Below are 144,179 nucleotides of genomic sequence, written 5' to 3'. Positions count from 1 at the left end.
GCCTCTCTAAAACATTGTAAGAATGGGACCACGCCTCAGGTTGCTGCCATCTCGTCTACGATGTCGTCCCAAATAGTGCAGAATGCGAGTCATCGCTGAACACAATGCGACGACATTCATCAGCAGCTCATGCTTCTCGGTCACTGCACCACTCCAAATACGGCCGTTTGTTGTGGTGTTAACAGCAACCGGTACGTGGGATGTTAATTCCCTTCTCCGGTGCTGCTAGTCTCCGACCAAAGGCGCGGGATGGCACAGAATGTTTCATTGGGTCTATTACTTGCTCCCGGTATGGCAGGTGTGGATCGGTTACGATTTGCTTGGTGTACAAATACACTCCTGGAAATTGAAATAAGAACACCGTGAATTCATTGTCCCAGGAAGGGGAAACTTTATTGACACATTCCTGGGGTCAGATACATCACATGATCACACTGACAGAACCACAGGCACATAGACACAGGCAACAGAGCATGCACAATGTCGGCACTAGAACAGTGTATATCCACCTTTCGCAGCAATGCAGGCTGCTATTCTCCCATAGAGACGATCGTAGAGATGCTGGATGTAGTCCTGTGGAACGGCTTGCCATGCCATTTCCACCTGGCGCCTCAGTTGGACCAGCGTTCGTGCTGGACGTGCAGACCGCGTGAGACGACGCTTCATCCAGTCCCAAACATGCTCAATGGGGGACAGATCCGGAGATCTTGCTGGCCAGGGTAGTTGACTTACACCTTCTAGAGCACGTTGGGTGGCACGGGATACATGCGGACGTGCATTGTCCTGTTGGAACAGCAAGTTCCCTTGCCGGTCTAGGAATGGTAGAACGATGGGTTCGATGACGGTTTGGATGTACCGTGCACTATTCAGTGTCCCCTCGACGATCACCAGTGGTGTACGGCCAGTGTAGGAGATCGCTCCCCACACCATGATGCCGGGTGTTGGCCCTGTGTGCCTCGGTCGTATGCAGTCCTGATTGTGGCGCTCACCTGCACGGCGCCAAACACGCATACGACCATCATTGGCACCAAGGCAGAAGCGACTCTCATCGCTGAAGACGACACGTCTCCATTCGTCCCTCCATTCACGCCTGTCGCGACACCACTGGAGGCGGGCTGCACGATGTTGGGGCGTGAGCGGAAGACGGCCTAACGGTGTGCGGGACCGTAGCCCAGCTTCATGGAGACGGTTGCGAATGGTCCTCGCCGATACCCCAGGAGCAACAGTGTCCCTAATTTGCTGGGAAGTGGCGGTGCGGTCCCCTACGGCACTGCGTAGGATCCTACGGTCTTGGCCTGCATCCGTGCGTCGCTGCGGTCCGGTCCCAGGTCGACGGGCGCGTGCACCTTCCGCCGACCACTGGCGACAACATCGATGTACTGTGGAGACCTCACGCCCCACGTGTTGAGCAATTCGGCGGTACGTCCACCCGGCCTCCCGCGTGCCCGCTATACGCCCTCGCTCAAAGTCCGTCAACTGCACATACGGTTCACGTCCACGCTGTCGCGGCATGCTACCAGTGTTAAAGACTGCGATGGAGCTCCGTATGCCACGGCAAACTGGCTGACACTGACGGCGGCGGTGCACAAATGCTGCGCAGCTAGCGCCATTCGACGGCCAACACCGCGGTTCCTGGTGTGTCCGCTGTGCCGTGCGTGTGATCATTGCTTGTACAGCCCTCTCGCAGTGTCCGGAGCAAGTATGGTGGGTCTGACACACCGGTGTCAATGTGTTCTTTTTTCCATTTCCAGGAGTGTAGCTATCCTCTCCTGTGGTAGTCAGGGGAGGTCAAAAGGAACCTTGCCGATGAGTATCCCCGCCATCATGTTCCCACGCAGACCAACTTAAGGCCATTGCACATCTGAATGCCCCACAAATCTGAATATTGCACTATTCGACCTGACGGCCAAATGGAGGCCCACAATTACACACATCAAAAAAGTTTTGCACCATCACGGTTCCGAGAGTTCCGCAACCTGTACAGAAAATTGGAATAGAGATCAACATAATCATTCCCGCCCTTTTTATTGCTCATGAAAACCACACATTGCATGTTGTACCGCCATACAGCGAGACCTTCAGAGGTCGTGGTTCAGATTGCTGTGCACACCTGCACCTCTAATACCCAGTAGCACGTCCTCTTGCATTCATGCATGCCTGTATTCGTCGTGGCATACTATCTACAAGTTCATCAAGGCACTGTTGGTCCAGATTGTCCCACTCCTCAACGGCGATTCCGCATAGATCCCTCAGAGTGGTTGGTGATTCACGTCGTCCGTAAACAGCGCTTTTCAGTCTATCTCAGGCATGTTCGATAGGGTTCATGTCTGTAGAACATGCTGGCCACTCTAGACGAGCGATGTCGTTATCCCGAAGGAACTCATTCACAAGACGTGCACGATGGGGGCGCGAATTGTCATCCATGAAGACGAATGCCTCGCCAACACGCTGCCGATACGGTTGCCCTATTGGTCGCAGGATGGCATTCACGTTTCGTACAGCCGTTACGGCGCCTTCCGTGACCACCAGCGGCGTACGTCGGCCCCACATAATGCCACCCCAAAACAGCAGGGAACGTCCACCTTGCTACACTCGCTGGACAGTGTGTCTAAGGCCTTCAGCCTGACCGGGTTATCTCCAAACATGTCTCTGACGGTTGTCTGGTTGAAGGCATATGCGACACTCATCGGTGAAAAGAATGTGATGCCAATTCTGAGCGGTCCATTCGACATGTTGTTGGGCCCATCTGTACCGCGCTGCATGGTGTCATGGTTGCAAATACGGACCTCGCCATGGACGGCTGGAGTGAAGTTGCGCTTCATGCGGCCTATTGCGCACAGTTTGAGTCGTAACACGACGTCCTATGGCTGCACTAAAACAATTATTCAACATGGTGGCGATGCTGTCAGGCTTCCCCCGATCCATAATCCGTAGGTAGCGGTCGCTCACTGTAGTAGCAGCCCTTGGGCAGCCTGAGCGAGATATGCCATGGACAGTTCCTGTCTCTCTGTATCTCCTCCATGTCCGAACAACATCGCTTTGGTTCACTCCGAAACGCCTGGACACTTCCCTTTGTTGAGAGCCCTTCCTGGCACAAAGTAACAATGCGGACGCGATCGAACCGCGGTACTGACCGTCTAGGCATGGTTGAACTACAGACAACACGAGCCGTGTACCTCCTTCCTGGTGGAATGACTGGAACTGATCGGCTGTCGGACCCCCCTCCTTCTGACAGGCGCTGCTCTTGCATGGTTGTTTACCTCTTTGGGCGGGTTTAGTGACATCTCTGAACAAAGGGACTGCGTCTGTGATACAATATCCGCAGTCACCGTCTATCTTCAAGAGTTCTGGGGACCGAGATGATGCAAAACTTTTTTGATGCGTGTAGATCCTTTACAAACTCTATCAGATGATGATGAATCTGACACTGTTCCCCCTTCCTATGTACCCAAGAAGGATGTAACAACGCTTAACATGAACAACATTAATGAGCTCTGGAGGCCGTTCTACTCGACAGAGATGACAAAGAATTACAAATCTAACTATTTACATATCCTCTAAAGGTGTATAAGTGTACGAAGTACTCTAGGTGTTTCGCTTTCTTTTTTCAAGCAGTATATTTTGCTTTTGTTCACTATGTTGACCTCCAACGATCCACGAACTTCGCTATCCGTGTCTCGACGAAACAGAAAGTCTTACCGTAGTTGCAACCACTTCGGAGGGATCTGTGCGGAGACGCCAGACTAACATGTGGTTCCTGGACATGCACCATTGGCCAAAGTAGCATTCCCTTGCTGCTGCGTCCGCAGCTCGTGGTGGTGCGGTAGCGTTCTCGCTTCCCACGCCCGGGTTCCCGGGTTCGACTCCCGGCGGGGTCAGGGATTTTCTCTGCCTCGTGATGACTGGGTGTTGTGTGACGTCCTTCGGTTAGTTAGGTTTAAGTAGTTCTAAGTTCTAGGGGACTGATGACCAAGGATGTTGAATCCTGCCTCGGGCATGGATGTGTGTGATGTCCTTAGGTTAGTTAGGTTTAAGTAGTTCTAGGGGACTGATGACCTCAGATGTTAAGTCTCGTAGTACTCAGAGCCATTTTATTTCAGGTGATAGTGGGTCTACAACCGATTGTATTAAGATAGGCAGCCACTGGTCGAACAACTTAAATTGGAACGAACACGTAGAAAATGTTGTGGGGAAGGCTAACCAAAGACTACGTTTTATTGGCGGGACACTTAGAAAATGTAACAGACCTACTAAGGTGACTGCCTACACTACGTGAAATATGGGAGAGAGTGTCACAGAAATGATCCGGGATTTGGGCTGGACATTATTAAAAGAAAGGCGTTTTTCGTTGCGACGGAATCTTCTCACGATATTCCAATCACCAACTTTCCCCTCCGAATGGAAAGAAATTTTGTTGACACCGATCTACATAGGGGAGAACGATCACCACGATAAAATAAGGGAAATCAGAGCTCGTACGGAAGATATAGGTGTTCATTCTTTCCGTGCTCTATACGAGATTGGAATAACTAAGAATTGTGAAGGTGGTTCGATGAACCCTCTGCCAGGCACTTAAATGTGATTTGCAGAGTATCCATGGAGATGTAGATAATTTCATGTTTCTTCAAAACTCTACCTGTCTTGGCAGACACGTTCCCAGCATATGGAAGGAACGCCACAGAAATGTCTTCAGCTGGTTTAGGTAGTGGTCCAGACTCAAAAGCACGTCGGATCTGTCTACCCGTATACCCGTTATGATTAAACACATCCTTAGAATGTTGCAGCGCTTATGGTAAATTCCCAGCATCCGAGAGAGAATACGCTCTTTTGACTAAGGTCCGTAAGACTCCCGTACGTTAAACCGGTGGATGGCAGCTGGTAGCTTGTAAATACCTATCAATAGAGTCGGTCTCCAATAAACTCTGTGTCTTAGAGTTCCGTCATCTTTCTTATAAACCAGTACAGAAGTTGCTGCGTTGTCTTACTTTCTTCTCTTGTTTGTAATCAAAGTGGAAATGTGGAGTTTCAATTAAGTGATAAAAAGGACCATTAGTTCTGTCCTTTTCTGTATAGGTTCAGTACCCCCTACAGGTCTATTTTATATGAATATCACACATTTGAGCAGTATTTTAGGATCGGTCGCATGAGTCTTTTGTAAGAAAACTCTTTTGTAGACTACATTTCCTCAGCAATCTACTAATGAACTGAAATCTGCTACCGGCTTTACCTACGCCAGAACTTGTGTTTGTTCAGTTTTCATACGCAGGTATTTGTATCAACCGACCGATTCCAGTCGTGTTCGTCGATACTGTGGACCTGATACTATGTTCTTACGTTCTGTGAAACGCAAAATTTTATACTTCTGAACATTTAAGGGGACCACACCGTGGTTCAGGTCGAAAGAAATCTATTTTCGGTTTTCATCATATTTCGACAGATTAAGGTTTTATTTAAGTACTCTGAAAAGGATTTTGCTGAAAATAAATTTTTTCGAGCATTTTAAGAGCAGTTTCCTACCACGTGTGTTTATGTGCCACGCCCACTTTTCTGTCACCCACTTTTCTGCCTATATTTTAGATCTTTATATTCCCTAAATTGCACGTTACGGATTTTTTTTTTTTACTCCCGAGTGTGTTGGCTATCCTTGGAATGCAACGGTCGGTATTCTTTTGTTTCTGCTGTTTGTAAACAACACGCTTTCAAACATGCGGTTAGTTTTGTTCAAGTGCGATTGCGAGTAGTTGTTATACTTACGTTTGCAGTGCTTGTTTACGTGTGTTTTGTTGTTTTTATTGAAGATGACGAAATGAAAAGGCATTTTCAAGAAACGAGAATTTAGAGGAAACAAGTTTAGAAAGCCTTCTGTACAAGAGGTTATGTCGCCTGGCAACGATGTTTCTAATTGTAATTCTTCAACAAGTAAATCATCCAAGAAGCTCTCACCATTTCAAGAGAGTTACAACGAATTTACTGTAAGTGACAAGAATTTGAGAATATTATCAGGTGTGATGTCTAAATTTGTACAATGTAGACAGTGTGGTGAGTCACAGAGTGTGAAAATTTGTGAGGGTGCCAATGAGAGAAAAGGCTTAGCAATTGCTTTGGATTTAATTTGCATTAAATACTCAGCTGCGATTTCATTTATGAGTTCTTCAAAACCAGATGCAAGTGGCCCTTATGAAATCAATACTAGATTAGTTTATGCCTAGCAATTGCTTTGGATTTAATTTGCATTAAATACTCAGCTGCGATTTCATTTATGAGTTCTTCAAAACCAGATGTAAGTGGCCCTTATGAAATCAATACTAGATTAGTTTATGCCTTACGATCCATTGGCAAGGGCATGGCTGCAGGGAGAACATTTTGTTCAGTGATGAACTTACATCAACCACCAAATAAATTTGAAAAACTGACTGCAATATTAGAGAAAGCTGTATGTGAGGTCAGTGAGGAAAGCATGAAACGGGCTGCTAGGGAAGCAGTGGAAGAAAATGATGGATGTTCGGATATTGCAGCTGCACTTGATGGAAGTTGGCGGAATAGAGGACATACTTCTCTGAATGGAGTAGTGACTGCCACGAGTGTAAACACCGGTAAAGTGTTAGATGTGGAGATAATGTCTAAATATTGCAAATGTTGTAAAGTCTATGAACATAAAGAACACAACTGTGTGGCTAGTTTTAGAGGAACAAGTGGTGGTATGGAAGTTCATGGAGAACAACAAATGTTTCATCGCTCCGTAGAAACAAGAGGCATACTGTACGCCAAATATTGGGGCGATGGTGACAGTAAGGCATACAACAATGTGGTGAACTCTAAGCCATATGGAGATGCCATTATTAGCAAAATAGAATGTGTAGGCCATGTTCAAAGACGTTTGGGAATAAGGCTGAGAAAACTAACTGTTGATATGAGTGGAAAAAAAATTGGAAGATGGAAAATTGTTGCCCAGACAGGGTCGGTTAACTACAACTGAAACAGAAAACTTGCAGGTATATTGTTGGCAGGCAATTAGGAGAAATAAAGAAAATCTGGAGGCAATGAAGAGAGATGTTTGGGCCATATTCTTCCATAAGTCCTCTACTGATGATAAGCCATGTCATGGATTGTGTCCATCGGGAGAAAATTCGTGGTGCAAATACAATAGGGCTCAGGCAACTGGAGAATCTTTTTCTCACCAGCATTCTCTTCCTGCTGCTGTTATTACAGCAGTTAAACCTATTTTTAGAGACTTGGCTCATTCTGACCTTCTAAGGAAATGGCTGCATGCGCAGACACAGAACCCAAATGAATGTTTCAACAGCATAATTTGGAACCGCCTTCCTAATACTGTATTTGCCGGCATGTATACAATGAAACTAGGTGTTCATGATGCTGTTATTACTTTCAATTGTGGTAATATTGGAAAGTGTTGGGTACTGAGAAAGCTGGGAATTAATCCTGGTGAAAATATGATCACTGAGCTGCAACATTGCGATAAAATGAGGATAGCCGATGCAGACAGGTCTGCGTCTAATATGGCCAAGAAACCAAGACAAACACCCAGGAAGGTGAAAAAGAATCTGAAAGACCTGCTAGAGGATAAAGAAGGGCCATCGTGTGCAGCAGGACTGTTTAAATTAACTGTAAGTAACAAATTTCAGAAGTTTTTTCTTTAAAGTCAATTTGCCACAAACTAAAATTTTCAGTACATATGCCCCATTATATCAGAAACTATCATAGATAAATGAATGAAATTTTCAGAAACTCTGCATAACATAAAAATCCACCTCTAGTACTACATTCATTAATATTGCCCCCAATTAGGAAGCTCACAAAAAAATACTCTGCAGAAAAAACTTAATATTTTTTGTTAATAAATTTAAAAAGGTATTTCTTAAAAACTATAAAATGGATAAAGTAGATTTTAGTACAGTTGACTCTATTAGTATCATGTAACATACAGTAAAAATATTAAGGTCTTGCATCAAATAGATTTTCAGAAATGGGTCAAATACTTGCCTAAATTAACATGGGTTAGATAGGCTGGGTGTGGTCCCCTTAAAGCAGGCTGCCAGTCTTTATATCATTTTGAAATCTTATCAAGCTCTAACTGCTTTTTCAGACAGTACTGTACTAGAGATGACTAACTGTATCATCCGCGAAAATTCTAACGTTACTTGTAATATTGTCTGCAAAGTCATTAATGTATAACATGGACAACGAGGGTCCCAAAGCAACTTCCGTAATATTGTCTGCAAGGTCATTAATACACCACATGAACAGCAAGGGTTCATGGGGTACACCTGAAGTCACTTCTACATTTGTCAATGAATTTCCATCCAAGCTGGAGTCCACATAGGATACAGTGGCCAGTGCGCAGTTACAACTTTCGTCCGAAGCGCTGGTCGGGTTCATTCGTTTGTTCAGAAGGGGAGCGCGAGATTGCCTGTTTTAGGTCGGGTAGCGACGCGTTGCGCTGTCAGAATGGAGACACACGCCCTGCGATATTTCTCAAACGATTTTACAGAAACTATCCGGTAAAAAAAATCATTTTGGCGTTACTTATAGCTTTATATGTCAGCTTCATGATGACATGCCCATCAAGACGTTAACGTCCACAGTCATTGTGATATTTGCATTTAAGTAAGATACACTGTGCAAAATTCGAAGAAGTTTGCAGTGAAAAATAGGAATCGCAATGATGTTATGTTTGATGCGTACTACATCGTAAGTTGCTGCATATGAAATTTAGAGCCTGACGCGGTGGCCGAGCAGTTCTAGGCGCTTCAGTCCGGAACCACGCGGCTGCTACGGTCGCAGGCTCGAATCCTGCCTCGGGCATGGATGTGTGTGTGATGTCCTTAGGTTAGTTAGGTTTAAGTAGTTCTAAGTTTAGGGAACTGATGACCTCAGATGTTAAGTCCCATATTGTTTAGAGCCATTTTTATGAAATTTAGCTAGCATATTGAATATCTCTTTAGACTTAGGTGGAGGCCTCAATCTGTCACCGAACTGAAGAAAACTGATTTTATGTAGCGTACGGTACTCATCTTCGATCGCGCGCGCGAGCTATACAGCCGAAAGGAAATATCGGTAGCATTCCTCATATCTCACGAACAATGTAAAATAACGGAACGAGATATTCGCAACTGATAGCATGCAAAGAGGAGTGTATTTTCCATATGGCTATTATGCGAAACTTAATTATCTACGCCGGCCGGGGTGGCCGAGCGGTTCTAGGCGCTATGGTCTGGAACCGCGCGACCGCTACGGTCGCAGGTTCGAATCCTGCCTCGGGCATGGATGTGTGTGATGTCCTTAGGTTTGTTAGGTTTAAGTAGTTCTAAGTTCTAGGGGACTGATGACCTAAGAAGTTGAGTCTCATAGTGCTCAGAGCCATTTGAACCATTTGAACCATTAATTATCTACCGTGTTATTGCACTAACTACAAACTTTTTCGACGAAAGAATGTGATTTTTAATGGTCATCCATATAGTTGGCGAAACGAGACATGCTGTGGGTTTTGGAACAACATAAGTGAAGACATTATACGTTTATTTTTAAACCGAGGAGTAACAACATAAGTGAAAATATTACACATTTATTTTTGAACCAAGGATGTGCTTTTACATAAGCTACCGACCTTCCTTGTTCTCAGTTCCTCGTTTAAAACTTAGTAAACCACTATTTCAGCGTTCTGTCGCAACTGCGACTCCATAATATGTTAGTGAGAGGACACAGTGTAAACTCGACTGTGTTTTGGCAAAACAATAAAAATCAAATTTTTAAAATGGTTTTATTCAAAATTCATTTTCTTGCATTTTCAGCGGAATTCTTTTTAAATAATAACCAAAGCAGATGTAACAGTAGATCTTTTTGGATGGTCACGACGCAAGTCTGGGCGTGGAGAGGCTCAACTTAATATTTAAAAAAATATGAGCATAGACTTCAGTTTAGAACGGTACCTGCCCTCCGGCGCTTTCCCCCAAAGTGCACTGACCGCCTGCCCGCAAACCCCACCACTACCGGTCTCACCACACTTGCGCAGGCGCCTTTGAATCTACTGCCCCCACTATTCTGCCTCCACTTTAACAAGCTGCATCCTCCTTAAGCTTAAATCCTCGATTCAGTCACATATTTCACTTGGTACTTTCGATAGTGAGCAATATGTGTGGTACTGAATAAAATGATTTTCGGAAATCAAGAAATACTTCATCTAACTGACCACCTTGGTCCATTGTTTTCAGGATGTCATGGGATGTGAACCATGGACCTTGTAACAACAACGACTCTGTACTGTTGTACATATAAGTAATTCTTTTCATCTGATTTTTACGATAAAATTATGTAATTGATGTTCTGATTTCATTTCTTTTTGTTTCATGCCATTATGTTAAGAAAACTGTAAATAAGTTTCAATGTTAATATTAATATTTATGTCAGCCTCCACTTTAACAAGATGCATCCTCCTTAAGCTTAAATCCTCAATTCAGTCACATATTTCACTTGGTACTTTCGATAATGAGCAATATGTGTGGTACTGAATAAAATGATTTTCGGAAATCAAGAAATACTTCATCTAACTGACCACCTTGGTCCATTGTTTTCAGGATGTCATGTGATGTGAACCATGGACCTTGTAACAACAACGACTCTGTACTGTTGTACATATAAGTAATTCTTTTCATCTGATTTTTACGATAAAATTATGTAATTGATGTTCTGATTTCATTTCTTTTTGTTTCATGCCATTATGTTAAGAAAACTGTAAATAAGTTTCAATGTTAATATTAATATTTATGTCAGCCTCCACTTTAACAAGCTGCATCCTCCTTAAGCTTAAATCCTCAATTCAGTCACATATTTCACTGGTACTTTCGATAATGAGCAATATGTGTGGTACTGAATAAAATGATTTTCGGAAATCAAGAAATACTTCATCTAACTGACCACCTTGGTCCATTGTTTTCAGGATGTCATGTGATGTGAACCATGGACCTTGTAACAACAACGACTCTGTACTGTTGTACATATAAGTAATTCTTTTCATCTGATTTTTACGATAAAATTATGTAATTGATGTTCTGATTTCGTTTCTTTTTGTTTCATGGCATTATGTTAAGAAAACTGTAAATAAGTTTCAATGTTAATATTAATATTTATGTCAGCCTCCACTTTAACAAGATGCATCCTCCTTAAGCTTAAATCCTCAATTCAGTCACATATTTCACTTGGTACTTTCGACAGTGAGCAATATGTGTGGTACTGAATAAAATGATTTTCGGAAATCAAGAAATACTTCATCTAACTGACCACCTTGGTCCATTGTTTTCAGGATGTCATGGGATGTGAACCATGGACCTTGTAACAACAACGACTCTGTACTATTGTACATATAAGTAATTCTTTTCATCTGATTTTTACGATAAAATTATGTAATTGATGTTCTGATTTCCTTTCTTTTTGTTTCATGCCATTATGTTAAGAAAACTGTAAATAAGTTTCAATGTTAATATTAATGTTTATGTCAGCCTCCACTTTAACATGCTGCATCCTCCTTAAGCTTAAATCCTCAATTCAGTCACCTATTTCACTTGGTACTTTCGATAGTGAGCAATATGTGTGGTACTGAATAAAATGATTTTCGGAAATCAAGAAATACTTCATCTAACTGACCACCTTGGTCCATTGTTTTCAGGATGTCATGGGATGTGAACCATGGACCTTGTAACAACAACGACTCTGTACTATTGTACATATAAGTAATTCTTTTCATCTGATTTTTACGATAAAATTATGTAATTGATGTTCTGATTTCATTTCTTTTTGTTTCATGCCATTATGTTAAGAAAACTGTAAATAAGTTTCAATGTTAATATTAATGTTTATGTCAAATGTCAAGTAATATTGTAATAGAACTGAAATGTAACAAATGTTGAATCTGTTGTAAGATGTTTAAAATTGTAACTGTGCGTCTGGTCCATATGTAGGCAATGTGTTAGGATATGTAGAATGCAAAACCTCGGGTGAATACCCGGCCTGTCAGGGAGCGGAAAAAGGTGGATGGCAGGCGAGCGAGGGAAAATGCACGCGGGCACAGTACGGCACAACGTGCTCAGCAGTAGTAGTTGGAGTTTGGCACTGGTTTGAGCAACACCTTCTGGAGCGAGGAGGCTCTCCTGGAAGACATAGCCTCACTGAGCCTCGGGTATGCCGTTCCAACGCCCACACAGTATGGCAAAATTCCATTGGCACTAAATGGAAAAGTACTGCGACGCTAAGAAGAATTAAAGTGCCGATACATTAAGAGCCAAAGCTGTGGTTGTATGTGTGCTCTGTGCCTCGCCATCTCGCCGCCCGTCAACCGCCGCATTGATACTAGCAGGTTGAAACTTTTAGTACTGTATTCGTGTGGATCAGAGAGTGAACTGCGTTTGTTTGGTGCAATAATAACCTAAATTTTACCAGAACTTTTCCATCATTCAATTATCCTCACAACTAACCTAGACAGGGTCCATTCCAAACGTTGAGCAATCCGAGTGTCCTGAACTGAAAATTAAAAATTGTGTTAATATTAATTACTTGCAGAACTAGCTATATTAGAATGGTGTTTAAAGAAATGTTTTGTTAATGAACCAGTGAATGAATAGCGAAGATCTAACGAAGTCGAAAGATAACTTTAGTATTGACACAGTAATGAGGTTTATTATTTCAAGACAGAATTAGAGGCATTTAAATGAGCAGTAAATAAGATGAAAAAAGTGGTAACTTATACACTGGAAATCTTGAATGAATAATAAATTCAGGAATCATTTTTTTTAAATACAGCGATAATAACAGTTTTAGGGTCCCCCCCCCCCCTCATTCATTTGAATTCTGAAGTATTCTAAATTGGTTTGACTAGCAAAAGTTAAAGTCAATATAAAAGTCAAAATTTATCAGTGTTTTATCTTTATAAAAGTTGACATTTTGTGTGTGGCACGAAAGTACAATTACTAGGGTAACCTATGCCCGATTTTAAACAGATTAATAGGCAGTATAAAATTTGTAGTAAACATTATAGTGTAGTGTTATGTATTCATGAATTTCCGTATCAGTACAGAACGTGAAACTATCAGTTCAATAGATTTTTTTGGTTCTAAAATTCTACTATATTATGCAGTGTTACAACTTGTTGTTTTGCATGAATATATACCAACTTGTACAGGGAAGAAACTCAGTTAATGCCTAATTAGGCTGGCGACCGTATTATTGTCACATTGATAGCATCTTCTGATTTGTTTTTTATTCATTCTGAAGTGTGATTGCATTTCGAACTTACTTGACGGACCATTGTTATTACAGAGTGTATGTAAGTCTGACTTGCCACCATTCAGGTACACGCGGTCGATATCTATGCGAAAATCCTTTTTCAGAAGGTGAATCCCGCTCACTTACCATAGAACAGGCTTCAACGAGTACTGTGTCAGGTATTACAACCTTGCCGCTGGTGGGGAGGCCTGCGTGCCTCAGCGATGCAGATAGCCCTACCGCAGATGCAACAACAGCAAAGGCGTATCTGTTGAGAGGCCAGACAAGCGTGTGGTTCCACAAGAGGGGCAGCAGTCTTTTCAGTAGTTGCAGGGGCAACAGTCTGGATGATTAACTGATCTGGCCTTATAACATCAACCAAAACGGCCTTACTGTTCTGGTACTGCGAACGGCTGAAAGCATGGGGAAACTACAACTGTAATTTTTCCCAAGAGCATGCAGCTCCACTGTATGGTTAAATGATGATGGCATCCTCTTGGGTAAAACATTCCGGAAATAAAATAGTCCCCCATTCGGATCTCCGCGCGAGACTACTCAGGAGGACGTCGTAATCAACTGGCGTTCTACGGATCGGAGCGTGAAATGTCAGATCCCTTAATCGGGTAGGTAAGTTAAAAAATTTAAAAAGGGAAATGGGTAGGTTAAGTTAGATATAGTGGGAATTAGTGAAGTTCGGTGGCAGGAGGAACAGGATGTCTGGTAAGATGAATACAGGGTTATAAATACAAAATCAAATAGGGGTAATGCAGGAATCGGTTTAACAATGAGTTTAAAAAATAGGAATACGGATAAGCTACTATGAACAGCATAGTGAACGCGTTATTGTAGCCAAGATAAACACAAAGCCCACACCCACCACAGTAGTACAAGTTTATCTACATCTACATCCATACTCCGCAAGCCACCTGACGGTGTGTGGCGGAGGATACCTTGAGTACCTCTATCGGTTCTCCCTTCTATTCCAGTCTCGTATTGTTCGTGGAAAGAAGGATTGTCGGTATGCCTCTGTGTGGGCTCTAATCTCTCTGATTTCATCCTCATGGTCTCTTTGCGAGATATACGTAGGAAGGAGCAATATACTGCTTGACTCCTCGGTGAAGGTATGTTCTCGAAACTTCAACAAAAGCCCGTACCGAACTACTGAGCGTCTCTCCTGCAGAGTCTTCCACTGGAGTTTATCTATCATCTCCGTAACGCTTTCGTGATTACTAAATGATCCTGTAACGAAGCGCGCTGCTCTCCGTTGGATCTTCTCTATCTCTTCTATCAACCCTATCTGGTACGTATCCCACACTGCTGAGCAGTATTCAAGCAATGGGCGAACAAGCGTACTGTAACCTACTTCCTTTGTTTTCGCATTGCGTTTCCTTAGGATTCTTCCAATGAATCTCAGTCTGGCATCTGCTTTACCGACGATCAACTTTATATGATCATTCCATTTTGAATCACTCCTAATGCGTACTCCCAGATAATTTGTGGAATTAACTGCTTCCAGTTGCTGACCTGCTATATTGTAGCTAAATGATAAGGGATATTCGCAGCACATTACACTTGTCTACATTGAGATTCAATTGCCATTCCCTGCACCATGCGTCAATTCGCTGCAGATTCTCCTGCATTTCAGTACAATTTTCCATTGTTACAACCTCTCTATATACCACAGCATCATCCCCAAAAAGCCTCAGAGAGCTTCCGATGTCATCCACAAGGTCATTTATGTATATTGTGAATAGCAACGGCCCTACGACACTACCCTGCGGCCCACCTGAAATCATTCTTACTTCGGAAGACTTCTCTCCATTGCGAATGACATGCTGCGTTCTGTTATCTGGGAACTCTTCAATCCAATCACACAATTGGTCTGATAGTCCATATGCTCTTACTTTGTCCATTAAACGACTGTGGGGAACTGCATCGAACGCCTTGCGAAAGTCAAGAAACACGGCAACCACCTGGGAACCCGTGTCTATGGCCCTCTGAGTCTCGTGGAAGAATAGCGCGAGCTAGGTTTCACAAGATCGTCTTTTTCGAAACGCATGCTGATTCCTACAGAGTAGATTTCTAGTCTCCTAGTACCTCTGCAGGTGAGGAGGAGACTGTATGTTGAGATAAAAGACTGTGCGGCTGGTCCCGGCGGAGGTTCGAGTCCTCCCTCCGGCATGGGTGTGTGTGTTTGTCCTTAGGATAATTTAGGTTAAGTAGTGCGTAAACTTAGGGACTGATGACCTTAGCATTTAAGTCCAATAAGATTTCACACACATTTGAATTTTTTGAGATAAATAAATTATTCAGATAGTTAAAGGAGACGAAAATTTAATAGTCATGGGGGACTGGAATTTGATAGTTGCAAAAGGAAGAGAAGGTATAGTAGTAGGTGAATATAGACTGGGGGTAAGGAATGAAAGAGGAGGCCACCTAGTAGAATTTTGCACAGAGCATAACTTAATCATAGCTAACACATGGTTCAAGAATCATGAAAGAAAGTGGAAGAAACCTGGAGACACCGGAAGGTTTCAGATTGATTATGTAATGGTTAGACAGAAATTTAGGAACCAGATTTTAAATTGTCAGACATTTCCAGGGGCAGATGTGGAAACCGACCACAATTTATTGGTTATGAACTGTATATTAAAACTGAAGAAACTGCAAAAAAGTAGGAATTTAAGGAGATGGAACCCGATAAACTGAAAGAACCAGAGGTTTTAGAGGGCTTCAGAGGGAGCATTAGGGAACGATTGACAAGAACAGGGGAAAGTAATACAGTAGAAGAAGAATGGGTAGCTTTGAGAGATGGATTAGTGAAGGGAGCAAGGATCATGTAGGTAAAAAGACGAAGACTAGTAGAAACCCTTGGGTAACACAAGAGATATTGAATTTAATCGATGAAAAGAGAAAATATAAAAACGCAAAAAAATGAAGTGGCGAAAGGGAATACAAACTTCTATAAAATGAGATCTACAGAAAGTGCAAAACGGCTAAGCGGGAATGGCTTGAGGAGAAATATATGGATGTAGAAGTGTCTCACTAGGAGTAAGATGGATACTGCCTACAGATAAATTAACGAGATCTTCGGAGAAAAGACAACCACCTGTATGAATATCAAGAGCTCAGATGGAAAACCAGTCCTAAGCAAAGAAAGGAAAGTAGAAAGTTGGAAGGAGTATATAGAGGGTCTAAACAAGGGAGACGTACTTGAGGGATATATTATGGGAATGGAAGAGGACGTAGAGGAAGATGAGAAGGGAGATATGATACTGCATGAACAATTTGACAAAGCACTGAAAGACAAGTCGAAATAAGGACCAGGGAGTAGACAACATTCCATTATAGCTACTGATAGCCTTGGGAGAGCAAGCCATGACAAAACTCTTTCACCTGGTGAGCAAGATGTATGAGACAGGCGAAATAACTTCAGACTTCAGGAAGGATACAATAATCCCGATTGCAAAGAAAGCAGTTGCTGACAGATGTGAAATTTACCGAACTATTAGTTCAATAAGGCACGGCTGCAAAATACTAACACGAATCCCTTACAGAAGAATGGACAAGCTGGTAGAAGCCGACCTCATGGAAGATCAGTTTGGATTCCGGCGAAATGTACGAATGCGCGAGACAATACTGACCCTACGACTTCTCATAGAAGATAGGTTAAGGAAAGGCAAACCTACGTTAATAGCAATTGTAGACGTAGAGAAAACTTTTGACAATGTTGATTGGAACACTCTATTTCAAATTCTAAAGGTGGCAGGGATAAAATACAGGAAGCGAAAGACTATTTACAATTTGTGCAGAAACCAGATGGCAGTTATAAGAATCGAGGAGCACAAAAGCGAAGCAGTGGCTGAGAAGCGAGTGAGACAGTGTTGTAGCCTATGCCCGTGTTATTCAATCTGTATATTGACCAAGCAGTAAAGGAAACAAAAGAAAAATTTGGAGTAGGAATTAAAGTGCAGGGAGAAGAAATAAAAACTTTGAGCTTTGCCGATGACATTGTAATTCTGTCAGAGACAGCAAAGGACCTGGAAGAGCAGTTAAACGCAATGGACAGTGTCTTGAAAGAAGGATATAAGATTAACATCAACAAAAGCAAAACGAGGATAATGGAATGTTGTCGAATTAAATCAGGTGATGGTGAGGGAATGAGATTAGAAAATGAGATACTTACAGTTGTAAATGCGTTTTGCTATTTGGAAAGCAAAATGACGGATGATGGTCGAAGTAGGGAGGATATAAAACGTAGACTGGCAATGCCAAGAAAAGCGTTTCTGAAGAAGAGGAATTTGTTATTCGTAACATCGACTATAGATTTAAGTGTCAAGAAGTCCTTTCTGAGAGTATTTGTATTGAGTACAGCCATGTATGAAAGTGAAACATGAGTGATAAACAGTTCAGACAAGAAGGGAATAGAAGCTTTTGAAATGTGGTGCTACAGAAGAATGCTGAACATTAGATGGTTAGATTACGTAACTAATGAGGAGATACTGAATAGAACTGGGGAAAAGAGAAAGTAAGCGTGGGGGTAAAGATCGTAGAGGGAGAGCAAGGGATGAATTCAGTAAGCAGATACAGAGGGATGTAGGTTGCAATAGTTACGCGGAGATGAAGAGGCTTGCACAGGATAGAGTAGCATGGAGAGCTATATCAAACCAGTCTTCGCATTGAAGACCACAACAACAACAACTTGTGAGAGAAGCACAAGTTGGGTTTCACATGATCGATGTTTTCAGGATCCACAGTAGTTGGCGTGGAGGAGATAAATTTGTTTGAGATAACTCATTGCATTTTAGCTCACAACGTGTTCCAAGATCCTACAACTGATGGTTGTGAAGGACATTGGACGGTAGCTTTGTAGATCATTTCTGCTTCCCTTCTTGTAGACTGATATGAACTGTGCGTTCATCCAACCCCTATCCATGGTTTTTCTTCGAGGGCTCTACGGTACATTATGATTAAAAGAGTGACTAAGGTGGCTAGCTCAGATGCAAGTTCGGCACAGAATCTGATAGGGATTCCGTCGGGTCCTGGACTCTGTTCAGTTTTAATGATTTCAGCTGTTTCTCAACATTATTGACATTGATATCTATTTCACTCGTCTTTGCTGTGATATGAGAACCCTGGATGTTCTTTGTAAAGGAATGTTTGAAAGCCGCGCGGAGAGGCCACGCGGTTTGAGGCGTCATGTCACGGACGTGTGCGGCCCCTCCCGCCGGAGGTTCGAGTCCTCCCTCGGACAAGGGTGTGTGTGTGTGTTCTTAGCGTAAGTTAGTTTAAGTAGTGTGTAAGTCTAGGGACCGATGACCTCAGCAGTTTGGTCCCTTAGGAACCCACACACATTTGAACAATATTTGAAACCCAAGTTCAGCATTTTTGCTATGCTACCCTCAATTTCAGTTTATGTCTAACCATTAGTGACTGGTCAGTAACTTGGGTGTCAGTAATAGCCTTTACGTATGACCAGCATTTCTTCGAGTTTTGTGACAGTTCTCTCTGCTACCGTAGGAGCTAAAGGCTTCAAGCTTTGCTCCCTTGACAACGAAACGCGTTTCAGTTAGCATCGCTCTAGCTACAACGCTATGCTCCGTTTTACACCTATACTATCTGATCAAACTCCACTGGCGACACTTCCAACCAGGTGTCTGTTCGTCTGGGGCGAAATGGCACCCCAGTTTTCCATAAGAGCCAAACCAAGAGAAAGTTGTGTTGGACTCTGGGCTCTGGAGTGAAGTGGCGTTCTAGAACATGACAAAAGTATTCCACTGCCTTAGAGTCGGGACTCTGGGAAGTTAGTCCTTTTCAGGGATGTTATTGTCCATGAACCATTGCCTCACAGATGCTGCTTTATGACAGGATACATTGTCATTCGATACAAACAATCATCGTCTCCGACTACTCCTCTACTGTACGCAGTACCACGTGTAGAAGTATGAAACCGGAATTTCCCTATAGATGGTGCTAGCCGCAGTGTAGGGCCCCTGAGACCGCGTCTGCAGCGTCGTCTGCTTCCTATAACTGCTGACGACGAATGTCGACACGCAGTAATCCAAGTTCCATACATCGGTATCTGTTTCAAACCTGTAAACATGCCTAGTTTTGTGCCTACGAACTACGATTTGCGGTCAGCATTGGTTTCCCGATATAATTTGAAGAAAACTGCTGCAGAATCGCATCGAATGCTTGTCGAGGCTTTAGGCGAACATGCTCTTCGCAAAACGCAGTGTATCGAGTGGTTCAAATATTCAAAAATGGTGATTTTGACGTGAGACACGACGAGCGCGGGAAACCACCGAAAAAAGTTTGAAGACAACGAATTGTAGGCCTTATTGGATGCAAGATGATACTCAAACTCAACAGGAACTCGCGGAACAATTGAATGTGACGCAGATAGCCGTTCCTCTGCGGTTAAAAGCTACGGGAAAGGTGAAGAAAGTGGGAAAATGGGTTCCGCATCAATTGAATGAAAGACAGTAAGCAAATCGAAAACCACTCTTAAATGCTGCTATTCTCCATCGAATAGTTACAGGTGATGAAAAATGGATATATTTTGAGAATCCTAAGGGTCTTAAATCATGGGTGAATCCAGACAAACCGTCGACATGCAAATCGCTTTGGAAACAAGACAATTCTTTGTGTTTGGTGGGATCAGGAGGGTATCATTTATTAAGAGCCTCTAAAACCTGGTGAAACCGTTAAAACTGATCGCTACCAACAGCACATGATCGATTTGAATCGAGTATTGCGTGAAAAACGACCGGAATATGGGAAAAGGCAGCACAAAGTCATATTTCTCCATGGTAACGCTCCATCACATACTGGGAACGATGGAGGCGTTCATTTGGGAAATGCTAGGGCATGCGGCTTATTCTCCAGACTTGGCTCCGTCCGATCACCATCTATTTGCATCACTGGGACACATTCTCGCTGAAAAACGCTTCAATTCGTATGGAAACGTACGAAAATGGTTCGCCGACTGGTTCGCTTCAGAGGAATAACTCTTTTCTTTTGGCGTGTCATACATAGCCTGCCCGGAGAGATGGGAGAAATGTGTAAATATCAAGGGAGATTATTTTGCATAAAATATTGTTTATCAGTTTCAAACAGCAGACGTAATTATTGCAACCAAATTCTGGTTTCATACTTATACACCTGGTACTCAATGCTGTAAAATCTTTCCGCATTTAGCGTTTTCTCTGGCGCAATAATGGGACCTAAGTAATGCTGTATAATGTGTTCATTTAGCGTTTTCTTAAGCGCAATAAGAAAACCACACACTAATCACGAAAAACTCTCCCAGATCGTAACACCACTACCTGCTTGCTTCACTGGTGGCACTACGCATAATGGCAGGTAACGTTCTCCACGCATTGGCCATCCCAAACCTTCCCATCGGAATGCCGCAGGGTATAGCGTGCTTCATCATAGCAAATCACTCGTTTTCAGTCACCCACTGTCCAATGGCACTGCCCTTTACACCACTACAAGCGCCGCTTAATAGTGGCTACTGAAATGTATAGCTAACGAGGAGCTGCTCCACCACTTTACTCCATTGTTTTAACTCATTGCACAGAGTTATTGTGCTAGCTGGACTCCTGGAAGTCACTAATAATTCCTTCGGCTTATTTCATGCGATTTTTACAACTACCCTGCGCAATGCTTGACGATCCCTGTACGTCTGTATACGAGTTCTTCCTGGTCCTTGCTTAGCGGTGGCTGTTCCTTCAAGTTTCCCCTTCTCAACCACATAACCAACAGTAGACTTGGGCAGCTTTAGAAGGTTTAAAATGCCCCTGGTGGATTTGTTACTCGGGTGTCATCCAATGACAAGTCCACATTCGAAGTCACTGAGCTCTCCCGCCCAACGCATTCTACTGACGACACAAAATTCCCCGCCTCCTTTTATATTGGGGGTCCGCCTCTCAAGACATCTCGCGGCCAGTTTCGCATTACGTATGGTTGTCCTAATACATTTGATCAGGTAGTGTATTATGCAGTAATATCTGTTTCCTGAGAAGACAACAGACAAATTTCTGTGGACTTAGCCTGCTTGGAACGACGAGCAGACACAATCATCGAATGCAGCTGTGCAGCTGGGCAGCATCTAAGTCGGCAGACAGCAACCGTCAAAAGCGCCGGTTTGGTTCTTAGCGAGGCTGACGGTGCAGATTCCGCGCACCAGAAACAGACCGTGCAAACGCACGCCCCGGTGTGCCGGAGATTACAGGATCGCATACAAGCGCACTCGTTAGCGAGAAATGAAGCCGCGTTCATTGCAAATTGGATGAGCTGCGCCGTCGCACCCTGCTTCTTTCTGCACATAACAAAAGGGGACATGAATTACGTCGGTCGTCTTAGTGTTCGAGCTAAGACGCGGTCCAAACGCCGCAATAACTGTAATGGGCGTTTGTTTTAGCCTGAGACAACTAAATATCTCGAAAACGACGCATCGTAAGAAACAAAGCTAAAGAGGACACCTGTCTGTGATACAACTGGCCACCTCCTGGCGGCCCTTACTGTGTAAATGGATTCAACTTAGTGTTTTCAAATGGGAACTCCCTATTTTTACTGTATATTCTGATTCTACCCCCAAAAAATACGTACGATTTACTCAGACCATTGTTTTCCATTCGTGGTAGAGGGTGCTGTAATCGACAAATATCAAGTGTGATTCTTTTTGCAGTTAACAACTGACGCATTTGATTCCATATTTCATTTGCGACAGAATGAAAATCTTTCTGTTCTAACTTTTGATATTCGAAATTTACTTTAGTGATGCTAATTTGATTGTATTATACAGTGAGGCGTGTCGCATGCTGGGGCACTCAGTGATAGGACGAGACTTCCTCCCCCCCCCCCTCCAGCCCCCCCCTCCCCACCCCACCCCCCCACCCCAAAAAAATTACTTTTTGGCAAATTTCTTAAATAGTGTTATTTTTATGGCATGTGGACAGTATCAAAAATCTCAGATATTTGCTCAGTGCTTAGTCAACTTGATTTTATCATCCATTACATTCATTTGGTTAATTATAAGCCATTGTTGTAATTGGTGTAAGCCATGATAATTACAAATACCCTTAATTTCAAACTTCGTTATCACTGTTCATATGTAAACATATACTCAGTTACTAACTTTCAGATGAAATACATCAATATTATATATAAATGACTGAAGTATCTAGACAGCTAATCCTGGAAATACGTTAGCAACTTTAGCACTCATTTAGTGTCAGAGCAATTAGAATTCTTAACTAAAACATTGTTACTGAAATAGAATGCCATATTTTGGCAGACTAGACAGCATAATCCAATAGTAATTATTGTTTTATCTAAAAGTGTCAGTCAAATAAGTCTTAGTCCACCATTCAGTTATTCAGAATAGAAATCTTTGTAACTTGAAAAAAGGCAGTGAACAACAATATCTGGAAGTTGTTTCAATTATTGTAACCCTATAAAAGAGAGGTTACTGGAAGCCATTTTAGTCAATCTGTGTGGAACGTTATGATATGAGCAAGATCTGTGCCCAAAATTATTGTGCAATGTAAGGATTTTATCAACTATGTTAATCTTCAATAATGTTTACTGTGACAAGAGTATTGGACTGTGAACTGTTTTATTTCCGAACTATACTTACTATGCACATAGTTTCCATTTTGATATGACTATCTACTTGGAAGGCCAGTGTAATTAGGAGACTTGTTAACGAGTACTTACCACACATAAACTTTGGGCTAATTCTCGTGTTAAACAACTGCACTCGAACAGTCACAATATATGACATAAACAGAGTCTAGTATATGGCTTACCTTTTATCTGTGCATAAATTTTAGTAAATAAGACTCGAACTGATCGTAAACACTAGGTTAATTAATACAAAGTGCAATTAAAGTGTTTTGGACTGTAAAACTGATGCAGGCAAAATCATTTGTATTTGCCTACTTTCGACAATCACATTTCAACAAGATTCAAAGGAGACCCAACTACCGGAAGCATATTAATTAGGGTGACCAAACGTCCCGGAAAACCGGGACTGTCCCGGTTTTCATCCCTGTGTTCCGGTGTCCCGAAAATTTGTTTCGGGACGCTCAAAAGTCCCGGAATACAGTTTTTAAATACATTTCGTAAAACTTTCTCAAATTTTTGGGATTTCGCTACATTAAAGGAAATACAACACAAGAAATTAATATATTTTAGCTTATTTGTCTAAAACCTCCATTGTCCCATACTAGTAATCACAGTATCAGTATTGATACACTCAGGCAATAATTTACTTTGAGCGGTACTTTGGCCAACAAGTAGTAAGTTGTATTATTGCAACAGAGCTATGAAACCGTCCGATTGTCTCGCCACTTACTCACACACTCATTGTCAGAACAGTGTAGTAGTTGATGTTTTGTCAGACAAACTGCAATAGTTTTTTCTCATATTAGTGGTATTATTGCTGCAGTACTGTGAAACGCAATGCCGAAACGTGCCTGCAAGTTCAGTGACTGTTATTCCAAGGAATGGAATTTCATTAAGAAAAGTTGTTTTGATTACGAAGCAGAGTGTTCCGTATGTACCTGTTTTATTAGTATAAGTCATGGTGGACGTTCCGACATAGTTGATCACATCAGGTCAAAGAAACACATTAACAGATACAGTGCACCGAGCTGCAGTAAAATTCTACAAAATTATTTTGTAAAACATCAGTCAAGTGAAGAGACGAAAGTTCGAGCAGCCGAGCTTACACTAGCCTACCACACGGTAAAACATCACCAAACTTATAGATCTAGTGATTGTACTAATAAGCTTAACAGCATTATGTTTGATGATTCTTCCATTGCAAAAAAGTTTAGTTCAGCAAGAACTTAAGTGTCAGCCTTAGTGAAAGGAGTTATTGCTCCCCAGAGTGTAAAGGAAAGCCTTGAATACATCAAAAAGTCTTCTTTCTACGGGATATCCACTGATGCCAGCAATCATAAGGCCACTAAAATATTTCCGTTTGTTGTTCAGTTTTTCGATATTAATCAGGGAATTCAGATCAAACTTTTGAAGGTGAGTTCCCTACCTAATGAAACATCTAACGAAATTTCAAGATTTTGTATGAATACTATAGAAATGTTTGATCTTGAGAAAAATAAATGTGTGGCATTTTGTGGAGACAACACCAACACAAACTTTGGTGGTTTAAAAAGACGAGGCAAATGCAACGTATTTACCAAATTAAAGGCAACATTGCATGAAAACATTGAAGGCATAGGGTGCCCTGCACATATTTTACACAATAGCGTGCAGACATCTGCTGACAGTTTAAGCTGTGATGTTGAAACTATCGTCATGAAGGAGGCTTAAGGAGTTCTGTGATTATGTGGGAACTGAATATATGAATGTAGTGTGTCCCTCGAAAACTAGCTGGTTATCACTGTTTCCAGCAGTTGAAAGAGTAATCCGCCTGTTTGAACCGTTAAAAGATTTTTTCCTAAATTAAGACAAAGCCCCCAAAATATTGGTTCACTTTTTCAGTAACCCTTTAAGTGAAGCCTACTTATGGTTCATTCACAGTCAGCTTAGCAGTTTGCAGCATGGGATAAAGGAAATTCAGGGAAGCACGAAAAGTGTAATAGAGGTAAATGATGTTTCGAAAAACACTCTGGAAACTGTTACTAAGAGGAGAGAACAGCAGTTCATTTCTTTTAATGTTAAATCTGTCCTTAAAAGAGCAGAAGTATCAGAAGCAGCGGAAAGGAGTTTTAGAGGAGAAGTTAACAAGTTTTATGACACTTGTGTAGAATATCTCAGCAAGTGGAGCGCCTTATATTTACTCTCATCGCCGATGTTTGATTGGATGTTACTGAAGAGAGTGCCAAAATGGGAAAGTGTTGAAGAGACAGTTTCTTATTTGAAGAGGAAAGAGATCGAAATCGATGATTCCATTCTCTTTGATGAGTTCGGCATACTGACAAATTTTGTTGAAGAAAGTCTTCACAAGTGGAATGATGAAAAAAAAAACACCATTGGAATGTCATGAGAAGTGGGTGAGTTTTTTTAAAAGCTGTGACTGTCTTCAGCATTACTCTGAGTTGGTAATAATTGCAAGGTATTTATTTGCAATCTCAGCCCATAATGCCAATGTGGAAAGAATATTTTCGTTCATGAATATCCAGTGGACTGATGAAAGAAACGGAATGGAGGTGGACTCTCTCGAAGCAATCCGGCAAATCCTGTACAACTACAAAATGGATTGTGCCGAGTTTTATCACTGTGTCTCAAAGAACAAAGACATGATCAAGAAGGCTGGAGGCAGTGAAAAATACCCTTTTCTCCGAGGACAGTCAATTCCATCTACAAGTGCTCAGTAATATGAAAGCTCATGTTAATATTAATTGATTAAAAGTTGAATGGCTGTAAAATTTTGTAAAATCGTAATACATTTCTTTATTACTGTATACGTTTATTAAATGTCATTAATTATACAGATAATCTAGATTATATCAATATTTTGTATCCTCTTATTAGTTATAATAATCGGGTTAACAAAATGTATCAACAAAACATTAATATTTAAAATTAAGAAACCTGGGTACATGTGGAATGCGGTGTCCAGTGGCACTCGGGTGAATGTGTCCCGGTTTTCACCGAAAATAATTTGGTCACCCTAATATTAGTACAGGTAAATTGGATAATGTTACTCACAGACAATGAAAACTTGCACGTGCCTCCCCCGACTATCGCCCTTGGAGGTCAGTAAAAGCGCCAAGGAAACTGGTATAAGCATGCTTATTCAAATACAGAGATATTTAAACAGGTAGAAAAGGACCCTGCGGACGGCAACGCCTATATGAGACAACAAGTGTCTGGCGCAGTTGTTAGGTCGGTTACTGCTGCTACAATGGCAGGTTATCAAGATTCAAGTGTGTTTGAACGTGGTGTTATAGTCGGCGCATCAGCGATGAAGTGGTGATTTTCCCGTGTAACCACTTCACGACTGTACCGTAAATACCAGGAATCCGGTAAAACAGCAAATCTCCGACATCACTGCGGCCGTACAAATATCCTGCAAGAGCGAGACCAACGACGACTGAAGAGAACCATTCAACGTCACAGAGGTGCAACCCTTCCGCAAATTGCTGCCGATTTCAATCCTGGGCCATCAAAAAGTATCAGTATGCGCCACAGCATTGCTGTTTCCAACACTAGCTTGCTTCCGTGGGCTATGTGATAAGTAATAGGGAGATGGGGTTCTCGGGACAATTTTGATATCAAACTGATATACAAATTAATTAAATTGATCAATTCATTCCCCCAACCACGCCCACCCCCACCCCCAGATGACATCATGTGTTTTTCTCAGCCTTCACATGGGCCCCAGCTCGCTGCCCCCTCCATACCCTCCCCCACCCCCAACCTACCCTATTGGCGGGAATTTCGAATTTTGGCGAAAATTTCGAATTTTGGTGGGAATTTCATTGTGCAGGGCAGTGCTGACGTACCCACCCCACGCCACCCCCACTCGGGAATTGGCGGGAAATTAAAAATGGCGGAATCCTTTCTGGGACTCGAAGCTTGGTCCTCCTGGAAAGAAAGCTCAATTGCACTCCCCTAACACAATTATACGACCAGTGGCGCTTGAAATTGGCAGTAGCCAATAGGAACGCTGCATCCGATCACAACGAGGATATAAGGTGGGCCCAGCAGCTCTGCAGCCTCAGTTGCAGTCAGTCAGTCACTCAGAACGAAGCGCCAGTCGCGAACGTCCTCAACGAGATTACTCGAACCCGCGAGTTCCCAGCTTGCTGGAAACACGCGGAAGTGGTCGCGATACACAAACCAGGGAAAGACCCTCTATTCCCGCAGCACTACAGGCCGATTAGCCTCTTGCCAACTCTCAGCAAGATCTATGAGCGCCTCCTGCTAAGACCCATACAGGAACATATTTCCAGAGAGCAACTTCTGCCGGATTTCCAATTTGGGTTCCGGCAGAACCACTCTGCCCCACAACAGGTCATGAGAGTGGTTGAAGCAGCCACAGAGGGCTTCAACCACAGAGGCTACTGCGGGATAGTGCTACTAGACTTAGCCAAGCCCTTGACTCGGTATGGCATAGAGGGCTACTCTACAAGTTGTACACGCAAAGGTTCCCCGGGAGAATAGTTAAGCTGATCAAAAGCTATCTCACGAATAGGACTTTCTCCGTCAAAGTAGAAACTGCCACCTCCACCAAAAGGCTGGGGTGCCACAGGGATCGGTCCTGGGGCCCGTTGTGTACAGTCTGTACACTGCGGACACTCCAACGGCCCCCCTGGTGCACACCGCACAGTACGCAGACGACACAGCCTTCTACACGAGAAATGCGAACAAGGACCTGGTCATCCGTAGGCTACAAAGGGTTTTAGATGACACAGAAACTTGGGCCCGTCGATGGCGTATCACCATCAACTCTGAAAAGACACAGGCTATGCTGATTACATGCAGGCTCGGAAGGTGCGAACCTCCTCAACGTCCCCCCCTCCATCTTCACCTAAACGGAACCCAACTCCCCTGGCGCAGGACCGCCAAGTACCTTGGTGTAACCTTGGACTCTCGTCTTACGTGGAAACCCCACATATACGAGGTCCACAGGAAGGTCTGCGCCAGAATGTCCATCCTATATCCAGTCCTGAACTCAATCAGCTCGCTTCCCTGCCCAGTAGCAGTAAACGTATACCAGGCCCCGAGTCATGGAATATGCGTGCCCTGTCTGGGGATACGCGGCGAAGCAGCTCCTGGACAAACTCCAGAGGCTGCACAACCGCGCCCTCAGGAGGGCATTGCATTTACCCCTTGGATTCCCCATAGATGATCTGCACGCCGCAGCTGAAATCCCACTCCTGAAAGAGCGTTTCCAAGATCTGGCAAGGGCCTTCTATGAAGGTTCTTCCAGATCAGGAAACGCCCTCATCCACTCCCTAGGTCGGTATGACATGTCCCGCGACAAGCACAAGCGCTCCATGACGATCTTCGACTATTAAGTCGAAGAGAAAATCCCAATACCCATTCCCTTAATCCCGTTCCCTCCTAATATAACACCAATTCATCTCGCCTACCTCAGGCAAGTACCAGACACAGACAGAACAATCATCACATATCACAGGCACCAAAAAACTACAGAAAAATCACACACACATGTACACAGGGGAGTAAAAGCCGAAAGGCTACAAACTCCCCCTCACACTTCCCCAAAGAGGGGAAAGTAAAAGATGAGAGCAGGCAAGCGCCAGTCGAGATCGTCCAGCGCCGCCCAGCCACAGCAGCAACAGAATAGGAAGAAGCCGCGGAAGCGTTAAGTATTCCCTGCTTAATGTCTGTGTTTACTGCCGTGTGAGGGTCTTTGTGCTTCTATCATCGCTTGTAACGATTTTTCTTCTTTGCTCATCAGCGGATGCGACGTCATGCAGCGGCAGCATCCTGGGATTCTGTCGCGCACCAGGTCAGCTTGATGGAGTAGGACAGTCAGCTGTTATTGTCGGCTGAAGACACCCAGCCAGCCCCTGACTCGCTAAAGTGCACCGGGGGTCCTAATCAGCATAACGCAGGTCGGTACTGGCCTCCATCATAAGCGCCATCGCAGAATATTACAGTGATACTGCATGGACAAAGTGAGGGTGTAGTGTATTAGGAGATACCAGTTAAGCCCTGTGCACCACTACTCTTCTCTTCACTGTATAATTCAACCGCTAGTGGTTCGAAATGTTTACATATTGGTATAGAAGCAATCACAGACAGAGAGTGGTGTATTGTGATAGAGATCGAGAATGCAGCTAAAAGTATTAAACTGCGGTTTACCGAGGTAGAGTGGGATGAACTCTGTGTGTAAAAGCGTATATCAAGCAACAGTTGACCGCCGAGTATCACCCGAGCCGTCCTCCTCCGGACATTTACTGTGCTACCCTAACTTTATCCATTATAACAGTGTACAATGACTCTGCACTCCGTGTGAAATCAGGTAACACATTCATTTATGTACCGCACTCCACCATTCAAAACTTTTTCGGTCTACAGATGGTGCTGTCCATTGTGTTGGAAAGACTGAACAGATGGCTGCCTTGTGTTAAAGCTGTGTATGGAGACATTGCACAGTATCTAAGTATGAGCAGTGTGCATGTAGACGACTTCGAACACTGGGTCAGTATGGTGCGGACGAAAACTAAAGTACTGCCAATAAGTTTGAGAGAAACACATGCTCAATTCTGTGCTTAGAAGAAGGCTTTATTTTCTATCTTCTGCCCTGGCGTTAAGATAAAGAAAGAACCAGTTGATGTAGTGCATCCTGTGTATGATTACTGAATAAAAAATGTATATAACCATGTATGTGTTTTTTACTTCTTATCTCTTACTATATTGCAAGTACTAAGGCTATTGCCCCAGTATTTTCACTGGAAACATGCAACAGCAGAAAACTATGTCATTTAACGAAATTATGCGTAAAAACCCATTGCACGCCAGCACCTGAAAATGTCGGTATCATAGAAAGGGCTTAGTGTTCATTATTTTCTATAAAGACCCATTGCACGCTAGTACCTGATGTAGTAGGTATCATGGCAGGGTGGATGAAGCATCAAGACTTCGTTGTAAGCTACTGGAGCGGTGACGGTGCGCGAGAAGACCGGAAGAAGAAGAATGGCGCACTCCTTCCCGACAACATTGTGCAATAATTGTAGGTCCATCTAACTGCGGTAAGACAAATGTTCTCATGCCGTTGCTAACACATCCGGATGGAGTCCGCTTTGAGCATGTATGTGCATTTTCATAAACACTGTTTCAGCCCAAACACCAACTATTATACAGGAGGTATTGCAGGGTGTAGATGGTGTGGCATACACGACATTCAATGAGAGCAGTGATATCGCTCCACCGGAAAAAGTAAAACCAAACACAGTGTTCATATCTGAAGAAGTTGCTGTGGAAAATCAAGATCAAATTAGGCGATATTTCTCTTTCGGTCGCCATATGGCTGTTGATGTATTTCATCTGAGTCAGGCATATTCAAGAATTCCAAAACAGCTGGTGAGGGGTAATGCAAACCTAATTATAGCATTCAAACAGGACAATCTGCGCATTTACCATGCTCATGTAGGATCCGACAAGTCGTTCAATGTTTATGTAAAGGTATGTGCAGACTGCTGGAATCAATCACAGTATGGGTTTTTCGTTATTGATAAAACAAGGAAACTGAATGTGTTGCTTGAGGCTTTCCCGACGGACGTGTTGCATGTATGGTTCTCGGGCGAGACGTCGGATGTTAAAGTGAAAACTCCACAATATTTCGTCAGCGCAACTGGCCGACATCTTCAGGTGCGACGAACACACTGCTAAGGCAGCCCCAGGGCCCCCTATTTATGGCATAAATAGGGGGCCCTGGTGCTGCCTTAGCAGTGTGTTCGTCGCACCTGAAGATGTCGGCCAGTTGCGCTGACGAAATATTGTGGAGTTTTCACTATAACATCCGACGTCTCGCCCGAGAACCATACATGCAAGGAAACTGAATGATGGCAGGTATAGGCGGAATTTCCAGGAGTTCCTATATATATAGCCATGCAAAGAGGTGAGTACATCAGTATACGCATCACCATGGATAAATTCACACGCATGCCGGAAGCTCAGTTTGATAGGATAGGTGTGCACAGAAGCGAAAATTCAAACTTTCGAACATACAGTTGGAGGCGTACGTAAGGAACAAGAGGCGTATTGTTCTGAGACTGAACAATACACTGAATGATCGGGTTTATGCAATCGAGAAGAAAGTAAACGACGTAACTGAAGGGGGAATACCTGTCATCGAGAACGGGACATGACTAAGCATAAAGTTATTGAGGCACGGAAGGTCGTTCGCGAGAAGTTACGGTTGCTGAGGTTAGGGCATTGGAAGCGGGAGCAGACATTGCGAGAAACCTTTAAACCAGTTACTGGGTCTCTCGATGAACTCTCAGCGAAATTCCGCAACGACGACATGACGCTATTGCCGATTTCATTAACCGTCACAGAGGCTAGGATAGACGATAGACGAAACGTTCGGTGTCAGTGGTGAGAAACCATACATGTTGGGCACACAGCCTATAACTGTAAAAAAAAAAAAAAAAAAAAAAAAAAAAAAACAGATCGACGATAAACAGTTTCAAAGAACACCCGGTCTACTTCATTTTCCTAAGACCCACAAAAACTAAATTAATCAGCTAAAGATCTGGAAATTTATCATAAAATATTGCTTTTAACTGATATGCATAAGAATGCTGAATGGCACAGCAATGTGAAATACAAATCCATTATAAAACCTGTTTTGGATGGTGAGAAAAATAGCAGTGGTGATGGTATTGCTATCAGTATAAAAGAGTGAGCAATCGACTCTCGCAGTATATAATTACGACGACCCCAATCAGCTAACAGAACGGCTACGACTGCTCATGACATCAGCTGCCTCTAGTAATACAGCTCATTCGAATGAAGTTGTTTCAATAATTTCTGAGCTTAAAGAGAGACGCATCATCGAATACGTATGGAGACTGTAGTTCGAGAACTGCACAAACCAGCTCGCAAAACATACCCTTGGAGGTATGTTATGATTAAAGGTTTGGACGACCTGTGGCTGACGAATCTTGTGGACGTGAGGGAATATTCACGTTTGAATAACGGATTCAAATATATTTTAAAGATACTTATTCCACGTATGCCTGGGCATTACCCGTGAAAGCGAAAACAGGAAAGAAAGTCGTGCATGCGTTTGATGTATTGCTGCAGACGGGGATGAATCGAAGCCCAGACAACCTTCAAACAGATAATGGCGGTGAATTTTACAATAGCTATTTCAAGAATGTGATGGAGCCTGTGGAACACATCACTACTCGACGTTCAGCCACCTGAAAGCGAGTATCGTGGAATGTCTGAACAGAACAGTGAAAACCCAAATATGGATGCAATTCAATCTTCGTGGCTCATACAAATGGATCGATATCTTCCCGCAAATAATTGCACAGAATAATCGAACCAAACATCGCACAATAAAAATGAGACCTAAGTCGCTGCAGTCATGGACTGTGCGGCTGGTCCCGGCGGAGGTTCGAGTCCTCCCTCGGGCATGGGTGTGTGTGTTTGTTCTTAGGATAATTTAGGTTAAGCAGTGTGTAATCTTAGGGACTCATGACCTTAGCAGTTAAGTCCCATAAGATTTCAAAACAAAAAAAATGAGACCAATCGATGTTCGTGATAACAGACTTCTGGATACAGTACACAATCGTATTAAAATGTTAGATCCGCACAAACAGCTATTTAATGTATGTGATTTAGTACGTATTTCAAAACACAAGACAGCATTTGAGAAGTCATACATGCCAAAGTGGCCAACCGAGATCTTTACAGTTTCCAAAGAGCAGCCGATCCACATGGGAATAGAGCATAATAAACACATTTTTCGTATATTCCAGTACTCCAACACGTGACCAGTTTCCATTGCTGTTAACTGTAAATGCCAATATTTTGTATTCCCCGTTCGTAGTCAGATTTTTCCAGAGTGTTTAAACCTGTATGTAAACCTGGCCTGCACATCGGCAATAGCTTCTTCCTTTTCAAATTTCAGCTTATATTCTTTCTTCATGGCAGTTATCTTCTCCATACATACCAGTTTCCTTTTCTTTACTTTGAGGTCCTCCATTTCCAGTTTTCTTTTCCATACGCTTAATACATTAACTGCACTTAAAGGAGTAATTTCTTTAATGGTGAATGGTTTAAGTGTGTTCGATACATTGGTGCTTTTCCTTAAGACTTGAGGTATAACATTATTTGTAGGAACCAGTTCCAATCCTGAGATATCTATATCGGACGGTATTGTGGAGAACAGTGTTCTAGGCAGAACATTTCTGCGTAATAATTATTTTGTTTTTGTTGGAGTCAGAGTGAATAATCTCCACGTAGTTTACAGACAGGTAATTAAAACTGTATGCAGACAGCATAACTTATAAGCTTATCTTGGTCTTGGGAGCCTGGCGGACTTACTTGCACACCAACCAGTTTTCGGGTGCTCTTAGCTATTAGGGAGGAGAACGAGACCAACCGACGAACGCTTTGGTTTATGCTTACAACAGGAGAACCTGGATAATCTTGTTTCTGACATTGGCAACATATTTTACACCGAAAATGATACGATCCTTAGCAAGAAGAATTTAAACGTGCTTACTCCTATTACTGAACTGTTTTGTGATAACATTATGGTAGTTAAAATCTGTGATCAAGGAGGCTGTCAGGAGCAGTTAGAGAAGGGACGATCTGTAATGTTAAAGAAGAAGATGTCTGGCTCTTTTAACTACTATCTACGAAGTAAATTCTCCAAGTTCGTCACTGCAAGACATGGTGTCAAGGTGAAGCTACCATTTCTCCTACATGGAAGCGACAGTGAGACTGCACGAGGAATATTGGATAAAATCGTCAAGGAAGCACTGAAAACCATTTCGAAGTAATGTAAGAATCCTGTGGCTATACCATATAAACTGGAATCATCCGATGTTACATTGCATTTTCTAATGGAAGAGTTGTCTGGAATATTGCAGCAGCTGCTTGTAGACGATCATTACCTTTCGGATTTAGACATAACGCAAGACTTTGCCGGAATTTTTAATAAAATGGAGATGTGCGACCACCTAATATCATCCCATGACTTCTGCATGGAAGGAGACCAGCAAAGTGATTGTGGACGACGATGAGACAGCTGGAATAGACTGTTTAACATGGGTGAGCTTCAATTGTACAGTAAAAGTAAATAACAAATTTATGTGTCAAATCACAAGTCCAGAAGTAAACAAAGCTATTGGTAACCATTTTATAGATTTTATAAGGTGTCCAGACACGTGACTATGGGAAACTTTTACGTCTTCGTAGGTTAAGGGGCATGGCATTACCAGACTGGAGGCTACAATATACAACTACAGAATGGATAGTGTGTTTGATCCAGTGCAAAACTGTTTAATTGTATTAGACACCAACAAGCAGTATTTACAATGTGTTCCACTTTACTCTGTACCAACTGCATCCATGTGATGTCAGCTAACTACTAAGAGGGTCACTCCAAAAGAAATCCACACTATTTTTTTAATCCATCTCTTATTCTACATGTTTGAAAGTTTTACAGTGTATAGATACATCCTTTAGGAACAATATTTTCATTTCTCCACATGACTTCCATCCCTCTTAAGGGGCTCCAGAACGCCCTATACTTGCAATGTTAAAATAACGCTTATAAATTACATCTTTCCTCACAAAGTATATGAGGTAGGAAGTTGAACTTTTTACAGATTATTTATTGGAATATGGGCTACAACTTAACACAGGGATTTTACAAAATTTTAGTTCAGTTATTAAAGATGATTTTTTTTCAATTGTAATGAAAATTCACAACATTTTTTTGCAATTTTTTATTTATATATTCAAAAATATACAGTTTTTTGGAAAAAGGCTGTGTTAAATTATGCAGAAGGTACTGTGTAACATTTACTGAAAGTTTGAAACAAATATGTTTGGAAGATCCTTAGAAAACATGTAATTAGTATGAGAAAATAAAAGTTTTGGGAATCGAGCGACAAAGATTGGATTAACTTTTTAGTGCATTCCAGGTCCATAGGATGGATTATCTTCATCCTCTGCAAACTCCTCCTCCAGCTTCCTCTTGTTCCTCCTCCTGTTTACTCTCGCTTGTATTTCTAGACTCTTTACAGCCCTGTCTGCAGCCCGAAGGCGTTCCTTGTCTAAAGCAAGCATCGCTCGTACCATGTTAGAACCTATCTTCATTCCCATATTTCTAAATACCTTGCACCTTACAATGTTGCCATCATTGAAAGTCGCAACAGCATCATACACACCAAAGTGAAGTGTTTCTATTCCAACAAATACAGTCTTGGGGATTCTCGACCATATAACACTATTTACACTTTCATTGGGGTTTTGAGTTTTTCCGTGAATACACTTTTTCAACAGTTCAGGTGCTGCTAAGTCTCTGAAAATAGGTTTTATCACCTCCATTATTGCATGAGGCAGACTATGCTTATGAGTGTACACTTCACCAGTTAGCAATCCTTTGTTATATTTACACCAACTGTCTTCTTCTTTGGAACACAAGCTATGTTGGGGATTTTCATCGGTTGAAGAAGTATGAAAAAAAAGAGCCCAAACAGCCTTCTTCATTTCGTCGACACTTTGTGTATTTTGCCTAATAGCCATTCCATAATAGTTCTGTATTTTGTCAATTACACTGTCAGTTAACCTTCCCTTCCCATCCAACCCTTTACCATCACTGAGTTTTTGTTTTTTGTACGAAGCTTTCAGTCGCCGAAGTCTTGTTCCCATTCGCTTCTGTACGTGTCCAATACACTCAAATTTCTGCACTACAACATCATCACCATAGGGCTCCAGTCCTTGAACATGTTTGAAACTTTTAGAATCACCGTCACCAAGGTAATTAACATATCACACTTTATCACACGCCTCAGAACGCTGGATTCTCCCCTCCAAAACCAGCTTTTCCAGACTTCTCAGATGGGAGTCATCCTTAATTATCTCTGCCTGAACCTACAGAAACATACTGTCCCCACACCCTCCACCCAACAGTTTCCACCGTGTCACTCTTATCACCTTCTCACCATTCTTGTCTCCCACCCTCTTTCTTTGCCATCCTCTGCCAACACACCTGCCCATCTTTCCCCAATTCTCTCTTTTTAGCTCCATTTTCTCCACTTCCCCGCCCCACAACCTTCTTATGCTGTGCCTGTTGGCATCCCAGTCCCTGTGCAATCTGCCAGACAGTGCTCCTCTCTCCCCTCCACCCATACACTGCTATCCCTTCCCCACCCACGCAAGATTGCTGCTGCCATCCCACATGATTGTTACATTCTGGCCTGAGGTGCTGGAGCTCGCGATCATGTGTGTGTGAGGTGCACTTCCTGGTGTAAATGAATTGTATGCCTTTCTCTTTTTCTGATGAAGGCTCTGGCTGAAAGCTCTGTGTAAGTGTCTTTTAACTGTACGTGTCTGCAACTTAATGTGTCATCTGTACAGTAAGTAGCAACCTTTCTTTTCCTACATTGTTGATATTCCTACCTGGAGTTTACGTTGTCAGAATTCTTTTCCTTTTATAATGAATGTCAAGCAACATGTTTGTCATTTTGTCAAAGTAATTCGCGTGTGCACCTCTGACTGGAAAGAGGGCTCTATCTCTGAAAATAATTGAAGTCAATTATTTTCATTTTTTTGTGTAATAAGAGTACCTACTCTCTCTATGTCATTGAGATACAGGGTGATTATAATTAAAGTTAAACTTTCAAAATGCTGTAGAAATAACACCACTGGTCAGAATGATGCCAAATTGCAATGGAATATTATCAGAGAAGCGGGAAAACATATGGCAGAAGAAAAAAAAATAGTGTGAAAATTGATCAAGAGATGGTGCTGTACGTGTCAGAATATGTAAATGAAAACACCTGTCATGCGCACGACCCATTGAAGTTGGTATAAACATGTCGGGCACACAGCTGTTCTTCCTTTTGCATCTGCTACGTTCGCCATGACTGTCCCAGTGCAGGATCGTGCTCTGCTTGTAAATCTGTATTACAAGAATGATGACTGTGCACACGTCGCTCTGCAGAAGTTCCAGACGCTGAAGTGTTTGAAAAACAGGCATTGGTCTGATGACTGGAGAAAATGATTCGGAAATTCAAAAAGATGGGTTCTTTTGGTGTGCAACCTGGTAGAGGGAGAAAACAAATTGATTCAACGTCAGTGGAAGCAGTGGCCACAGTAGTGCAGGAGGAGTCAAGTGGTGGTGTGCAACTGTGCAGTGCACAGAGAATTGCCAGAACATTGGACATGCCTGTGAGCACAGTGTGTAAAATCCTATGAATCATCCTTCTTTGCTATCCATTCAAAATTACCCATGTGCACGAGTTGCTTCCTGTTGACCTGGCAGCAAGAGAGACCTTTGCTTTAGAATTTCTTGCTTGCATGGAAGTGGGCAATGATTGGCTATGGAAGATTTTGTGGACAGACAAAGCCCACTTCCATCTGACAGGATATGTCAATACACAGAATTGTTGAATCTGGGCAACGGAAAATCCACACACAAATCAACCAGTGCCACTTCATTCTGAAAAGATCGCTGTGTGGTGCAGGTTTATAGCATCATTTATCATTGGGCCATATTTTTTTTAAAGAGACAGGTGCTTCCGGTCCTGTTACCTGTACTGTCACTGATAAGTGCTATGAGTGTCTTTTGTACAACCACGTCATTCCAGCTCTCCAACAGTGTGGATGTATGGATGGGATCATTTTTATGCAAGATGGCAGACCTCTGTGCATCACAAATCCAGTTAAGCAGCTGCTGAAGCCCATTTCAGAAATGCTAGCATTATCAGCTGCCCTTTCCCTACAGCCTAGCCGTCCCGGTCACCTGATCTTAATCTGTGTGATTTCTGGCTGAAAGATGTGTTCAGTGTTCCAACTGCAAACTTAGCTGTATTGAAGGCATGCTTTGCCCAACACATTCTGAACGTGACCCCAGAAACACTTCAGTCAGTTGTGGACAATGCTGTTTCTTGATTTCAATTTGTTGCAGAAAATGGTGGACAGCACATTGAACATGTTTTGAACCAGTCACATGGAAATTAATAATCTGATTTGATTTTGATTGATGGTTTTCATGCAGTTTTTGGCCTCAGGGCGATTAAAAACTGATGTGATTGATGATTTTTATTTGGTTTTGGCCTCAGGACAATTAAAAACTGATGTGAGTGATGCTTTTTATGCGGTTTGTGGCGTCAGGACAATTAAAAACAGATTTTTTTTCCATCTGATGTGATATGACCTTGCTGTGATGGATGTGATTACATAACTAACAGTATCACACCTGTACACCCAAGTACACTGAGTAGTACAGTTTGTTTAGTGTCAAACATACACCTTAGACATTGTTGTATGATTCATTTGTCATTTGTAGTCAACCACTATTAAATTATAATGATCACAGCACCATCTATTGCTACATTTTGTAACTATTTATCTTTCTTCTGCCATACATTCTCCCCCTTCTCTGATAATATTCCGTTGCAATTTGATGTCATTCACCAGCGGTGTTATTTCTGCAGTGGTTTGAAAGTTTAACTTTAATTATAATCACCCTGCTCAAAGTATCTTTTTCAAGGTTGGGAATCATTTGTGAAATACGTGAATTGTGGCTGATAGCATATTTATTTCATTGCCTTATTTCCAAATTTATGTAGCCTAGATTTTCCAAATTTAAGTAAAATGCTACTCAGAACTGAAGTATAGTAAAACAGAGGAAAATTGTAATTAGAGGACATGATTATTAAACACAATGACTGTATGTGTTTATCATGAGTTGGCTGTAAAGTATTAAAAATAACATTTTACACTGGCCTGATCTCTATCAGAGGCATCTTAATAGTTTACAAGGTATTAAACATTCATTCTAAAAACCTAAGGAGTTTCCCCAACAGCCATCATTTGTGGCATTATACAGGTTGGAACATTCCAGAAACAATTTTGCATTTACTCTTTTTAACACATAAATTGTATAACATGACAAATGATGACCACGCTAGGACAATCGTGATTGCGATAATTTATTTCATTGTGTTGTGTGATATTAAGATTTATGAAAATACAGTTTTGTGTATGATAATGATTATTTTTGTTTTTGTATCATGTGCTGGTGCTGAATAATATATGACATTATGTAACAAAATGGACCTAATAAAGACATAGCATGAAAGAGTAGGCTAATACTGATGGAAAGGTCAGAAAACACACACACACAAGTGAGGTAACATGTTTGACTTTTAATTATTTTGCTTCTTTCATAGCATTTTTGAAGGAAGCAGTTGCAAACTTGATCTAACAGACATAGCTGCCTTATCTTGGATAGTTAGAATTAGTAAAAATATTTTCATACATTCCTGTAGCATTCCATAATGGCCAAACAATTTGTCGCTAGAATGTTCTGTGGCATATTGCTTAGCAATTATCTTCATAAAATCTGAGAGATGAATTTATTATTACATCTTTTCAAACTGGCCAACATTAACATTATATCTGACACAGGACAAGCAGTAAATGAATTTGCTAACTGAATGATCTGATTAACCACAGTAACATCCTAGATAGCAAAACTGATTCCACATTTTGGCAGTTTGATAGTATTTCACAGGGAACAGATGAGCAAAATTTGGTACAAAATTCTACTGAAATACATATTTAAGAAGAAATTTCTATTCATATAATGGGTGACACATCATCACAACTACCAAGGGAAATTTTGAAATTTTCTTTCTCCTTCTGAATGGTCTTGTTAAAGAAGCATTACTGGGATCAGGATATTTCTCTTAGCCTGATGATTGGAAACCAAGTAGTGTCTAACAGTAATTCTGCATCACCAATGCAGGATGCTGCAGTCTTAACTTGCTACTCCAGTATATTGAAACAATGTTAGGCCAACAAAATAAGTCTGGCCAGTAAATTTTGCAGATGTATAATAAATTTTCTCAGTAATTTAAACAAATGTTTGATGAACAGTAGGTTTCAAACAGGTTAGACAATCTTACAAAACAGAAAAATGTTTTACAGATTACACAAGATGAATTGGCAGAAGATGTTTCTGTGGTTCAAACAGAGATTTCTGAATTGCAATCCATCTGTAACAAACTTCCTAATCAAGTACAGACATTTTCAGAAGAAGTGGGTTTTCTTAAGTTTGAACAGAAATGTATAAGTGATGATGTAAAGAAAGTTAAGAATGTCACTGAGGTAGAAGCTTTTGGTAGTGATACTACTTTCACTGGAAAGATAGTACAACCACCGAAATTGTTTGAAAGAAGTTGAAAATTCGATATCTGACACAGAAAGTGAAATTATTAAAAAGTGCACAACGATATGAAAGCTGCAGTATAGCAGAATGTTCCAAATTAGATTCACGCAAAACAGTCCACTTAAATCGACTGCAACTGATCTCTCGAATGTATAAAGAGGTTTGTTAAATATTCAGGAAAGTATTTATTCACCTTCACTGACACAACAGGCTGAGGAAAGAAACAATGGTGAATGTAATCAATTACCATTGTCATCAACCAATCATGTAGATTACCAAGTATCACTAGCTTTGTCTATGCCACAATCACTGAGGGCAGGACCCTCACTTTCTTCAGTACTACTCAATGAGAGTTTGCTGAAACATTGAAAATTCCATGTATTTTCATCTGAAACAAAGAAAGTACACCCTATGGTTTTATAAGATCTTTACATAATGTATTACCCTGTAACTGGATAGAAGCACAGAAAATACATTATGTGTTAGGCTTTATACAAGGTAATGCTTTACTTTGGGTGCCAAGCGTGACTGAGAGATGTCACACTTACATACTATTTGAACAAGTTTCCTTGGACAAATTCTGGTCTAGTTCTGTCCAAGAAGATCTTTGTAAAGAGGTATTTAACAGAGAATTTTTTAACAGTAAACAAGGGGCTTATGTAAGTACTTTGAACATTACATCAACAAAACAAGATGGAATAAGCCAGTTTCACATATAAATGTTGTGCAAATTCTTAAAGGAAAGTTACCACTGGTTACCACGCCAGAAACAGATTTAGAGTACTTCCTTTTCATAGTTGATTCTGTCGATCTAATTCACGAGGATGAGAAAGGATGAAGCAATAATGCAAACATACAGTCTGGTTCATCTACCTCTACATCTACATCTACATGGTTACTCTGCAATTCACACTTAAGTGCCTGGCAGAGGGTTCATCAAACCATTTTCATACTACTTCTCTACCATTCCACTCTCGAATGACATGTGGGAAAAAGGAACACCTAAATCTTTCCGTTCGAGCTCTGATGTCTCTTTTTTTTATTATGATGATCATTTCTCCCTACATAGGTGGGTGTCAACAAAATATTTTCGCATTTGGAAGAGAAAGTTGGTGGTTGAAATTTTGTAAATAGATCTCACCGCAAAGAAAACCGCCTTTGTTTCAGTGACTGCCACCCCAACTCATATCAGTGACACTCTCACCCCTGTTGCACAATAACACGAAACAAGCTGCCCTCCTTTGCACTTTTTTGATGTCCTCCATCAATCCTACCTGGTAAGGATCCCACACCGAGCAGCAATATTCCAGCAGAGGACAGACAAGTGTAATGTAGGCTGTCTGTTTAATGGGTTTGTCGCATCTTCTAAGTGTTCTGCCAACAAAGCCTAGTCTTTGTTCCACCTTCCCCACAATATTATCTATGTGGTCTTTCCAATTTAAGCTGCTCATAATTATAAATCCTAGGTATTTAGTCAAATTGACAGCCCTTAGATTTGTGCGATTTATCGTATACCCAAAATGTATTGAATTTCTTTTAGTACCCATGTGGATGACCTCGCACTTTTCTTTGTTTAGTGCCAATTGCCACTTTTCACACCATACAGAAATTCTCTCTAGAACATTTTGTAATTGGAATTCATCATCTGATGATTTTACTATATGGTAAATTACAGCGTCATCTGCAAACAGTCTAAGTGGGTTGCTCAGATTATCACCTAGATCATTTATGTAAATCAGGAACAGCAGAGGGCCCATGACACTACCTTGTAGAATGCCAGATATCACTTCTGTTCTACTCGATGATTTACCATCTATCACTATGAACTGTGACCTCTAAGAGAGGAAATCATGAATCCAGTCACACAACTGAGACAATACTCCATATGCATGCAATTTGATTAATAGTCACTTGTGAGGAACAGTATCAAAAGCCTTCTGGAAATCTAGGAATATGGAATCAGTCTGAGATCCCTTGTCAACAGCACTCATTACTTCATGGGAATAAAGAGCTAGCTGTGTTGCATAAGAACGATATTTTCTGAATCTGCATTGGTTATGTATCAATAAGTCATTTTCTTCAAGGTGATTCATAATTTTTGAGTACAGTATATGCTCCAAAATGCTACTGCACATTGAGGTCAGTGATATAGGTCTGTAATTCAGTGGGTTACTCCTATTTCCTTTCTTGAATATTGGTGTGACCTGTGATACTTTCCAGTCTTTAGGGACCGACCTTTCGCCAAGTTAGCGGTTGTATATGATTGCTATGAAAGGCGCTATTGTGTCTGCATATTCTGATAGGATTCTGATTGGTATACCATCTGGACATGAAGACTTGCCTTTCCTAAGTGATTTGAGTTGTTTCGCAACACCTAATACATCTACTTTTATGTCACTCATGCTAACAGCTGTTCTGGTTTCAAATTCTGGAATATTTACGTCATCTTCTTTCATGAAGGAATTATGTGAAACTGTATTTAGTAACTCCGCTTTAGTGGCACCATCATTGATAACATTTCCATCGCTATCACGCAATGACGGTATTGACTGTTTTTTGCCACTGGTGTACTTTACATATGACCAGAATCTCTTTGGGTTTTCTACCATATTTTGAGACAATGTTTCATTGTGGAAACTATTAAAAGCATCTCACATTGATGTCCGCACTAAATTTCAAGCTTCCGTGATACTTAGACAGTCTTGGGGATTTTGCGTTCTTCTGAAATTGTCATGCTTTTTTCGTTGCTTCTGCAACAGTGTTCTGACATGTTTTGTGTACCTTGGTGGATCAGTCACATATCTTATTAACTTATGCAGTATGAATCTATCTATTGCTGTCAATACTGTATCTTTGAATTTGAGCCATATCTGGTCTACACTTATATAATTAGCTTGGAAGGAATGGAGACTTTCTCTTAGGAAGGCATCAAGCGAATTTTTATCTGCTGTTTAAATAGACATATTTTGCATTTTTTAGTGATTTTGGTTGATATGGTTTTGAGCCTCACTACAATGACCTTGTGTTCACTAATCCCTGTATCCGTCATGATGCTCTGTATTAGATCAGGATTATTTATGGCTAAGAGGTCAAGTGTATTTTCACAACCATTTACAATTTGTATGGGCTCATGAACTAATTGTTCAAAGTAATTCTCAGCGAAAGCATTTAGTATAATTTCAGAAGATGTTTTCTGTCTTCCACCGGCTTTGAACATGTATTTTCACCAACAAATCGAAGGTAGATTGTACTCTCCACCAATTATAATTGTATGAGTGAGGCACTTATTTGTAATGAGATTCAAGTTTTCTTTGAACCGTTCAGCTATTATATCTCTGAGTCGGGGGGGGGGGGGGGGTCGGTAGAAGGAGCCAATTATTATTTTGGTACAGCTGTTGAGTATAATTTGCAGGAACTATCTATTTCAACTTCGCTACAAGATAAACTACTACCAACAGACACAAACACACCACCACCTACTTTATTTAATCCATCCTTTCTGAAAACAGTTTGTGCCTCTGTAAAAATTTCAGTAGAATTTATCTCCGGCTTTAGCCAGCTTTCTGTTCCTATAACGATTTCAGCTTCAGTGCTTTCTATCAGCATTTGAAGCTCTGGTACTTTTCCAACACAGCCATGACAATTTACAACTACAATGCCGACTGTTGCTTGGTCAATTTTCATCGTTTCTTTGCCCTATACTCTTTGAGACTGGAGCCCTTTTTGATCTTTCCTGAGACTGTCTAACCTAAGAAACCGCCCAGTCCATGCCACACAGCCCCTGTTGCCCATGTAGTCACCTCCTGTGTGTCGTGGACACCTGACCTATTTAGTGGAACCCAAAACCCCACCACCCTATGGCGCAAGTCGAGGAATCTGAGGAATCTCATGAGGTAATGGGGATTCAAACAATAACAATAACAGTAATAATAATATTAATAATAATAATAATAACTTCATTGGCTGGCATTGAACTACTTCACATCAGGATAACAGTCTATGGAACAGGAATTACTGTGGAAATAATAATAATTATCAAAGGAGAGGAGAACACCGTTACAGCCCTGGCTACCAAAACAGGTCAAAACTGAAGGTGTTGTTAATCTCCACAATAATCACATGGACAGTGAACAATGTCAACAATGACACCAACTCCCAACAACGGACACTTATTAGACTTCAAGATGAATACACCAACATACAGTACTTCGTATCAGTTTAATCCACAGCATACATCATGTATGAATCTCATGCCTTCCACATCCTCCATGCCACATTTTGGAAACGAGCACCTGCACTCTGTACCAACAGGACCCGATGTGTCGAACGAACATTGGCAGCCATATTATCATGCCCCTTGTGCTTATTACATAGCATCTTGGATAACATTTACTTCACAAACCAGAATGTCATCCAGTGCGGTTTTTCTGCCAGTGTCTTACCACCTGCATCTATCATGCTGCACTTGGATTACAAATAACTGCATCCTGTTATCACAGCTAGTTGTGCATTAGGCATCACCATTGGCTGGGCTACACTACACAACAGTTCTGCCACAACTCAAACTGGACTGTGGCCCCACACAAACAGCTTCACATATCAGTGCTTACCACAACAAACCACCACTGTTGGTTCTGTGGCACCTGTACTAACTGAGTCACATTCTGGATATGAGCATCCACATTCCACTTCACCATAAGCAGTTGCGCATGAGTTTTACCAACCAGCAACTGCCCGATTCCACACAACAAATACTAATCGGGGTGAGGATAATGATTTCAAGTATTTATATTACTTTATGATAGAGTACAATTCACAATTAGAAACATTTAACTTCAATGGTGTATGGAAAAGACATATAAGAAACCCAACTTGGGAGAGAACAACAAAATCAACTACACAGTACTATTACTATCTTTACATGGATTTATGTAATAAATATCATTTTTATTCATCTTTATTTGATAGAGCACTCAGCAAGAAAATTTTATGAAAGCTCTTATTTACTTTGAAGCAGTCACTTTATTAGCAACTGACATTGTTCAAACTTTGTTACAGCATTGGTATTGTTCTACAATGATGTATTCAAACTGAAATTGTTTCTTGGTATTGGTGTCAAGTGGAACAGTGTTGCTGGTTGGAGCAGGATTGAGAGCAAGTTGCAGAATGCAGTGACATGTTCCACAGTTATTCGCCTTGTTGCATTGAAATCATCTCTTCCAAGATTATGATGACTCATGAGTATATAGTGTAGGTCAAGGAGAAATAGGACACAAAATACACTACTTGCATCTCCATCAGGTAAGCTGCTACTCACTTAGGTTTTTATTGTCTGCAGAAAACTTCATATGGCAGCTAGAATTTATCACCTGTCTATTTCACCACACACCCCATGACACACATAGCAAGGTTTGCATGTCTCAGTTAGTCCATTGCCATGCAACATGTTTTTTTTTTTTCTGAGGTAACATTTTGGTACAGCACAAGAAACACCTTTTTACTTCCAGCTCCCTCAATGTCCACTTATTTGTGTAATGACTCTACATTTAGGGTATTTTGGTGAACATGAATTTGATTTGGTACATTCCTCTGACATACTCATTTCAATTGTTTTTGCAGTGCAATACAGTTTTTCTTGAAGGTAAAGTGGATCTGGCTGTGCTCACATTCCTAACTTGCATTTGTTTGGTATTTACTTGTCTACAATAACCACACATATTATTTTTTTCCCATTTAATGTCAGGGTCAAAGTAGCGTACTGAGGCATATTTAAGAACCACTAGCGAATGATGTATGACACGGTTATACATGAATCGTTTTATTGCAAAGGGCAAATTTACAGTGTCAAGAATGCAATGCTCATCTCTGCCTTTTCTCCCACAAAGATCCTCTCCATGGGATGTCAGAAAGGTTTTGACCTCTCAAAGCTCTCACTGTTCCCACAGACCCCTACCCCCTACCCTCCACCCCACCCTCACATGGAATGTGGAGTTCTATGGGTTGCATCGATAACAAGCAACAGGTGAGATCACCAGACCAACCCTGCCATGGATGGTGCGTAAGAAAGATACAGGCAGACTGTTTCTCGTTGAGGCATGTGTTGGATGGCTGCCATACAATGGTGGTGAGTTCATTTGAGGTCTCCAGTGTGCACAGGTATTCATTATTCGTCACGGAGGTGCAAGAGGTGTGTTGGCAAACAGGGTACCGGTGATATTGCACCAGATGTTGAGGCAGCATCCAACATGGCCATTATGCAATTCAGAGATGACATCTGGTGCAAGTGATAGTGATGGTAGTTGCGTGAGGAGCTGACTACGTGGTGCTGGTACCAGGGGTGAGGTTTTGAGTTTTGGCGTAGTTTGTTTGCCTTTGTTGGAATTGGGTGGTCCGGTGTCTGTGAGGGACATAATGTGGTCAACCTGCATAACCCACGCAGGTTTGTGCCTCATGAATAACACTGTTGGTGGTGTGCCATGCATTAATTGTTGGATGCTTCTTCACCACAGGACAGCATTTTGTGAGGCCCTGTGTATGATGGCTGGAGGTCTGGATGTATGGTGTTGCCACGTATCACTACAAACTCACACTGGCGAAGAATCTTATGAATGAAGATTTTTGGCTGTATGTGTGCTGACAGTGGCAGCATGTACACATTCTGAAAATGTGTGTAACTCAGCCCCTAGTGTTGACAGACAGGTCAGTGTGCTCTGCATTGAATGTAGGCTGTGCGTAGTCCACAGGAAGCAATAGGGTTTCAACATACAGGATCTCGACAAGTAACACATGTATGTCATCCTTTTATCTGACTGAATGTTGAGGAGCACTGATGGCAGTGCCTCTGACCAGGACCCAAAGTGGCAAATCAGAGCCAACTTCTTAGTCCTGTGCCACATCTTGACCAGTCTTTTGCTTTGGGGGGGGGGGGGGGGGGGGGATGATGTTGTGCATATGTGATTGATACTGCACAGGCAGCAAGGGCAGCAAAGAGGGACAACTTGAACTTCTGGCCCTGGTCCGTGGTGATGTGTTCTGGGATCTGGGATTCTGAAGTACAAAATCCACATATCTTAAATGTGCATGCCATTTTGTCCACTGTAATATCGCAGATGGGTACCACCTCAACCCATCTCATTGTCCTATTGATGGCCAAAAACAGGTACCAGGAGCCTTCCCACTGAGGAAGAGGCACTACAATGTCGATATGTACATGTTAGAAATAAGCTTTGGGTATTGGAAGGTGTCTGAGCTGTGGGTAGGTGTGTTGGCCAGTTTTGATTTGTTGACAGGCTAGGCAGCTCTGTGCCCAGCATCTGCAATCTTGCTGTGTGTTGGCCAGTTTTGATTTGTTGACAGGCTAGGCAGCTCTGTGCCCAGCATCTGCAATCTTGCTTAACCCCATGCCAGACAAACCTGTCTGTGACTAGGCGTGTTGTTGCTCTAATTCCTGACAGCTCAAGTTGTGTAGTTTGTTGAACACTTTCCATCACATACTGAGTACCATGATGGAGCATACTCTGTCTTGCGACCCATCACACAGCAGAGTGAGCTTGATGTTGGGTAAGGTTTGGCATTCCGTTTGAAGACAGTCACCTGATCTGTCATGAGTTCATCAATGGAAGAGTTCTTGTCTTGCTTTGTGGCCAAAAGTTCACAGCCACATTGTAACAAAATTGACTGATCCGTAAGAGGTAATCTGTGATTACATTGTCTGCCCCTTGAATGTGTAGGATGTCATTAGTGTACTGTGAAATGAAGTGCAGGTGGTAGAAACAGTGCAGGCTGACATTTCAAGGCAGATTCTTGATTGTGTGCAAGCAGTTGATGGTCATTGTAAAGCATTACATAGTGCCCTTCTATGTGCTCTCAAAAATGTTTAATCACAATGTAGATCGCGAGCAGCTAGCAATTGAAGGCAGACCACTTAGTCTGTGGAGGCATGAGCTTCTTGGAGAAGAATCTAAGGGGCTGTGGTAGGTCATCCACAATTTGCTGCAGAATGGCCCGCACCAGTAACAAGGGTGAGTTGCACATTCGGGTCAAAATGGGCTAGAATGACAGCGTTAACTAGCGATTGTTTTGAGTTCTAGAATGCTTCTCACATGCTTGCCACCTCTTCAACCTTCTTCTTGCTGTGTTTGTCCTTTCCAGCTAGCATGTCTGTCGGTGGCAACTGTGAAGCACCTGCATGTAGTAAGTTGTGGCTGTAAATGTTTAGTGTGCTGAGTGAAAGACAAAAGTTGTGGTACATCTCTGTTAGAAGCAGGTTCTGCACCTCACATATCACTCCACCATGGAGAGGGTGTCATCCACATTCACGCTGTGGCGCAGGACCATGGCCCCTGGTAGTTGAAGTTAAGATTTAGCCTCATTAATGATAACCCCCTCCCCTTTTCACAGAGGGCGACTGAGACTTGCTGTAAATGAACTAAGTGATCTACAAGGTTATTGGAGTAGATCAAAATATTGTCTAAATATGTGTAACAGTGGGGAGGTGAAAGAGAATCTGTCAATGAACTGCAGCCATGTTTGGACCACATTCTTCAGGCTCTATGGCACACACAGATACTCAAAGCGTCCAGACAGGGTCATAAAGGTGGTTTTCGTAATGTTGTCTGGGTGCATAGTAACCCGCAGATATGCTTGTTTACAGTTAATGACACTGAACACTGTGGTGCCCATGAGTGTATGAGTAAAATTTTGCATGTTAGAGTCATGTATCTGTCATGAATTGTCCTGGAGTTAAGAACCCTATAATCATCACAGAGCCTCATGGTACCATCTATTTTTGGAACAAGTTGTATCCTGGAGACCTTCACCCGTGATCCCCCTTGGGGCATTTCATCAATAGCATTCTTCTAAACGTGCAGATTCACTGTAAAGAGGCAGCATGGTTTGTGAGGGCTGGGCAGACCTTCTGTCATAACGATGTGGTGCATTGTACAGGAGTGGGACGTAGAGGTAGCAGAGCACTGTTTATCAGCACCATGTATTGGCTTGTACTACCCTTGGTGTGTTTTATCACATAGTTCATTTTAATTGGCTCTGACATTTTTATTATAAGGTGTAAATCAAACAATGGAAAATCCAGGATGCAATGTAAAAATATTAGAGAAGGAAAATTGGTAGGCCTAAATGAACAGATTGCATTATCTGAAGATAAGGAATTTGAGGTTTCTATGGTTAAGCTGCCTGAACTAAACTATATAATTATAAATGTATACAGAGCACCAAGTAGTAATATTCCAAATTTTATGACCAAATTAGAAGTTCTGCTGAATAGTGTCAGCTCATTAAATATGAGAATAATACTTTGTGGCGATTTTAACATTGATTTATCAAAAAACAGTAATGCTAAACTTGATTTGTTAAACATGACCAAATCCTTTAATATGATCCCCACAATACACTCTCCAACAAGATCAACAGAGCATACTGATTCAATAATTGATCAGATCTTCATAACTGATACTGGTTACAAATTCACTGGCGAAGTACTGAGCATGGGATACAGTGACCATGATGCTCAGCTACTGAGCGTTGACATGGAAAATAGTAAAATCAGCCCCAAAAAAGTATTTCAAAGAAGAAACTTTTCAGATGGCAATATTAGGATTTTTAACTTCCTATTAGCTAAGGAAAATTGGGACAGTGTTTACATGCAAACAACTGTTGATAATATGTTCTTAAGCTTCCATAACACCTTCCTTTATTACTTTAATACAGCATTTGAAACAAAAACTTCAAGCAATCAAAATAGAAAGTCGTGGATAACAAAAGGAATCAAAATTTCTAGTGAGAGAAACAGATTTCTCCAATATTGCTCCAAAAAATACATAGTCACTGAAGAATTTTCTGACTATTGTAAAACCTACAAAAAAACTTATCTTAGAGTGATTAGACAGGCAAAACTTTTATGGAATGACAATTTCATAAGAAACTCTTCAAACAAAATGAAAGCTATGTGGAAAGTTATTAAAAAAGAAACTTGTAGTTCAACACCTAAAAAGGAAAACATTTCTCTAACACTTAATGACTCTAAGGTCACAGATCCATACACAGTTGTAAACAAGTTCAATGAATATTTCACCTCACTAGCAGAAGATCTCATTCAGGCAAACTGCAAGGTATCGTTCTTCAATTCCACCAATACGTCAAACAGCACTAATGCTACAATGTTTGTTTATGAAACAAACCCTGATGAAATTATGAACATAATAAAATTGTTACGCAATAAAATCTCTAGTGGCTATGATGAAGTACCTGACCTCATATTAAAGGTGTGTGCTCCCCATATTGTAAAGCCATTATCAACCATCTACAACCAATCATTAAAAACTGGCATTTTTCCAGATGCTCTCAAAATAGCTAAAGTCTCACCATTACTAAAGAAAGGTTCCCCTGATTTAGTATCCAATTATAGACCATTATCCATATTAAGCATCTTTTCAAAAATCCTGGAAAAACTTTTTTATGACAGACTTATAAATTTCATAAAAAACCAAGCACCAATCAGCATTCAACAACATGGTTTTAGTAAATCTTTATCCACCCAGACAGCAATTTTTGAACTGTTGGACCACATACTGAAATCAATTGACCAACATAATATAGCTGCAGGTATCTTCTTAGATCTCTCTAAAGCCTTTGACGTACTAGATCATAAAATACTGCTTGCTAAATTGGAAAGAAGAGGAATAAGAGGTGTGGCTCACAAGTGGCTATGCTCTTACCTACAAAACCGCAGACAGAAGGTATCACTTCAATACGATATTAATGTACAGAATAAAATAAATAACACAGTTTTCCTCTCGGAGGAAAGAACAATAAGATATGGTGTTCCCCAGGGTTCTGTTCTAGGGCCATTACTTTTCCTCATTTACATAGATGATCTTGTTGAACGTATGAGCCCACAAAAAACTATCCTGTTTGCTGATGATACAAGCATAGTGTTGACTGGATCTAACCCTGAATCCCTTCAGACAATATCTGATAACTCTATGGAAAAACTTTCTGAGTGGTTTAACAAAAATGGCCTAATTGTTAATAGTGGGAAAACTGTATGTATCAACTTCCACCTAATTCCCACATCCAGTCAAAAAACTATCCAAGTAAAGTTAAATAACGATAAAATTGAAAATGTAAATGCAACAAAATTTTTGGGTCTATGGGTCCAACAAAATTTAAAATGGGACACACATATAAACAACTTATCAAAGAAACTCTCATCATTGTGCTATGGACTAAGAATACTAAAATCTACTACAAGTAAATCCACACTAATGCAAGCATACCATGCGCAGTTCCACTCATTGCTCCGCTATGGAATCATCTTTTGGGGAAATTCAACTCACAGCACAAATATATTTAAACTACAAAAAAGAGCACTGAGGATAATCTGTGGCCTCAAAAAGCTGGAATCCTGTAAATGTCAATTTATAAAACTTAATGTTCTAAGCATCCCATCCCTATTCATTCAAGAAACAATCCTATTCACCAGGGAATACATCTCAAGAACAGGCAAATTAATCCGAAACAATGATATACACGCTCATTATACCAGAGGGCAATCTAATATCCATCAATTTTTTTCAAGGACATCATCATACCAAAAATATATAACGCATCTGGGTGTCGTATTACACAATAAAATTCCAGAACAAATAAAAACTGCTCCAGATCCAATATTTAAAAATAAACTAAAGGCATTTCTGACAAAGCACTGTTTCTATTCAGTACAAGAATTCCTGGAAATGAAAAATTATAAAGTTCCTTTGTAAAATACTGTGATTAGAGTAAAACATTCTGTAGGCAAAATAATAACCTAATTTCTACTATACACAACTATGTTTCAGTTTCACTTCCCAAAATTTTTCAACTCGCTTTTGAATGTACAAGTACACATTCTATTAGTATTAAAACTTAATTGTCTGTGAAATCTCAATGTTAATTTCATGTTTAATGTAGTTTTTAAATGACATTGTCCTTCTGTTGTGTTTCCAGTTGACATTTTCACTATTCTGTAATCTCAGTGATTATTTGTGTAAATTTAAAGTAGCACTACATTGCCTACATGTTTCTTAGTTCCCCATATAAATTATTTGTATTCTCTGTATGTGAAGTTACTATATTCATCAATGAACAATTTTGTGTACATTTTTTTAAATGGCAGTCCATTGCCTATTTTTTTTTTCTCCAAACTACATATTTGTTAAGAAAAATGACTTGTCCTATATCATGTGTACTTTGTACAATATGTGATCCACAGGATGAATAAATAAATAAATAAATAAATAAATAAATAAATTGCTACTCACCATATAGCAGGGACACTGAGTCGCAGATAGGCACAAAAAAAAGATTCACACAATTACAGCTTTCGGCCATTAAGGCCTTTGTCAACAATACACACACACACACACACACACACACACACACACACACTCTCTCTCTCTCTCTCTCTCTCTCTCTCTCTCACGCAAATGCAACGCGTACACACAACTGCAGACTCAGGCAACTGAAACCACACTGTGAGCAGCTGCACCAGGGCATGATGGGAGTGGCAATCGGGTGTGGGTAATGAGGAGGCTGGGGCAGGGAGGGGGCAGGATAGTATGGGGGGGAGGGGGTTGGCAGACAGTGAGGTGCTGCAGTTTAGACGGAGGGCAGGAGAGAGGTGGGGAGGGGAGGGGGGGGGAGAGCGGAAAGGAGAGAAATAAAAAGAAATAAAAGACTGGGTGTGGCGGTGAAATGATGGCAGTGTAGTGCCGGAATGGGAACAGGGAGGCGACTGGATGGGTGAGGACAGTTACTAATGGTGGTTGAGGCCAGGAGTGTTTCGGGAATGTAGGATGTATTGCAGGGAAAGTTCCCACCTGCGCAAATCAGAAAAGCTGGTATTGGTGGGAAGAATCTATATGGCACAGGCTGTGAAGCAGTCATTGAAATGAGGGATATCTCAGCAACAGAGTGATCCACATGTTTCTTGGCTACAGTTTGTTGGCAGCCATTCATGCGGACAGATAGCTTGTTGGTTGTCATGCCTACTTAGAATGCAGCACACTGGTTGCAGCTTAGTTTGTAAATCACATTATGGGTTTCACAGATAGCCCTGCCTTTGATCAGGTAAGTGATGTTAGTGACCAGACTGGAGTAGTTGGTGATAGGAGGAGGAGGTATGGGACAGGTCTTGCATCTAGGTCTAATACAGGAGTATGAGCCATGAGGTAAGGGATTGGGAGCAGGAATTGTGTCAGGATGGATGAGTATATAGTATAGGTTCGGAGGACAGCGGAATACAACTGTAGAAGGAGTGGGAAGGATAGTGGGCAGCAAATTTCTCACTTCAGGGCATGATGAGAGGTAATTGAAACCCTGGCAGAGAATGTAATTCAGTTGTTCCAGTCCTGGATGGCACTGAGTTAGGGGGGGAATGCTCCTATGTGGCCAGACTGTGGGTCTTTGGGAGGGGGTGGGGGACTGCAAAGATGCAGCACAGCAGATTTGTTTTTGCACAAGGTTGGGAGGATAATTATGGTCAGTGAAGGCTTCGGTGACACCCTCGGTTTATTCTGAGAGAGACTGCTCATCACTGCAGATGTGACGACCCCCCCCCCCCCCCCGGTGGTTAGGCTGCATGGAAGGAACTGGAGAAGGCCTGGGGTGGGAGAAGGCACTGATGGCAAAGGGCATGGGTCACACTGCAGTGGTGCCAGTTGAGTCTATCATGGCCTGCACCTCAATATGTATGGGAAGGGGATGCTGGCAAAGCCTATAGGTGACAGTGTAGTGGGTGGTGGTAGGATCACTCATGGAAAAATTCCTGTGATAGTTGGTATTAGAGCTGAACCATTTTTACTTTGAACTCAGCTGATAGGTATAACTGCTTAAAGGAAGTCCCTCTAACTAAGGGCTCACCTTCAAAGGACATCCTGTTCCCAAGTAGGGAAGGAATTAGCATATTTCACCAAATATAGGAGGTATTAGAGATAAAGTTAGTGAACTGCTTACAGACGTAAACTCTGAAATTATTGGTAAATTGGAGGACCACTTAAATAATTTGACAATTCAGACACTTCCTTTACCAAGATACACATTAGCTGGCTGTTTTTCAAGGAGTTCCTTGTGGGGTGGGGGACTGGCCGTGTACGTAAAACACAGTATTCCATTTGAGTCCATAGACATATTATGGCACTGCACTGAACAGATATTTGAATGTTATGCAGGGTCGGTTGAATTTAGTGAAACTAAACTGACTTCAGAGCATTTCTGCTCAAGCTAGAGAGGGTTCTTGATTCACTTTGTAGGAAGTACCAGAAATTAGTTATATGTGGTGGCTTCAAGATTAATTTTGTATACGATGGTGCAAGAAAAAGGATGTTGGTAGATCTCCTAAATTCATATGATCTGATACAAACTGTGTTTTCTCCAACTAGGGTGCAGGGGAACAGTAGCACAGCCATAGACAATATTTTTATTCATTCTTCATTACTAGATGGGCATTCTGTTAGTAAGAGGGTGAATGGCCTTTCAGACCATGATGCACGAATTTTAACGCTAAAAGGCTTTTGTACTCAAACAAATGTCACATATGATTACAAACTGTGTAGGAAAATTAATCCAATGGCAGTAGAGAGTTTTTTAAACCTTGTCAAGCAACAAGAGTGGCAGGATGTTTATAGTATCGATAACATGGATGATAACTATAATGCTTTCCTTAACACATTTCTCATGTTCTTTGAGAGTTGCTTTCTGTTAGAATGTTCTAAATTGGGTACTACCAGTAAAAGATAGCCTGGGTGGCTGACTAGTGGGATAAGGATATCATGTAGAACAAGGCAGGAATTATATCAAAATGTTAGAAGTAGTCACAATCAAGTTACAGAAGCCCATTACAAACAGTACTGTAAGGTGCTTAAAAATGTTATTAGGAAGGCAAAGAGTATGTGGTACGCAAACAGAATAGCTAATTCACAGGATGAAACTAAAACCATATGGTCAGTTGTGAAGTAAGTGTCTGGTCAGCAGCACAAGGTCGACCATATAAAGTTACTTTGTAGTGAAAATATTTCTGTTACTGACAAATCAGATATATGTACAGTATCTAACAATCATTTTCTAAGCATTTCTGGTAAATTAAATAAAAATTTAGTTTCTGCAGGGAATCATATAACTTTCTTGGCAAATGTCTTTCTGAGATTGATGTCTGAAATACTCCTCTGTGATACAGATAAGGGGGAGATTGAGTCAATAATTAAATCACTGAAGACTAAGGACTCTCATGGTTATGATGGAGTGCCTAGCAGAATATTAAAGTACTGTGCTGCACATGTTAGCCATAATTGTAATTTTTCCTTTAGGGATGGTCGGTTTCCTGAACGATTAAAGTACTCTGTAGTAATGCCGCTTTTTAAGAAGGGAGAAAGGGATAATGTAGATAATATTAGACCTATTTCTATGCCATCAGTTATTAAAAAGGCTGTGTATGTAAGAATAATTGATCATTTTATATCACGATTTGCTACCAAATGTACAGTTCAGCTTTAGAAGTTGTTTAACAACTGAAAATGCTATATTTTCTTTTCTCTATAAGGTACTGGATGGGTTAAACAAAAGGTTTTGAACGCTAGGCATATTTTTTGATTTAACTAGAGTGTTTGATTGTGTTGTTCACAAAATATTGCTCCAGAAGTTGGTTCACTACGGAAACGGGGAGTAGCTCACAACTGGTTCACCTCTTACTTTAGCAACACATGGCAATAGGTCATGATTCACAGTGTTGAGAATGGCTGGGGTCGGAGTGGGGTACAGTCGAATGGGGGGGGGGGGAGGGGGGGGGGCCAGGGATCAGAGTTGGGGCCACTTCTGGTCCTTATTTATATAAATGATATGCCCTCTAGTTTTACAGGTAACTGTAAAATATTTCTGTTTGCTGGTGACACTAGCTTGGTAGTAAAGGATGTTGTGTGCAACATTGGCTTGGTTTCTGACAGTATAGTTCATGACATAAGTGCATGGCTTGTAGAAAATAAACTAATGCTAAATCACGGTAAGACTCAATTTTTGCAATTTCTAACACACAACTCAAAAATATCTGACATTTTAATTTCACAGAACGGGCATATGATTAATGAAACTGAACAGTTCAAATTTCTAGATGTTCAGATAGATAGTAAACTGTCTTGGAAAGCCCACATTCAGGATCTTGTTCAAAGACTTAATGCTGCCATTTTTACTATTCGAACAGTATCTGAAGCATGTAACAGTTCGACACGAAATTTAGTCTACTTTGCTCATTTTCATTTGCTTATGCCGTATGGTATTATATTTTGGGGTAACACTTCCCATTCTAAAAGGATATTTTTGGCTCAGAAACAGGCAGTTCAGGCAATAAGTGGTTTAAGTTCATGAACCTCTTGTTGACCTCTGTTAACGAATCTGGGTATTTTGATGTTGGCCTCTAAATATATATATTCCTTACTGTCATTTTTGTTAACAATATTAGCTTATTTCCAAGAATAAGCAGCTTTCACTCACTTAATACTCCACAGAAATCAAACCTGCATTTGGATCGGACTTCCTTAACTCTTGTACAAAAAGGTGTGCAGTATACTGAGGCATCCATTTTCAATAAGCTACCACAAGAATTCAAATCTTAGCAGTAATCCACATGCTTTCAAATCGAAACTGAAGAGTTTCCTCACGGATCACTCCTTCTATTCTGTCAAAGAGTTCCTTGAAAAATAAAGCTTATTCTTGTTGTATTATTGATTGTGTTTACTTAAACTTATGGCTTGATTTTTTTCGTGTTCATAGACATTTCATTGTTATCTGTTATTACTTTTATGTTGTAATTTCATGTACTGACACATTCCATTACTTTGGAGATTTGCTCCTTAATTTGATCCTGTGGAACTTGACATGTAAATAAAAATAAAATAAATAGCATCAGCATACCCTCTGAGTCACTGGCATCTCCATTTCCACCAGCCACTGGAGACCGCTGGAAGCCTCCCTACCTCAATGCCACCACATCTACTGTCTTCAGCACATGCCCTGGAGGGTGTTGGCACTGCAGTGTCATTAAGATTGTTGTAGTGTGCTCACTAATAAAATGTGTTCAATAAATGATGTTTCCTTGTTGGTGCGTTGGACAGCTAAAAGACGTGTTCATTGCTATTCCACCCTGGATGGTGAAGTATTGGCTCCTGATAGTAATAAACCAGTACCGTCATCTGCTGTAGTGACCATTCTTTCCCAGTGTCCCCCTCCCCCTCCTGCCCCTTACTGTAGCATAGTTAAAACTGAATGTTTATATGCAGCAAAAATGGAGAAAAAATGAAATTTCTAAAGAAGATCCAAAAAGAGTAACATCAAATGTGATTAATTTACATTTGAGATCAAACAAGGTCTTATATAGTTTGAAATTAGCTCAACTACAATAGAGAAAAGTCTGGTTTTCTATTGAAACACATTTAAACAATGAAATGTTGGGTTAAGATAATGCAATGTCACACGTTTAATACATAACAAAAGCCCTTGATATACAAAGCAGCCCATCACCAACTGTTCAGTGCATTACAGTGATGGGTGCTTATGGGAACTGAGTGACGTACTGAAAACAACTAGTCTGTGACATTCGCCTGCTTTATTTCATCGTTGATGGTCCTCGGTGTCAACACACTGCATTGTGATACTGGCTGCACACTAGAGAGCGGAAGTGCAACACTGACTACTTTAAATGATGCAGTCAACAGGTGCACATTTGCGTTTCACAGTTCTTTACTTTCACTGTTCACAACCCCCCAATATTACACAGTTATATGGCCAGTTAACTATTGTTTAACTTCCAATAAGCCTCATTAATAGGTTGCAGGCTACAATAAATTACTGTTGAACATCTATGAGCAATAAAAACTTAGGCACACATTTCAGTCTTTCAAATAAATTGAACAGATACTGCCATTACTTTAACACACGGAGTACTGGTGTAACACTTATTTCATGGTTAAGTTGATGCATTGTTGTTGTTCTAACCAACACAACACAGGTTTCTTGTCTGAAGCACGGCCATAGACTGACTGTCTCAGGACCAAAAATTGGGCCCTTATATATCATCACAATAATAGGCACTGAAACGACACATTGTTTGATGTTTAATTTACAGAAATTACAATTAAAACTCAACTCATTAAATTAACTAAATACATCACAAAATTGCTACTACAAGGGTTAGGCCGAATTATTTGTTTAAATTATGAAAATGATGAAATTAGCAGATATAGTTATGCAAACAATACTTTTGACAAAACTGTTAATTACTTTGGACTTAATTAAGGGCTGGTTTTGCTAACATGTTCTCGAATAGAGCCAAATCTCTTTTACAAAATGCACATCATACTCATGTATGTTAATGGTAATTTGTTGAGGAAAAAAATGAATTTTAAGCAGGCAGATGGCAAAACAAGAGGGGAAGTAAGAATATCTCAGATGGTTACAGCACTGCGCCTGGGAACATGGATCTCGTGAACAGCAAAGCTAGTAAGGTGTTTGTGTGCTAATGTTGTAAGCATCTATAGTAAATGGTTGAAGGGCAGTGAAACCATGACTAACCAAGAAGGTGTTGGACGTCCACGTCTCATCGCAGAACATGGGGGGCAGAGGTTTGCCCGCTCTGTAAAACAAAATAGGAGGTAATCACTCTCAGATCTGACAATATACTGTAGTACAATATTGGTGCAGATACAAATGCTCAGAGAACACCGTTTGGTGCACATTGTTGAAGATTGGGATCTGCAGCAAAGGACCCCTACATGTTCCCATGTTAACAGTATCATTCATTATGGTAGCACTTAGCATGGGATCAATGAGATTGGAAAGCGGATCAATGGAAACATGTTGTGTGGTCGGATGACTCATGTTTTTTCATTACACCAGGGCAATGGTCATGTCTAGATATGCCATCCTCCAAGCCACTTCCAATAGAATCTGTGGCAGTTATAAAATGCACCGTCAGCAGCTGTGTACTACAAGAACATTATTGCAAATGACATGCATCCCTCCATGCTTTATGGCTTCCGTGACAGTGATAGCACCTTCAAGCAGAATAACTGTCAGTCTCGCATGGCCAGAATCATCCAACAGTGGTTTGAGGAGCATAGTAGTGAACTCATGTTGGTACCATGGCCACCAAATTTGCCTGGTATGAACCTGTTGGAATAATATGCGATCCTATTGCACTCCAGTTCTGCCTATCACAAACAATAGATCTGTATTTTACGAGAATTGTGTGACCTATACATAGACATCTGTTGCCATATTCCCCCAGAAACCTACAATACTTTGCAGAAAGACTGATGTCTTTTTAAGGTAGACCTACATGCTATGAAGCAGATGGCCACAATGTTTTGATTCATCGGTTCACATTATGTAATAAGCAAGTGCGAATACATAGCCAAGTATTACACTGTCGTATTCACTCATTTTTGAATTATGGATTTTTTACTACAATGCTAATAAAGGAAACAAATATCTCTTTTCCCCACAATCCATCTAGTGGTTTTCCTTCCCTAATACTCTACTTCACTTCTTTCATGCGATTGGCATTCACCTCTAAGCACTTCTCCCAACATTACACTAGCTTCTTCATAGTCTCTGCATAGAAGTTCTCCAACTGGGAACTCAATCAGTTGACAATGGAGAACTCGACTTTGTCATCTTCAAACCATTGTAAGTCGAGCCATTGTTTCAAGTGCAAGAAGAAGTAATCATTACAAGGTACACAGTGGTCAAAAAGTTCCCAACAGCAATGGGCACTCTTTTCTTAGTAAAGGCAGTGTCATATGAATGAGCACTCTCATGGGGAAGTACTGTTCCAGACAACAGTTTCTCATATCATCAATTTTGCATGACATATTTCATCTTGGTGAGGACTGTTGTAAACTTCAGCTTGGACCTCACTCTCTGATATCAACCAAAAGAATGTCCTATTTGTTCCAGAAATGACAGCCACCAGTTTTCGACTCTAGCAAGAAATTTTAAAAATGGATTAAAAACAGTCCTGACCACAAGAAAATATTTATTTGCAATGTTTACCAGTTTTGATCAGAATGTAACCATCTTCAGACCATGTACACCATCATGTTATAAATGGTCTGAAGATGGTTACAGTCTGATCGAAACAAGTAACGATTGCAAATAAGTATTTTACTGCAATCATGACTGTTTTTAACCAGACTCCTGTTTTTCTCCACAAGAAATGCTCCCAAAATCATCCAGCAAGAAAACTGCAAGTTTTTATTTTATCAGTTTTGGGAAAGTTGAGTGGCACAAAAGTATTGACTGTTAATTTCATTTTGTGTTGGTGTACAATATCCACATCTCTTGCGTATAAAAATGTTATATTGTTATATAAATTTTCTCCACCTTGTCAGTAGTGATCCAAATACACTCCTTTGTATCTTGGTGATAGTCAGTAAGCTTTTCAATCTCCTTTGCATACAATTTGTTACATCCAAGCTTTCATGACAATCATGTAAATAGTAGTGTATCCAGCATCGAGCAGTTAATCAGCCAGAGCAATTGTCAATCAGATTGCAGTTCTTGGTCACTTGATACATAATTTCATCAGTCTGGATACCAGGCCTACCATTCAGTTCTTCATCAAATGCATTTTGTATGACCACTTTTAAATTTTCAATACCATTGTCTAACCTTGCTTTCAGTCATTAGTTTGGGCCTGTAAATTAGGTACAACTCTCGATGAGTTTGAAAAACTGTAGATCCTTTTCCACATAAAAGTCAAATTTCAGTGCGCAATTCACAACTGGTGGAAGCACCGGTTTTTCTAAGTAATTGTTGTTTCGTTTCACTATCTGTAAAACAAATAGACTGAATCAAAAGAACAACTCTTAATGCTTTGTAAATTATCAATAGATAATGCTACTTTCAAACAACTTTCTTGTGAGCTGGCAACATTTAAATATATGCAAATGTCCCTTGATTTTCAAACACACTTTCAATTATACAAAATGTTAAGAAATTGGCTGCACTTTGCAACCTTGTAGCAAACGTGATTACTGTCATCTTCATTATTTTTCACAATATGTTGTTTGTTAGGTTTGATGTTGACTCCCTGTTCCTTCTGTTGCTTAGGACTAGTCTTAGTGATTCTGATGAATTTTTAACTATATTCACAGAAAGTGCAGTTTTAAGCATTATTGTCTTTACTGTATGTGGAAGTAGGTGCAAAACTTCAGTGTTGTTCACAGGACAGCAGTTGCAGCAGAGCTGACCTCCCTTTTTTACTGTTCATTTATAACTGTTTTGTGTGTTCCTGCCCCTTCACTTTTCCATTCTTATGAGCGTTGGATGTTGGAGCTGACATCAAGTAAGAGACTTGATCTTTTTCTTGCTTGCCATATACGTTAATGAGGATGAGTCAGAAAAACAATCCTGTAAGTTTTGAACATAGTTTCAGTAATGTGCTGTTTGACAGTCACATCTATTTAACATCTAGGCATAATGTTGCAAACTGACGTGAAATGGAATGAACATACGTGGTCGGTTGTAGGAGAGGCAAATGGTCAACTTTAGTTTATTGGGAGATTCAAGTGTAGTTCATCTATGAAGGGGAACCTGTCCACAAAAGTTGTGCAACATATTCTCAAGTACTGAGTGTTCGGTATCTACACAAGTTCATAGTAAAAGAAAAGAATACACTGAAGCAATGAAGAAATGTGCTACTAATTTTGTCACTGGCTGAATCAATTAACATGTGAATATAAAAAGTATCGTGAACAATTTTTTCAATACAAGCACGATCGGTGATGGTTGGGGGAGGGGGCTTCAACGCGCACCAAGCACCAGTCACCAGCAAGCATTCATTCAATAAGATCGAGCTTTTAGTGGAACCCTGTTGAGTGACTCCAAGCAAGCACAAAACACAGCAAATGACTGGACAGCGATACACCATCAAATTTTGTTTTGGAGATGGTGGCCATAATTTTCCAAGTGTTCAATAGCAAAATCATGTCAAACTGCAGTTTCTAAGTGGCACAAGCTCTCAAAGATGGATGAAACACTGTGGAGGACGAGTCCTGCTAACCATAACTGACTTTGCAAAGTTTACTTGCACCCTAACCTAAGGCATAGACATTTATTTCAATCCAGTCAAGTTTCAAGAAAACTAGAGCATGCAACTGACAGTGACCAGGAGCAAGTTACCAACAGCCATTACTCATGCTTATCTCAAAACAATTTTGACATTCAACACTCCTCTTCTTGCAACTGAAAATACAGGTACTTTTAGATTAGAAAAGTTTGCAGTAGCATTGTGTCCAGAATTTGTGATGTTTTTTTCTCAAGCTACCAGCCAACATCACAAACTGCTAAATAGGAATACAGATAGAATGTGTATGTATCTGAATGCTACCTGGCTAACAGCTAAATAATATGTATAAATATCAAACTATATTTTATCATTTAATAACGTTATAGGTAGTAATTAACTACTATAAAGTAGTAGCATTAGTATCTTTGGTGATTATAACAGTTTCTCACAATTTTTGTTCTGTAAGAAATTATACTTCCTTTCACCTGTCCATGAAACAATTAAGAGCTCCGATCTTGGCAGCAGACCTACAACTGAATTACGGGTAACAAAAAGTATTAGCTTTTAGGAGATGAGTGGGAGTGACAAGAATTATTCAGAGATTAAATAGGAAAATGACACAAGGCTGGGCCAAATTAACAATAAAATTAACAAAAAGATATATTTCTGTTGATATAAAAAATTTATTTTTAAATAATAAACCATTTCTCCCCACAGCTTTTAATCTTATACAATAATTAGATTGCTTCCAAGATTCAAATTTTTCAGTGCATCTAATCACAAATGGCAAGAACAATGCTTTCAGTGAAGAGATGATTGATCAGAGAGCAGTGACTTACAATGTGAACATACAATTTCACTGAGGGTTTTTCCTCTAGGCAGTTTACATCACAGTACTATATTTGTGATACATCATCAGATGTGTTCTTAATGGAAATGTGAAAAAAACATGCCAAATAAATACATGCACATAAATAAGAAGAATGTCATGGACTCCGTTGTAATGCAGTGGCTACTGAATATGAATAAAGAACTCTAAATACTCTATAAATATGCTGTAGACTGTTGAAATATGGAGAAAATTACCACTCAAATACTGATGTTTAACATTACATTTTATAAATTCAATGAAATAACAAAATAAAAACATTACACAACCATTTTCTATAAAATTTGTAAAGAAACGCTATCATAGAGAGCACAAAGGCAATGCTGGTGACTGATTTAAGACACTTGAATTGGAGTCGGCAGTCAGTTAAAATGACTCACGGAAAGTCAATAATAAATGTAATATTTTCAAAAAATAATACTGTTACTAATACACAGGGTTTGGGCACCGGTATATAAATCGTTTAGAATATGTAACCAATCATTACACAATATGCATGAGTATTTTCAATGACTATACAAAAGATATGAACTTTTTTATACTTAATAAAATGTAATAAGAATGTCTCAGCACACTATGGTGTGATCTATGTGCACAAATGCACAAAATATTTTCAAGTTCATCATAAACTATTAAATCGATCCAGAGAAAACTGCGATAACAGAAACTATAGCCGTCAGTTTTATTATTTGGCAACAAAATCTCAAAAATTGACAAATGTCCAGAGCTCACAAAATCTGGTGCAAATATAAAATGTGCACTGGTAAGGACCATCAATGATAAGTAAAAAAATTGATATCACAAAGAGCTGCCTCCAAGAAGCAATGCACATTATCATAATACAAGTAAGCAATGTCAAATATGTCACACACAGAAACCTTTGCTACAATAAATTGTTTGAACTGAATTAGGATTTCCTCATATGAACATGAATAAGAACTTTTATAAAAAAAAGAGGGATAAGAAGGAAGTTATCACAATTATACAGTGTTGAGACAAGCAAAAATATGAATTTAGCAAATACAACAGTCATGGCTCAAGTAAATGAATACATACTACAAGTAATAAAACAAACAATTCAAACATTATATACTAATGAACAGGAGCAAACAAAGCAGTGCTACCAGAATAATGAGATACCTCAAAGGCGAAGTTAAAATAAACTAAGATCTTCATAATTTGGAACACAAACATTTCTGTTGGGTGCACAATCTAACTAAAGGTATAATAGTTTGAATGTGGTTGGCAGGATTGGTGGGGGTAAATGAGTCTGACAGACAGTGTCCTCAGTACAAATTTTTATAAAACCACAAGGTCACGGGATGTATATTATCTTTTGGACTACCACAATTCCCCCCTTAATTTTAATGAGATTCTTCAACCACTTCTTCCCCATTCCAGTTTTTCACACACAGGTCAAGAAAGTTTGAGGCTTCGGATTAAAACTAAAACTACTCAGTTCTCACAAGGTGGCACAGTATGACATATAAAATAATATACATCCATTAACTCCCAAAATATGGAGTATATGAAAAAAAGACCCCCAAGTTCCATCTTGGGTATCCTTCCACTCTTCATATCCGTCAGTCCATTGTTTGCTGTAACGTTTTGATTGTTCCCATCATTATTCAATCCCAATACTTCTGTAACAAACATAAACGGAGATAATATCATTATGGCACCAAATCTCTTATCAAATACTGATGAAGCCTGAATTCAGTTTTATAAGCTTCCAATCAGTTCCATCTCACGAGAATATTATCAGTGACAGGTACTGTACCACTTGTTACTTGTCTGTCAACGAAATTTTAAATCTATGTAACCCTCCAAAAATATGTGCTCTACAACACAAATTTTCTTTCACATGACAAAACATTTACAATTAAACCAATAATTACAATCTGTTCCAGTTATGTCCACACAGTTATTAACAACTCAAGTAAGCAAATCTTTCATATTTCTGAAATATTGATGCACTACCTTATATCTTGTATGTCATGAACGCCAACAGAAGTTAAATCTTACAAGTGGAAAGATGCATGATTATATACTTAAGTACTGAGAAGAGAGTTAAGGGGGAAGAAGGCAAAGTTAACTTAATTAAATCTCTTCCTGTCCCAAATATTTTCTTCTACCCTATAATCTCTTCACGAAATCGTAGCATCATTTTTGGGTATCACTGTATAAAGAATATTGTCAGAGTAAACAATAGCATCATACGATCCAATCCCTAAACCTGAGCATTAATTTCTGTGGAATGCCAACATCTGTTCAATACCTGCCACAAAAATACTACAGGCCCTGTTTATAAAACAGGGAAGAATATGGGAAAACAAAGGAAGATGAACTATCAAAATGTTTGTAGTGTGCAGAGCAGACACCATATCTTTCATAGATGTCAAAGAAAACAAGATGAAATGAAAAAAAAAAAAAATTAAGTAGATATAGCATTAAGAAATAACAGCTGAAAACAGCATTTATTTCCTAGACCCTTATGTTTAAGTATGTCACAGACTGATAAATACTGCTATTTAAATGTCTAGGAATAAAATCACCCCATCTATGAAAGAGTATCTGGTTTCAAAGTACGTTTTTGCAGTAGTGCAAATAAAAGCCACAGAAATGTTTGATACATTTAGTGCTTTCCAGCTTAACAGTTTCATCTTCTGTAGCTAAATAGCAGAAAGGATGAGGGGCCAGGACTAGCAAAGGAAGTGCGACAATCTGGAGATGATAAAACTTACATGCATTAGGTTAAGAGTTGAAACTGAGCAACAGAAGATACTCAAAATGCTGATTTTTAACAATCATTTACTTAAAAGCTTTACTTGCTGCCAATCATACTGTAATGTTTATTTATTACGGTATTTGTAAATAACAGATTTCAGCTATCTGTTGTCCTTTTTAACTTTTTTATTGGCAGATCTAGATTTCAGCTAGAAACTAGCCATTCTCAATGCACTATAATTTTTGATCAATGCATGTAATGCCTGTTGGTCAGGATTGAGTAGTATTCAATGAACTGTGGATGGAGCCCGACCAACAGGCATTACATGCACTGATCAAAAATGATAGTGCATTGAGAATGGCTAGTTTCTAGCTGAAATCTATTATTTACAAGTCAATATAACAGTCGCTGAGGCAGGTAACCTGATATTACGGTATTGCTACAGATGTAAATAGGGTGAAAAATAAGAAGCATGATGGCAGAATTTTACAGCAGAGTGGGGGCAGAAGATCTTAATCAGTGAAAGCTACTTTACTGAATCTCCTTACGAATAATACAGAAAATGAGATTTTATGCTTAACCACAGGAAAAGGAACATATTCCCAATTAAATCAGACCTACTGGTAAGGACTGAGATGCCTGAATAAGTGAGCCAAATATTGTCTGACCCTCAAACCGGATGTCAGATACTCTACATGCGCCAACCACTTCACTTCATTTGTTTTAGCTACCTAAAAGTTTTCAAAACTTTTGAAATACACAACACATTATTTAATGGCAGTACTAGGATAAAAATCAAACATTTCTGTGTTCATTTGCACTAGGGCTTCAAATTATTGTGATAAGCTTCTTTGTCTTTTTTATAATATCTCTGATTTCATTACAAAATAATGTACATTGTGTCTTGCCTAACTTCCATTACAGCATGTTATTACTTGTTAAGCTGCCTACAGTTGTTACATATGTATTACAAGTGAAAAATATCAATCTGTAAGCAAAACTGGTATTTAACATGCAATAACATAAGCTAGGCTTTTTCTGTGAACATGAGTATTTATATTAATAAGCACATTAGTTTATTTCTATTTCTCTCAAGTTGAGCCATAAAAAGGAATAAAAGTCTTCTTTTTTTTACATTGTTAAGTGCCACAATTTCAGTATTAAGTAATATAAAAATACTCATCAGTCAAACCACTATGGTAATGTATGTCTATGTTAATACTTTACCATCAACAACAATGTTAAAAAAGAGATTCATTAAATATACTGTGTATAAAAAGCTCATAAAACAAATAATCTCACTCAAATCACACATCATATCTGGGTAAAAAGAACTTTTCTATATAAGTCACAGCAATTATCAATGAATGCTGCTGGAAAAATTCAAATGTACGAACTGCAGAAAAGATAAATATTCCTAAGGTCACTAATGCAATACAAATGAAAACTGCTTGGAATCAAACTTTCCCATATTTTCTATCTAACCTCATTCACTCACTCTCTCTATCTCATTTTTACCCTGGAGAAAGTAAGGTCTTCTTTAGTGACAAATTAGGAAAAAATAATAATAATAAATAAAATGTAACTAAAGCACTTCATAAATGCTTGTAACAAAATAACGTATTTAGCCTGTGTGCATACATTCACAGAAAACAAAGCCCAACAACAAATATTGTTCGGTGCTGTGACTTACATCATAAAACAATTCACATCTACGATGAGTCAAGAGATACAAAAAATAAATTTAAGAAATTAAATTAATAGAAGTGACTCAAAAACTCACTTCATGTCAAAACTATAAAAACTGTGTACAGCCACCAGCACAATTAAGTTTGGACGGCAAGGCAAACTGAACAGCAAAACTGAAATATGTTTACTATTTCTAAAATCTGCATTTCTACGAGGGTCAAGCTTAATATGTAACAATAACAAGCAAGGAGCCTCAAATGCTGGTGGCAATGTTGTAATGAACCCAACTCCAACAGCCCAAGAATTTGAGATTACTTTCATTATGTGCAAAACAACAGAATGCATTAAATGCAGACCTGGGAAAAAAAACCTTCTGTCATAAGCCAAATGAAAATGTTACAAAATTCTTAATTTCACTTTTTAAAATAAAAATCTAACTAATGTTCACACAAGATAAATAGTCTGATTACTCTTGAGCTCCATTTTAAAAAAATTATTGGTAGCACAAGCGTAATACAACTAGTGCGTTAATATCTCAAGAACTTTTGGCTGTTTTAGATGGGTACATAGTCCAAATGTAAATGTCTTCGATATCCTATGTTACAAAATAACAGATCATTATGTTACAAATAATACTTATAAAAAGTAAAATTAATTAGAATAAATAATAATCTACTAATTGCCCAATAAAATGGACAGCATGTTACAAATTTTTGCTTGCAGAATTATTGGCCAATGTTCTTTTGAGCCACTTTGTCAACATAACCAAATTAGAAAGGATAGCAAGGGCATAGCTGAATTACAGTAATTAACAACATACAGAACCATGTACTGAGAGACAGATGAAATACACAATGTATAATCAAATGTAATTCCAATATCAACAGCTAAAAATCAAATCTACAAAAAAATTTCTCTTCACTACTTATGCCTGCAATTCTCGTCTTCACACACACACACACACACACACACACACACACACACACACACACACAAATAAAAAAAAAGAGAAAGACTAAAAACAATCTTACATTTGATGGCAGTCAGCACTAATGTAACATATCTTAGATGATTATTGCTGTCATTAAATATCCTCACTTGTAGTTGTGACTCAGGAGTCAATAAATACTACTTTCTTAAACAGTTACAATGTAAACAATGACCCATATTGCAGAGCAGGCAACAGTTAACAATGTGTAATGGCTAGCATTTTTTATAAAAATGCTCATCAAGCCAATAGCACATAATATTTTAAAATGAATATATTTAGAAAATATATATGTGGTTTGTTACAATACGACTTGGTGTTAGACAATGTTGACACATACAGCAACCCCTACCTATCTTTCATACTCCACAAAAATACTGCAAATTTTATTAGTACAATTAAATTCACACAATTATCTTGCTTTGGGAACAGCCATGGCATTACAATAGTGGCAGCTGTGGCAACAAAATTCACTGTCCAACTTGCTGCACACTTTACCACTTGAAACAAAGCCATTTTTACAGTTTCCACTTAGAATAAGAGGATTCAACTGTAACACAGGGAAGACAGACTTCAAAAGCAACAGCTATGTAATCTTACACAGTATTTGTGCACTGTTATGAAATCCACAAACTTTAACCATCCAAAACAGCAAAATATTTCTGAAAATTAGATGAATGCAGAATCTACATCAAATACAGATTATGCACCCACCTAATTCCTATCAAACCAGCTACATTCTGCACAGGCACTTTTAAATTCAAATTTTACTTCTTACAATACGACAGTTTTGCTCTACAGTAATGCATAACAAATATTCTGCAAATACTTTTGAAAACAGTTTGTCTTTGATGTTAGACAGTATTTTATCCATGAAAGATTTTTACTTTGAAACCACAGTTAAAATGTTGCTATAAGCACTGCAAATCTGTCTGTCTTGTTACTTCCAAAATAATGCCACATAGGGTTTGTTAAGGTGCTGCTAGCACATTTGTAGAATTTACTGAGACACAAGTATTTTCTGGAGTCGTTGAAATAGTTGCAGAAATAAGTACATCTGACAACTGGCCTTGCGATGAACAAAATGGTTTCTGTTATATTTCAATGATAAATGTCCTCAGTAGCATCATCAAAACACTTTTGAACAACTAATGTGACGAATGTGACAGGGTAAAACCAAACATCTGCTGATTTTCCAAATTATAAAATGACAGCAAGTAATTATTTATGGAGTCCAATTTATTTGTTTTCAAAAGTGTATCAACAGGTGAGGTGAATAAATGAATTTCAAGAAATTAGAAAATAAAATTCACAAATATGGGATTTCAGGTTACAATTTTTCACATTTTACTGCAGTTTTTGTTTCTGTAGTAGAAATTAAGAAAAAAATGTGAAAACAACATTTTTGCACACACACGTTGTCCTCTCACATTTGCACTGGCCCTATCTTAGTCAGGACTCAGCAGCACCAGCACTGTTGTTTACTATTTAACTTCACCCATAAAAGCTGGAAAGAAATGCACATGCTGCTCATATTGAGCTTTTGTATATTTTTGTTGTCACATTTCAACATGACAGCTTTGTCTTCAGTAGGACACTTAGCTTTTTGAAAAATAACAGTTGGGCACCTTCCTGGATGTTGAGCTTGTAGGTGATAGAAAACATTACTGGTGATTTCGCTGCTGTAGAATGATTTTCTCACAAAATGAAACTGATCACGCAGGACAAAGGAAACTTGCCATAATTCTTCAGATTTGTGCTCTTCATTAAGCAACGGAAAATTCTTTCACTGCAGTTATCTAAATTTCATATAAGTGTGAGGAAATCGTGGTTTCAATACTGAAATATATGAATGTCATATCATTACCAAATATGATGAAATTATTTAAAAAATTATAATACATTTGTAGAGCATAATTATTACTGTTATAGATCGTTATTTAAAATAGGATAATTGATCTCTTACAACATCTGCATATTCCAAAGCCATTTTCTTTAATTTTGTATGTGCCAGTGCATACTGTGTATTACTCTTGAAGCAACAGAACCTGAGTTTATCCCTGTGTTACAGTGACTTTCTGTTCAATTATCAATCAGCTAAGCTGGTTGCCACCAAATTAAGTGGGAGGTCAGAAAGGTCATTTTCACCTGACCTATCATGTTCCTCAGATTCATTGTCGGAGCCCCCAGCAGTTGCAGAATCTTGCTCTGACTTGATGACTGACAACGAAGCAGGACCATGTGGAGGATGTCCCTGCGAATGTGGAGGAAGTCCTGGCGCCGCCTGCAGCGCCAACATTAGATGCGGTTGTATTTGTCGACGTAAAGCTGCCAGCATGTCTGCTGGCTCCTCTGTAGCTATATTTCCATTGGCTGCTTCTGCAAAACATTATATTTCACAGAAAAATACTAATACAATTCAACTAGAGACAAAATAAAGCAACAACAATTTCCAAATTTTAATATGAGGTAAAACACACACACACACACACACACACACACAGAGAGGGAGAGAGAGAGAGAGCAAAACATAACAGTGGATAGTTATACACTATCCACAATTAACAACATTCTGTTACTGTCCAATCCCATAGAGAGTGATGGAAAAATGGATATCCACATGCCTCTACACTTTTATCTTATTCTCATAGTACCTACAAGAGAGACAGACAACAGAGACAACAGAACTGTTGATTGCCACTCTTTAAATTCATCCCCACAGGGTTTCAACAGAGGCTTGTCTTTCTTCAAAAAACTGTTTATCAAATTACTCTTCTGACTATTTTGTACAGGATGTACAGACTTGTTAAGACCCTAGCAGTGCAATTCTGAAGTCATAGGTATACTTTCATGTGCATACTCTAAATACTGGGGCACTCCAGAATAATTCATTCAAAATCTAGGATGCAGTTTTCTTTACAGAGGCACATCACTTTCCAGAATTCTCCCCAAAAAATCTACGTCTTCCAGTTGCCTTCACAGTATTGGTTTCATGTATTATTCCTCCCATTTCACATTCCTTCTTAGCTGTTTGGGCAACACTCAGTATTAAGAGTGTGCATAAATCTATATTTGAGATACATCAGCCTTAGATGTTACTAGAACACATGTTCCCCAACCATACTATCACTATTGGAGAAGATTTTAGTCACCCAAAAACCATTGAGATAGTTGCAATTAATTAGTGGTGGGTAGGGGGAAAAAAAAAGAAGAAGAAGAAGAAGGATGGAATGTTTACTTTTAAAACTACTTAAAGCAGATAGTTTGGCAGCCAATTCATAACAGAAACATATTAGATCTACAGGAACAAATATACCTAATTTCTTTGAGGACGTCCACAATGAAACTGGTATCAGTGACCATGAGGTAGTTGTAGCAACAATGATTATGATTGGATGGACCCTCCATGGTATATAGCCTCCGTTAAGAAAGAGCGACTTACACAATAGGTACAAAACAAAGCATAGGTCAACAGATAAATAAATGCTAAATGAAACATGTTCAGCTAAAATAAGGCCAATGTATGAAGCCTTCAATAACTACTGCAGCAGGATCTTTTAACAGATCTCTCTGACTGAAGTCAGCCCCTATTTTAACACCAATACAATACAGATCCCTAAAATAAAGAACTGCATCCAGTAGATGAACAGCATCCAGTAGATGGAAGAATGCACAGGTTACCTTTGTCTACAAAAATGGTAGTAGAATGATCCTCAAAACTACTATTCAGTACCACTGATATACATCTGTTGTAGAATCACAGAACTCCTGATCTCAAACAACAAACTGAACTGGTCTCTGCCATGGCAAACCTGGAAACACTGGTCACGCATTTAACTCAGAATCATACAAGAGAGAAAGGGCACATGCCTGCAGGCATAAATATAACATAACTATGTGCCTAACCCTTTAACAATGGGAGGTGCGGCTGACCGGCTGGGCCCACTGAACAGTTCCCAGTTGCTTACTTCTCAGTCGGTTATTGTGCCAATGCACTTGGTCATGAAATAAATCACTATCAGATTAATTTTCACTGCTGCCCTTGAAATCACTCTCTAATAGCACCTTCAAGGTTTCTTTGGCTGAGTAAAACAGTTTGCTCATTTTCAAAAGAAAATCTTACACAAAAATAAAACATCTATAGCTGAGACAGGAGACAATACAGAGTGGGTATTTTTACAACAAATGTGCCTCTGCTCGCACTGCATGGCTAAATGAAGCTCAAAATCCTTTGCATGTCCACAATGCTAAGTGACTGCCCAAGTAACAATACACTGCCAAACAAAACTATCCATAACACCAGAAAGCCCGGTAGATAACACCAAAGACATTGCTTCCACAGCAATTTTGTTTAACAGATTGGTAAACATGCAGAGCAGGCTGGATGGCAACTGCAGGGCCCAATTACAGTGGACTTCTACATAAGCCAACCACAGTAAAAGGGTTAATATGCCATAGTGCAATATACTGGCACAAATTATCTACAGAAGAACGGAAATCTGGCTGTGGGATCCTTGCTGTTATGTAGTGTACTATCAGCCTAGAAGACAATATTAATGATACCCTCAAAATTCTTATAGGTAATGCAGTTATCTATAATGGAGTAGCATCTGGGGAAAAAAAAGCCTGTTCAAATATCTAGTCGGATCTTGAAAGGGATTTGAAAGTGGAGAAAAGACTGACAACTTGCATTAACATGGTAGAAAAAGGTAAAATTGTGCACATCATAAAATTCAGAGAATCTCATCACCACAATGCCAATGGGAGACAACTATTACAAATACCTGGGCATAACAATCTGAGAAGAAGTACAATAATCACATAGGCACAACTGTAGGTAAAGCAGGTGGCAGGCTACGGTCCATTGGTAGGATACTGGGAAAATTCAGTAAGTCTGCAAAGAAGACTGCTTACAAGATGCTTGTGCACTATCTTAGAAGACTGTTCAAGGGAACACAGAATTGGGGTACTGAAATGTATTTGAAAATAGATGCCAACTGTCCCGTAGGGGTAGCGAAACCAACAGAGAGGCATTTAAACACCTAATATTTCCGCACTCCGTGTAGAGGGAAGGGACTTGAATACGTGGTACAATAGGGAGCACCCACCACCCATCACCTCACAGTGGTTTACAGAGTACATATGTAGATGTATTACCCCCATATCTTTGAACATTGTGGCAAACTTCAGTATTTATTATTAATCTTGGGTTCTTTCTTTTCTAGAGATATTTATATCACATTTGTCCATATTTAAGAGGTGCTGCTATGAAGTAGGTCTACCCCAAGTGGAAATACTGCCCATACAACTCTGTATTTCCTTAGAATTACCTAGCGACAACACCTTCCTGCATGCAACAGTTCCAATAGTGAACAATCTACAATTGCTGCTGACCTTATCTGATAAAGTATGTACATTAAAAAGGTTTTGCAATCATGTGGGTAAATAGTGGTCCAACGGTCTTGGGACACAAGTTAAATTCCAGATTTTGAATATAGTTGCCAAATCCTTCTGGCATATGGAGTCACCCCATTCTAGAAATGGCTTAGTCAAAAGATGGCGGTCATACAGACAGGAGTTCGGTTGTTAACCTCACAGTGGGAAACTAATCAATGATCAAATCCATCAAACCACCTATGCCTCCTCTTATAACTGCAAACAGTACCTTGGAGATATACTACATTTGCAACACCCTCGGGAACTCACTCTAACTGCCACAACTTAAAAAGAACTACAGGTGCTCAACAAAGTGATGAAGCTATCCTCAAAGTACCTCAGTCTCAAGGGTATCAGATCTTTTCAAAGTCATTACCGTTTGACCCATTCCAAAATTCAATCCTGCTGGGCTTCTTAAAGACCGTAACTACCTCTCCTGGTCCTCACAGTGGGAACAATTTTTTATCGCTAACCCAACCAAAGTGACTCAGTCCAAAACTGACACTCAACTCTGCCTCACTCAATTTACACCTCCATATAACTTTGATGCACTCCCACTGTCTCCAGATCCACTCATTAACTCCCATTGCCACTAATCATCTCCCGTTAACTTCCCAGAATTTCCTAATTTAGACCCTTGTCCTACCACAATTCCCAAATTCCTTCAACATGGAAACCAATGTCACATCTAAAATTAACAAACTGATACCAACCTTGTAACATACATGCCGAGAAGGGCTCCACAGCTGTAGCTATCAATCAAAAGTATTACCTGGCAAACGGACTATGCCAGCTGTCAGATACATCCACCATACAAGCCTTGCCACGGTGACTCCATTCCAGAAATCCTCCAGGATCTCAAGCCCCTCCTCAAATCTTTATGTCCATCCCACAAATTCTCTCCTGAATGTATCTATCTCCTAACCCCCCACCAACTCCCCACTCTCCTACCTCCTTAAGCACAGAAACTAAACTATTAGGATGCCCCATTGTGGCCATTTACTGTGCCCCGAAAGGCAGAATGTCTGTCCTTGTGGACAATGACCTGCAGCCCAATCCCATAACCTACCCTCCTATAACAATACACTAACCATTCCCTCCACTGACTCCCCACAGTTCCTGTTTCTTTTTTATCATGTGTCATTGTTGCTCCACTCTACACAGACATCCCCAATGCTCACAGCCTTCTATCTACTGAAGACTACTATCTTTCCCAATGCCCAACTGACTCCAAACTTTCAAACTCCTTCCTGGTCACCACAGCCAACAAACTATATCATCACCCACAATTATTTCTCCTTTGAAGGCGTTATCTATAAACAAATCTGTGATACAGCAATGGACACCATCCTACACTAACCTATTCATGGGCCATCTAGGGAATCCTTCCTAACCATTCAGAATCCCAAACCCCACACCTGACGAAATCTTCATGATCTGGACCGACAGTGAGGACATCCCATCCACATTCCTCTAGAACCTCAACACTTCCCCCCCCCCATTCAAGTCACCTGGTCCTTCTCACCATAACAAGCCACCTTCTTCAATGTCCACCTCCATCTCAAGGGCATATACATCACTACATACATCCACATCAAATCTACTAACCACTGAAAAAACGTTCACTTAAGCAGCTGCCACACATTCCAAATCAAGAAGTCCCTTATATACAGGCTAGCCACCCATGGCTACCTGTAGCGGCAAGTACACACACTCTGAATATGCCAAGGGTATCACTGAGACCTTCACAGACCAAAATTGCCCTCCCCACATTATCTAGAAAGAGATTTCCCTACCTTGTCTTCTCAATAGCCAGCCTACCGTACACCACATACCCACTGTCCAACAACAAAGGAGCACCCCTCTTGCGTCTCAGTACCAACCACGACTGGAGGAACTGAATCACATTCTCTGCCAAGTTTTAGATTCTCTCTTATTGTATCCTGAAATGAGGAATATCCTCCCCGCACTTCCCACTGTGGTAACCCACCACCCACTGAACCTACACTATATCCTTGCCTGTCCTCATTCCATCCCTGCTCCCCAACATTTGCACAATAGACTCATATTTGTGCAGTAGACCTAGATGCAAAACCTGTCCCATACATCCTCCCACAACCACCTTCTCCAGTGCTGTAACAGGTGTCTCTTATCCCATAAAAGGCAGTGCCACCTGTGAAAGCAGCCATGTGATCTAGCAACTTGGCTGCAACTGTGCCACACTCAATGTGGGCATTAAAACTAACATGCTGTTGGTCTGTATTAATGACCAATGCAAATCTGTGGCCAACACACAGCTGACCATTCAGTTGCTGAGAATGCCATCCCAAAGTCCTTGTCTTTGGCGACTGCTTCACAGACTGCGTCCCCTAGATTCTTCCCACCAACACCAGCTTTTTTGAGCTGGTTGTGTGGGAACTTTCCTTGCAACACTTCCTTTATTCCTGTAAGCCCCTGGCCTCAACCTTTGCTGGTTTGTCCTCCAGCTGCCTGTCCCCTTCCTTGCTCTAATTCCAACCCTACACAAGCCTTCCATCCCTCCAGTGCACCTGTATACACCTTTCTCCTTCCTCACTTCCCTCCTCTCCCCCCCCCCCCACGTCCCCTGATACTACACCTAGTAACCAAGTAGCCCACTACACCATCACCACCTCATCCCTGCACACTCTAACAGGCAGTACTACCATCTTCCCTCACCTTACCCTGCTATCCCTCCCCCTGCCTGCCCAAGCCTCTTCTGCACCCCCCCCCCCCCCCCAAAATCAATGCTCACCTTAGATGCAACTGAGCCTTAACACTCAGAGACGAGCATGACCATGTGTACGCGAGTTGTGCTAATGTGAATGTGTGCAAGTTTTGATTTACCTACATATATCTGGAGGAGGATTTAGTCCAAAACCTAAATAATATCCACGATATTACAGCGCCTGTGATGTTCAGAATTATGCTGCAAAGTTCCTTCAGACAAGAACCTTGTTTATCGATTGACACTTGGCAAGCGACTTTCAATTAAAATTTTCCCCAGTACAGTGACAACCATAATTAATGTATGAGTGCAGGTCACTGACATGTTGATATGGAAGTTTGGGCCTGGCCATGAGTCAAGCTCCGATAGTCTAATGGTAAAGAGACCACTCGCAACAAGCAGTAAATCCGGGTTTGTGTCAGAGTCGTGTACAAATTTTCACTGTGGTCATGCCATTACACAGTCGATGGTTGTCTGTGTTCACAACTGTGAATACATTTCCTGTATTTCATCATGTTTGTAGATGCCACAGTGTCCGTTTCTTTGGACATGCACGCATTTCCGCAGGAATATCGCATTGTAATCCTGAACTGCACAGGCACAGCAATATTGTATCTATCCACCAACTACAGGCAAATGTCTTCCAATTAATATGACTCCCCTGTACAATAATATACATAATGAATGTACGTGTGTGAGTTGTTGACACATGATTGATGAAATGTAGAAATTTGGGTCTGGTCATGAGTCATGCTCAGATAGCCTAACGGTAAGGCAACGCTCACAGCAAGTGGGAAATATGGTTTGAGTCCTGGTTTGGCATGAATTTTCATTGTCACTCCATTATACAACTGATGTTTGTCCATATTCACAACCGCAAATATATTTCATGTAAATAATATCTAGCAGTGTTTTTGCAATGTACCCATCTGCCAATCATCGCCTCCTCTATGTGGCGAGTAGCAATCTATCTTCTTCATATTGTTGTTGGACTACATCATAGACGAAGACTTGGAAATCATATGCTGGACTGCAAACATACTCAAATATGGACAGAGGTGAGCAGGAAGCTGAAATTGAAGAGGGTGTAAAAGAAGTGCATAATGAAACGGAATACATAAAATCTAGGACAAAATGAGAAAGTAGAAAATATCTGAATCAATGGACAATGGCCTTATTAAAAATGCCAACAGCAGTTCTATAAAAAAGGAATAAACATAAAAAGAAAGCAATAGTTAAAATATGACAGGTCATCACAACTACAGCAAAAGTAGAGGCAGAGAAGCCATTGATGAGATTGTGTCTTCCCCTTTGCAGCAGAGTGTTTGTAGTTACAAAACCTTTTGACAGATTAAAACTGTGTGTCGGAGTGGGACACAAACCCAGAACCTAGCCTCTCGCCAGCAATGACAACCAAGCTAAAGGGCTCACAGTTTTAATCTGCCAGCAAAATCCAACCATGGACAAGCCATGAAGTAAAATGTAGAGATGTTAATCTACGAGGCACACATAATAAAGGGAAGAGAAAGTTGATGTACAAAGAAGTAGTTGATTCAGTAACACAGAATTTAACAAAATACTGAACGAGCTGAATCCAAACAAGTCAGCAGGAATTGTTAAGAGATCTTCAGAGTGACATACCCGTGGCAGAGGAAGGAACCACAAAGTTATTCAAGTTGGAGTGGACAATTTGTCTGAACTGGCTTTAGGAATGGAAAATTTAACAGGAGAACTATTTCTAACATAGCATTTATTAATCAAGTCAAAGTGAAGAAAAACCAAGACACCTTCAACAGTGTCAAGTGAAAAAGATGTTCACAAGCCTTAGAAGACAGGGGCTAGAGTACACAGATACAAGAACAATTTACAAGATCTACAAAAGCCAAATGTGGAAGTAAAAAAAGTGGAAATGTCAAAAAAGACAAGTCTGTGTTAAGACGGGTGTAAGGAAAGACTGCAGCTTATCACCACTATTACATAACTGGTGCTTCGAAATGTTAACAATGTATGCCAAACAAGTTTTCAGAAGTGGAATGGAAGAAGAACAGGAACACATACCGATGCTAAGGTTCCCACACAACATTATTCCTTATCGCCAAATATAAGGAAAACTTACACTTGTTGCTAGGAATGGACAGAATATTTCCAACAAAATACAGGTCAAGAATAAACAAAATAAAGATGAAGGTGATGGATAGTAGTAGAAAAGAAAATAATGACTCGCTTGGTGGGAACAATACAATAGTGGAAGAAGTACAAATAACCTATCTAGGCAACAAGATTGTAAAGCTGTCTTCTATTTAAGAGATCTACTAGTGTCAAATACTGATACAGAAATGGGAGAGAAGTTCGTGAAAGTGCATGTCTCAAGTAAAACATTGGGTAAAAGAGAAATGTTAATCATTAGAAATCCAGAGAAGATAAAACTGGAAACATGAAATGTCATGCTATCAAAGATTGTTGAAAATTAAGTGGACTGAAAAAATATGAAATTAAGAAATATTGAAAGGAGTAGGTTGGAAAATAGGTCTATAAGATCCTTACAAGAAGTGGCAGGTTAGATAGACGTCGGACATGAAATCCAGGAATAATTAAGTGGATACTGGAAGGAGCTGTAGAGGGGACAAATTACAGGGGGAGACAAAGACTCAAATATGGAAACTGAGGTTATACAGGACGTTGTAATGGAAGAATGATCTGGGTTTAATGTCCCTTCGACAACAAGAACTTTAGTGTTGGAGTACAAGCTCAGTCAGAGAAAAGATGGTGATGCAAGTCGGCTGCACCCTTTCGAAGGAACATTCCAGGCATTTGTCTCAAAGATTTAGGGAAATCGTGAAAAACCTTAAGCTGGATGGGGTTTTGAGTCTCTAATCTTTAACACTGCACCATTTCGTTTCACACGATAGTGGATATGGCAGTTATGTATAAATGAAAGGGTTAGCACAAATTAGGAAAAGTTGGAGCACAGCATCAATCCAGTTGAAAGAACAAAAAAAGAGGGTGGGGATAGACACTATCAGTGACATTTAGGTTTAGTCAGTCCTGTAAGCATACTCAGATGACCTAATTGGCTAAGGCACATCCTGGCAATAAGCAGGAGAGTCATGTTTTAATCTTTGTTTGCCCAGCACTGCTTTTCAATTGTTGTTGGAGATAATTTTAGTTATTTGCTGTTCTTTTTCTAAGCCCTGAGTGTGTCTTATGGAAACAAATACTAAACATAAGTATCTCATTTATTCCACCCTGGCATGGGTTTTCTCGGAAAGGTCAGAACAAACGTAAACAGAAAAAAATCGATTATAAACTTCTTGAACCAGTAGTTCCTTTCCCAGCAAAGAAATCAAGTAGAACAAGGACAAAAAAGCTGTATTATTAGTGTACAGAAGGCAGTGTCCATTATAACAGAAATATGGGTTATCTTTCCTTTTATTTATTGAGAGTGCAATCACACTTTCTGGTCAAACTAAGAACAGACTGTCATGCCGGAGGGAGGACGGGGGGAGGGGGGACTGACATCAATCATGGAATGTCTCTGAAATGTGGATTATGGCATAATTCATCTTGTTCAATATTGTGCTGCAGGTTACAATGGATGTTCAATTTCCTCTTAGATAACAAAATCAAAAAACATCAATAAATACTCACTGGAACGATGGCGATGGTTTGGAGAATTCTTGTCCCCTTTTGGCCTTCGACGCCTTGTATGTATTGTATCTCTTCGCATCGTAACTGGCCTGTTCACTCCATGAAGCTTGTAATACAATCCACAGGCATTGCAGACCATTTCACCTTCTGGGTTGCGCCGCCATATAGTAGTTGTCATGGTACCACAATTAGTACATGATAAGTCCACTCGCCGTGCTGCCAGTTGTTGCTGTAACATTAGTCAATAAAAAATGTATAAGTGAAATGTTTTACTGTTGTTCATCACATGAATCTCCTAAACGCAAAAAACATGTAACTGAGCACAAAAATTGTGGAGGCTTGGTTAGCTAATGTATCAGCAAGATCACTGACTGAGTTACCTACATAGTTTGATGTCAGTTGGAACACTAAAGTGGCTCCTGTATTGTGGAGATCATTATCAAATTTGTAGAGTGGTGGAGACTTAAAGTACGAGTCCAGAATATTTCTAGCACGTTAAATTGTATTTGTGAGAGATTTCTGTATTACTACTAATTCTACCACGTAGATACTGCATACTATGAGAAAGGAATGCAAGTTCATAATTTTTTTTGGCAATAAATGCATAGCACATTTTTTCACCATCCTTTGATCTGTCAGTATACATCAGACTACATGTTGTGCATTGATGAGGGAGGAAATAAAACCTACAGTGAATAAAACCTACACTGACGAATATTAGGGTCTGGATGATCCTTGACGCAACATAGCAGATCCATTCATACAACAGCTTGAGGAATACACAACACGAGAAGTTCCATCTTTGAGGTAGGTGGGCAAGTTATTACAGGGAAAAACAGCTTTCAATGCATGTCTTCTAGTCTACTCTCTTCTCTTCTTCCAATTTTCAAATGGTCCACAAAGAGGTGGGTGTTGGATTTCTGGATAAAAATTGAGCAACAGTTATGTTCTAGTCTACACTTCATCTTAACTGCTTGATTAGAATTATTGGTAGCATACCATTAAAGGTGAAATAACTGCTTCTACAAGTAGTCTATCAGCAGGGCTCGGCAGAAAGCTCTGGTCAGGAGGCAGACTCTGCCATGATGCACAGGGTCTAATAGGCCTAATACGCAAGAGGCTATTGATCCACAATTGAATCGTCTATAATCTAGTCGTACTAAATTGACAAATGGTATAAATTTTACTAGAACTTGTCAGGCTGCTCCCCAAGAAGGGTTTCCAATGATGCACACAAAGCTTAATTTCTGGCTACAGCTGTTTTAAACTGCTTTACACACAATAACCGTATTACAATATGATCAAACAGTCTTAAAAAGCAAAAGTTGCTAATTATTTCCAGCCACTGGTTATCCAGATATAATTTTCAAGGTGTGGGTAGATTGAATTCTACAAAAATTCATGACCTAGGATTTAGTAGGTGAAAAACAGAGGCCCATGGTTTTGAGCTTTTTCCAGTGTCTTCTGGATGGCAGTTTGAAGATGACATTCCAACATTCCACTAAGCATAGTGACATAGAACTGTAGTTGAAGTCATCAACATACAAAGCCAATAATACATTTGTTTCTGCAACAGTGACTATTGCACTTATGGTAAATGTGAAGAGGGCAGCATTCCAGGTTAACCCTGGGTGGAACCCCATTTTCCAGTACACTTTGATTACTAAGGGTTGTACCAACTAACTCTGAAATGTTGATAGTATAATATTCTTTAATAAAGTTAGTAGATTCCCTTTAAGACCGCCCACTGTCCGCAGACTCCAAGTGTAAAAGGTAGACATTTGAAGCTATACCTCTGAAATCTGCATTGAAATGGTGAACGGAAAGCAAATTTTTGGTGAAAAGTCCCTCTTGGCAAATTTTGTTTTACTCTATCAGGATACTTCTGTGGTTATAGTCACTAAGGTGATGAAACATTTGCTGTGTAAGATACCTGTGGCTAGGGATGTATCATTCCATTGTGCTAGTGCACTGTTACATTCCCAGTCTGTAATAGAGGCATCATGTTAAAAGACGGAATAATGTGTTTTGTTAAAATTTGATGATGAGTAGAACTCTATGAAAATGCTCTGAGGCTGCAATTCTGGCACAGAACACACCAAGTAATTTGACTGTGTCAAAAAGACTGGTATGAAACATTCCTCCATGCATTCATTGACTTCTGTTGGTGTGGCAACAGTTGTTGTTGTTGTTGTTGTTGTGGTCTTCAGTCCTGAGACTGGTTTGATGCAGCTCTCCATGCTACTCTGTCCTGTGCAAGCTTCTTCATCTCCCAGTACCTACTGCAACCTACATCCTTCTGAATCTGCTTAGTGTATTCATCTCTTGGTCTCCCTCTACGATTTTTACCCTCCACGCTGCCCTCCAATGCTAAATTTGTGATCCCTTGATGCCTCAAAACATGTCCTACCAACCGATCCCTTCTTCTAGTCAAGTTGTGCCACGAACTTCTCTTCTCCCCAATCCTATTCAGTACCTCCTCATTAGTTATGTGATCTACCCACCTTATCTTCAGCATTCTTCTGTAGCACCACATTTCGAAAGCTTCTATTCTCTTCTTGTCCAAACTGGTTATCGTCCATGTTTCACTTCCATACATGGCTACACTCCATACAAATACTTTCAGAAACGACTCCCTGACACTTAAATCTATACTCGATGTTAACAAATTTCTCTTCTTCAGAAACGATTTCCTTGCCATTGCCAGTCTACATTTTATATCCTCTCTACTTCGGCCACCATCAGTTATTTTACTCCCTAAATAGCAGAACTCCTTTACTACTTTAAGTGTCTCATTTCCTAATCTAATCCCCTCAGCATCACCCGATTTAATTTGACTACATTCCATTATCCTCGTTTTGCTTTTGTTGATGTTCATCTTATATCCTCCTTTCAAGACACTGTCCATTCCGTTCAACTGCTCTACCAAGTCTCCTTTGCTGTCTCTGACAGAATTACAATGTCATCGGCGAACCTCAAAGTTTTTACTTCTTCTCCATGAATTTTAATACCTACTCCGAATTTTTCTTTTGTTTCCTTTACTGCTTGCACAATATACAGATTGAATAACATCGGGGAGAGGCTACAACCCTGTCTCACTCCTTTCCCAACCACTGCTTCCCTTTCATGTCCCTCGACTCTTATAACTGCCATCTGGTTTCTGTACAAATTGTAAATAGCCTTTCGCTCCCTGTATTTTACCCCTGCCACCTTCAGAATTTGAAAGGAGTATTCCAGTTAACATTGTTAAAAGATTTCTCTAAGTCTACAAATGCTAGAAACGTAGGTTTGCCTTTTCTTAATCTTTCTTCTAAGATAAGTCGTAAGGTTAGTATTGCCTCACGTGTTCCAACATTTCTACGGAATCCAAACTGATCTTCCCCGAGGTCCGCTTCTTCCAGTTTTTCCATTCGTCTGTAAAGAATTCGCGTTAGTATTTTGCAGCTGTGACTTATTAAACTGATAGTTCGGTAATTTTCAAATCTGTCAACACCTGCTTTCTTTGGGACTGGAATTATTATATTCTTCTTGAAGTCTGAGGGTATTTCGCCTGTCTCATACATCTTGCTCACCAGATGGTAGAGTTTTGTCATGACTGGCTCTCCCAAGGCCATCAGTAGTTCTAATGGAATGTTGTCTACTCCCGGGGCCTTGTTTCGACTCAGGTCTTTCAGTGCTCTGTAAAACTCTTCACGCAGTATCTTATCTCCCATTTCATCTTCATCTACCTCCTCTTCCATTTCCATAAAATTGTCCTCAAGCACATCGCCCATGTACAAACCCTCTATATACTCCTTCCACCTTTCTGCCTTCCCTTCTTTGCTTAGAACTGGGTTTCCATCTGAGCTCTTGATATTCATACAAGTGGTTCTCTTCTCTCAAAAGGTCTCTTTAATTTTCCTGTAGGCAGTATCTATCTTACCCCTAGTGAGACAAGCCTCTACATCCTTACATTTGTCCTCTAGCCATCCCTGCTTAGCCATTTTGCACTTCCTGTCGATCTCATTTTTGAGACGTTTGTATTCCTTTTTGCCTGCTTCATTTACTGCATTTTTATATTTTCTCCTTTCATCAATTAAATTCAATATTTCTTCTGTTACCCAAGGATTTCTATTAGCCCTCGTCTTTTTACCTACTTGATCCTCTGCTGCCTTCACTACTTCATCCCTCAGAGCTACCCATTCTTCTTCTACTGTATTTCTTTCCCCCATTCCTGTCCATTGTTCCCTTATGCTCTCCCTGAAACTCTCTACAACCTCTGGTTCTTTCAGTTTATCCAGGTCCCATCTCCTTAAATTCCCACCTTTTTGCAACAGTATCTTTCATTTATCACTTCTTGCACTGTATTGTCCGCAGCTCATGGCCGTGCAGTAGCGTTCTCGCTTCCCGCACCCGGGTTCGATTCCTGGCAGGGTCAGGGGTTTTCTCTGCCTCGTGATGACTGGGTGTTGTGTGATGTCCTTACGTTAGTTAGGTTTAAGTAGTTTTAAGTTCTAGGGGACTGATGACCATAGATGTTAAGTCCCGTAGTGCTCAGAGCCATTTGCACTATATTGTCAACATTTTTTTCTTGGGATATTGACACATACTTCAGAGGAACATGCGTCCCAATTAGCTTCTTGTATGGACTACCACAATAAGTGGGTCTCAAACAGGGTATGAATAAAAAAAACATTTAGGTAATAATTGCTATAGCAAAGATCAATGTGTACATGTCACTGTATAATAAATGTACACACTGGCTGCTAAGCACCAACTGAAGAATAGGTGGTACATGCAGCACTAAATGCATTTTCATCCCTGTATTCAGCAGAGGAAGGTTATAAGAGAGAGGTAGGGGTGATTGCTGTAATAATTCTTCCACCTCTTGATAGACTATAATGCTACCTAAGGTAAGTATAAGTCGTCTCAGGTGTGGTGTTTAGTCATAATTGCTCAGTAAAAGTGGACAATTGTACCAGTGTGCAAATACTCTTGAAGCCATCATCATCGCATTAGTCCAATTGTTATTAAAAAGTGATCATTTTGAAGAGTAGGATAGTGGATCCTCCAGTAACATAAATTTTTACACTGAAACAGATATGGTGGAAAGGGGCATCAACTGCTTTAGTCCATACAGGTAGAGGTAATAACTGTTACAATTCCACTGTATGATCGTTAGGGGTAGCAAAAGTGAAAGACACTTGGATCAAGTCTGTTTCCTCCCAGAATTCCTGTACAAATGGTGGAATATCTATGCCCACAGAAAGTTATACTTTGGCAGGAGATTGAAGTTGTGACACTATGGTCGAGGCAGTCTTTTTTAAGGGCTTGTTGAGTTGTATATCTGGGTGAGAAGACAATCAGACCATTCTGTATTCCGATGCTCGTACTCACAACTACTGTTGTTTGTGTGTGGGTCAAGTGTTAAAATATAGGAGGACATTTGGGGGAGAACTTCATCCCCAACAGAGAAGAATACAGGGTCTCCTGCTCTCCCTTCATGAAAATATCAACTGGATGAAGCCATTTATATATATAAAATTCCCCCCACCCCCACCAGGCTTCGAATTTTAACTCAGACAAACATGTGACCTGGCAGCTAAATGGTGTAGGCTGTTTGCACACAATGCAGATTGTTCACAAGATCATTCACTGTATAGAGTTCTGCCATAGTTTCCACACATGGATTCTGAAGAGCAAGAGAGTTTACATGTGACCAAAATGGAAAACCTCAGGGGTAGAGATGTTTTCGCTAAGATGTGTTCTTCAATTGCCAACATGAAGGGACCTGTGTCAACACAATTTTCCGTTGACCTTCTCTGTATGAGCCACACAAAATGAATACCATGGAGTTCCAGGTTTGTCGAGCTCTTCGTAACACTGGAGCAATAGATCACTGTGAAAGGTAGTTTTGTGTAGAAACAAAAGCAACAGGGGTATTTGGTACAGGCCTAGAGTGCTTCAGAATATGTTCAAGTTGCTACTTTAATCAATAAGAATCTGCACTTTTTTCCATCACAGTTATGTCACCAAACTTAGCTTTGATATCATCCACAAAAGACAGCAGTTTTGATATTGTGAAGGAATCATCATTTGCTCTACTAAATAATGAGTAAAGTTGAATAATCCGTCTCTCATCCAAAGCCATTTCTATGGAATGGAAGGCTGTGTTGTTATAGGCTGCACAACAAATTTTCTTCTTAAGAGTCACTGAGCCAGCCTAGTTTTACGCAGCCACTATTTGGCACAAGTTTAATTCATTTTTTCATCTGTAAGGTGTCTGACGTTATGCCATCTACCCCAGTCAAAGGCTCTCCCCATAGGCGCCACCTAGTCACTGCAATGTTCACTCGGCTTGATGGTCATTGCTTCAAGTCCGGCTGCACCAAAGGGGTTGGCATCTACTCTTTGATCTACATGGGGAGGTAACAGGGCAGGCAATGTATTGTTAGAGGCTACGATCAAGAAGGTACACAATATACCGAACATGTCAGAATGGCTAATGCATTGGTTTTTTGGCACTAGTCAGAATGCATAAGTGATCGTCAAATCCCATCAAGGTCACCCCCTCCCCCCGCCCCTCATTGTATCCTTTCATAAACAAACTGCTCAACTGGCTAAATTCTGAAAAAAGGAAAAAATGGAGCAATCCGATTGAGGATTCAGGGTAGGTCGGCATAATGACTTATTACTGGGGTTAATCAAGTATAAGGGGGATTGGGGGGGGGGGGGGGGGCGGCTCTGAGGCAGTGGTGGGGCAGCACGTATCCTCAAGACTGTCAAGGAACACATAGTGAGAAAGCTGAATGGAAGGTGGATACATTCAGAATGGGAGCATTTTTTATTAACACCAAAAACAAAATTCCTAATACAGTACACGCTAACTCAAGGTAGAAGCTATGGACATAGTCCATATCAATTCAGGCAGGCTATGAAAAAATATCTTACCTTCATAGTCTAGGATGTTATTGAATTTAGCATATGCTTTCTCCAAAAAATTTCTGCTCCGAGATACAGCAGTCCAAAGATGACACTGTGCATACCATTTTGAAGATGCGAATTTTGGAGAAAATTTTAAAATGCTGGATCTCTGGAACAGTTCTAGATATTTTGTTGGTTCTCTTTTTTTTATTTGAAAGATAGTTGTTTTATGATTACAAAGAAATCCTCCATTTGGACTTATCTGTCAGTTCTTTTACTATAAAGTACTGAACTCTTTTTTTTTTTTTTTTTTTTTTTCAATTTATCGATTTTTTCCCCCCAAAAATGTCAATCCATAAAATTTTGATTTTTTTTTCTATTGATTAATACCATATGGTTCTACATTCCCTGAAAAGGAGAGCTTCCACTTTGGTTGAACAGGTTTTATAAACAACTGACATTTTTGCCATACATAAAACCTGTTTTACCTCATTATCACATAAAAGGGTCATAAAAATCAGAACCTAGCCTTATTTAAAATAATTTTAGTTTTCAAAGATGATAAGAGATTTATTTTTCAAGCATTTTAAATGGTTCCAACATGTTTGTAAAAGGTCCAAAGTCTGAAAGGTTTCAATTTATACAACTTTTGTGCACTCTGTTTTGTACTGAAATTAGCCAGTCAATGAACTAAAAATGTGTTTCACTGCTTCAGTATCTTCCTTTGATATAGAGCGATGTCTTCCTGTGGAACCAATAGGAACTGGAGCACTTACAATCATCAAAACATTGTGAACAGGAAGTGAGCACTGATGGCACTGTTGCTATCCTTCAGCTGGAAACCTATATCCAGCAGCTGGTCCATGTGGTAGCGTAACATTCACTACAGTTTCGTTTAACCCATAACTGGTGTATATAATCTCTGCAATCCACCAGGCACAGTCATATACAAAATGTCACCAACATTCCCCTTCTCAGGTTGTGAATCTGAATATTATCCTGCTGTTCCCAAGTTGTTGGCCGAATGAACGAAATTTCTTCTTACTTGCTCTTTAAAGTGCATGCAATATGCGTTCGCCCATCACTGAGTCCAAAAATGTTTCTTCTGAATTCCTTTCACAGAAGTAGTTTATTTGGACAATTCTTTTTTCTGCTCACGGAATTCTTCAATTTCCTCTTTGGAAAGATTAGGTTTTGTAGCATGGTGCTTCAGCAGGCCTCCTATACCATCACAAGGCCCCTTCCAGTGACCAGCAGCACTGTATACCCATTTAGTTGGTACAAGCGACTTAACTCAATTCCGACAGCTGGTAATGATTTTTGAAATGACTAGGAGCACCACCAAAAATAATAATGATCTTCTCTGCCCCTGTTTGCAATTGAAGAATTTTGCGCATTGCTAGCAAAGCATGAGCTGAGTCATGTCCTGGGTCATCACTTATAACTGCAACACTTGGGGTCTTGTTTTGAAAATATGTCACTCCTGTAAAAATTAAAACCTGATCATTACTCCAATGATACCCTTGTACTTCTCGTGGGAGAATTACAGACCAGTTCTCGGTAAAATCTCAGTGAAGCACTAAACATAGTTCTTCGGCCTGTACACACCCTTTCCCTTATGTAATATGTTGTTGCAATTTCTTCAGATGCTGGTGTGTTACTACTTTCACTGATCATTTACCAAGTTCATCAATGAAACTGTCAAAGGCAACAGTTTTCTTAAATAGTTTATTTTTCTCAAATGTCGCATATGTAATTTCTGCAGAGTTATCTACTACGTCTTCCAGGCCAAGTGTCTGTAAAGACAGTCCTTCCTTTCCAGGGCAGTTACCACATTCTTGAAACAAACAAGTCTCTTGCTTTACGTCACAGACTACTAATGACTTCACAGCCCAACCCAGGAGTCATAAGTAATGTGCTCCAGTAAGTTCTTCAAAGTTAGCACACGAAGTTCAAAATTCGAGCAGTACACACATAAAAAGACATCTCTAGGTGGGTGTGCAACTACCCACTTACGTTGTAGTGCATAAAATTTTGATCTTCCAATATGTGAAGTTGTATAGTTGCTCTTATAATTGCAAAAGTTCCTTTAACACTATGAGTCATGTACCTCTTCACTTTCACAACTTTTTGACCTTCAACTGTTACTGTTATAGTTTCTTTTTTGTTGGCAATCTAGTGACAACAGTCCCCTTCATCTTCCAGATAAAATAACTGCACTATTTGAACTTGAGCTGCTTCTACAGGATGACCATAGTAGGGATGTGGTCTTCCAAAGATTCCTTTTACAGACCTCACATTTCTTGATTTGTCTACCATGCACGTTGATACTGATGGAATGTGGTTCAAAATTGTTTTCCTTGAAAATGTCTCTGGAATAACAGTTAAAACTTGCACCTTTTCACTGCAGGATGCACAATATTCAATATTTGTTTTTTTCTTCTGAAGATGGAATTTCTATTTTGAAGAGTGTGGTCAATGTTGCTGTAGTGTATTGATCCATAGCTTTAGTAATTTCTCTGCACTTTCTTGATGCAAAGTGCTTATCACTCAACTACACTGACCACAGTTTTGTAACAGGACTAACAACTACCTCTGTAGTTGACTGATTCAGGGTATTTAATTCTTCCTCTACTGATGCAAAATCTGCATCATCTGCGCCATGGGAGTCTTCACCTTGTTCAGATACTATCATTGTTGTTGTTCTTTCAAAACATTTTTAACACAAAAAAATCGTCACTGGAAACATCTTCACTTTGAAACAGAGTCTTCAAATGAGAACTCTTATTCCCAACCTGAACAAAGTCTGTTTTTTTTCCCTTTTCTTTTTCCTTATATATCACTCTTTGGAGGATATGCAAATAGTCAGCACACTTCACTTCGCTCTTCTGTGGCCCCAGTCAGAAGACATTTCAAACAGTCCTTTTCACAAAACACACTGCAACTGTGTTAACTGGAAAGTTCCTCACGAAAACACAGAACTCACTGAATGGTTTCACATTTCTTAGAAGCCTCTTCAGTAAACAAATTAGAACCGAACAACTACAATACAGAAACCTGCAATGAACAACCACGACACGGAAACTGACAATAAACTAAAACAAAGTGTAAGAAATATCTGCAACAATGAAAGTGAAAAGAAATAATTGCAGCAAAGAAAGTCATAAGAAATAACTGCAACAAAGACAATAAATATAAACATTGTAAAAAAGAAATTAGTAGGAAACAACTTCAGTGAAGACATACATTACCCTTGAAAGTTAAAAAAAACTGATTTTTGAAAATAAAACCTGTCCAACTTAAAAGTGAAAGTTCTGCTTTACAGAGAATATAGTACTACATGGTACTAGACCCCACATCACCTAGGACAGGGCTTCCATGCATAGAGGCAGAGCGGAAAGGTAGCATGGGGGGGAGGGGGGGGGGGTGAGAACTGCGCTTGCACGGCAGCAGAGAACAGGTACACAGAGTCCACATTGCCTAATTGTGTGGCTGTGGACAACAGTCAGGCTCGTTTGCCTACGGTACATTGTACTATACGTGCAAATCTATGAGGGGAATAATACATATTAAAACCAATTTCGATCAATTGCCGTGAGAGGAATATTAATTCATGTCTTGTCGACTGTGTGTCCACTGCTCCACAGATTTACTCTGCATGACGTCGGGAGGCGAGAACAGCTGACACAGCTTTGTGAAGATGTGAAGTACATTTTTTTTTCAAAACGACATTGAAACTGCTTGCAATAACTACCATTTATTGCGATTTGAACTGCACTATAAGTAAAAGTTTAATGCACAGTAAAATTAACTTCAAGCACAAGCCAAAATCACTATATTTGCTTGACAACTGCTTCTGCTAAATAGAATTTTTAAAAATGAGTAAGGTGTGTGTGTGTGTGTGTGTGTGTGTGACAACAGATAAGTGCAATCACTGTGTGTAAATAAGAATTAGTGGTAGAAAAGACAAATGTAAAAGACTATAGTAAAAATGGTCACCAATAACATCGGAAACCGATATGTCGACCAGTAACAGTTACTGCCACTTTCGGCCCTTATTCAGTTCATGCCTTGAAAATGACAGAGGTTTACATGTGGAAACATCAGACTTCCGACGAATTTATCAGGCTGCATTCTTGTGTGTTATTGGGATATACAAGATGGCGGATGGAGCTCAACTTTCCTTGGGCAATATGTTGAACATTATAGTCCGTATAATTAAAAAGATATGAAGTCCTAATCAAAAAGGATAGGAAGTTATCATTATTATGTGTGCAACTGATATGTTGACAAACACATTTTTTAATCCACGAGTCTTTAAAACTAAGAAATATTATTACACTGTTCCAAAGTCTACATTGTAATACCATCATCACTTCTATTTCAGTCTGTTTCCGAACAATTTGATAGTAAATTTACGATGATAGGTTCAACGCTTATATCCATCATCACTTCCCAATCAAGTTCTGCTTTCTGAAGCTTTTCAACACGCCACAGAGACTGTGCCCACACTACAATTAGAATTTTGTCTATTGCCTCATGCACAAGCGATTCAGTGTATGTTACCTTGAATTTTTTTTCTTTCTCCCACATAGCCTTAAAACCCTTTGACCAAATTAATTCCATGGGGCTACACTGGCAGTGAACGTGGGTAAACGCAAAACTGTGTGACCCCATTTATCAGCAAGGAAGTCAAGTTTGGGAAAAATATCCGCTTTTCTGGTGTTTGTACTTGGTATTTTCTCTGTAACAGTTAAATTATAATTGGCAATGACCTACTTTGAAGCAAGGTATGATTAGAATAGTGAATCATGTCACGAAACTGACAGCACTCATTTCTGAATTGTAACCCCTGCTGTTTTTCTTACACGTAAATACAATATTCTCAGAAACAAAACCAGAAGAAGAGTCAGCATGCAGAATAATTAAGTGAGAATCTATTCCTATGAGAACTTTAAAACCGCCAGTATGATCACTCGTTTTCCAGCAGATCTTCCTGGAATGATTCTAACTGACCCATGTTTCATCAAGGTAATACACTGTTGAACTACCTCCTCCTCTTGTATTGTGAATATTTATATGGGATATAGTTCGTGCTGCACCTATGCCACTTCTTAGAACTAAAAACTCTCTGCTTAACATATCTGGAACCAATGTCTTTTAAAATTCTGTATATTGATGAAGCGGTTACAACTGAACAGCCAGCATAATTGTAACACATTTTTGTGATGTCAGACATCCATCATTCACACGGAGCACTTTAAAACACTGTTGTTAAAACTATCCTTTTATGTTACAGGTTCCTTGCGATTTCGATGTTTTCCAGGCGACACTAAACCAACTTTTTCTACGGTTCCTACAGCTCTGACACTTTCGTTTGCAGTTCTCTTGCTGACACCACATGGTTCTGGAGTCCATTCTTTTTTCAAATGTCAACAGTAGGAGACTTGCTTTTAAATTCATGTTTGAAAAAGTTGCAAATGCAGTAAATAATTCCCCTTGCCTGCTTGTGAAGCACTTCACATTTACTGCCGTCGCCTGGCCTCTTTTTTTTTTTTTTTTTTTTTTTTTTTTAATCACACTTAAACATTTACTCATACATATTCACAGCTATATTGCTGCAAGAAAAAAAAGGAAACAAAAAAAATTGACAGCTGATTGAATAATTTGGGTGTCGCGAAGAACGGCAACAGTGCAGCATGTAAAAGCGAGATTCTCGCTCTCTAGCTGTAACTCTCTGCTAGCTGCTCAGAAAGAGAATGAATATTACTGGCTGCCAGTGGCTTGTGGAGGGGGATGTGCAGAATGGCTGAAAATTGGGCCAGCTGCCTTATATGACGCGAACTTTAATCAACAGAAAAAAATCTAATTTTTCTGGTTAAATGAAACAACAAGTTTACTGTTACCAGTCACCGTTTTATTTATTTCCACGATGCATTTCAAAGGTTTAAACCTCCATCATCGGGTGGATTTACATTAGTTAGTATGACATTTGTGTGTGTTGTGTTACGATTTTTTGGAGGAACTTGTGGCACTGCCTCCAGTGGTCACAGGTTCCTTTTGCTGTCGTAACACATCGCATGTATACTGTCACAACAGCAAAAGGAACCTGTGACCACTGGAGGTAGTGCCACAAGTTCCTCCAAAAAATCGTAACACAACACACACACAAATGTCATACTAACTAATGTAAATCCACCCGATGATGGAGGTTTAAACCTTTGAAACGCGTTGTGTAAATAAATAAAACGGTGACTGGTAACAGTAAACTTGATGTTTCATTTAATGTCAATAACAGTCATGGTAAAGCCTAACCTAAAATGTTTGCATTTAAAGTTAACTTTTCTGGACTGGCATTTTTGAAAACAAAATTTTGTTCTGTAAATTACAAAAAAAATTCAAAAGGCGACAGTAAAAGAACTTTCACAGATATGTCCGAACAGAGGATACCGTTGTAATCATAAAGCAATTATCTTTTACATAAAAAACCTAACACAATACCTAGAACCGTTACAGAGATACAGCATTTTTTTAAAATTTCCGAAATTCGTATTTTCAAAATGGTGTTCACAAATGTCATCTCTGGAGGCCTGTATCGCGGGGCAGGAATTTTTTTGGAGGAAAAAAAAAGTGTTTCTTACTTACTCCTGAATTTTAACATATGCTAAATTCAATAACATCCGAGACTATGAGGGTAACCCCCCTGCCTGAAGTGATACAGATTATGCCTATGTATAAAAAATATAGTTTGAAGTTACATCTGCATCACTGAAAGCAAGTGGCATTACTGAAGGAAAAGAAAACATTGTGATTTTCATTAAATCTCACTGCATTGAATACAAACACATCCATCTTAATTAATTAATACTAACAGCCATCCTGATCTATGTAAGCATATAGGACATAACATTAGTCCTCCTGCCCCCTCCCAAAGGAGACAGCACACTAACACTGTGTACTACCACCTCAAATCAGTGAGGAAGATAGCATGATCATTGCCTATGTAGTTGCGTGGCTGATTGCTAAGCAAAGGGACAGAGTTCAATGCTGGTCAGATCAGATATTTTCTCCATTCGGGGACTAGGTACTGTGTTGTCCCTAAGTTCGTATCATCATAAATGACATTCCACAGTTGACATGGCTGTGCCGAGAGCATCCACAGCATGAAGATATAGAAGAAAGGGCAACACTTGGTCGTCGTCATGTTGAAATAAACATTCCAGTTCATGGTCAGTTTCACCTGAATAAGTGAGACCAAACCATGATACGAAAACACCTTCAAACCATCACAGAACCACCTACGGACTCAACTACACCATCCACACACTTTGGATTAAACACCATTAGGCTGCTGTTGCACTCAATCCTTTGCATGATTTGAACTGAAGCAAAATTGTGTATCTCTGACCACAGTACATGCCTCCAACCAATTTGTGTGTGGTTTGCCATATTTAAAATTGGCAGCTTTGAGTGCTGTTGCAATACCCTTTCGTGAGGAACCTGACTCCAAATGTCCACTGCATGCAGTTCTCTTCACAATGTTCACTCAGAAACAAGCTGAGATAGATTTGCATTCACTGCCAATAGTAATGTGTGTCAGGTTAGAAACTGATTATCATTGACAAAAGCGTGACAACCATCTCTGGTCCCTATCAGATCAGATCTTTCTACTACCACTGTTCTTACACTGTGTTAATGGTGGTGAGTGGTATAAAATTACTTGCTGACACGTTATGACAGTCTGCACTGATTTACCGACAAATCAGGCAATTTCATTCATATTGTCATTATGGACACATTAAAGCATGGCATTCTGTCAGCTGTCCACATTGACCCATTTTACCACACTTATTCCATACAACTGAATGGCAGATAGACACCACTTCACTGCCATGAATTACGTCAGCTGTGGAGGGTCACTGACTGGTACCAGCTCTACGCCATCTACACAACTCCAAAGCGACCAGCATGCTCTTTTAAGGGCGTGACCGATGTGTGAGTTTTTTTAGATTCTATGTCTTCACAGACCGATTTAGTCTTGTATCATAATGCCCTGAAAATAATCACCATATAACGGTTGCAAGAGAAGTATAAAAGATCTCAAGTTTGTGGACACACTCCTTTAACAAGAGCCAGATAACAGACAAATGGGGAGGAAGATACAAACATAGAATCAATAAAGCGCAAGCAAGTTACAGCCACAGCAATGTAAGCCTGGAGCAGATAACAGCTGCTATGCACTGAAATCCCCCCCCCCCCCCAAAAAAAGGGTGCCAAGCACCAGAACCTTTGTTGATGATGATATAATGGGATAAAACAAAACTTTTAAGGCACAATCAATGAATGGAAATAGCATGACAGAACAGAAATTTTTCCCTGAAGAGACTGACACTCCCCAAACAAATGAAATGCTGAGTAGCAGAATACATTTAGAGGAGGACAATACAATGAGGTAATTTTTTTTAGGGTTATATATTTGTTTTTGCCATTTCCTGTTTTTATACAAAAGACTCTTTTTATACAAAACAGCCTTATCACTTTCAAAATACTCTCAATTTAAACAACACATTTGCTCACTCAGTAATTCAACCAATGGAAATATTTTTTATAGTCACTTGCAGTCATGGCTAACAGTTCTCCCTCTCACTTATTTATTGATCGCCTCTACATAATCAAATCGGTGTTCCATCACATCCCTCTTCATGTGCATAAACAAGAATAAATCATATCCAGCTAGGACGGTTGAGTAAAGGGTATGGGGCAAGAAATTCAAGTTGGTTTTGGCCAAAACTGGCAGACTCTTGCACTGAGATGGATTTGTGATCAGGAGCTCTGTTATGGGGAAAAACCAGTTACTCACTTGACACAGACTGGGACTTTTTTTTTATGCACACCATTACGCAGTCTTTCCGGAACTTCCACATAGAAAACTTCATAAATGGTCTGACATGGTGGGAAGAACACTGAAAGCACTATAGTTGTCTTGACATTTGCCTTAATTTGATGATCCTTTAGGAGTGACAACACTATCTTGATAGTAATTTGGTTTTGTAGGTTGTAAGCACAGCCTCTTGACTAATCATGAGTAGTGATAATTTAAAATATTCCGAGTCAGTTTGGAGCAGTTCTTTCAAATCATACCCCCCCCCCCCTACCCTCACCCCTGCCCTTGGTATTCTTTTTGCTGGTCAGCCAGACCCCTATGCACTAATTCCTAAATCCATTAAAATTCACTGAACTGACAATCTAGTTTTCACATATCTCCAAATAAAGATTCGTCATCAAACAACGAGTTGCCATTTTTGGAACAAGAAAATCAATTGCACATTTGGGTTTTCCCAAACTGTCATCTTTTGAATCTGTTTTCAATGTTCCGACAGTTTCTGAGCAGGAACCAAAATTTCGCATCTGCCTAGTTTTTACTTGCTGCATTCTTTACTTGCGCACAAGGGGAGAGAGTAAAAAAACTGGCAAAAAAAAAAAACAGTATGAGAAAATAATCCTTCCTGGGCAATACCAGGAGTATTGTAATCACAAGGAGTCGCGCAACTAATTCCTAGTGAGAAAAATGCATATTACATAGGGTCCACTCACTGCAGTACTATTTATGGACTTTTGGGCACCTTCTTTTATTTATTTATTTATTTATTTATTTACATATCAAGTTCCATTGGACCAAATTGAGTAGCAAACCTCATGGTACATATCAGTTCATTAAATTACAACATAAAAGTAATAACAGATAAAAATAAAATGTTTTTGGACACGAAAAGAGTCAATCCAGAAGTTGAAGTAAAGGCAATCAACAATACAACAACAATCAGTTTAATTTTTCAAGGACCTCCTCGACAGAATAAAAGGAGTAACCCATCACGACACTGTTCAGTTTCGATTTGAAAGCACATGGATTACTGCTGAGATTTTTTAATTCAATTGGTACCTTGTTGAAAATGGATGCAGCAATATACTGCACACCTTTCCGCACAAGAGTTAAGGAAGTCCGATCCAAATGCAGGTTTGACTCTTGCCAAGTATTAACTGAGTGAAAGCTGCTTATTCTTGGGGATAAGCTAATATTTTTAACAAGAAATGACAGGAACGAAAATATATATTGAGAGGCCAATGTCAAAACCCCCAGACTCATTAACAGAGGTCGACAAGAGGTTCATGAACTTACATCACTTATTGCCCAAACCACCCGCTTCTGAGCCAAAAATATACTTTTACAATGGGAAAAGTTACCCCAAAATATCAAAATATAATACCACACGACATAAGCGAATGAAAATAAGCAAAATAGACTAATTTTCACGTGGAACAATCATCCACTTCAGATACCGATCTAATAGTGCAAATTGCAGCATTAAGTCTTTGAACAAGATCCTGAAGGTGGGCTTTGCATGACAGTTTACTATCTATCTGGACACCTAAAAATTTGAACTGCTCAGTTTCACTAATCATATGCCCATTCTGTGAAATTAAAACGTCAGGTTTTGTTGAATTGTGTGTAACAGGGTGTATATGCGGTTAAAAAAAAAAAAAAAAAAACACCAGATGTCTCCCGGTTAAAAATATATTTTCTCCCTTTTCCTTGAAGCATTAAAAATTATCAGTCCTTTGAATGGTTATGGTTTTATACACCGGCAAAATATTTCCTGGCCCTGTAGAAAACCATTACAAACACATTTTGGAAGGATCTTTGACGTGCAGCAACATGTATGCTGCATATTTTCATATTAAGAAAGTATAAATTTGAATTCCACCAAACACCGCATGTTACTTTCCGAAGTTAATGATTTAAATTAATATACATAGTCTAGCTACAAGAAAAGTAAAGCTTTCACATATAACACTGATCTTTTTTGGGTGTGTTTCACTTTAAGATTCATCGCACAAATGTGCCAGTAAAATTTATAATAACGATATAAATGTCTGATCTTCTGGGCTTGAAATTTTTCCAAGTGGTCGTCCTCAAAGAGTTGATTTTTAAATGAGAGTCAAATGCTCTGTGATTTAAGGAATTCATCGTACATTCTCGCACGTTGTTCAGCTTGCATAAAAGAAAATTTACTTTGAAAGTAACGCTCTTCCAACAAACATTTGCAATATTTTCCCGTGACCTGTTAGAAACAGGTTTGTTTCAGCAGTTGCCAGAGAGCGCCTGACAACAGGCGTGACCGCGCTTGCGCAGCTACGATGAGGCAGGAAGCCTGTATGTTCGTATGCGTAAAACATTAAAAGAACTTACAATATGTCACAAAAGAAACAAGAGCATCAGAATTTTGTGGACCATACTAAAATGCGTAAATCGGCTTCCAGTGCACATTCATATGTCCAGGTTCGGATGTAAATTTTCTTGGAGTACCAGTACTGTATTATCTCATGTTTGATTCTATATTGTGGTATAATGCCATATGTACTATAAGATGAAAAGATGCACTTTTGAAATGCAGCAAACAGCTGAAACTAGCCAATAGGGTGGAATTAAACACTTTGTTTAAAATAAATTGACTGCCTCAGCAGAAAAGATTAATAAAAGCCAAATTTCTTTAGTAAACTGGCAAAAATAACTTCACTGCCCTGCAAGGCGACTAATGCTGATATAATATTTTGTAATGGATACCATTAAGCTATATTCAGGACAGTGGAAATTGGATTATTTGTAACCCGGAGAACAAGAACTCTTCAGAAAATTCACACTATTTATTGCCTATTAGCTAATAACTTTCTTTTTCGTGTAACATAAAATTTAATACTGGATACTTGAAACCAGTGCAGGTAAGTGACAAGCAAGACAGTGTACATTTCTTCAATCCTAGCACTTTTTTCTTCTCTAACCTTGCTACAGCTTTACATGGCTTTTTTTCCTTTCTGCAAAAGAATCTATTACCTCATCAAACTTCATCGAATGTTTTGCTACATGAAAACACAAAATGTTGTTGTCTAATACTGAAAAATCTGTTAACACAGACAGTACCCAATACTGGTGTGCTTCCTTGATCTGATTACGTGTATTTTGTCACTGTCTCCTAGATAAAATGAAATAGGCCTGTCTAATACTGCAGCAAACAAACGCAACTCTTTTGGCACAATCCCCCCCCCCCATGACAGAATATAATTCATGAAGTACCGATATCAAATGCCTATTAGGCATACTACAAGCAAAAAACTTTATGTTCGAAGATAGTTTCACATTTCATTCATACGCTCCCGCTTCTCAAGCATGAGATTGAAAAGTAGTAGTACAAAATTTTTATATAAATTTGAAATAGTCATATTCTTCCATAATTTGTTTGATGTCCCCGTTTCTTCTCCTTCCTTGTTCTAACAAACAATCTTGTCATCACTAATTCTGTAACTATTCCTTCACAGTGTCAAAACTTATTCTCCAGTTAACTTCACTAACCCTGCCACAATCAACGGCTTAGTTATCCTGTGTTTATTCTCCAGTTAGGCGTTATTACGTGTTCGTACAACGTGTTTTCTGCACCACTCCCAGCACAGAACTTAGGCGGCTGCTACCGGGGTCTGTACAACTGGCCCTTACTAGTGTAGCAGTCTGACCAAAAATTTTCTTTCAGAATTTCATTTTCTTGAATACACAGAGAAGATAATATGTAATCTTTCTTACCTGTTATTCCTGTTAGTCATTTATTTCCACTCTAGTAGTCTGAATCTATGGATTTCGCTGGTAATTATAACAACGCTGATCATTCGCAAACCCAGTCAACCACATAAACAAACAACGATTGGCATTCACCCGTTAGGCTTTATTCCACTCAGCTCGTATAGCCCTGTTCCCTTGTGTCTGTCGGAAAGTTATTTCTAGATGAATAGTGATGTACACTATGCACACATTTATGAAACTTATGATTCATTCGGAAATAAGCTTAGAATATGTTCAAAAATGTTTAGAAATGAACAGGAATGTGTTGCAAAATCATGTGAATATTCGATAGATCAATGTGCGCTGGATACTAAGCGCTTATTGAAACAAGGCTTTCTTCCTCAAAAATATGAATTTGGTAGCCCCCCCCCCCCCCCCCCCCAATTGCCTCAGGGGGCAGATACCCTGTATTTCAGACATCCATCTCGGAAAGGCCTTTGCCACGAAAGTTGTACGATTCTCTGTAGAAACTAAATTTTTATTTAATTCACCAGAAATGCTCAAAAAATGATTGTTAAATACTGTACATATATCTGAGTTACCAATAACAGAAACATTTTTACTGCAAACTGACTTTATATGGTCGACCTTGTGCTGCTGACCAGACACTTCCTTCACAACTGACCATATGCTTTTAATCTTATCCTGTGAATTAGTTGTTCTATTTCCATACCACACACTCTTTGCCTTACCAATAACATTTTTAAGCACCTTACAATACTGTTTGTAACGGGCTTCTGTAGCCTGATTGTGACTACTTCTAACATTTTGATATAATTCCTGCCTTGTTCAAAATGATATCCTTATCCCGTAAGACAGCCATCCATTTAGAATGTTCTACTGGAAAGCAACTCTCAAAGAGCATGAGAAATGGGTTTAGGAAAGCATTATAGTTATCATCCATGTTATCGATACTATAAACATCCTGCCACTCTTGTTGCTTGACAAGGTTTAAAAAACTCTCTACTGCCGTTGGATTAACTTTCCTACACAGTTTGTAATCATATGTGACATTTGTTTGAGTACAAAAGCATTTTAGCGTTAAAATTTGTGCATCATGGTCTGAAAGGCCATTCACCCTCTAACAGAATGCCCATCTAGTAATGAAGAATGAATAAAAATATTGTCTATGGCTGTGCTACCGTTCCCCTGCACCCTAGTTGGAAAAAACACATTCTGCATCAGATCATGTGAATTTAGGAGATCTACCAACATCCTTTTTCTTGCACCATCATATACAAAATTTACATTGAGGCCACCACATGTAATTAATTTCTAGTACTTCCTACAAAGAGAATCAAGAACCATCTCTGGCTCAAGCAGAAAAGCTTCAAGTCAGAGTCAGGGGACCTATAAACAACAACAATTAGAAGTTTAGTTTCACTAAATTCAACTGCCCCTGCATAGCATTCAAATATCTGTTCAGTGCAGTGCCATGATACATTTATGGACAAAAATGGAATACTGTGTTTTATGTACATGGCCACTCCCCCACCCCGCAAGGAACTCCTTGAAAAAACAGCCAGCTAATGTGTATCCTGGTAATGGAAGCCTCTGAATTGTCAAATTATTTAAGTGGTCCTCATATATATCTATAACTTCAGAGTCTACATGTATAAGCAGTTCACTAACTTCTAATACCGTTTATATTTTGAAGAAATATGCTAATTCCTTCTCTACTTGGAAACATGACGTTCTCTGAAGGTGAGCCCTTAGCTACAGGGACTTCCATTGAGCAGTTACACCTATCAGCTGAGTTCAAAGTAGAAAAGGTGCAGCTCTAACACCAACCACTACAGGAATTTTTCCATGAGTGATCCCACCACCAACCACTACACTGTCACCTATAAGCTTTTCCAGCCTCCCCTTCCCATACCTATTAAGGTGCAGGCCATGCCTAGTGAAACCCGATCTACTGATAGGCCCAACTGGCAACACTGAAATGTGACCAATGCCCTATGCCATCAGCACCCTCCCCAGTGCCATGTTAACATGCCTAACAGCTGCTTTAAGATAAGGCCGATCATGACGTTTAAACAGTTGCACGAAATGCACATTAGTGCCACCAGTTTCAGTAGCTATCTTTACCAGGTCACCACCTACATCACATTCCCTATCCCTATCAAGACTGTTCCCTGCTCCACCCACTATCATTACCTGATCCTCCTTCGTAACATTCCTACACAACTCCCCTATGCTGTCTGTCACCTGTGTCAACCCTGCACTAGGCTTCACAATGCTGGTGACCTGGCACTAACTCCTCAAAACTTCCTGCAACTGCCGGCCCACACCTCTACCGTGCGTACTATCTAGCAGCAAAACCTGCTCCTTTCTGTTAGACTTTTGCAACTGACCTAGGCCTCCTAACTGCTGAGGACTGCTGCATGTTCTCTACATCTACAGCTACAAGAGGCTTCTCTCCACTCAGCTCTGACAGTTTGTCAAATCTATTGCATGTACGCGAAGTATAACTGTCTGAACACCTCCTCCTGCTAGCTGCCTTCTTGCCAACTGCCAGTTCCCATTCTCCACCACCCTTCACCCTCCTCAACCTATCTAGCTCCTCCCTTTGCTCATTGTAACTGCACCTGAAGGGCACACATCTAGCTCTCCTGCTTCTCTATCAACTTATTTTTCCTACAGATTCTGCGTTCCCAGGAGAGACTCTCGTTAGAATGCCCACTGGCTTCCCCAATGCATTCCCCCCCCCCCCCAATGAAAATACTTTGAACAAATCCCACACCATAACCCACTACTCATAAACCTACGACAGAGCCCACACTTCTCACTCATGGTAAAATTTTACAGTTACTGAAAAAACTATACATCTACATTACCTAAGTTCAGTTACACCAATGTTCTCAAAATTCTCTGTCTACTACGTAAGCAACTACTTGCATTAATACTACTACACCACAGCTAATACCGATACCAACAAAACTTCACAAAATTACGAGCTAAAACCAAAAATTCAAGTGGCCACTGGAACACCCAATGAAGTTAAAACACTGAATGAAAGTTTTACTGAAATATTTCACTGGAAACAATAGAAACGTCAGCTGAAAACTAAAGCTCGAAATTTACTAAATGACTTCAATGCACAGAAAACTCTAAAAAACACAGCGAGCGAACGTTTCCATAAATTTTTTAAATCATTATTTCACCAGAAACACCACTGAAAACTATTAAATTTAATAACTGTATAACAGTGCACATATAACTTTGTCAGTACTTAGATTTATAACCGCTACCGCTGCAACTGCAAGCCACAAAATGTTAACATACTACTGAGGCGTGAGGCATTCTTGGACATTGTCCTTTTTCTCCACACTACTGCTACTTCTTGCAATTTTAAATTTTTCAACTACTTTTCACTTTTTGAAGTTTCATTTTATAACTGTTACTCACCTAAATTTCAAATTTATATTTACACTGTACTGTTCCCAGAATTAGCAATAACATTTGTCAACTGAAACACTATTTTTCAACATTTTAGCACTCTCCTTTCAGTGCAGATCTAGCTTCTCATTACCATTAGTTTGGTTGTGTCAAACATCAATGTGAGGCAACAGCATGGCAGCTACCGTACTGCAGAACTCACATGATTATGTAGCTTCAGTAAAACTGTGGACAAGTGCTTCAAACTAAATTTATCTACAGACTAAAACAGGTATTTACTTCCCACAATCTTTCCTATGCAAACATAATATTTGATCCATTCTCTGTTTAATATCTTCATTGCAGAGTGTTGATAAAGCAACTACACTATTATGAATATTAAAGATCAAATATTAGTAAAAGTTTGGACTACAGAATAGTACTAAGTTGTGCTTTCCTCACGATAGTGATGACTGAAAATTTATTCGAGCTAATACCCTGGGAATTCTGGTAAGTAACTGAGTGGGCTGTAACCTTTAAAAGAAGACATGCACATGCATGCACACACGAAAAAAAAAAGGATGAGAGACTGAGAACATGAAATAGGACAGGAATAAGAGTATAAAGACAGGAGAGAGAAAAATACAATGAGCAATGTAAATAACTTACCCTCCCTGATCTTGCTGCTGGTGAGAGATTGCACCAAGGATTGTTGCCAGTGAAGTCAGGAGGATGATGTGCTGCTCCTCCCCAGTCTTCTGCTATAGCTCGTGTGGGAAAACTCTGTTTTCGGCGATCTCCAGTTATTGTTGGTGGCTGGTTAGTGCAATTACCTAGTACTGCTCCAGATCCCACACTATCTGTATGTGGAGCCTGATGAGCTCCATCGCTAGGGGTCAATCCGAGTTTCCGACAAGAAATGAGTGTACGCAATAATGTGCTTGCTTCACCACCTCCACCATTAGTTGGCACATCAATGCGGGCCTTCCCTGAAGATCTGGTAATAAAAAAAAAGTCATTTCATAGAAGTCACATCCAAAAGCCCTCCTAATTTGAGTTGAAAATTGCATAAATCTACCAAATCAATTACTCATCTGAACTACATTTACATGAATTCAACAGCAGTGTCAGATTCAGAGAAGAAAGCTCTAAAAAGAATCTGCTTACATGCAAATTTCTTAAAAACTCTTATTTAAATGATACAGAAGTTACACGAAAAAGTAAAACAGTCATAATTTAAGAGTTAGCATGAAGACCAAATGTTTTACAGTGAGCAGCAGTATACCATAAAATAAACAGGAAGCTAGGTGACAAAAAATTTACTATCCATGCAAGAAAATGACCCATCCGACAATGAGGCAGTTATCTACGAGATAATAAGTAATCAGAGAAGCAGTTGACAGGGATCTGATGCAACAGCACTGTTTAATGCTTTGAGTGGATCATTAGTATGGTGTAATGCTTCTATGCAGCAACAGTGATATAACGAAAAGTTTATTTTATTGTTGTTTAATCATGCAGTGATTTGGCTCATACAATGTAAGTTTGTGTCATTGTTGTTTAATGAAATTAAGATGAAACTGTGATTTTGTTAACACATGTTTACATCAGTAACACAAAGACAGCTATTCTTCACATGTGTATGAAGTATGCTGCGCGCCTACTTGTGTTACGAAAAACAGCATGCCTGCTCAAGGGTTAAAGTACATAAGTTTGTAAGCTGAGACTGTTACTCAACTTCTGTCTGCGTGCTTATCATCTGCTCATCACCACCAACACAAAAGGAATGGGCTGTGTTCAGTCATTTCAGATTTGTATTAAAATCATTATTTTCAATTATGGTAGAAATTCATCACTGAAACCAGTTGATTTTGTCTTACATCTAACTGCAAATCATTCTTTAATGGAAAGAATGTTAGCAACTTTTATAACATAATACATCTGTTTATCCAGACTCCCAGTTCAGTCGAGACTTTTCAGACAAGATGAGAAGGAAAGACTGACTGTTGGGGACTACACTGGACCAGATTTGAAAATCTAAGAGCTTAAACATGGAAGATAGGGCAATACGCAGGACAGAGATTGCTGACAAAGCATTATGCACAAGTTTATATGAGCAGAGAGATGAGTGTGTTGTATGTTCTAGAAGTGGGTGATGGGGAAAAAATAGATGGGTTAGAAAATAAAAGATACAGAAAACTAAAACAAAGTGAAGATAGGAACATAGAAACAGAAAAAATTAATGTAAATTAAGGCCATAAGGGGGGGGGGGTGCAAGAACCAAGGAAATGTTGTAATGCTAGTTCCCACATGTTGAGTTTTGAGAAACCAGAGTCTGGAGGAAAAATCCGGATAGTACGTGTGGTGAAACAGGCACAGAGATGACAACGGACATGTTGTACAGCATGCTCTGCAACATGATGATGTGTGTTGCATGTGTACACTGTCTGCCTATGCCCATTTGTCCTAACTGATAACTGGGTGGTTGTTGTTGCAGTCTTCAGTCCTGAAACTGGTTTGATACAGCTCTCCATGCTACTCTATCCTGTGCAAGCCTCTTCATCTCCCAGTAACCACTGCAGTCTACATCCTTCTGAATCTGCTTAGTGTATTAATCTCTTGGTCTCCCTCTACGATTTTTACCCTCCACGCTGCCCTCCAGTACCAAATTGGTTCCTTGATGCCTCAGAACATGTCCTACCAACCGATCCCTTCTTCTAGTCAAGTTGTGCCACAAACTCCTCTTCTCCCCAATTCTATTCAATACCTCCTCATTAGTTATGTGATCTACCCATCTAATCTTCAGCATTCTTCTGTAGCACCACATTTCAAAATCTTCTATTCTCTTCTTGTACAAACTATTTATCGTCCATGTTTCACTTCCATACATGGCTACAGTCCATAAAAATACTTTCAGAAACGACTTCCTGACACTTAAATCAATACTCGATGTTAACTAATTTCTCTTCTTCAGAAACGCTTTCCTTGCTATTGCCAGTCTACATTTTATGTCCTCTTTACTTTGACCATCATCAGTTACTTTGCTCCCCAAATAGCAAAACCCCTTTACTACATTCCATTATCCTCGCTTTGCTTTTGTTGATGCTCATCTTATATCCTCCTTTCAAGACACTGTACATTCCGTTCAACTGCTCTTCCAAGTCCTTTGCTGTCTCTGACAGAATTACAATGTCATCGAAGAAACCTCAAAGTTTTTATTTCTTCTCCATGGATTTAACTTTTCTTTCGTTTTCTTTATTGCTTGCTCAATATACAGATTAAATAGCATCGGGGACAAGCTACAACCCTGTCTCACTCCCTTCCCAACCACTGCTTCCCTCTCATGTCCCTCGACTCTTATAACTGCCATCTGGTTTCTGTACAAATTGTAAATAGCCTTTCGCTCCCTGTATTTTACCCCTGCCACCTTCATAATTTGAAAAAGAGTATTCCAGTCAACATTGTCAAAAGCTTTCTCTTAGTCTACAAATGCCAGAAACGCAGGTTTGCCTTTTCTTAATCTCTCATCTAAGATAAGTCGTAGGGTCAGTATTGCCTCACGTGTTCAAACATTTCTACGGAATCCAAACTGATCTTCCCCGAGGTCGGCTTCTGCCAGATTTTCCATTCGTCCGTAAAGAATTCGCGTTAGTATTTTGCAGCTGTGACTTATTAAACTGATAGTTTGGTAATTTTCACATCTGTCAACACCTGCTTTCTTTGGGATTGGAATTATTATATTCTTCTTGAAGTCTGAGGGTATTTCGCTGTCTCATACATCTTGCTCACCAGATGGTAGAGTTTTGTGAGGACTGGCTCTCCCAAGGCTGTCAGTAGTTCTAATGAAATGTTGTCTACTCCCGGGGCCTGTTTCGACTCAGGTCTTTCAGTGCTCTGTCAAACTCTTCACGCAGTATCATATCTCCCATTTCATCTTCATCTACCTCCTCTTCCATTTCCATAATATTGTCCTCAAGAACATCGCCCCTGTATAGACCCTCTATATGCTTTCACCTTTCTGCTTTCCCTTCTTTGCTTAGAACTGGGTTTCCATCAGAGCTCTTGATATTCATACAAGTGGTTCTCTTTTCTCCAAAGGTCTCTCTAATTTTCCTGTAGGCAGTATCTATCTTACCCTTCATGAGATAAGCCTCTACATCCTTACATTTGTCCTCTAGCCATCCCTGCTTAGCCATTTTGCACTGCCTGTCGATCTCATTTTTGAGATGTTTGTATTCCTTTTTGCCTGTTTCACTTGCTGCATTTTTGTATTTTCTCCTTTCATCAATTAAATTCAGTATCTCTTCTGTTACCCAAGGATTTCTACTAGCCCTCGTCTTTTTACCTACTTGATCCTCTGCTGCCTTCACTATTTAATTCCTCAAAGCTACCCATTCTACTTCTACTGTATTTCTTTCCCCCATTCCTGTCAACTGTTCCCTTATGCTCTCCCTGAATCTCTGTACAACCTCTGGTTCTTTCAGTTTATCCAGGTCCCATCTCCTTAAATTTGCACCTTTTTGCAGTTTCTTCAGTTTTAATCTACAGTTCATAACCAATAGATTGTGGTCAGAGTCCACATCTGCCCCTGGAAATGTCTTACAATTTTAAATCTGGTTCCTAAATCTCTATCTTACCATTATATAATCTATCTGAAACCTTTTAGTACCTCCAGGGTTCTTCCATGTATACAAACTTCTTTCATTATTCTTGAACCAAGTGTTAGCTATGATTAAGCTATGCTCTGTGCAAAATTCTACCAGGCAGCTTCCTCTTTCATTTCTTAGCCCCAATCCATATTCACCTACTATGTTTCCTTCTCTCCCTTTTCCCACTACCAAATTCCAGTCACCCATGACTATTAAATTTTCGTCTCCCTTCACTATCTGAATAATTTCTTTTATCTCATCAAACATTTATTCAATTTCTTCGTCATCTGCAGAGCTAGTCAGCATATAAACTTGTACTACTGTAGAAGGCACGGGCTTCGTGTCTATCTTGGCCACAATAAGGCGTTCACTATGCTGTTTGTAGTAGTTTACACGTACTCCTATTTTTTAATTATTATTATACCTACTCCTGCATTACCCCTATTTGATTTTGTATTTATAACCCTGTATTCACCTGACCAAAAGTCTTGTTCCTCCTGCCACCGAACTTCACTAATTCCCACTATACCTAACTTTAACCTATCCATTTCCCTTTTTAAATTTTCTAACCTACCTGCCCGATTACCTACTGGGTGGTAGTCATGAGAATGTAAAAGGCCAAATGGTGTTTACATAACAGCTGCTTTTGATAGCATATGTTTTGCCAGTTACAGGGCTGGTGCAGGTAGTGGTAGGAGGCTGCATAGGCCTAGTCTTATAGTGGGGACAGTCATAGGAGTCGTAAGGGAGACTGGTGCAGAAGGACCACAGGATCTGACAAGAATGTTGCAGAGATTGAGAGGGTGACGAAAAGCTATTCTATATGTGGTGGGAAAATTGTCAGATAGAACAAACCTCATTTCAAGGCAGATTTTAGAAAGTCATAGCCTTATTGAAGTAGCTGGTTAATACATTCAAGACCTGGGTAATACAGAGTCACAAGAAATGGAGGAATAAGTAGTACCAAGATTGGATGTGATGGCCTGCGAAATCAGCTTTTGATCCAGGCTAGTTGGATAATTACGCCCATTGAAGGCTGAGGTGAGAAAGGTTGTACTGTATATTGCTGTAAAGTCTGCATTTGAACAAATATGATTGCCTCAAATGCCACGATTGTATGTGAGGGAACATCTGACATGGAAAGGATGACAACTGTCAAATTGCAAGTACTGTTGTTTGTTACTATGGTTAACGTATTCAGAAGTGTGTAGCTGACCCTAGGTGAAGTTGAGGTCGACATCAAGAAAAATAGCTTGGTATTCAGAATAGGACTGCATGAAATTTAATTGGGAGAATGTATTCGGAGATTATAAGCATTTTAAGAGATCAGCCTACTAAGGAGACTGCCTACACTATGCTTGTCCAGCGTCTATTGGAATACTGCTGCGCGGTGTGGGATCTTTACCTGATAGGACTGATGGAGTACATCGAAAAAGTTCAAAGAAAGGCAGCACATTTTGTACTATCGCGAAATATTAGAGAGTGTCACAGAAATGAAAAAGGATTTGGGCTGAATATCATTAAAAGAAAGGCGTTTTTCGTTGCAACGGAATCCTCTCACGAAATTCCAATCACCAACTTTCTCCTCTGAATGTGAAAACATTTTGTTGACACCAACCTACATAGGGAGGAATGATCATCACGATAAAATAAGGGAAATCAGAGCTTGTACAGAAAGATATAGGTGTTCTTTCTTTCTGTGCGCTACACGAGATTGGAATAAGAATTGTGAAGGTGGTTCGATGAACCCTCTACCAGGCACTTAAATGTGATTTGCAGAGGATCCATGTAGATGTGGATGTATGTTGTCAATGTATCTAAATCAAATCAGGGGCTGAAGGCTTATGGATACCAGGAAAGAACGCTTCAAGCAACCCACGAAAAGGTTGCATGGGAAGGCACCATCCTGGTTCCCATGGCCGTGTTCCAGATCATCTTTTATGTCTGCCCTTCAAAGGCAAAGTAGTAGTTGGTAAGTTGATTCAGGAGAGCAGGAAGGACATCTTAGGTTTGGAATCAGGTGGGCACTGACTGAGGAAATTTTCAGCAGCAGACAGACCACATACATAGGGGATGTTTATATAGAGGGAGGGAGCATAAATTGTGACACACAAGTTGAGTGTGGTGGGAGTGGGACACACAAAGATTTCAGACAATCTCGGAAATGGTTTGTGCCTTTAATTTAGGAGGGCAGTCTTTGTACTATAAGTTGCAGGTATTCAGCAATTAAAGCAAATAAACGTTTGGTGGGTCCTTTGAAGCTAGCAACTATGAAACTGGTGACTGGGTTTGTGGATCTTAGAAAGAAGGTAGAAGATGTGGGTGGTGGTTTAGGTGGGGTAAGAAGTTCAATGGATTGGGGTGTTAGTCCTTGTGAAGGGCCTGATGATTTAAGGAGGGACTGCTTTACACAGAGGTGTCAGGCAGTTAGCGTAGACCCTTGCTTACATACTCTCATTTGTCAAGTACTACCATGGTAGATTGCTTGTCTGATAATGATGGAGTCAGCAGTTTCTTAGGAACAAAGAGCCTGGATTTCTGCAGAGGACAGTTCAGTGCCAGGGAATGAGCTCCCTTTTTCTGGAAGTAATCCTACTCTACAGCAGCCTCTTTTACAGTTCAAATACAGCAATCTCTTGCACTTACCTGACTAATCTGGGACCTATATGCTTCATCTGCCAATTTCTACAACACCTGACTTCCCTCCTGCTACAAAATCCTGCAGTTGTCTGCCCCTGATGAGTATGAATGAAATGGGTTTAGGAACAGAAGGAAAGAGGAAATGGAAGTGTATCTGTGATTGGCTCAAGTTAGTATGCTCTCCTAAGTGGGAATAATCGAAAAAAACTGATAAGACATTGTTGAGTTCTATAATGTGGTGCATTAATTAACACAATGGCAGTACCCACATGTTTATAATTTTCAGGCCTTTCTGTTTTAGTTTTATAACATTTAATCTTTGTCAATGTCAACAGCCTCTCTGAATTAAAAGCATATGGGTGGAAACTGTATCAAGATGTAGACGTAGATGTAGATGTAGAAGATGATATGTGGCCATGGCAAATTTCAGATCTGGCTAAGCCCATAATGACCTCATTATTTCACCACACAGGTCACTGAAAGCTGTAAGACATCGACAGTTTTTAATAAAGAAGATAGAAAGGCTAGAATTAAATGGTATGTGACTGATAGTATTATATATAAACTTGGGAGTGCTATTTAAACTGCCGTACACACAGCTGAGGTCAATAGGTTACCTATATGTAACTACAAACGTAGTCTGTGGCACTAGCAGTCTGTTAATGGCACCGAATGGTTACTGTAGTTCATTACATTATCAAAATGTAGACCGGTAGTGGCATTGTAACATTAGGTAATGTCAAGACCATAAGTCAGCATAAAATCACAAATTTAACCTGTGGATAATTGTACAATTGTGTATCAATTGCAACAAACACAACACCTTATAAAAATACTTAAAATAAATCATTTTATCCAAAATGATACTGGCTTTGGAACCCTACAACCTTATCTACTTAAAATATGCATCATATAATGAAACCAGAAAGGTCCAAAGCGTGTTCCAGCCAATCTGAATCGACAATTTGTATGTGTTACTTACTCATGCTCCATTGCTGGCTGAGATGGTTGTGGCCACTGTTCATCCTCATAGTCAGTTGCACAGCCTTCATCATCTGTCATCGTTTGCTGTTCTCGGGGAGGACTCTGTCCTCCTTCAACTTTTACCTTCACGTACACATTTTCTAGTGTGGTGTTTGTGGATACATTGGATGTGTCCAATTCACTTGTTTCTTCCTCTCCACCACTTCCACTATTATTTCCACCACTTCCACCTAAAATTAAAAATGTGGACTGCACTAATCACATTTGATGCACATAAGTCACATCTTGCAAGAACTGAAATCAATTCACTAGTTACAATAAATTTCATATCTGCAAGATAAAGTACTGAATTTTACCCTGACTCAGCACACAATATTAACTTGTCTGGGTGGTTCGGCATATTAGTCAGTAACAAAAGAATGAATGTACGTGATTAAATAACTAAAATTACAAATAATATCTTGCGAACAGCATGCACACCCTGGTAACTTCTATACACAATGTCTACCCATAAACTTACGTTTCTATCCTCAATTTAAGTTCTACAGCATAGAACAAACAAACTAAGGATAAAAGTCGAAGATATGATGTAACACAAAATGCAAAGAGTGGGTTAAATAACTCCACACCACATTTCACATGCCAACTAGTACAAGATACCTTACACCTGTCTAAGGTAAGTAACACACTGAATGAATCCAAATGGATGTGATTTCCAGAAGACACACCCTCATCCTGTTACCACATAACATTCCAAACAAGTTTTTCATATATAATGTAAGAACTTGGGATCGTTAAACATAACCTAAAACTCTCCTAATTGCAACAGAACATAACTGCACAAAGGCTTAAGGTGAAAATCACAGGTGACTGAGATGTGGACAAGCATTGGAGCACTTGTAACTACAATGACACCTGAAACACATTATATAAAAATGTAGTAAGAAAGTTCTGGTAGAATGTAAATAATTTAGGGGTAAAGGAGACCACTCACTGAATAGCAGATGCACTGAGTCGTCAACAGGCATACATAAAAGAGAAAAAAAAAAACTTGCTTGCTTTTGGAATAAATCCTTTCTTGAGCTACAGTACACCCACAAATAATCAAAGCCCTGGTGTAGGTTTATGTTTAGTGGTTCTAGTCCAGGGTGGTGTTGCTGTCAAAACACAGGTACCGTTGGTGGCTACTGGGTTTAATATGACAGCGGTGTGGATGAACCCATCAGAGAGGTGCAGATCAATGTCCAGGAAGGTGGCACGTCAGGTTAAGGAGGACCAGGTGAAGTGGAGGACCACCTGAAGCAGACGGGAGAGGTGTTGAGACTGTGGAAGAACGAGTGTAGGTGTCTTCTCCTCCAGTCCAGACCATGAAGATATCAATCAACCTGAACCAGACATGGGGTTTAGGATTTTGGGACGCTGGAAGGTTTTCTCTACATGGCTCCATCCACTCTGTCCATACTAAACCCACTAACCACCAACAGTACCTGCATTTAGACAGCTGTCTCATCCCACCCCACCACGAAATAGCTTCCATACAGTCTGCCCACGAGTGGATGGCTTATTCCCATTTTGTAGTGATGCAAATTCCCTTGCTCAGTATGCTGAAGGTGTCATGAGGGCCATCGGAGACAGACACTACCTCCCAAACCTAGCCCACTAACAGGCCTTGATAAATCTCTTCTCATTTTCATGTCCATTCTTGACCTCAATGACAGTCATCCAGAACTGATTGATGTAAACATCATCTCCATCAAATTCTTTGAGGATTTCCTTTACTGTCATGATCTCTACTAAACTCTGGAATTCAAGGGCAGTGGTGTCAGCCTCATGACCTCCAAAAACAATTTAAGGTCATGGGATGTGTCAGTGCTGTGCTTGTCTCTTCTCATGATTGCCACTTCTGATACCGAACATGGAACGCCCTTTGTAAAGAAATAAGCCATGGGCAATTTATACTCTTCATGAAAGTGAGGCACTCACTACAGAAATGCAACGCATTTTTCTCAGATACATCAAGGCAGATCACACTAATGACTCACAGCTTGCTCGGTTCTTACTTGATGTCTACTTTCTGAGGTTGCAACTAATTTTGTTATCATTCAGATCTGTTTTTGAAGCTTGTCTGTTTCTACAAACCTCTGGTTGGACAAATTCTCTCATTAATGCTCTGACTATAAACTGGAGGGAATTACAAAGGAAAGGAGTTAAAGAAGCATCTGACTGAAATTTAGTCAGAAACGACTCAACTTCAGCAATCGCAGGCTCAAAAAAGGCGAGATGAACTACCAGCATCTCGTCCCTTAATGACTTAACATGCTACCTGGTAGCTATGACTCTTAAAAGTTCCAGTAGTGACCTTAGGTTTTTGGTCCACCTACTTCAGTTCCTTCTTCACTCTTTACGTCCTTTACACATTTTTAAACAGCCTTTTTATCTGCTGAGACCAGACTAACACCACTTTTATTTTACACTCACCAAACAGCACAGAACTTCTGTGGGAAAACAGAAGTGCTTGTAATATTGTTGAAATCAGCTTGGTGGGAGGGAATGGTTTTAAATAGATTAGATAAAGCTCTCAGAAACTGAACAAGATTCCAACCAATGTAAGTATAACCTGACGTCACCAAGCACTTTATGTAAGCCACATGTCGCAAAGTCTAAAAGCATGGGGCTCTCTAGATTACCCTTGACCTTGAGCTAGCTTTTCAGCTCTTTTAGGAAATGCTGTATTAACATTAGGGCCATCCAAGGACATATGAACAACTCTCCTTTTCAGATTTACCTCAGATTGCACCTGCCTCAAATTCTTCAACTAAACCTTTTGCAAAACTTTTTTTCAAAAACACTGAAGTGAGGTACTCCACTCGAAACCTGGAGCAACACTATTCCAGAAACTTACAAACAGATGTAACTCAATCACTACCACATTACAGGCAACAACAATCTCCTGTTTAGTGAAAAACAGCTCCAGTCTGAACACAATGCCATAATTTGCATTTTACTTTTGAAATTACAGTTTGGAGGCAATGTTACTGCCTGGGAACACATCTGGTAAACTGCCAACGCCCTGAGAAAATTGGTACCTCACAGCAGCCTTCATTATGGTGTCCCCTCTGTATGTAATCTGGCATTGTCTGTTGTCATCTAGAAGTTCCTGCTGCAGGTGTTAGACGAGATTAGCTCAGGGTAACACCGAGTTGCTGGGACACCCCACAACTGCATGATGTATTCCCTGCATGGACTGCAGTAGACTAAAAATAAATGGAGGATTAAGTATAAATACTACTTTTCTTTGTTGAAACTGATTATTTTATTTTTCAGTGCACTTGCCGAATCGAGGGCACCATCAGGAGTTGACGGTCAGCTGAGTGCGTCCAGAGGAGGTAGGTGGCACTGCAGGGGCTATGTCTGATGCAGTAGCATTGGAGCCATGGCCACCTGCAGCGATTAGCACGGATATAGATAATGTAAGCTTCCTAGCAGCCTTAAGTCCAACACTTTTCTTTCTGTTGCACTACTGGGCAAATCCTGCTTGCCCGTATTGCTGAGCAACAAGTTGGTTTTAGAGAGCGTGAACCAAACACTGAATTTTTCAGATGTGTGCTATGCGATACACCAAAATTCTGGAGCCTCAATCCCACAAGGGTTGAACACACATTTTCAGTTCACTGAATAAGCCCTGAGGTAAGATATGCATTACACAGGATTTCACCTAAACAATATAGAGATGTGGCAAAGAGTTTACAACAACGGGAAACCACTAAAAAAATTTCTCGATTCACACTGTCACCTTTGTTGAGAAACTTCCACCACACCCCCTTGCCGACATCTTTCCCCGAGTGGTTCCAAAGAAACACAATAAAATCTTTCTTGCATGTGTGTAACTGAAAGTAGTCCATGTTGACTTGGTCACACAATGACCAGGCACCTACATCTGCAGTCCCCACTCACTCTCCAGCTTAGCTAAACAATCAACCGCATGCCAAAGCCCAATGACTGCTGGTTAGTATTCTAATTACACTATTCCATGCATACCACTACATATCTACAAGAAGTATTATTCGCACAACACAATGTGAATTATAGGTGTTGGTAATTCTTCAGTGTATAAAAAAAAAAAAATGTATCATGCCCTAGTATACCTGGTTCAAAATACAGGGTGTACAAGTCCAGGAAAACTTTCAATTATTTATTGCACAAGAACTAAATATTGTACCGAAGTCATACATACTGCATTTTGAAGAGAAACTCTGAAAGTGTTTTTTTTTTTTTTTTTTTTTTTTTTTTTTTTTTTTAAAAAAAAGGAAACATTCGATATGCAAACCACAAGTGACCGGCAGACATCAATATGGTAATCGAATTCTTGCCATATCCGTCCCAGAATGGCATTATCGTCTGTGACAGTTGCTTCCAGTATTTCCTCCCGGAGCTCTGCTACATCACATGGTAGAGGCGGTACATACATCAGATCTTTAATGTGTCCCCACAGAAAAAAGTCACACGGAGTGAGATCTGGTGATCAGGGAGGCCATTTTATGAAACAGCTGTCCCCTTCTGTAGCATGGCCAATCCATTGATGCGGCAGCTCCGTGTTCAAGGTACTCCCAAACTTCATGACGAAAATGGCGTGGAGCCCCATCCTGCTGAAAGATGGATGGAGAGTCCAATTGCATTTGAGGCCCACCCATTGCTGCAACATGTCCAAGTAGGAGTACCCAATGACAGGGCTCTCGGTGAAGAAGAATGACCCATACAGTTTTTGACGTGACAAAGCACAAAAAACATTTACGTTTGGGGAATCACGCTCAAGTTCAAATGTATTCGTGTGGATGCTTTCTACCCTGATTCGACAATTATGCCTGTTCACTTTCCCATCAGTGTGATAAGTGACTTTGTCACTAAAAATTAAGTGATCAACAATTCCATCTCTATTCTCATTCAGATGTTGCAACTGCAAACAAAACTCACAGTACTTCTATTTGTCATCGTCACTGAGCTTCTACACTAGGTCCTATTTGAATGGTTTCATAGACAGCTTCTGGCATAGGACTTTTCACATTGTCACTGGAGCCATTTCTCGTTCACAGGATGCACTACACACCGATTTCTTTGGATTCCTTATGAATACCTCTCATATGTGCTCCACATTCACTTCACTCACACCGGCACATCCGCTTCTCTTTGCGGGCACAAGCAACCCGTCGTAACGAATTTGTTGTGCCAGTGGTACGTGGCCTTCCTTGTTGGTGGCTTCTTGGTTCTAAACATCCACTGAAAAGCTGTAGCACACTTGTTTTTGTCGAACTCCAACACAAAGAAAGCTCACTCCGAACCTGAACTTGCCATGTTTGCAACTAGCGCTATCAGAATGTTACTGAACCATTCTGTGGCGGTATACATGGGGGGAAAAAAAATCAGGCTCTCTCTTCAAAATGACATATGTATATCTGTGCAATGTTTGGTTCTTGTGCAATAAATAATTGAAAGTGTTCCCGGACTTTATGTACATTCTGTATATGGATTTGAACAGGCCACAACTTCCCTAAAAGCATATGTCTTTGCGATAAAATGATGTTAGCAATAAAAGGCAGTACATTTGCACCAATGTAAATGTAGGCCACATCAAATACATCACAGATCCTTGCTGGTCACATTGTGAAAGGAATACATAAAATCAAAACACAACACCAAACCAGTGTAGCATGGCCAGGCTACAGTGACAAGTGGGCAACCCATTCCATATCAATAACAAACCTTCACACAGCCTGTCTGGACCATCAGGCCAGGCTGGCTGGCTGGCCACTGTGTTACATTGACTGAGGGGAAGGATCGCAGGACTTACATCTATATCTACGTGATTACTCTGCTATTCACAATAAAGTGCCAGACAGAGCATTCAATGAACCACCTTCAACTGTCTCCCTACCGTTCCGCTCTCTAACAGCGAGCGGGAAAAACGAGCACTTAAATTGTTCTGTGCGGGCCCCAATTTCTCTTATTTTTTCATGATGATCATTTCTTCCTATGTAGGTGGGTGACAACAGAAAATTTTCGCAATTGGAGGGGAAAACTGGTGATTGAAATTTCATGAGCAGATCCCATCACAACAAAAAACACCTTTGTTTTAATGACGCCATTCAAATTCAAGTATCATGTCTGTGGCACTATCTCCCCTATTTCATAATAATACTCAACAAGCTGCCCTTCTTTGAACTTTTTGATGTCATTCATCAGTCCCACCTGATGAGGATGCCAAATGGTACAGGAATACTCCAGGATGGGGCAGACAAGTGTGGTGTAAGCAGTGACTTAAGTAGACCTTTTGCACCTTCTAAGTGTTCTGCCAATGAATCACAGTCTTTGGTTTGCTCTACACACAACATTATGTGTGTGATCGATCCAATTTAGGTTTTTTTGTAATTGTAATCTCTTAAGTATTTAGTTGAACTTACAGCCTTCAGATTTGTGTGATTTATCGTGTAATCAAAATTTAGCGGATTTCTTTTAGCACGCATGTGAATAACTTCACACTTTTCTTTATTCAGGGTCAATTGCCACTTTTCGCACCATACAGATATCTTATCTAAAACATTTTGCAATTCATTTTGGTCATCTGATGAATTTACAAGACGGTAAATGATAGCATCATCTGCAAACAATCTAAGAGGGCTACTCAGATTGTCCCCTATGTCATTAATACAGATATGGAACAAAAGAGGACCTATAACACTTTCTTGGGGAACACCAGATATTATTTCTGTTTTATTCAGTAACTTTCCACCTATTACTATGAACTGTGACCTTCGTGAACCAAGTCGCACAACTGAGGCGATATTCCATGGGCACACAGTTTGGTTAGAAGACGCTTGTGAGGAACGGTGTCAAAAGTCTTCTGAAAATGTAAAAATATGGAATCAATTTGACATCCCCTGCTGATAGCACTCATTACTTCACGAATACAAAGAGCTAGTTGTGTTTCACAATACCTGCTGCAAATCGACATTAGTGATATGGGCCTATAATTCAGCAGATAACTCGAATTTCAGTTTTTGGATATTGATGTGACTTGACCAATTTTCCAGTCTTTAGGTACGGATCTTTCTAGAAGCGGAGCAGTAGTATATAATTGCTAAATATGGAGCTACTGTATCAGCATACTCTGAAAGGAACCTGACTGGTATATAATCTGGACTGGAGGTCTTGCCTTTATTAAGAGATTTAAGCTTCTTTGCTACACCAAGGATATCTATTTCTATGTTTCTCATCTTGGCCATTGTTTTTGATTGGAATTCAGGTATATTTACTTCGTCTTCTTTGGTGAAGGAGTTTTTGGAAAACCGTGTTTAATAACTCTGCTTTAGTAAGACTGTCATCAGTGACTTCACCATTGTCATCGCGCAGTGGAGATATTGATTGCGTCTTTCCAATGGTGTGCTTTATGTATGACATGAATCTCTTTGGGTTTTCTGCCAGATTCTGAGACAGAGTTTTGTTCTCGAAAATATTAAATGCATCTCACTTTGACGCACATGCTATGTTTTGAACTTCTGCAAAACTTTCCCAATCTTGGGGATTTTGCACTGTTTTAAATTTGGAGTCTTTTTTCGTTGCTTCTGCAACAGCAATCTGACCTATTTTGTGTGTCATGGGGGATGCCAAAACCCATGTGCTGCTGCTCACAGTCAATCTGTACCAGAGGCCTCACCTTTGTCAGGTGATTTAAGCTGCTTTGCTACACCGAGGATATCTGCTTCTAAGTTACTCAAGTTGGCAGTTATTCTAGATTCAAATTATGGAATATTTACTTCCTCTCATTGGGTCAAGGAGTTTTGGAAAACTGTATTTAGTAATGTTGCTTTGGTGGTAATGTCATCAGTTACATCACCATTGTTAACATGCAGTGAAAGTACTGACTGCATCTTGCTACTGGTTTACTTTACACGACTTCAATCTCTCTGGGTTTTCTGCCAGATTTCGAGACAGGGTTTCAATGTGGAAACTATTAAAAGCAACTCACACTGAAGTTTACACTAAATTTTGTGGTTCTGTAATACTTTCCCAATGTTGAAGACTTTGTGTCCCTTTTAATTTGGCACACTTTTTTCATTGTTTCTGTCAACATTCTGACCTGTTTTGTGTACCATGGGGGATCAGTACCATCTACTATTAACTTATTCTGTATGTATCTCTCAGTTGCCAGTGATACTATTTCTTTGAATTCAAACATCTGGTCTACACTTGAATAGTTAAATTTGGTATGCTTTTTTCATTGCTTCCACAACAGTGTTACCACCCATTTTGTGTACCATGGGAGGATCACTACCATCTCTTATTAATTTATTTGGGATATATCTCTCAACTGCAATCAATAATATTTCTTTTAATTCATGTCACATCTGATCTATACAGCTTGAAGACTTGAAGACTGTCTTTTAGAAAGGCATCAAGCAAATATTCATCTGCTTTTTTAAACAGATGTACTTATCTTTGATGGTTACGAATCCCTGTACCTGTCATGATGCTCCCTATTTGCTCAGGAGTAATTGTTGCTGAGAGGTCAAGTATGTTTTCGCGCAGCATACCATTTACGAGTGGGCTCCTGAACTAAATGTTCAAAATAATTTTCTGAGAAAGCTTTCAGTACAATTTTGGATGACATTTTATGCCTGCCGCTGGTTTTAAACATGTATTTTTGGTAACATGTTGATGGTACATAGAAGTCACCACCAACTATAATTGTATGAGCGGAGTACGTATTTGAAGTAAGACTCAAGCTTTCTTGGAACTGTTCAGAGATTGTATCATCTGAGTCAGTGGGTCAGTAAAAGGAATCAATTATTAATTTATTCTGGCTGTCAAATATAGCCTCTGTTCATACTAACTCACAGGAACTATCTACTTCAATTTCACTAAAACATAAACTACTTTTGACAGCAATAAACACTGTAACACCAACTGTAGTTAATCTATCCTCTTTGAACACGGTTAGGTACTATGTAAAAATTTCAGCTGATCTTATTTCTAGCTTTAGCCAGCTTTCCACACCTTAACAATTTGAGTTTCCTTGCTTTCTGTTAGTGCTTGGAGCTCTACTTCTTTCCTAACACAGTGACAGCAATTTAAAACTACAACATCAATTTCTGGGTCTACCTTCCTGTGCTTGCCCTGCTTCCTCCTAGACTAATGTCCTTTCTGTAGTTTCCCCAAGACCCTCTAACTTAAAAAACCTCTCAGCCCCCTCCACACAACTCCTGCTGCCCATGTAGCTGTTCCTGACCTATTCAGCAGGACCCAGAATCCCACTAGCTGATGGTACAAGTCGGGGAATCTGGAGTCTACATGGTCACAGAACCATCTGAGCCTGGGATTCACACCCTTCACTCAGCTCTGCACTTAAGGACCACCTTCATCTCGCAAACAAGAGTGGCCGTCTACACCAGAAGGACCCCCACTCAACAACGGGTGAGGGGTCAACCTTAGTGCAGGTAATACTCGGGGTACATCGAAGTCACCACCAACTGTAATTGTATGAGCGGGGTACCCTATTTGAAGTAAGACTCAAGTTTTCTTTGAACTGTTCAGCAACTGTATCATCTCAGTCAGTAGGTCGGTAAAAGGAATCAATTATTAATTTATTCAGGCTCTCAAGTATAGTCTCTGACTGGGGTACATGCTGGACATACCTCCAGGTCAGCAGCTTCAAGCTGTGCGACCTAAACCAACACCAACTGGAGCTCTGAGCAGGGAGTGTACAGGGACAAGAAAACAAATTCCTTGATTTTACCTGAATTTCCCAGCCAAAACCACTACTTTTCCCCACATGAAAATACACTTCTTCCAAGATGTAAAATACACTTTTTTCTTGTTAAGTGATTGGATATGTTCCGTTGGGACTGTAAAAATATCAATATCAGCGTGGAACTTCAGAGAACGAAAAACCTCTGGCAAAAAAAAAAATAAAAAAAAAAGGGCTTTGGGAAGATCTCTGATGTGCAGCAACATTTACGCTGCATATTTTCATATTAAGATACGCTGCATATTTTTGTATTCATATTACGGAAGTATAGACACAGTCTACCAAAACACACTCCCGACACTCACTGCTGTAAAAGTTGTTACCGTTTGACAGCTGGAGCAACACTAGCACTCCAAGCAGCAAATAGGAGAACGTCAGATGTGTCATAAGCACAATGTTTCTTTTGCATCCCTTTCCTTTGTGATTTACAAAATATTTTAATTATTTTCCAAGAGTTTGAATAATAACAAAAGACATAGGTATTTCTAAAAATGATTCTAAAATAAGCACAAGGAGGGATAAAAATTATGAATCCAGTGGCAAGCTACAACACATTCATGAAGAAACACTTGTGACGTTGGATAGAACTGCAGCTTGACATGCTGACATCAAATGAATATAAAGACGCAGAGTGTGAATCAACGCCCTATATGTCATTCCGTAGGCCTCCTGTCGCCTGTTGCCACATTATACTATTCTAAGTGGGGTAAGCAACTGCCAAATAGTGGGAGAAATATGCTGTGCACATAAACCCCAAGTCCTCAAAGCCAAGAACACTGTCAGAACTGCTGTCATATACTGAAGAGCCAAAGAAACCAGTACACCTGCCTAATATCATGTAGGGCCCCTACGAGCACACAGAAGTGCCACACCACAACGTAGCATGTACTCGATTAATGTCTGAAGTAGTGCTGGACTCCTGCAGGGGTGTCCATAAATCCATAGGAATATGAGGGGGTGGAGAGCTCATCTGAACAGCATGTAGCAAAACATTCCAGATATGCTCAATAATGTTCATGTCTGGGAAGTTTGGTGGTCAGCGGAAGTGTTTAAACTTAGAAGAGTGATCCTGGAGCCACTCCGTAACAATTCTGAACGTATGGGGTGTTGCATTGTCCTGCTGGAATTTCCCAAGTACATAAGAATGCACAATAGACATGAATGGATGCAGACAATCAGACAGGATATATTTACGTACCTGCCACCTGCCAAGAGTCGTATCTAGAAGTATCAGGGGTCCCAGATCACTCCAGCTGCACACGCCCCACACCATTACAGAGCCTCCACTAACTTGAACAGTCCCCTCCTGACATGCAGCGTCCATGGACTCATGAGGTTGTATCCATACTCGTACACATCTATCTGCTTGATACAATTTGAAACAAGTCTCGACGGACCAGGCAACATGTTTCCAGTCATCAGTAGTCCAATGTCGGTATTGACAGGCCCAGGCGAAGCATAAAGCTTTGAGTCGTGCAGTCATTTAGGATACACAAATGGACCCTTGAATCTGAAAGTCCATATTGATGGTGTTTCATAGAATGGTTTACACGCTGACACTTGTTGATGGCTCAGCACTGAAATCTGCAGCAATTAGCAGAAGGATTGCACTTCTCTCACGTTGAACAATTCTCTTCGGTCATCGTCATCACGTTCTTGCAGGATCTTTTTCCGGCCACAATGATATCGGAGGTTTGATGTTTAACTGGATTCCTACTATTCACTGTTCACTCGTGAAACGGTTGTACGGGAAAATTCCCACTTCATCACTACCTCGGAAATGCTTTGTCCCATCACTTATGCGCCAACTATAACACAACACAACACAACACAACACAATACGCATAAATCTTCATTACCTGTCACTGTAGTAGCAGTAACCGATCTAACAACTGCACCAGACACTTTTTATCTTTTATAGGCATTGGCGGCTGCAGAGCTGTATTCTGCCTGTTAACATATCCCTGTATTTGAATACACATGCTTTTACTGGTTTCTTTGGCACTTCAGTGTATGTTAAATTTGCCATTAGAGACACTTCATCCAATGACATATTCACCAATTCATCAGTATCAGAGAAATGCTGTACCTTCTGCTTTGAAAGGTGGAATATATTGTCACTTATCCCACATTTTATTTGTATACCTTCCACATCTCTCTGTAATGTGTGCACTGATGGGAGCATAATATATTCTGACAAAACTTGTATGCCTGAGTGCTGTAATATAATAAATTTAGAGCAAACAGGTTATTTTCGTCTTTCCATTTTACAGCACATTTCTCCTTCAATGGCATTCTAATCGGACTTAACAACAAGTCAAGCGTATCTTTTTTTAAATAGTGAGATCCTATAATCTTCCTATAATCTTCAAACTTTGTTTGTCCTCCTTCACTTGATCCTTCTGATACAGTTTCTGTTGCCATCTGTACTTAAAATGATAGGCATTTTCCTTGCTCTGTAAAAGTTTTGCATGAAGTCTGGCAATCTGCCTATTCTGATACTTCACACATTTTTGCGAGACACAAGTAACATGATGGTATACACCTCTTTTTTTTTAAAAAAAAAAAAAAAAAAAAAAAAAAGGACGGATGTGGTATCTTCTTCTGGTTGTTGCTGCAATTTATTGCACTACAGATGCTTCCAATTGTAAAAACCATTGCACAAACCAAAATAAACAACTACAATTCCACTTTTGCTTTCGCAATTGCGCTGAACTGAACAGTTTATTTACTGGCTGCTTGGCGTGCTGCTGGCGCATTAAACAACAAAATCGAGGCAAAGTGTTGCAACTGTTACATTAGACTGTGGCATAGATTCAAAAGAGCATGTTAGTTTCCATGGCACTGAAATCGAGATTGAAATGCGCTTTTGGAAGCCAATCATAGCTCCTTGCCAGCCAATGACAGCAGATATTCAGAGCATAGGACATTTGATGTGCTCAGGTAATAGCGACACCACTGTTCAGTAATGTGAACAAACAAATAGGAAAAGTTAATGGTTTAAAATAGTGTACATAGTGTAGCTACAAGAAAAGTTAAGCTTTCACATATAATATTGGTCTTGAAGATTAATAAGCTACAAGAAAAGCTAAGCTTTCAAACATAATATTTGTCTTTTTTGCATGTGTTACACTTTAAGATACATCACACAAATGTGCCAATTTTAAATAATGACATTAATGTCTGGTCTTCTGGGCTCAAAATTCTTTTAAGTGGCTAGTCCTCAATGTGTTAAGTTTTAAATGAGAGTCAAACACTCTATGATTTAAGACAATCATTGCGCATTTGCACAAGTAACATAATTCATCTTGCGTAATAGGAAATTTACTTTGAAACTAATGCTTTTCAAAGCACCATTCACATATTCCTGCGACCTGTTGGACACAGCTATGAGAGATCTTACATGATGCCATAAAAGAAACAAGATACTCCAGAGCATCAGAATTTCGTAAACCATACTGAAATGCATAATTCAGCTTAAAGTGCACATTCATAGGTCCAGATTCACAATGAAGTAGGCCCCAACCTTGGAGCACAAATACTCTATTATCTCATATTTGGTTCTTTATTATAACATAGTGCCATACGTGCCCTAAGATGAAAATGTGCACTTAAAATTCAGTGAACAGGTGAAACTAGCCAGTAGAGTGGAAAGAAACACTGTTTCTAATTAACTGACTGCCTCTGGGGAAAAGGTTAATAAAAGCCACATACATTTAGCAAACTGACAAAAATAACTTCACTGTTCTCCAAGACTGCCAAAAATGTGGAAATAAAATAAAATCAGGAAATTGGAACTAATAACATACATTTATCTTCCATAATTATGACAATGTATTTTAATTCACTTGATAGCTCCCAACCACATAAATCAGTCTTGTTTTCATTTGATGTGTGAAGTGCAAAGAGGAAACAGCAAAATCACTAAACGTAAACACGGCTTACACGGAGACTAACCCCTTCCCCACTACAACCCAGACTGCTATGCACACGTGTGAATCTGGCAGCTTTAGCGCACCAGAAAATTTTTTCGGGGTAGCATCTGACTGCTTGTTGCTACTGCCGATACAGCTAACAGCTACACTTCAAGTAGCCAGAAGCGGGAGAAGGTACTGCCCATCGCAACTCAACTGCGCATGCATGTGAGCCCGCAGGTGACTGCTCAAACAAACTTAATGTAAACAGTTGTGACATCACGCTCATCGGCAGCAGTTTATTGTTATGCAGTATTTCATAGTCTTCATCCAAAAGCCTTTGACACATTTTGCTGTTTATCTGTTCTTACCAGTAAAAATTACAAAAATTCAACTGAAGACGAACACAATGAAAAATTTCCGAGTTTTTCCCAGTAATCTCCTGGATGAAAAAGTTCCCGGATTTTCCTGGTTGTCTCTGAGCATATACACCCTGTCTGAGCAACATATCACCAGCTCAGCTTACATCTGAACACAGCAATCACAGTTCTTGTCCATACAAAGATGGCGAAAATATACTCTAAACAGTTAATAAACGTGAAACTGTGCCTTATACATAAACAAACTTGCATGAAATTGAAATTAACTAAACAGCACAAAGGAAATTTAAAATATGTTGCTTCTTATGAGAAGCTTGTCAAACTCACAGCAGAAAACAGAGTTGTCTGATGTGATACTGCAGTAACGAAAGATAGCATTTAACTGAATAAAAAAAAAAGCTGCTGCCCCCTCAGTTACAATTAATAGCTGCTGTTTAACTGCTATTTGTAATTTAATATTAAGCTGATTACAGTGGGAATTAAAAACAAATGTAGATACGAAGTCCTAGTTACAATATATTACAAACAGTCCATACAACAGCCACACAATACATTTTACTCTCTTATGAAGTTTGTTGGAAAAAGTCAGGCATAATTTGAAAATAAAGCTAGCATTTATAAATGTACCACTAGGAGCCAAAATAGTTTTCACTGTTCACTACTATGGAGCTTTCAATGGCTTTCCTAAATCATATCACGCAAATGCTGTGATGGTGCCTTCATCGAGTTCACAACCGACCATCTGTCCAGCTCTCATTAAGCATACTTACATATTCTGTGCGTATGTATATTTTGAGCTATTGATTTTCATTGTACTACCTTCACAATTACTTCTAGAGTCATCAAAACAAAGGCTTTTTCACTGTGGCAGGACATTCTCACGAAATTTCAATCACTAACTTTCTTCTCAGAGTGTGAAAATATATTGCCCACCTACAGATAGGGAGAAATGATTATCATAATAAAATAAGAGAAATCAAATATCACACAGAAAGATTTAAGAGTTTGCTTTTTCGCGCTCTGTTTGAGAGTGGAACGATAGAAGTAGCTTGAAGGTGGTTCAATAAACCATCTGCCAGGCACTTAACTGTGAATTGAAGAATAATCATACAGATGTAGATGCGAGGATGTATATCACTGTGAGATAATCATTGGCTGAATATATAAGTAAATTTTACACAAAAATGAGCACAGTGTTTTGCCATTAAATTATTTCACCAACTCTCTTGTGAATTAACAGGTGCTGTCAGATAACGAAAATTTTTAAAATGAAATAAACAAAAACACCCTGAAGGAGGTCACTTGCAATAGGGACTGAAACATCGGTAGTTTATATATATTGACAATGAGGTCACAAACCCAGAAAAATTTTATTGAATGTGACATGGCTGCAGAAGACTACGTTTATATTTTTAAAATAAATTTACTGACATAATGGAGAATTGTCACAAAAATGTTCTTTGGAACATGCAAAAAAAACTAAATTAAATTCGTGCATTGGCAGTGCAACTTGACATGTCTGAAGGGGTTGTTTCAAGTTTAGAACATGTGTGTATCCTCACTTCGCGACAAGAAGGGCCGTTGACATGTAAAGTTATCCTCTGAACTGGTGTACAATAGCCCTCAGGGGCACAGCATTCGTTTCCTGAGTAGGGGCTTGGCGGCCTCAGGGTTCCTGAGCTGGGGATTGGTAGGCGCCGCCAGTCCCCTGCCACAGTAAGCTCTGGGCATGGTTCAGCGACCATCAAGGAACATTGTGTGTCACAGGGAATGGGGATCTTGGTTTGATTGCCCAGATCATGAGGATGGAATTAAAAAAAAAAAAAAACTCAATCTCAAGGTGTGCTGCACACTGATGAGATGCATGGCTGTTCAGATGGAACAGTTGTTAATGGGAAACCTCTGGGGAACCTGCCGCACCTCAGTTGTATACAGCTTACTCAGGCACGCGGGGCTCTGTCTGAGTAGACCCTCATTTCCATAGCTACTCGTGGGACTGAGATGGAACCCTCGAAATCATCTTGTCCTCCCAGCGGGAAGGGTGTACCATCTGGGAGTTCTCACACCTATTCATCAAAAAGAATGAGGGAGGCTAGTCCTCCTTTAATCAACTTTCTATCAATAATGGGGGCCAAGGAGTCTTGAATCACGCGTTTGTAGTGATCAGGAGGAAGGAGGGGACGTTTGAAAAAGTGTCCCCCTTCTATATCCCTAAAGGCTTAGAAGGGCTGGCTGATATGTTGAAGTCTATTAAGCAGTTGCAAAATGGTTCCTTGCTTGTCGAGACTACCCGGGCAAAGCTAGTGTAACTTCTTATGAAGTCACAGAAATTGGGTGAGTACGACATCATTGTTGAGTTGCACAACTCCCTTCACTCCAGCAAAGATGTGGTAACCTGCAGTGATATTATAGATATAGATGTTGCTGAAATCAAACAAGAAAGGGCACCAAAGGGGATTATAGATGAGGAACAAAGGACACATGGTTGCCACACCTTAAAGAACTGAAACTGCTCCAAGCCTTAAACATCATCAAATGTGTCAGTCATCGGTCTTCGGGAGCCGAAAGGGCACGTCTGCTCCAACTTTATAAGGCCTTTGTGTGCCTTGAATACGGATGTCAGATTTATGGGTCAGCAAGGCCTTAATACCTTAAAGTGCTGGATGCAGTTCACCACACGAGGATATTAAGACTGTCAACAGGGGCCTATCGCACAAGCCCTTTTAGTGCGCAGAGCAACCACAAGCAACACGGTCATTTGCGATCCGTGCACGGGAGAGACACGAGTTATTACAGGTAGGGGGCATTCAGGTCCAAAGCCAGGGGTGGAGTAGGGTCTCCCCCTGGCTACTACAAAGGCCCAGATTGCTTTTAGAACTGACTGCTTACAAGAAGCATTTTACGTAGCCAACCGGATTTTATTACTGTCAACACAGATGGTTTAAGCAGGGAGATGTTTTTAGTTGTTCCATCTTGTTCCCGACATTGTCCTCCGGATAGGGCTCCAAGAGCAGTTTTCAGTTTATTACGCAGAACTGTTTGCTATCCTGAAGGCAATGGAGCAGATAAGATGGCGTTGCGACAAAAAATTTATCATCTGCTCCGATTCTCAAAGTGCCCTTCTCACTTTTGACAGATGTACCCAGCAGATTGGTTGATTTAAAAGAGGGGGGAAGGGACCAAACTGCTAGGTCATCGGTCCCTTGTTCCGAATAAAACAATGCCACAAGGGTGAGAGTAAAACAAGCAAGACTGACAACACAAAATAGAGAGAAACGAAAAACCACAAGAATTATGAAAGGGCAACAAACACTTAAATGGAGAAAAGGGGAGAAGAAAACCAAAGATACGCAAGAAACAGGTAGAAGAGATTAAAGCAACAAAACAGATTACCGTGGTTGGCTGACCACGAGAATAAAGAGGACAAGCCAGTCACTCTGCAACACATTAAAACCTCCACCCTAAAAGCACTAGGGTGGAGGGGTCCATACAGGGACAAAGGACATGTGCTAAAATTTAGATCAAATGATAAAACCCACCCTCACGAATAAAATGTAAAACTAAATCGGCCGATGAGGCATTGTCAGACAGCAACGAGTCTGGTAACCAAAGATTTCATCACGGGCCATTTAAAGTGGGACAGTGCACCAGAATACGGGCCACTGTCAACCGGGCACCGCATCAACACTGAGGCAGGTCTTCATGGCGCAGGAGATAGCCGTGGGTTGCCCAAACGTGGCCAATGCGGAGCTGGCAGAGAACCACAGAACCCCTGCGAGAGGCCCGCATGGACACATTTTTAGTCTCCTTAATCGCATGCAGTTCCCAAAGCCGAAAAACCTGGCGACGTATAAATAAACACAGGTCAGTTATTGGAATGCCGATCTCGATAAGTGGTTTCTGTGTAGCCTGTTTGGCCAGCCTGACAGCAAGTTCATTGCCTGGAATTCCGATGTGTCCTGGGGTCCACACAAACACCACGGAACAACTGAACCATTCCAGAGCAGAGGTTGACTCCTGGATGGTCGCTAATAAAGGATGACGAGAGTAGCACTGGTCGATAGCTTGTAGGCTGTTCACGGAGTCAGTACACAGAAGAAACGACTCCCGAGGGCATGAATGGATGTGCTCAAGAGCACGAGATATAGCCACCAGTCTGCAGTGAACACACTGCAGCCATCGGGCAAGGAATGCTGTTCAGTATGTCTTCCATGGACATACGCGAAGTCGACGTGACCATCAGTCATCGAGCCGTTGGTGTCAACCACTTAATGGCCTCGGTACATGTCAATAATCAAGATGAAGTGACAGCGGAAAGCCGAGTCCTTTGGGCCATGTGAAAGGTCCAGGCGAAGCCGTGGCCTAGGTGTGCGCCATTGGACCTAGAGTATAGGTAATACAGGCAAGGGCTCCAATTCAGATAGAAGGGATCAGACGCGAACTGCAATTGTAAGCCCTGAGCTGGGCCGCCGATGCAGAAGATGAACTGCCATGGATGGGAAAAGGAGACGGTAATTCGATGCTCAGGAGAACTACGAACGTGTGCAACGTAAATGGTGAGCAGCTGTGCGTGCCTGACCTGCAATGGAGGGAATCCAGCCTCCACATCCCAAAAGTTCCCGTTGCTAGTCAAACAGCACAGTGGTGCACTGGGTCGAATAAACGCAATGCTGAGAGCGCCGTCGAACCATAAACCAGACTCCCATAGTCAGGGTGGGAATAAACAAGGGCTCTGTATAGCTGCAGCAGCGTAGAGCGATCTGCACCCCAGTTGGTGTTGCTCAGGCACCGGAGGGCACTGAGGTGCTGCCAGCACTTCCACTTAAACTAATGAAAGTGAGGAAGCCAACTCAATCGGGCGTTGAAAAACAATCCTAAAAATCAATACGTCTGCGCTACAGTGAAGGGATCGTCAGTAAGGTAAGTTCTGGTTCCGAATGAACAGTACGATGCTGACAGAAGTGCATAACACACGACTCTGCGGCCGAAAACTGAAAGCCGTGGGCTAGAGCCCATGACTGCGCCTTGTGGATGGCTCCCTGTAGGCACCGCTCAGCAACACCAGTACAGGTGGAGCAGTATGAAATGCAGAAGTCGTCTGAATACAGAGAGGGTGAGATGGACGGCCCTGCAGCCACTGCTAGACCGTTAATGGCCACTAGAAATAGAGAGACACTCAATACATAGCCCTGCGGGATCCCATTCTCCTGGATATGAGGGGAACTATGGGAGGCACCAACTTTGACACAGAAAGTACAAAGCGACAGTAAATTCTGGATAAAAATCGGGAACAGGCCTCTGATACCCCACTCGTATAATGTGCCAAGGATATGATGTCGCCAGGTGGTGTCATACGCTTTTCATAAAACAAAAAAGATGGCAACAAGTGTTGGTGTCCGGAAAAGGCTGTTCGGATGGCAGACTCGAGGGACACAAGATTATCAGTAGTAGAGTGACCCAGGCGGAAGCAGCCCTGGCATGGAGCCAGTAGACCACGTGACTCAAGGACCCAACCCAACCGCCGACACACCATACATTCCAGCAGCTTACAAAGAACGTTGGTGAGGCTGATGGGCCGATAGCTACCACATCAAGTGGATTTTTGCCGGGTTTGATTACTGGTATGATGGCGCTCTCCCACCAGTGCGATGGAAAGACGCCATCGCGCCAGATCCGGTGAAAATCACAAGGAGATGCCACTTGTAGTCAGACGAGAGACGTTTAATCATCTGACTGTGGATTCGATTGGGCCCAGGAGCTGTGTCGAGGCAATGTGCATGGGTACTGAGGAGCTCCCACTCTGTAAATAGGGCGTTATAGGATTCACTGTGACATGTAGTGAACGAGAGGACTTTTCCTTCCATCTGCCATCTGAGAGTGTGAAAGGCTGGGGGAGTAATTCTCCAATGCAGAGGTGCGAGAATAGTGCTCAGCAAAGTGCTCGGCAATCGCATCTGTGTCGGAAGATAACACGCCATTTATGTTAACACCGGAAACACCTGTTGAGGTCTGGTACTCAAAAACTCGTTTGATCTTTGCCCAGAATTGGGAAGGTGACATATGGCACCCAATGGTCGACACATACCTCTTCCAACACTCCTGTTTCTGTAATTTTATAAGCTGACAAATGTGGGAATGGAGCCACTAAAAAGCTATTAGGTGCTCTAGGAAAGGGTGCTGCTTATTTCATTGTAGAGTTTGCCGAAGCTCTTTAATTGCCTCAGCGACTTCCGGCGACCACCAAGGGACTGTCTTTCGCCAGAGGCACCCGAGAGAACGAGGGATCGCATTTTCCGCCGCAGAAATTGTCGTAGTAGTGACCTGCTCAATTACAACATCGATGGTACCACGCGGGGGAGGTTCAACAGTGACAGCACAGGTGAAGGCTACCCAGTCTGCCTTGTTTAAAGCTCATCTGGGCAGGCATCTGTGGGCCTGACGCCGGGGCACTGACAGGAAGATGGCGAAGTGGTCACTACCACACAGGTCGTCATGTGCTCTCCAGTGGATAGATGGGCTGCAAACCGAGAGATCAATGGCCGAATATGTGCCATGTGCCACACTGAAATGTGTAGTGGCCCCAGTATTTGAGAGACAGAGGTCAAGTTGGGAAAGTAAATTTTCAACACCTCTGCCTCAGCCAGTAAGAACTGTGCCACCCCACAAGGGGTTACGAGCGTTAAAATCTCCCAAAAGTAGGAAAGGTTTAGGGAGTTGATCAATCAGTGCAGCCAATGCGTTCAGGGGTACTGCACCATCTGGAGGAATATATACGTTGCAGACAGTTATTTCCTGCGTCATCCTTATCCTGACAGCAACAACTTCAAGAGGGGTTTGAAAGGGCAGAGGTTCACCGCATACTGAGTTTAGGACATAGACGTAAACTGCATCTGACACTCTATTATAGTTGCTATAATATCCCTTATAGCCGCGGAGGGCAGGGGTCGCATTGCCGGGAACCAGGTTTCCTGGAGGGCATTGCAGGAAGCAGGTGTAAAGCTTAACAGTTGCCATAGTTCAGCCAGGTGGTGGATAAAACCACCACAATTCCATTGGAGGATGTAGTTATTGTGAGTCTGGGAAGGCATGAAGTGCGCAAAGAGACAGGTTATACCTCAGGTCACCTGCTGCCTCCAACTGAGTATTTGTAGCCATTTCTATGGTGGATGAGGCATCAGTGAGATCCAGGTCCACAGGGGACACTAAGATCTCCCACTGCATCCTCAGAAGCAGAATTGATCAGGAGTGGTGATGTTGGGGCCTGTTTCTTAGCAGACTTCTTGGTTTGCTTGCTCTCTCACTTTTCTTTAGGGGCTTGCTGGGAAGATTTCTCCAAAGAAGCTTCAGCACGGAGGAAGACCGTGAAACTATTCGTCCAGCAGCTTTTGGCTCCTTGAGCCACTGGCAAGTGTCCGCCATGGCATTAGTGTAGACCTTGGGAGAGAGGGCCCCCAAGGGACCACTTCTGCACAAGAGGAGCTGGAGGAGGCTGCTGCTTCTTTGGCATGGGGGAGGGGACCAATGTCCCCTGCATTTGGGGGGAGAGGGGGGGGCCTTGCTCCCGAAGTAGGTGCTTTGGGAGCAATGAAGGAAGATTTGCCCCCTACCACACCAAGGGGGTGGATGTATTCTGGTGGCCCGGATGGCCCACTGTTCGTGGCACAGATTGAGGAACCACTGGCACTTGGGACAGCAATGGTGATGTAGCTACAGCGTATGTTGACGTCAACCAAATGGGGTGTAATCTTTCGAATTTACATTTAGCCTCCGTGTAAATCATCCATACCACGGCCTTGTACTCGACGATTTTCCATTCCTTTTTGAGTACTGGGCAGTCTGGCGAGCATGGGGAGTGGTGCTCTCCACAGCTGATGCAAGTGGAAGGTGGCGCACATGGAATATCTGGGTGCAGTGGATGTAGGCAGTCTCGACATGGGGCACTGGAAGTTCAGCAGAAAAACGTGCCTGAACTTCCAGCACTTAAAGCACCGCATACGGGGAGAGACATGGTTTAACGTCACAGCGGTAAACCATCACCTTGAGCTTTTCACGCAACAAATCACCCTCAAGGCCAAGATAAAGGCATCAGTAGCAACCCTGCTGTTGTCTTTGGGTCCCCTGTAAACGCGCCGGATGAAATGAACACCCCGTCGTTCTAAATTGGTGCGAAGCTCGTCGGCAGACTGCAAGAGGAGGTCATGATGGATAATAATCCCCTGGAACATGTCAAGGCTTTTATGGGGAGTGACGGTAACAGGAATATCACCTAGCTTGTCAGGGGGTTGCCACCAAATGGGAACATGACGGCACCACCACAATGGACTGGATACCGTGCTGGATATTGGGTGCAGAGAAATCCTATATTGTCATGGAGAGCGAAAGAGAACAGGAGACAATGGAAGAAGATGACATACCCGAAAAGTGTCCTCACCAAAACAGTTGAATCGCAGGTGGAGATGCAAAGCCATGACAAGGGATTCAGTAGATAACATGTCCTTCCCCACATGGCCTGCACTTCTGTAGAATTTTGAAAGTGGCAGGTCAAACCACAGATGGGACCTGAACTCATAGGGCCGAAAAGTGTGAGACTCCTTTTAGTCGCCTCTTACGACAGGCAGGAATACCTCGGTCCTATTCTAACCCCTGGCAGATCGGATGGTGCAACAAGTGCAAGACGCTCTCCTTCTCTTGGAAAGGCAAAACAAGAAAGCCATTTTTTGCTGGGTTCCACGGCACACAGACATCCAGGTAAATGAACTCGCTGCTGCTGCTGCTGCTGCTGCTGCTGCTATTAGGCTTGCTCCATTCCTCCTCTTCCTGCCCGCTGTTCAGTCCCTCTGCGGGCTGTCACGTCATTTGTGACTAGGAAGGCCGTATGTTGGTGGGAGTCCCGTGGCTGGAAGTGAGGAACAATAAACTACGTTACATCAAGACTTCAGTGTGACCATGGATCACCTCCTTCAACTCACGAGGGTGTGCAGAAGTAGCCCTTACTCAGCTTAGAGTGGGACATTGTCCATTGACACATGGCTTCCTCTTACATCAGGAGGAGCCCCCAGTACGTCAAAGGTGCGCGACACAGGTGTCAGTACGACATCTTTTAACTGAGTGTGTTTTATATGACATCCTGAGGGTTGAACTGGCTTTCCCACAGGATCTTCCATCTATTTTAAGTGATAACGAGGCGAGTATTGTTCATTTCTTAAAATTTTGTGTGACATACGGAATTCTTCCCAAAACACTTGGTGTGTGATCTTAATGTGTCACAAAGTGGCTGGGTCATGTATTATTTCTAAGTCGTCATCCAGCCACGATTATTTTAACAGCATATTTACTATTTTCTCCATGTAATTTATTTAGTTATCTCGCTGTGTCTTGCTGGGGTTTTATTACGGGCTTTTCTGAACCTCACCTTTTTGGGGTTGCTTTAAGTTTCCTGTGGTGGGATCAAACGTAGTTTTCCAGTTTATTGATCTCCTTCCATGGGACCATGACATTAAGCTTCCAGTAAAATTTATATTATTTACTTAACTGTAGGCCCAAAACAACTTACTTTCTCAGGAGAACAGAATGTAATGATATTCTTCAAAACACACTGTAGGTGAAATAATGCTGCGGAAATTAATGAAGTGTTCTGACGAAGCATTCTATGTGGTCTAAGGTCGATGAGTTACTTAAAAATTAAAAATGGCAGGCATGTTATGCAAGAAACAAATCTGTAACACTTTACTATCCTCACCAACGTTTGAGGACACACTATGGCAATTTCTTAAAAATAAGGACTTTTTTCCATTTGACTGATGAAGTCTCCAATTTGCAAGGCACGCAACCATCCAGACTTGGCACGTAGTAATTCCATGGAAATGTCTTGATCACTAAAACTTTACTTGCGATGTGTTTTGAGTCATCATCATCATCATCATCATCATCATCATCATCATCATCTAATTAATTTCTCCACCAGGTCACATTATTTTTTTTAAAAAAATCATACACTTTTGTGACAGCATAATGCTCTTTGAATTTATTATTAAGGAAACAATTGATTTTACAATTCAGACTCTAACAATTGTTCACTATCGGACATACCAGGTAACTCCGTTCTTGTATCTTTATTTGAGATCTTAATCTATGTATTTTGGAATTCACCATGATGACATGTTTCTTATCACATGTCGAGAATAAGAAATTACACTGATTGATAATTTTTTTTTAAATTCTCTTGAAATTTTTTGCTGGGTCACATCCAACCTTTGTATATCCTATTTCATAGAAAAAATACACGGTTTTAGAAATATATTCATCATCTGAAGTAATTATCAATACTCCTTTTTACCCTCCATCTCTTCATGCTACCCTTCTGTCCAGTTCCTTGGTTCTTCACCCCTCCCCAATATCTACCATTTTTCTGCACACCTCCACCATGTCCCCCTTCCCCTCCAAGTAATTCAACACCTGTCTCCATCTGATATGTACCCTGCCCTTGGTGTCCATCCCTTCCCACAGCCATTCCCCCTTGTTCCTATCCATCCATAGTCCATGCTGACATGTCGAGAAAATTTGCTATTTTTGATAGGTTCTATTTTTTGACATGACCCATCTGTGGTCTCAATAGCCTGCTGCTTGCTTTACTGGAAAATTGTAATTTAAAATTTTTTTAATGTCTTCCTTTATAAAGGTGGCCTTTGTGTTGCTTTCTCTCTCAATGTGCCTAGTTGTCTTGTGTGTTGTGCAATCTTTGTATGTGTTCTGTCATGGTTTTGACTCATAACGTGTTCTGTTTTATTTTTTGTTGACAATATGATGCTTATTGCATGTAGAAAAAGAAGAGATGTAGTGTGGTAGGAATATTTATGCTGTTTTGCATATTATAGAACCTATTTCTTGATTTGTCTTGATCTTTGAAATCAATGCCATATGGCACGAAGGTGATATATTATGGTCCTCGAGACTGTTATCTTCAGTCTGGCATCCAAGGTGTCAAAATAACATCTTTTGCAAATATCACTTAAAGGCAATTGTGTATGAGATTGCATGTTTTCTTGTATTGCTCACTTACATGAGCTTCCTAAGCATATTTTAAGTACTTGTACCTCATATGTATTTATGTTACTGTTGTTACTTTGGCCTCATTATTATATATTAGCTTTTCTAATTTGTATTTTGTGTAAATTTTGCCACAGTTACTGGATGATGATGAATCGAAACATGTCATAAATAAAGTTTTTAGCGATCAAGATGCATCCATGGAATTACTACATACCAAAAATAAGGACTGTCCTGGACAGACACCTTACTGATGAAAACATGCAATTAGAAAAGAGTAGTAATGAATTTATAATTTCTCAAGTGTTTTGTAGATATTTGTAAATAAACATAAAAATGCATTTCAGTTTCTTACCATACTCTGAGCCATGAGCAGTTCCGTTAAACCTCAATGACTTCTCAGACTCACTGCCAGTGTCTGCATCATCTCCTGTGTCATTTCTAATCTCATTCTTTATTCGTAATTCCAATGGCGAGGGTGTGCTCTTTTTATCCAAATCACTTCTCTGTTCATTTTGGGGCAATGAATCTTCAGCCACATTATTTTCATTTTGCATGCTGCAATTGATAGGCGAGGCCACTCTCTTTTCCTGCTGCAAAACAGTAATTCAAGAATTACACATTTTTAGTATTAATATGAAGTTATCATAATTCTGCACATTTTAGTACTCGATAAATAAACTCTCAACAATTAGACACACATATTAATAACTGTGTTTCTGGTGAAGGATATATGTTAACATAAAACAGACAACTATATGGATAACAGAATTTGGGAAATTTAGAAATTAAATTCAAATACTAACAATTAATACTAAGTAACTCTGAAACAAAACGTCACATTTTAATCTGATAAAGTTACAAATAATGTACAATCTAATATAGCTGAAGTTATTACTCCACCATGGTATTATTGCACTTGGCCTCCCATGGTCATTATCAGAAACATGCAGTGACATTACAGTACACAAATACAGAGGTGATTAAGGAAAACACATCACACTTTGAATGCTTTCAGGGCACCTGGTGTGCACTATTGGTGGTTCAGCATGTTCTCGTGAAATATCATGACAAAAACTCATGATAAGCCTGGAAGCACCCTCCTTCCAGATGCAATAATACAGGAGTCGACTAATATTTCTCAGTAGAATTGTGTTGTAGGACCATCAGCTACTTATCTGTAGTACCCATTTTGTGTGTAGCTCGGAATCAATTTAGTTTATAAAAATTCAGGTAAAATGTCACATTTCTAGCCATGATGCAGCTGCAGTGATTCATACAAATTATACCTGAAATGTGTACTTACCACATAATACATACTTTTTCCCCCTGAGGAATGCAAAAGATTTTTTTTTTTCCCATAAGTAGTTTTTGTGAGCAAATTTACATGAAAAGGAATTGCAAACTCCTACAGAATACAAATTATGTAATGGTTACCCTACACAGAATGCAATATTTAGGCTTTTCAATGAAATTTTGTTCAGATTTAGCTGTATAATTTACCACATACTGCAGACACTTTCTGGAACCTTACAAATGCTTTGATTCTGTAAACTTTCATAAATAACCTGCACCTTGCAGAAATTAAAACGTGTCCGAAAATGTAGGGGGCTAACACTAAACTAAGCTACATATTTAGTAGAGTTCTACAACTGAAACATTATGAAAGGTCTACAGAAGTAATAAGTGTCAAATAACTAGGCAAAGAGGGTCAATACCTGTCAAAAATACAAGCTTCCTGTTCATGGGCCCCAAATCTATAACACAACTAAAACAAAGGAAAGGACAAATGGAACACTGAAAAACAAATTAAATCTTTCAAAACAAATTAAATCTTTCAAAACAAATCTAAGACATATAGTGACCGGCAACTCACAATTCCCTGCAACTGATATTAAATGGTACAAACTCAGTTACACTGCCTGTCATGAAATTACTAGACATCAAAATGGAATAGGCATACTAATCACATGGTCAAGAATGTAAATTCAGTATATTTCACTCTGAAAGCTCACTCCCACTTAACTGTGTTTTTCCATCATCCAGTGAACTATGAAGAACAATTCCACAAGAACTGGTTCTTTTATATGCAATCCAAACAAATTTGTATAATCTTACTGATTACTAAAAGCTATTATGGGTAGCCAGTACTGATCAGGAGGTGAAATTTCTATATAGGATGAACACAAGCATGATCAAGAAAATTCCCGAGATTGTTCAAGGTTATTTTCTGAATATTTTTATGCAAGGGATCTGTGGTCTCCAACGGCTCATTACAGAACAAGAATGCAATTATGATTTATTCTGTTTGTTACATCAAATACCTTTGTGTCTGTGAAAATATCTCCATAACAGCGAAAAAAATATGTGCTATGCAACAACGAAATGTACAAAACAAAACAATGCTGTACAGACACAAAATTACTGTGGTGCAGTTGTCACTGTAATAGGCAAAATTCAGTTCAGTGTCAATGAGACAGTCCGTGAACCTATACAAAGGTGCATATTGGCCAATTCTTCACCTGTAAACCTATCCATATTGCTGTGTGTCACTGTCATTAACAACTAACATGCTGTAAAAGCAAATACAAACCAGAACCAAGAATTACATAATGCAAGACTGAAAGTGAAGATTGAAGTGGGTTATCTCCAGTAGAAGTACCATGAGCGAATGGAATAGTGTTGTTTCCAAGCCAGACAAACTGCATACTTTCAGCAATTGCACTGTTGTGCACCTATCTTCAGTGTAATACAGACACAAAGATTTAATGAGGGTAAGAAATCATACCAAGTGCAATTCCTATATAACCACCTACCAGAGATCATAGGTTCCCTGTGCAAAATATTCAGAAAATATTCTGTGAACAACATCTGAAATTTCTTTGCTGAGGTCTGCGTTCACCCTGTTTAAAGAAACATTTAAAACAGAAAATAATTATCCTAGCATTCCCATCAACATATGCTGCAGTTTGCAGAGAGCACATTTCCTGCTCAAAGTAAATGTACATGCACTGTTTTGACAATACACATTCATATCTCTGATTATCCCAAGGGGCAGCTTAATGTGAATAAAATTTTGAAGAATTGGGGGAAAAAATGAAAACAGTCAACTGTTATGTGAAATAATTTGTCTAAATGTAATAAATAAAAGAGATTAGAGAAACATTTGATGTGCCTTTTAATGATGCTCAAAATCATGTACAGCAAATGAAGAGCCAATTAAGAATTTAAAGTTCAATGTTAATTTTGAATTTTAAATAGTACTGGAGGATATTTGTGTGGTGGATCATGCAGACCCTATAGTATGCCATTGTGTGGCCTTGATATACTATTGCTATGTGAAGTCAAGCTATAAAACATTTTGTATGTTAAGATATGATTTGTATAGAGTATCACATGATTAAATATTATACCAACAGAATTATTATTGCTATGCAAATCACTCATTATAGCAGCTAAAATGCTTACCAAAACTAACTGCTCCCTCACGAAGATTCAAATTTTATTCTACATATTTGGTTAAAGTTTTTTCTTTTTACAAACAGTGAGCAAAAATAATTTTGTCTGATCAATTTGATAGCCCCTTTGTCCATTATCTACTCTTTATTTGACTACAAAAATTTGAAACAAAAGCTCAACTTTGTAATTTCCAGTAAGTCTTGTTTTCGCTCTGATCAAACATTTGTCAACACTTAAACATCAAGTCAATGGAACCTTTTATGACAAATTAGCTAGACCTGGAAAGATGAACTTTTCGACACTTCATTCACATAGCTAACAGCAGTAGTTGTTAATGAATTATTCAAATTTTTCCTCAACCCATTACATTTTTCGTAATTAAGCTGCTTTCTTTCACGCCTCTTTTCGTAACTAGACCTTTTTGCTGGTCAATCTGGTGCCCTATTTGTCCATTTTCCATTCTCCGATTGGTTAGAAAATTCGGACAACACTTCATCAAGTAATTTCTAGTAAGTCTGATTTTCATTTCACTCACACATTTGACCAATAAAAAATTGCAAAGAATGATCTGTGTCCTCAACAACAATGGAATAATCAGCAGTGCAACCAATTGTTACAACCCACATAACTAGCAATGAAAAATTGACTTGGGAAGAACACCCTACAGCTCTTCATTACAAACTCGGACTAGTCTCTTTATCTCCTCAGGACACTCAAATTTGTCTTGACAGAATTGTTGTTGGTAAAAAGTCTAATTACACAATCATATATCAGCTATTGTTTTATATTACACTGCTTCTCTACAGGCTTAACTGTGCCATTATTTCAAAAGAAAACAATGGAAGGCAGTGCATTAAACTGGCAAGTGGGCCCCTGCATATCCTTTTTTTCTTAATATATTTCCAGCAAATGTAACTGCCAATGAAAATAAGATAAAAGATTTGACCATTACACACTTGACTGATTGTTGCTATCCTGTAAACAATTAGCTGTGAATCATTTTGTATTCCTGGGCCAGGTATGACACACTTGGGTGAAAACACTGATTGTACAAAACCACGCAAAACGACGAAAAAAACCGACATCACAAAACTCCCCAAATACCACTAAACACAATATCATCTGGAATCCGACACTTCCCTTGACCTATATAGCTCAACAGCAGCTCCCGATCTCATAAATTGGGATCGAACACTTCCCTTGACCTGTTATCCTTACAACATCTCCACATACAGTCGTCCCTGGTCCGAGACGCCGGAACTTTAAGTAAGCCTCATTTCTTCACGACATACTGAACACTTCACGACTTCATCCAAAAATCCGCATGGTTGAAGAAATTTTATTAGAGACAGCACACTGTCCCCCATCACAGCCGACAACCGAAAACTGTTGACCCTGTCAGTCATATCCATACCTACCAAAGACATAAAAAAAGCAATTTACCAAAATTCACACACGACGCCACAGTCGCAAACCAAACTGAAAACCTCACCTAACACACCACCAGAGAGCACCACCGATCGCATCAAAACGACACCTACAAACACGCCACTCTCACAAACTAAATTCCGCGCCGTCGTGACGTCACACACCACAACAGCCTTACGTCACGGGTCAAAGCCGACGGGTGGGATCGGACGCTTTGGTCGACCCACCAAGATACACACAACAGCTTCCCCATAACATATACAGTAGCTCTCCAACCCCAGGCAGATTTGCATACCACAGTGCTTTATTTGGCAGTCCTACTGGAGGAGGTACTCGTTTTTTGACTAAACTGGCTAAGCCAGGAAATACAGTTTACTTTGGACCACAAACCCAAGATGAAATTTGGCACTTCCCCCCCCCCCCCCCCCACACACACACACACAAAAGTTAGCACCCGAGGCGAGAAAAGTAATGAATATGTGAGGAACAATAGGGTAGATGGCAGACTGAACCCCACACTTTTGTATTTATAAAATAACTTACACACTTGGCCATAACAGCCTCCCAGTAAAGGCTTCAAGAGGTTTAGATACCCAAACTTTCCAAATTACCTTTCACGATGGCAAAAACAATGAAAATGTAATTGATAAATATTTACTCCTAACAATATATTACTTTTATGATAGTACTGTGTACGCAACTCACAGCAATGGCCATCACATTTACAATATGTAACGCATGGCAAATCATAACACATAAATAAATCTTTTGATAGTAATAATAAAAGATATCCATGCTTATAAAAATTCCACATGATAAGCTTCCTCTGCCTCAATGTGGCTGCTTAGTACATTGTATGTAGTAGAGAAGATAAGATATTAAAACTTTCATTAAAAGCTACATTTCACCACAAAAATTCATTGTCCCAATTTTTTTTAAAAAACTCTTGTATTAAGCTGACTGTACAATGGATCCATCCATATTCAATACTGTGTACTCCAAGACAAGTACCGTAATGAATTTTGTCCATAATAGACAACTAAACTGACAACCCATCCTTCAGCAAATAAGAAAATAAATTACACACTTTTCATATACTATGTTGTTGTCTGGTCTTAAGTGATTTATCTAAACACAAAAATACAATTTTAGTACCCTTTTACATACTGCTGTCGCCCGAGCAAGTTGCTCTGTGTAGCTCAAATACTGCTTTAAGATCACATCTGATTTTCTTGAGACTTCCCTGAAGTCATAGAGTACATCAAGTTTGTACACACAGCGGTGACATATAGACGGTGGCAATAGATCTCTGTCAGACACCTACAAATAATACACAACACCAATAAATCAAACACAAGAAGACATTAATTTATTTTCTTCAGAAAAAAGAGACATGCAAAATGATAAAATGAAAGCTTTCCTGATAATGAAAATCAATATACAAATACTTATATGAAACGCAACCATTACGTTCCATTTCGGAATGCTCTTATCACGAAACACAATCTTTCAACACCCATCTTTCTTACAGCCATGAAGACCTACTTAAAAACGAACTTATCACATTAAATTGTTTGTAAGGTAAGCAAAGGTATTTACAATACGAACCAATAATGATAAACACGTCATAATTTTCAGCGGAAAGTTACGTTGAGTTCCTTCATCGTCGAAAATAGACGATTTTACACCATCACACGATAAACAAAGACGACAGAGTTCATAGAATTTCGGCGGTAGGTTGCACATATTGAATATTATTGTCTCACAATTATATAAACTCTTGGTTAATTATGTCACAGTTACTGCATTTAAACATAAAGATCCACTCCCTCGTCTACCGCTGACAACCTTTGCGAACTTTTTTATCGCCAACAACACTCATTGTCGGAAAACAGGAGTACATCATATCACTGCTTCCTTCGAGTGTTGATGTTGAATGTTCGCCGATGGCCTGAAATGGGGAGAAATAATTCCTAGCAGTGACGGAAAGAATTATAATCTAAGAAATGGTTGTCAAAACGTAGCCTTCTAAATCAATATAATGCGTAGCAATATTAAACAATTTTTTAAAATTATTTCGAACATAAATTCACAAAGTTTTCTCTCTTGACAGTAAAATGCTTCGTGTGACGCAGACATAAATACATTGTTTCAGGAACTACTACGCGTCGACGACTGATATCTTTCGGGAAGTTAAGAAGTACACTGAATTACGTAGAATTCTGGTGACAGAGAGAAGAATTTCCGATGATTAATTTTGAAATGATGCACTACACTGACGCAATTGTGATAATATAAGAAATTAGGAACTGTGGCGTGCACTAATTGTAATAAAATTAATTCGTCAATAGTCGAAATCGACAAAATATTATCCGTTGTGCCTAGGAAGTATATTTCGGGTGAAAGAAATGTGATAGTGGAGTTCAGATAGAGAGGTTCAGTTTTGTGCTCACACACAGCTTTTCTTTAATAACCAAACCTCGTTGTAACGAATGGTTAAAAATTTGGCCAATTCATTTCTGAGTAATTTACCAATAAAAT

At 40.0% G+C, this 144,179-nt stretch overlaps 1 protein-coding gene across 1 annotated transcript; it reads right to left on the bottom strand.

Annotated features, from left to right (window-relative positions):
* Positions 1-69,447: 69,447 nt before the first annotated feature.
* On the bottom strand, positions 69,448-143,556 carry LOC126235941 (uncharacterized). Its single transcript, XM_049944909.1, has 7 exons — positions 143,247-143,556; positions 142,794-142,958; positions 137,107-137,344; positions 111,611-111,842; positions 104,009-104,336; positions 80,392-80,620; positions 69,448-70,940 (listed from the first exon to the last, which is right to left on the bottom strand). The coding sequence occupies exons 1-7, from the start codon at positions 143,382-143,384 to the stop codon at positions 70,651-70,653; spliced, it is 1,620 nt and encodes a 539-aa protein (XP_049800866.1). The 5' UTR covers positions 143,385-143,556; the 3' UTR covers positions 69,448-70,650.
* Between the last annotated feature and the right edge of the window lie 623 nt (positions 143,557-144,179).

Source organism: Schistocerca nitens, chromosome 2 (genome assembly GCF_023898315.1).
Source record: "Schistocerca nitens isolate TAMUIC-IGC-003100 chromosome 2, iqSchNite1.1, whole genome shotgun sequence".
NCBI classification, from domain to species: Eukaryota; Metazoa; Arthropoda; class Insecta; order Orthoptera; family Acrididae; genus Schistocerca; species Schistocerca nitens.
The sequence above is the reverse complement of the archived record's forward strand: the minus strand, read 5'-3'. Positions and strand labels throughout refer to the sequence as shown.

Coding starts and splice junctions, on each gene's coding strand:
- LOC126235941 (XM_049944909.1), bottom strand. CDS start 143,384: ATGTGCAACCTACCGCCGAAATTCTATGAACTCTGTCGTCTTTGTTTA. Junction 137,345..142,793: donor CGACAGCAGTATGTAAAAGG/GTACTAAAATTG, acceptor ACTGTTTTGCAG/CAGGAAAAGAGAGTGGCCTC. Junction 80,621..104,008: donor CAGCAGCAAGATCAGGGAGG/GTAAGTTATTTA, acceptor CTAATGTTACAG/CAACAACTGGCAGCACGGCG.